Here is a 144,179-nt window from a genome sequence, read left to right on the forward strand (position 1 = left end):
TCAAACCGATTGGCTGGACGCTTCACCATATGTGCCATAAGTAACTACGGTCTCGTTCAGTTAATTGGTATTGAACTGCAGAACATCACGTGAAGCTGCACTGCAGATTGATAGCTTTCATTTTAAAGAGCAATAGAAGCATGGGTGTCAGCGGCCTCTTGCTAAATGAACAATTACAAAGAGACGAAGCTGCCTTTGAGCAGTGAGATTCAGTAGCTAGTTACAAAACTCAGTCTGACAACGGGAGACATGTGACACACCGTGCCCGATGCTCAGTAAAGTAGCTCTGAAAAGAAAAATAGTTTTTTGCCGTAACCTTCTGCACACTTGTAACCTAGTAGCCCTTGGTCATTAAAATATTTAAGGTGGAGATAGACAGATTTTTGAACAATAAGGGGGTTATGGGGTATAGGGGGCGGGCAGGGGAGTGGAGTTGAGGCCAAGATCAGATCAGCCATGATCATATTGTTTGGCGGAACAGGCTTGAGGGGCCTAATATTATGTTCCTGGCCCTATTGCTTATGATCTTATATTATTAGACACTAAGGGACTTGAAGACACCGCTTCCAAATAAAATCTGCCTGCATTTTGTCACTTGATCTTACTGTCTCAAATTGACAAACAATTTTAATTGCAAAGATTATTATGTTGGTCCTCTATTATTCAGCAGAGACAAACCGTTAATATCTCCACGCCCTCAACCCACAGAATAACCTGTAAAATAATTTGGCATCAGAAAAGGATCTGCAGAAACAAAGGAGGAGGAACTTAACTACAACGGCTGAAAGCTATTCTCTGCACATATCTGTGTTTGCAAGTGCGTATCACATTTATTCTTTAGTCGGACTGACCACAACACGAGGCATCTGGAATGACTCGGTTGCATTGGAACAAACCGAGAACTGTACTAACATACGGAAGGAAAGAATAAGTGTTAGCAATTTATTGCTCGCAAATAGGGAAGTGGGCGGAAGTCAAGGGGGCATGGTGGCCAACATGTTGATGAAAACAAGTCACCAGCTGAATGTCTCTTGCAAAGAGGCACCTTACACTGGTATTTTGCATTCATAAGTATTTGTGATTACTTAACATTGAGAGAAAGAGCTTGCTGTAAGAACGTGGCTATTTTATTCAGAACAACAGACGTTACCGGGTGTCTTGATTGAGATGCAAAAAATTATGAAGAACTGGGAGAAAGAGTACATGAGCAGAATTTTTATGATGCAGAGAGTTACTGAATTCGAAAGAAAGGCTACGTGAAGCCGATTCAATAGTAACATTGCAAAGGGAATTGGATATATATATATTTGAAGATAAAAACGTTTCAAGGCTATGGGGAAGGTGCAGCAGCGTGGAACTAATCTGATTGCTTTTTTACAGCACCAGAAGTTGCACGATAGTCCTTAAGGCCTGCTTACCGGCTGCATAATTATATAATCTTATAAAAACAGACTGCTTCCAGTGTTAACGAATTCTGGCCGACGTGGATGAAGGGACCGTGTGTAACATACCTAAATTTGTTCACGATGCAAAGATGGGAGGAAAAGCAATGTGTGAGGAGGACACAACAAACCTGCATAAGGACATAGGCAGGCAAATTGAGTGGGCAAACATTTGGCAGATGGAGTATAATGTTGGAAAGTGTGAGGTTATGCATTTTGGCAGAAAAAAATCGAAGAGTAAGTTATTATTCAAATGGAGAAAAATTGCAAAGTGCTGCAGTGCACCAGGTCCTGGTGCATGAAACACAAAACGTTAATATGCAGGTACAGCAATTGGTCAGGGAGGGCAACGGAATATTGGCCTTTATTGGAAAGGAGATGGAGTATAAAAGCAGGACAATCTTACTATAGTTATACAGGGTATTGGTGAGGCCACACCTGGAATACTACGGAACATTTTTGATTTCCATATTTCGTAAAATATATACTTGTTTTGGAGGCAGTTCAGAGAAGGTTCACTATGTTGTTTACATTGATGTGGGGCTTGACATGAGGAAAGGTTGAGGAGGCTGTGCCTCGACTCATTGGAATTCAGAAGAATGAGAGGTGATCTTATCAAAAAATGTAAGGTTATGAGGGGGCTTGACAAGGTGGATGCAGACCGGATGTATCCACTGATAAGGGAGAGTAGAGGTAGAGGGCATAATTTTAGAATAAGGGGCCGACCATTTAAAAATGAGATGAGGAGGAATTTCTTCTCTCAGCGGAAATCTGTGGAATTCGCTGCCTCAGAGAATTGTGGAAGCTGGGTCATTACATACATTTAATACAGAGATATACATCTTATTGACCAATAAGTGACTAAGGGCTTCTGGGGAGCGGGCAGGGAAATGGACCTGAGTCGATGATCGGATCTGCCATGATCGTATTAAATGGCGGGACAGGCTCGAGGGGCCGTATGGTCAAATCCTGCTCCTATTTCTTATGTACTTATATAAGTTGAAATGTAAATTTATTTAAGACAGAGAGCAGGCAAAGCATTTGTTTGGCATGAGAGGCTTGAGTTTGCGAAGATTGAGTAAGCAAGATTAGTACTCGTAGGCCATTCAGCTCCTCGAGCCTGCTCCCTGATTTCATGAATATCTACAACTGAACTGCATTTTATTCGTTCGTGAGATTACATTAGTTAGGCTGTTGTATTAAGTGACATGAAAGTTGTGTTAGCACATCCACCAGTGTGGAGGTTTAACATTAACATGAATTATCTGGACAAAAAAGTCTTAATTTTGTGCATTAATTTCGACCTCAACTGTAGTACTGTGTCCAATTCTGGCTACCGCACTTTAGGAAGGATGTGACAGCCATAGAGAGGGTGCAGAAAAAAGAATAGCAAGAATAGTTCCAGGCAGGAGGTACTTCAGTAATATGGATGGACGAGAGAAACTGGAGATATTCTCCTTAGAGCAGAGATGTTCAGTGGAGATTAACCAGAATCATACCAGGAATGACGGAGTCCAGCTATGTTGCAGAGTACAGGAGATGCTGGAATTCATCTCATTGGAGCAAAGCAGATTGAGAGGAGAATTGATAGAGGGGTTTAAATCATGAGGGTGTCGATAAAGTGTAGGTAGAGAGAAACTGTTCCCATTGGCGGAATAGTCGAGTCGCAGATGAAAAAATTTGAGGAGCTTAACAGAAGAACAGAAGGTGATAGATGTAAAAACGTTTTTTCATGCAGCGACAAGTTAGGATCTGGAATGCACTGCCTGAAAGGATGGTGGAGGCTGACTCAATCGTGGCTTTCAAAAAGGAATTGGTAACTACCTGAAGGATACATATTTTCAGTTCTTCGGTGAAGTGGGTTGGAAAGGGGAATAGCTACAGTGTTCTTGCAGAGAGCCAGCACGGGGTCGACAGACGAATGGCCTCCTTCCGTGCTGTAACCATTCTATGTCAAATCGGTCAAACATGTCATCACGTGATTATAGCTGTGATCATTCTTTCGGGACCATCTTTCTAGTTGCACTCGGTATATGCTAATTAATTGTGTTAGCTCAATACTTTTGTTAAAGTGCTATAAGGAAGGACGAGGGTTGTGGGACTAATTTTATAGCTCTTTCAAAGAGCCTGCACAGGCATGTTGAGCCGAATGACTCCGATTAAGTATTAAAAATTGTAATGTGAAAGGCTGCTTTTACATCCGGTCTGTAGCTCCCTGCGAAATAGCAATCTGAACGGCTGTCCTTTAACCAGGCATGAAGTAGAAAACTTTCCATCGCTGGTCAGTGACTTCCTCTCTCAATCTACCTTTGCGGCTGCAATCGCCAGCAAACGTCCACCCCTATTGAATTTCCTGGAACTATATGGCCATCGTTTATTGATATACTGACCTGATTTCCAGCAAGTACAAGCAGGTGCAGGTTGTATCTGAGGAAGGACATTCTTACTATTGAGGGAGTGCAGCGAAGGTTCATGAGACTGATTCCCAGGATGGCAGGACTGACATATGAAGAAAGACTGGATCGACTAGGCTTATATTCAATGGAAATTAGAAGAATGAGAGAGGATGTCATAGAAACATACACAATTCTGATGGGGTTGGACAGTTTAGATGCAGGAAGAATGTTCCCGATTTTGGGGAAGTCCAGAACGATGGGCCACAGTCTAAGGATAAGGGCTAATCCATTTAGGACTGAGATGAGGAGAAACTTCTTCATTCAGAGAGTTGTGAGTATGTGGAATTTTCTACCACAGAAAATTGTTCAGGTTAGTTCATTAGATATGTTCAACAGGGAGTTAGATGTGGCTGTAAGGGCTAAAGGAATCAAGGGGTATGACGAGAAAGCAGGAATGAGGTACTGAAGTTGCATGATCAGCCATCATCATATTGAATGGTGGTGCAGGCTCGAGGAGCCGAATGGCCTACTCCAGCACCTATTTTCCATGTTTCTATGTATCCTTGATCTGTGCAATTCGAAACTTCTCAATGGTGTGCATGCACCTGATAGATACAGTTCTGTTTTTTTTATCCAGTTTCTCCCTTTGGCAATGAGTTCACGCGTCTTGCTGCTTGAAACTGCGAAGCATAAACTTGTATCACACTGTCTGAAACCAATGCGGAATATAGTTAGAAAACTGAGTCTTGTACATTTTGGGGGGATTTCTGATCGGTGCTAGGCAGATTGCAGACTGCTTCTGCTGCTCGGAATGTTTAGCTTAGTTAGTTATTTTTCAAATTTTGGACTGTCAAACAATCGATTTAAAACTGCACTGTTATATCTGTCCACTGTAAATACATTCAATGCTGCTAGTACTATATCGAGTTTTCACTGTGCAAATCATTTCGCCCAGGACAGTAAATTCAGAGATGTTTGCAAATTATGATAGAGGCAGAAACGTTCACCACATTTAAAAATTACTTGGATGTGCATTTAAAGTGCCGTAAACTACTGGGCTAAGGACCAAGAGCTGCAAAGTCGTAACCAGCATGGCCACGATGGGCCGTAATGTCCTTTATCCCTGCTGAAAGTTTCTGTGATTCGATCGTTAAGTTGTGATGTGCAGAACGTGTCAATTATGCTTGAACGCAGGTTTGAAATTTTAACAGGTATATATTTAACTCTAAAATGTCTAATATATTGAATTGATCTGCTATAAAGTTTATAGTACCTATCGTGTGACTCCTTTTTTGCTAGACTAGCTTGCATAAAAGATAAATAACTTGCCTTTTCATACCGCCTTTCATGTCTTCAGGACGTCACAGAATGCTTCACAACCAATCAAGTACTTTTGAAATATAGTCATTGTTGAATTGTAGCAGCTAAATTACGCACAGTAAGCTCCCATGGAAAATAATGTGTTAGTGACCAGATAATCTGTTTAATGATGCTGGTTGAGGGATTTATCCACAATGGAAGGAAGCCCTGCTGCTCTGCTTCGAAATAATGCCATGGGATCTTTTACATCCACATGAGTGGTAAGAATCGGCCTCGGTTTCTGTCTCACTTGCAAGGCATGACTCCCTCAGCACTGCACCAGAATATCAATGCAACTTTTGTTGTTAGTTCTCTGAAATTTGAATTTACTGCTTTGTTCAGAGGCTTGAGTGCTTACACTAGACCACGGCTTACATTTATGTGAAATGGGGCTTGGAAAAATGGGTCGATACCGTTGCTCTTTTTGACTTTTAATCGGTTAATAAAGTATCGATGCAGTCCTCCCTGTGAGTTAGCAGTTTGTGAATACAAGTCGATCTCCAAATACAATTGATCTTGACTCCAGGCGTGCAGCATTTCCGGAGATGCATCATTTCCAGCCTTCATCTTCCTTCTCCTTTAGAGGGAACAACTGCGCTAGCATAATATGGAACGCACCTGGAGTTTTCTTTAGCTATTCTATCTAGCATTGCCCCGGCACCCAAGAGGATTAGTCCCGAAGATCAGATCATTTCCTCGAATAACACAGCACAGGAAGAGGTTATTTGGTCCATCGTGCCTATACTGGCTCTTTGAAAGTGCTATCTATTTAGTCCCACTCCATCTATATTTTCCCATACCTCTGAAAACATTTTACTTTTCAAATACAAATCTAAAATTGCCCTTTAAAATTTACTATTGAATCTGTTTACACCACCCCTTCAGGCAGTTCATTCCAGATCATAACTCGCTGCATAAGTTAAATATTCATCTTCCTCTAATTTCTTGAACATCACTTAAAACCTGGGTCCTCTGGTCACCGAATCTCTTACGAATGGCAACAACTCATCCACATTTACTCTATCAAGTATAATATTGAATACCTCTTTTAAATCTCCCCTTTACCTTCTCTGCTCCAATGAGAAGAATTCCTACTTCTCCCATCTTCCATATAACTGAAGTCTCTCCTGCTTGAAGCAATTCTATTAAATCTCCTGTGTACTTTCACCAACGCCTTGCCCTCCTTCCTAAAGTGTGGTCCCCATAACTGACCACAATACTCCAGCTGACGCATAATCAGTGATTTTTAAATTACTTAGCATAACTTCATTGCTTTTGAACTATGATTATAAAACCAAATATTGCATATGCTATTTTAAAGCCTTCTGCAATTTGTGTGCACCGTTTCCTTTGTAACCAAAGTTATTTCAATTGAGATGCATTAATAACTTAACCAGAAAAAAAAAGAAACTAAGATCTGACAATGGCAAAAAATGGTGACTATAACATTTGTGACGTTCAAAGTTCACACGTTGTGGTATGTTTAATTTAAAGCACTACACTGCACTGCTCCATGTAACATATCTGAGCTGAATAGTTTCCGACCTGGAAGATTCCGGAATCTCTCTGGGCTTACATTTGACAGTGAGACGATTTTTCCAAATAATTGGAAGGTTTTATTAAAAACACACACAAATGCACATTAACAGCAGCAATCAGTTATCTTAAAAAGACACACACATACACATTACCAACAGTTGTCAATTATGTTATAACAGAGCTACAGTGAGGTTATAATAACGAGTGATATATGTTATGTCCTTTTTGCTGGCTGGTTTGGACACACGGCTTGCTGTGTTCGCTGGTCTTCAGGGATGTCTCTTGTTGTGTGTCCGAGAGAGAGAAGCGAGGAAAGGCATTGGCTGCATTCTTTTAAGCTCCGAAAGCCATTTTCCTTCCGAAAGACCCACGATTGGTTCTTGGCTGCAGGGCAGTTCCCCATTCGCTGTCTGGTCTGGCTCAGCCATCTATGAATAGTTTAGATTGCTTTCCAAAACACAAAACCCATGCTTCCATTTTGTTTCTTACAAAACTTAGCACATGCTGGCAATCCTATTTATCTCAACACAAACAGGCCTTTCGGTTAATCTATACTTTTATCATTAATACATACACATAATCAAATTTAATCATTAGTAAACACCGACCTCTAAAAAAAACTCCCAACATTGTGGGGAAAATATCCTTACTGATCCCTCATATATCGTAGGTATTGAGGGGGAGAGGAACAAAAGTGGGTGGCCTGACTTGGTACCCATCTCGTAAGGTGTAGGGGATTTAATAACAGTCCGATAACAACTCCATAAGAACATAAGAACATAAGAATTAGGAACAGGTATAGGCCATCTAGTCCCTCGAGCCTGCTCTGTCATTCAACAAGATCATGGCTGATCTGGCCGTGGATTCAGCTCCACTTACCCGCCAGCTCCCCGTAACCCTTAATTCACTTATTGGTTAAAAATCTATCTATCTGTGATTTGAATAGATTCAATGAGCTAGCCTCAACTGCTTCCTTGGGCAGAGAATTCCACAGATTCACAACTCTCTGGGAGAAGAAATTCCTTCTCAACTCGGTTTTAAATTGGCTCCCCCGTATTTTGAGGCTGTGCCCCCTAGTTCTAGTCTCCCCGACCAGTGGAAACAACATATTTGCCTTAATCTTTTCCATCGCTTTCATTATCTTACATGTTTCTATAAGATCACCCATCGTCCTTCTGAACTCCAACGAGTAAAGACCCAGTCTACTCAATCTATCACCATAAGGTAACCCCCTCATCTCCGGAATCAGCATAGTGAATCATCTCTGTACCCCTTCCAAAGCAAGTATATCCTTCCTTAAGTAAGGTGACCAAAACTGCACGCAGTACTCCAGGTGCGGCCTCACCAGTACCCTATACAGTTGCAGCAGGACCTCCCTGCATTTTTACTCCATCCCTCTCGCAATGAAGGCCAACATTCCATTCGCCTTCCAGATTACCTGCTGCAACTGCAAACTAAATTTTTAGGATTCATGAACAAGGACCCCCATGTCCCTCTGCAACGCAGCATGTTGTAATTTCTCCCCATTCAAATAATATTCCCTTTTACTGTTTTTTTTATCCCAAGGTGGATGACCTCACACTTTCGACATTGTATTCCATCTGCCAAACCTTAGCCCATTCGCTTAACTTATCTAAATCGCTTTGCAGCCTCCCTGTGTCCTCTACACAACCCGCTTTCCCACTAATCTTTGTATCATCTGCAAATTTTGTTACACTACACTCTGTCCCCTCTTCCAGTTCATCTATGTATATTGTAAACAGTTGTGGTCCCAGCACCGATCCCTGTGGCACACCACGAACCACCGATTTCCAACCTGAAAAGCACCCATTTACCCCAACTCTCTGCTTTCTGTTAGCCAGCCAATTCTCTATCCATGCTAATACATTTCCTCTGACTCCACGTACCTTTATCTTCTGCAGTAACCTTTTCTGTGGCACCATACTGAATGCCTTTTGGAAATCTAAATGCACCACATCCATCGATACACCTCTATCCACAATGCTCGTTATATCCTCAAAGAATTCCAGTAAATTAGTTAAACATGATTTCCCCTTCATGAATCCATGTTGCGTTTGATTGATTGTACTATTCCTATCTAGATAACCCGCTATTTCTTCCTTAATGATAGCTTCAAGCATTTTCCCCCACTACAGATGTTAAACTAACCGGCCTATAGTTACCTGCCTTTTGTCTGCCCCCTTTTTTAAACAGAGGCGTTAAATTCGATGCTTTCCAATCCGCTGGTACCTCCCCAGAGTACAGAGAATTTTGGTAGATTATAACGAATGCATCTGCTATAACTTCCTCCGTCTCTTTTAAATCCCTGGGATGCATTTCATCAGGACCAGGCGACTTGTCTACCTTGAGTCCCATTAGCCTGTCCAGCACTACCCCCCAAGTGATTATCTCGAGGTCCTCCCTTCCCACATTCCTGTGACCAGAAATTTTTGGCATGGTTTTTGTGTCTTCCACTGTGAAGACCGAAGCAAAATAATTGTTTAAGGTCTCAGCCATTTCCACATTTCCCATTATTAAATCCCACTTCTCATCTTCTAAAGGGCCAACATTTACTTTAGTCACTCTTTTCCGTTTTATATATCTGTAAAAGCTTTTACTATCTGTTTTTATGTTTTGCGCAAGTTTACTTTCATAATCTATCTTTCATTTCTTTATTGCTTTCTTAGTCATTCTTTGCTGTCGTTTAAAATATTCACAATCTTCTAGTTTCCCACTAACATTGGCCAACTTATACGCATTGGTTCTTAATTTGCTACTCTCCTTTATTTCATTGGTTATCCACGGCTGCTTATCCCTTCTCTTACCACCCTTCTTTTTCACTGGAATATATTTTTGTTGCACACTATGAAAGAGCTCCTTAAAAGTCCTCCACTGCTCCTCAATTGTGCCACCGTTTAGTCTGTGTTTCCAGTCTACTTTAGCCAACTCTGCCTTCATCCCACTGTAGTCCTCTTTGTTTATGCATAGTACGGCCGTTTGAGACACTACTTCCTCACCCTCAATCTGTATGACAAATTCAACCATACTGTGATCACACATTCCGAGAAGATCTTTTACTAGGAGATCGTTTCTTATTCCTGTCTCATTACACAGGACCAGATCTAAGATAGCTTGCCCCCTTGTAGGTTCTGTAACATACTGTTCCAAGAAATAATCCCGTATGCATTCTATGAATTCCTCCTCAAGGTTACCCCGTGTGATTTAATTTGACAATCGATATGTAGGTTGAAATCCTCCATGATTACTGCAGTTCCTTTTTCACATGCCTCCATTATTCCTTTGTTTATTGCCCGCCCCACCGTGAAGTTATTATTTGGGGGCCGATAAACTATGCCCACCAGTGACCTTTTCCCCTTACTATCTCTAATCTCCACCCACAATGATTCAACATTTTGTTCCTTAGAGCCAATATCGTCTCTCACAACTGCCCTGATATCTTCCTTTATTAACAGAGCTACCCCACCTCCTTTCCCTTCTTGTCTATCTTTCCGAATTCTCAGATACCCCTGTATGTTTAATTCCCAGTCTTGGCCACCCTGCAACCACGTTTCTGTAATGGCCACCATATCATACCCATTTGTAATGATTTGTGCCGTCAACTCATTTACTTTATTTCAAATGCTGCGTGCGTTTCGGTAGAGTGCTTTAATACTAGTTTTTATACCATGATTTTTAATTTTGACCCCTCCTGCAGCCCCTTTATATTCATACATATTGTCCCTTCCTATCATCTTGTGGTTTACTCTTACCCCAGTGCTACTTGGCTCTGTTGCCTCCTGCCTTTTGCATTCTTTCTTGGGATCCTGTTCATCTGAGCTCTCACCCATTCAAACTAGCTCAGAGCCCTCTCCTGTGTTCCGAATACTCCTTGCATTGAGGCACCGAGCTTTCATGCTTGCCCTTTTATTTCACTTTGACCCTTTATAATTTTGCTGTACAGTGTCCCTTTTTGTTTTTTGCCTTGGGTTTCTCTGCCCTCCACTTTTCCTCATCTCCTTTCTGTCTTTTGCTTTTGTCTCGTTTTTGTTTCCTTCTGTCTCCCTGCAGTGGTTCCCATCCCCCTGCCATATTAGTTTAACTCCTCCACAACAGCACTAGCAAACACTCCCCCAAGGACATTGGTTCCGGTCCTGCCTAGTTGCAGACCGTCCGGTTTCTACTGGTCCGACCTCCCCAAGAACCGGTTCCAGTGCCCCGGGAATTTGAATCCCTCCCTGCTGCACCACTGCTCAAGCCACCTATTCATCTGAGCTATCCTGCGATTCCTACTCTGACTAGCACGTGGCACTGGCAGCCATCCCGAGATTACTACTTTTGAGGTCCTACATTTTAATTTAGCTCCTAGCTCCTTAAATTCGTCTCGTAGGATCTCATCCCTTGTTTTACCTGTATCGTTGGTACAATGTGCACCACGACAACTGGCTGTTCACCCTCCCTTTTCATAATGTCCTGCACCCACTACGAGACATCCTTGACCCTTGCACCAGGGAAGCAACATACCATCCTGGAGTCTCGGTTGCGGCCACAGAAACGCCTATCTATTCCCCTTACAGTCGAATCCCCTATCACTATCGCTCTACCACTCTTTTTCCTGCCCTCCTATGCAGCAGAGCCAGCCACGGTGCCATGAACTTAGCTGCTGCTGCCCTCCACTGATGAGTCATCCCCCTTAGCAGTACTCAAAATGGTGTATCTGTTTTGCAGGGGGATGACCGCAGGGGACCCCTGCCCTGCATTCCTTGCACTGCTCTTCCTGCTGGTCTTCCATTCTCTAGCTGGCATGCGGTAAGTGCAACTGGCTACACGTGCTACTCACGTCATTCTCAGCATCGTGTATGCTCCAGTGTAAATCCACCCTCAGCGGAGTCTCCAGCGGAGACTCCCCTTCCCGTATCTTCAGTGCACCATCGTTTCTCGAAGCACATTGATGGTTGTGATGTCCGTGAGTCATGCAGCAGCTCCTCCCTTCTCCATCTTTCCTCGGCTTCGGTCTTGGCCGGTATCATCCTGACCACCATGAGGATCCGTAACATGGTCTGTGGGAAACAAGATCTGTGCAGTATTTACTCTTCGGCAGTTTTTAACTGATTAATTTGAAACCACTTCTTGTACTTAACACCCTCCTTCTCCACGTATTTGAATGAAATAAACTGTGGGGTTCAATCGGTCTTTAATCTTATGCGGTCCTCACTACCCGGGCTCAAAGGCAGCCTCTTTTTCCCATAATTTGCAATCATTACTGAATCTCCCACCTCGTAGTCAGAGGGACGTACTTTCTTGTCAAAGTAATTTCTAATTTGTCTTTTTGACTTCCCCAATTTGATGGCCACAAATCGATTGATCTGATCGGTGTGATTTACCACTTGTTCAGGCACATGAAACTACATGTTTTCATTGTCAGGTGACGCATCCCTGTTAGTGTTAGTGTTAGCTGGCCTGACATTCTCATGAGCCTCTCCCGATATGAGGCGACCCCTGATGTTCTATGTGGACCTCATTGCCATTAGGCTCATTGGCTGGATGTTAGCCCATTGAGTGTGGTGGTCCATGCACAATTTTTTAAATTTTAACTGGAGGTTCCTGTTCCCCCATGCGACACCTCCGGATGACTGGGGGTGGTGAGCAATAGGTAATTTGTGTTTTATCCCCAACGTTTCCTGCAGGTGGGTAAAAATTGTATCGGTAAAGTTTTAACCTTTATCGCTGTCCAGTTGTACTGGTGCTGCCCACCTACAAAACACATGATTCAATACTGTTTTGGCAGCTGTGATTGCAGTGTTGGACCGGCTTTGCTCCATTTAGTGAATTGATCCACCACCACTAGGGCATGCTGAAAATTGCCTTGCGCCTGGGGAAGTGGCCCAATGAAGTCTATCTGGAGGTGAATCCATGGCACTTGAAGCAAGACTCGTGAGCGCATGAGGGAGGATTGTGTTGCAGGCACGGCAGGCATCGTGCCATGTATTGGTTGATTGTTTCCCTCATGGAAGGCCACGAAGCTGTTGATGCTACCTTGTGGAAGGTTACCAGGGCCGAATAGTGCCCTGCTATGGGGTGGGAGTGAAAACGGGAAATCAGTTCATGACCCACCTCTCGTGGAACACACAACACCGGGCAGGCGTTTAGCTTTCTTTTGAACATCACCAACTGCTCATCTGAGTCAGGGGCAGTGGCTAGTGTGGTATTGGGAGCCCAGGCTCTCAGTTGAGGAACGGGTCTGCCTTCCTTGTGCCAGACGCTTCAACAAATGATCGTAGGGCTGCTTCAGAAGTTGCTAATGGTAGTCGCTCCATTATCGTACTATGTGAGAGTCGGGGGAGGATCGCTCTGGAGAAATGGACACTCCACGAAAGATGACTGATTGAGCCTTACGGGGATTCACCTTTAGTCCCGTCTGAGCCAGCAATGTCAAAGGTTCGTGTAAGAAGGACAGATGCTCCTCCATGCTGTCATTTGCCAGCAGTAGGTCGTGAACATACTGCAGCAAGCAGGTAGGGTGGGAAATGTCTTTCAAAATTGCAGCCATTCATTTGTGGAATATCGTGGGTACATTGTGGAACCCCTGAATCAAGCATTTCCAGGTGTAGCTCTGGTCCTCAAATGTGAACGCAAACTTTTACTAGTATGCCCTCTAAAGAGGGATACTCAAGAATCCATTGGCGATATCGAGGGTCGAGAAACATAGAAACATAAAAACATAGAAAATAGGTGCAGGATTAGGCCATTCGGTCCTTCGATCCTGCATCACCATTCAATAAGATCATGGCTGACCATTTACCTATGCACCGCTTTCCTGCTTACTCTCCATACCCCTTGATCCCTTTAGGCATCACGGCCATATCCAACTCCCAATTGAATATATCTAACAAACTGGCATCAACATCTCTATGTGGTAGAAAATTCCAGATGTTAAAAGCTTTCTGAGTGAAGAGGTTCCTCCTCATCTTGTTCCTAAATGTCTTGTCTCTTATCATTAGGCTGTGACCCCTGGTTCTGGACTTCCCCAACATCGGGAACATTCTTCCTGCATCAAATTGTCCAGTCCCGTCAAACTTGTATATGTTTCTAAGAGATACCTTCCAATTCTTTTAAACACCAGTGATTACAGGCCCAATGGATCCAGTCTCTCCTCATACGTCCATCCCGCCAGCCCGAGAATCAGTCTGGAGAACCTTTGTTGCACTCCCTCAACAGCAAGTACGCCCTTACTCAGATTAGGAGACCACAACTGCACACAATATTCCAGGTGAGGCCTCACCAAGGCCCTGTACAACTGAATTAAGTCAAACCGGCTCATTTTTTTAAATCCCCTAGCTATGAAGGCCAACATACCATTTGTCTTCTTCACCGCCTGCTGTACCTACATGCAAACTTTCAATGACTGATGTACCATGACACCCAGGTCTGGTGGCACCTCCAATTTTCCTAATCTGCTGCCATACAGATAATACTCTGCCCTCATGGTTTTGCCTCCGAAGTGCATAACCTGACCTGTATCCACATTATACTGCTTGTGCCATGCATTTGCCCACTCACCTAAATTTTAAACGGCAGCAAAAAAATGACTAAGAAAGCAATAAAGAAAGGAAAGATAGATTATGAAAGTAAACTTGCACAAAACATAAAAACAGATAGTAAAAGCTTTTACAGACATATAAAACGGAAAAGAGTGAGTAAAGTAAATGTTGGTCCCTTAGACGATGGGAAGAGGAATTTAATAATGGGAAATGTGGAAATGACTGACACCTTAAACAATTAATTTGCTTCGGTCTTCACAGTGGAAGACACAAAAACCATGCCAAAAATTTCTGGTCACAGGAATGTGAGAAGGGAGGACCTTGAGATAATCACTATCACTAGTGGGGTAGTGCTGGACAGGCTAATGGGACTCAAGGTAGACAAGTCCCCTGGTCCTAAAGTAATGCATCCCAGGGTATTAAAAGAGATGGCGTAAGTTATAGCAGATGCATTCATTATAATCTAGAAAAATGCTGTGGACTCTGGGGAGGTACCAGCGGATTGGAAAGCAGGTAATGTAACGCCTCTGTTTAAAAAAGGGGGCAGACAAAAGGCTGCTTAGTTTAACATCTGTAGTGGGGAAAATGCTTGAAGCTATCATTAAGGAACAACTAGCGGGACATCGAGATAGGAATAGTGCAATCAAGCAGAGGCAACTTGGATTCATGAAGGGGAAATCATGTTTAACTAATTTACTGGAATTCTTTGAGGAGATCACGAGCATGGTGGGTAGAGGTGTATCGATGCATGTGGTGTATTTAGATTTCCAAACGGCATTCGATAAGGTGCCACACAAAAGGTTACTGCAGAAGATAAAGGTACGTGGAGTCAGAGGAAATGAATTAGCATGAATAGAGAATTTGCTGGCTAACAGAAAGCAGAGATTCGGGATAAATGGGCGCTTTTCGGGTTGGAAATCGGTGGTTAGTGGTGTGCCACAGGGATCGGTGCTGGGACCACAACTGTTTACAATATACATAGATGACCTGGAAGAGGGGACAGAGTGTAGTGTAACAACATTTGCAGATGACACAAAGATTGTGGGAAAGCGGGTTCTGTAGAGGACACAGAGAGGCTGCAAAGCGATTTAGATAGGTTAAGCAAATAGGCTAAGGTTTGGCAGATGGAATACAATGTGGGAAAATGTGAGATCATCCACCTTGGAAAAAGAAACAGTAAAAGGGAATGTTATTTGAATGGGGAGAAATTACAACATGCTGAGGTGCAGAGAGACCTAGGAGTCCTTGTGCGTGCATCCCAAAAAGTTAGTTTGCAGGTGCAGCAAGTAACCAGGAAGGCGAAGGGAATGTTGACCTTCATTGCGAGAGGGATGGAGTACAAAAGCAGGGAGGTCCTGCTGCAGCTGTACAGGGTATTGGTGAGGCTGCACCTGGAGTACTGCGTATGGTTTTGGTCACTTTATTTAAGGAAGGATGTACTAGCTTTGGAGGGGGTACAGAGACGATTTACTAGACTGATTCTGGAGATGAGGGGGTTACCTTATGAATATAGATTGTGTAGACTTGGTCTTGACTCGTTGGAGTTCAGAAGGATGAGGGGTGATCTTATAGAAACATTTAAAATAATGAAAGGGATAGACAAGATAGCGGCATAGAGGTTGTTTCCACTGGTCGGGGAGACGAGAACTAGAGGGCACAGCCTGAAAATACGGGGGAGCCAAATTAAAGCCGAGTTGAGAAGGAATTTCTTCTTCCAGAGGGTTGCGAATCTGTGGAATTCTCTGCCCAAGGAAGCAGTTGAGACTGGCTCATTAAATGTATTCAAATCACAGATAGATAGATTTTTAACCTATAAGGGAATTAAGGGTTATTGGGAGCGGGCAGGTAAGTGGAGCTGAGTCAACGGCCAGATCAGCCATGATCTTGTTGAATGGCGGAGCAGGCTCGAGGGGCTCGATGACCTTACTCCTGTTCCTAATTGTTATGTTCTTATGTCCTTATGATCTAACCTGTCCAAGTCACCCTGCAGCCTCTTACCATCCTCCTCACAGCTCACACAGCCACCCAGCTTAGTGTATTCTGCAAACTTGGAGATATTAAACACAATTGCTTCATCTAAATCATTAATATATATTGTAAATATCTGGGGTCCCAGCACTGAGCCCCGCGGCACTCCACTAGTCACTGCCTGCCATTCTGAAGAGGACCCGTTCAACCCTATTCTCTGCTTCCGGTCTGCCAAAATGGTCTCTATCCACATCAATACATTACCCCCAATACCATGTGCTTTAATTTTGCACACCAATCTCTTATGTGGGACCTTGCCAAAATCCTTTTGAAATCCAAATACACCACATTCACTGGTTCTCCTGTGCCAAAGTCTATAAGTTACATCTTCAAAAAATTCTGGAATATTTGTTAAGCATGATTTTCCTTTCATAAATCAATGGCAAGTTGGACCCATCCTGTAACTTCTTTTGAAACATGATTTATTTCACTTTTAATAATTGATTCGAATATTTTCCCCACTACTGATGTCAGCCTGACCGGTCTATGAAGCCGCATTGTCTCTATTCTATCCCTCCTTTTTTAACAAGTGGTGTTATATTAGCTACCCTCTAGTCCATAGGAACTGATCCAGAGTAGATTGACTTTTGGGAAATGATCTCCAATGCATCCACTTTTTCTAGCACCGCTTCCTTAAGCACTCTGGGATGAAGACTATCAGGCCCCGGGGATTGATCCTCCTTAATTCCCATAAATTTCCCGAACACAATTTCCTGACTATTAACGATTTCCTTCAGTTCCTCTTTCTTGCTAAACCCGCAGTCCCCTAGTATTTCCGGAAGGTTATATGTATCTTCCTCCGTGAAGACAGAGCAAAGAGATTTGTTCACTTGGTCTGCCATTTTTTATTCCCCATTATAAATACACTTTATTCTGACTGCAAGGGACGAACATTTGTCTTCACTAATTGTTTTCTCATCACATATCTATAGAAGCTTTTGCAGTCAGTTTTTATTTTCCCAGCAAGCTTCCTCTCATACTCTATTTTGCTAGTCAGAGTAGGAATCGCAGGATAGCTCAGATGAATACATGGCTAGAGCAGTGGTGCAGCAGGGAGGGATTCAAATTCCTGGCGCATTGGAACCGGTTCTGGGGGAGGTGGGACCAGTACAAACCGGACGGTCAGCACCTGGGCAGGACCAGAACCAATGTCCTAGGGGGAGTGTTTGCGAGTGCTGTTGGGGAGGAGTTAAACTAACATGGCAGGGGGATGGGAACCAATGCAGGGAGAGAGAGGGAAACAAAATTGAGACAGAAGCGAAAGGCAGAATGAGATGTGTAAATGTGGAGGGCAGAGAAACCCAAGCCAAAAAACAAAAAGGGCCACTTTGCAGCAAAATTCTAAAGATTCTAAGTGCGTTAAAAAGGCAAGCCTGAAGGCTCTGTGTCTCAATGCGAGGAATATTCGGAATAAGGTGGACGAATTAACTGTGCAGATAGCAGTTAATGGATACCATGTGGTTGGCATCACAGAGACATTGCTCCAGGATGACCAAGGCTGTGAACTCAACATCCAAGGGTATTCAACATTTAGGGAGGATAGACAGAAAGGAAAAGGAGGCGGGTGGCATTGCTGGTTGAAGAGGAAATTAATGCAATTGTAACGAAATACATTCGTTTAGATGATGTGGAATCGGTATGGGTGGAGCTACGGAATACCAAGGAGCAGAAAACGCTAGTGAAAGTTATGTACAGACCTCCAAACAGTAGTAGTACTGTTGGGGAGGGCATCAAACAGGAAATTAGGGGTGCATGCAATAAAGGGGCAGCAGTTATCATGTGTGACTTTAATATGCATATAGATTGCGCTATCCAAACTGGAAACAAGACGGTGAAGGAGGATTTCCTGGAGTGCATAAGGGATGGTTTTCCAGACCAATATTCGGGGAACCTACTAGGGTGGAGGATATCTTAGACTGTATGTTGTGTAATGAGAGAGGATTAATTAGCAATCTCGTTGTGCGAAGCCCCTTGGGCAAGAGTGACCATAATATGGTGGAATTCTACATTAGAATGGAGAATGAAACAGTTAATTCAGAAACCATGGTCCCGAACTTTGAAGGTATGAGGTGTGAATTGGCTAGGATAGATTGGCGAATTATAATTAATGGGTTGACAGTGGATGGGCAATGGCAGACATTTAGAGACCGCATGGATGAGCTACAACAATTGTACATCCCTGTCTGGCGTAAAAATAAAAAAGGGAAGGTGGCTCAACCGTGGCTATCAAGGGAAATCAGGGATATAATTAAAGCCAAGGAAGTGGCATACAAATTGGCCAGAAATAGCAGCGAACCCGGGGACTGGGAGAAATCTAGAACTCAGACGAGGAGGACAAAGGGTTTGATTAGGGCAGGGAAAATAGAGTACGAGAGAAAACTTGCAGGGAACATTAAGACGGTCTGCAAAAGCTTCTATAGATATGTAAAGAGAAAAATATTAGCAAAGACAAACGTAGGTCACCTGCAGTCAGAATCAGGGAAAGTCATAACGGGGAACAAAGAAATGGCAGAACAATTGAACAAATACTTTGGTTCGGTATTCACTAAGGAAGACACAAACAAGCTTCGGGATATTAAGGCGTCAGAGGGTTTAGTAACAAGGAGGAACTGAGGGAAATCCTTATTAGTCGGGAAATTGTGTTGGGAAAATTTGTGGGATTGAAGGCCGATAAATCCCCAGGGCCTGATGGACTGCATCCCAGTGTACTTAATACGCTGGCCCTGGAAATAGCGGATGCATTGACAGTCATTTTCTAATATTCCATAGACTCTGGATCAGTTCCTATGGAGTGGGGGGTAGCCAATGTAACCGCACCTTTTAAAAAAGGAGGGCGAGAGAAAACAGGGAATAATAGACCGGTCAGCCTGACAACGTAATGGGTAAAATGATGGAATCAATTATTGAGGATGTCATCGCAGCGCATTTGGAAAGAGGTGACATGATAGGTCCAAGTCAGCATGGATTTGTGAAAGGGAAATCAGGCTTGACAAATCTGCTGGAATTTTTTGAGGATGTTTCCAGTAGACAGTAGAGTGGACAAGGGAGAGCCAGTTGATGTGGTGTATTTGGACTTTCAGAAGGCTTTCGACAAGGTCCCACACAAGAGATTAATGTGCAAAATTAAAGCACATGGGATTGGGGGTAGTGTGCTGACATGGATTGAGAACTGGTTGCCAGACAGGAAGCAAAGAGTCGGACTAAATTGGTATTTTTCAGAATGGCAGGCAGTGATTAGTGGAGTAGCGCAAGGTTCTGTGCGGGGGCCCCAGCTGTTTACATTGTACATTAATGATTAGACGAGGGGATTAAATGTAGTATCTCCAAATTTGCGAATGACACTAAGTTGGGTGGCAGTGTGAACTGCGAGGCGGATGCTATGAGGCTGCAGAGTAACTTGGATATGTTAGGTGAGTGGGCAAATGCATGGTAGATGAAGTATAATATGGATAAATGTGAGGTTATCCACCTTGTTCATAAAAACAGAGAGACAGACTATTATTTGAATGGTGACAGATTAGGAAAAGGGCACGTGCAACGAGACCTGGGTGTCATGGTACATCAGTCGTTAAAGGTTGGCATGCAGGTACAGCAGGCGGTTAAGAAAGCAAATGGCATGTTGATCTTCATAGCGAGGGGATTTGAGTACAGGTGCAGGGAGCTGTTACTACAGTTGTACAGGGCCTTGTTGAGACCACACCTGGAGTATTGTGTGCAGTTTTGTCTCCTAACTTGAGGAAGGACTATCTTGCTATTGAGGGAGTGCAGCGAAGGTTCACCAGACTGATTTCCGGGATGGCGGGACTGATATAGCAAAAAAGACTGGATCAACTTTGCTTGTATTCTCTGGAGTTCAGAAGATTGAGAGAGATCTCATAGAAACGTTTAAAATTCTGACGGGTTTAGACACGTTAGATGCTGGAAGAATGTTCCCAATATTGGGGAAGTCCAGAACCAGGGGTCACAGTCTCAGGATAAAGTGTAAGCCAATTAGGACCGAGATGAGGAGAAACTTCTTCACCCAGAGAGTGGGGAACCTGTGAAATTCCCTACCACAAAAAGTTGTTGAGGCCAATTCACTAAATATATTCAAAAAGGAGTTAGATGTAGTCCTTACTACTCGGAGGATCAAGGGGTATGGCACCAAAGCAGGAATGGGGTACTGAAGTTGCATGTTCGGCCATGAACTCATTTAATGGCGGTGCAGGCTCGAAGGGCCCAATGGCCTACTCCTGCTCCTATTTTCTATGTGTCTATGTTTCTATTCAAGCTAATGTCCTTCCTTAATATTGTGTTAATTCTCTCTTTAACCAGCAACGCTAAACCATCTCCTTTTCCTTTCTGTCTATCCTTCCTGAATGTTGAATACCTCTGGATGTTGAGTTCCCAGCCACGGTCACCCTGGAGCCATGTCTCCGTAATCATAATGATATCATATTCGTTTAAAGCTGCCTGCGCAGTTACTTCCTCCACATTATTGTAAATACTCCTCAAATTGAAGCACAGAGCCTTCTGGCTTGTCTTTTTAGCGCACTTTGCCCCTTTAGAATGTTGCTGTAATGTGGCCTTTTTTGATTTTGCCTTGGGTATTCCTGCTCTCCACTTTCACTTTTCATCTTTCTAGCTTTTGCTTCTGCCACCATTTTACTTCCCTTTGTCTCCCTGAATAGCTTCCCTTCCCCCTGCCATATTAGTTTAACCTCTCCCCAACAGCACTAGCAAACGCTCCCCCGAGGACATTGGTTCTGATCCTGCCCCCGGTTTGTACTGATCCCACATTCCCAACAACTGTTTCCAATGTCTCATTAATTTGAATCACTCCCTCCTGCACCACTCCTCAAGGCACTTATTCAAATTATCTATCCTGCCATTCCTACTCTGAATAGCATGTGGCAATGGTAGCAATCCTGAAATTACTACCTTTGAATTCCTACTTTTTAATTAAACTGCTAGCTCCCTAAACTCAGCTTGTAGGACCTCATCCCGTCTGTTACATATATCATTGTTACCGATCTATACCACGACAGCTGGCTGTTCACCCTCCCCTTCCAGAATGCGCTGCAGCCGCTCCGAGACATCCTTGACCCTTGCACCAGGGAGTCAGCAGAACAACCTGGAGTCTCGTTTTCGGCCCTAATAAGGCCAGTAATTTCACTTACAATAGAATCCCCTATCACTTTAGCTCTTCAACTCCTTTTCCTGCCCTCCTGTGCATCAGAGCCACCCCTGGTGCCGTGGACTAGTCTGCTGCTGCCTTCCCCTGATCAGTCATCTCCCCCAACAGTACCCAGGTGTATCTGTTTTGAAGGGAGATTCCTGGAGGGGATCCCTGCACTACCTTCCTTCCACTGCTCTTCCTGATGGTCACCCATTCCCGATCTGCCTGAGTGATCTTTAACTGCGGTGTGATCAACTCACTAAATGTGCTATTCACGACATCCTCGGCATCGCTGGTGTTCCAGAGTGAATCCATGCGCAGCTCCAGTGCCACAATGCGGTCTGTCAGGAACTGCAGCTGGATGCACTTCCCCCACATGTCATCGGCAGGGGCACTGGAAGCATCCCTGGCTTTCCATAAAGCACAGGAGGAGTATGCCACGGCTCTGGGCTCTCCTGCCATGATTTAATGATTAAATTACTTAATTTTGCCACAATGACAAAGTTTCTTACTACTAAGAAAAATTAAAAAAAGTAATGAAAAATAAAACTACTCACCGCTCAGCCAGCCAATCAATTGCCCTCTTGGCTGTGACGTCACACTTCGATTACCTTTTCGGTCTTTCTTACGTCTGACCCTGTTGCAGCTAACTGCTCGCTCCACCACGACTCCCGCTGATGCCCAGATTCCCGCTGGGCCTTAAGAGGCCTCTCCTCGCTCCTCCTCCGGCTTCTCGCTCCACCACCGACCGCCGAGAATTACTTGGAACCAATAAATATTCGCGATAATATGTTGGTAGTTTCTCTTACTATTGGTGAACAGGCTGGTGTTAAAAATGTAACTTTCTGTAATCAATAGTCAGTCGCCAACTGCTATCAGGTTTTTACCTGGCCTGTGTGTGAATTGCTCGTGCAAGTGCCTTTCCTAAGAACAGCCTGCACGACTAGGAATTTTATGTTGTCTCGGATGTAAGGGTGACTTTCCAGCGGATGGGGTCCTGTTTAGTGTATGAGTGAGGGGGGGGGGGTCCCTCAATAGATTCCTCACCTGCAATTTTTCCACAGTCATGCTTGCATGTGGCAAACACCGCAAGGTGTTCCTGAATTAGTTTTGCCACAGCTTAATTTTCCCCATGGAGGGTCATACTCATATGGTTTTTTAACAGAGTAAGCATCTGAAATATATATCACTCACGACTTATCTCTCAAACCCATCCAAACACAGTCCTGATTATAGTCCATCACAGACTATACTGATCCAACACATCAGACCCTATAATTCCCCTTCCGACGGGGGTGTCATCAGCATCGGTGCTGGGACCTTACAGGTGAGGCTTCCCAACTGAAGTTCAGTGGCCTCCCCTGTATACGCGGTGGTTGCATCACCGTTAAACCCTTTAATGCTCGTACAATCCTTGCCCCCGCTGATTGGCGTTCAGGGTATGGTGTGTCAATGATGATAATGGCTGAGCCAGTATCGATAATCATAATCTGCTGCCTGCCCTCTTTTAAGACAACAAGGAATACTGGTCTCCTGCTACCATCACGTCGGATCTCCAATTCCTACCAATCTTTGGGGCCGAACCCTGTCATAGGGTTGATCCTTGATTGGGTCTCTCTAATGAGTGTGCATCGGCGATTGTGCCCACCGGTAAATGATTGTGCATCCTCCCCATGTCAATTTGTGTTTGGATGAGGGTTATCAACTGATCCAATCGTTGATCTGTCCCAGAGACCTTTGATTCATCCTTTTTAGAAGGGTTAATGACTGAGCCAATTGTTATTCCATCCCAGAGGGTTTGGGGGCATCTCTCGGGAAGTATCTATGCGTTGCATCATAGTTCGATGCTGGTCTGGGTCTGCTGCAGTCTTTTGGTAAGTTTCCTACCTTCTTGCAATTAACGCACTGTCCCTTAAAGGGATAGGTTCGAGAGCCCTCCACCATTGTCACTGGTTTATTTGCAGTGGGCGGTGACTTCACATTTAGCTGGTCTTTTACCATCTTCCAGGCTATTTGAGATCTGGTCTCCATATCTGACCACTGATTGGTGGGCCTCATGGCTATGCCCAGGATGGTTTTACCTAAAGAGTGGAGATGGTACAGGAACATCGATTTAAATTGTTCCTGATTCTTTCCTTCTGTAACATTTAAAAAATAGGTGCAGAAGTATGCCATTCGGCCCTTCGAGCACCGACATTCAATAAGATCATGGCTGATCATTCCCTCAGTTCCACTTTCCTGCTTTCTCTCCATACCCCTGGATCCCCTTTGCCGTAAGAGCCATATCTAACTCCCAGTTGAATGTATCCAATGAACTGGCATCAACAACTCTCTGCGGCAGGGAATTCCACAGGTTAACAACTCATTGAGTGAAGACGTTTCTCCTCAGCTCAGTTCTAAATGGCCTGCCACTTATTCTAAGACTATGTACCCTGGTTCTGGACTTTCCCTACATCGGGAATATTCTACCCGCATTTAACCTGTCCAGTCCCATCAGAATCTTATATGTTTCTATCAGAACCCCTCTCATCCTTCTAAACTCCAGGGTATAAAGTCCCAGTTGATCCAGTCTCTCCTCATATGTCAGTCCAGCCATTCTGGAAACAATCTGGTGAACCTTCGCTGCACTCTGTCAATAGCAAGAATGTCCTTCCTCAGATTAGCATACCAAAACTGAACACAATATTCCACGTGAGACCTCACTAAGGCCCTGTATAACAGCATTAAGACCGCCCTGCTCCTATACTCTAATCCCCAGCTTTGAAGGTCAAAATACCATTTGCCTTCTTCACCGCCTGCTGTATCTGCATGCCAACTTTCATTGACTGATGAACCATGACTCCCAGGTCTCGTTGCACCTGCCCTTTTCCTAATCTGCCGCCATTCAGATAATATTCTGCCTTCGTGTTTTTGCCCCCAAAATGGATAACCTCACATTTATCCATATTATACTGCATCTGCCCACTATCAGGCCCCGGGGATTTATCGGCCTTCAATCCCAACAATTAACATCTCCAAGTCACCCTGCAGTCTCTTAGCGTCCTCCTCACAGCTCACACTGCCACCCAGTTTAGTATCATCTGCAAATTTGGAGATATTACACTCAATTCCTTCATCTAAATCATTAATGTATATTGTAAAAAGCTGGGGTCAGCACTGAGCCCTGCGGCACTCCACTACTCACTGCCTGCCATTCTGAAAAGGACCCACTTATCCCGACTCTCCGATTCCTGTCTGTCAACCAGTTCTTCATCCATGTCAGTACATTACACCCATTACCGTGCGCTTTGATTTTGCACATCAATCTTTTGTGCGGGACCTTGTCAAAAGCCTTTTGAAAGTCAAAATACACCACATCCACTGATTCTCCCTTGTCCACTCTACTAGTTACATCCTCAAAAAATTCCAGAAAATTCGCCAAGCATGATTGCCCTTTCATAAATCCATGCTGACTTGGTCCGATCCTGTCACTGCTTTCCAAATACGCTGTTATTTAATGCTTAATGATTGATTCCAACATTTTTCCTACTACTGATGTCAGGGTAACTGGTCCATAATTACCCATTTTCTCTCTCCCTTTTTAAAAAAGAGATTTTACATTAGCTACCCTCCAGTCCATAGGAACTGATCCAGAGCCAATGAATTATTGGAAAATGACCACCAATCCATACACTATATCTCGGGTCACATCCTTACGTTCTCTGGGATGCAGACTATCAGGCCCCGGGGATTTATCGGCCTTCAAACCCATCAATTTCCCTAACACAATTCCGTGCCTAATAAGGATATCCTTCAGTTCCTCCTTCTCACTAGACCCACTGTCCCCTAATAAATTCGGAAGGTTATTTGTGCCTTCCTTCGTGAAGACAGAACCACAGTATTTGTTCAATGGGTCTGCCATTTCTTTGTTCCTCGTTAAAAATTCACCTGAATCCGACTGCACGGGACCTAAGTTTGTCTTCATAATCTTTTTCTTTTCACATATTTATAGAAGCTTTTGCAGTCAGTTTTGATGTTCCCTGCAAGCTTCCTCTCGTACTCTATTTTGCCCTTCTTAATTAAACCCTTATTCTTCCTTGTTGACTTCTAAATTTCTCCCAATCCTCAGTTGTTTTATCAAGCCAAATTATATGCTTCTACCTTGGCTTTAACACTATCCTCAATTTCCCTTGTTAGCCATGGTTGAGCCAGCTTCCCAATTTTATTTTTACTCCAGACAGGGATGTACAATTGCTGAAGTTCACCCATGTGACCTTTAAATCTTTGCCATTGCCTATCCACCATCAACCCTTTAAGTATAATTTGTGGGTGCATAGTCATGGGTAAGTTCACAGATATTGTTCAGTCGATTGCTGGAGGCTCTCGGGCTCTCTTCTGGGCGCTGATTGTTCTGATTAAGCAGAGCCACTAAGTTCAAGTTTCGGATCCCGAAATGGTTTAGGATCTCTGTCTTTTTTTTTCGTAGCCAATCTTTCCAATTCTTTGTCAAATCACAAACGCCAGAGGTCACCTTGCACAGATCAAGGATCACTCTGCGCCAATGCTCTTAGCCAAAAGACCGAGAGCCACTGCACCGTTCCTGGAAGTACTGCAATACCAGGTTCGTGCCATGGAGGTGGATGGGTCAGGTCCCCCACACTCCTCAGTGGAGGTGGATGGGTCAAGCCACCCCACCCACCTCCTTCTTTACATCGGCCACTGCACCAGCCTGCAGGGCTGATTCTGGCAAATTATCTTTTATGGAATTGGAACAGGCCAAGATGAGAACTCGTATTAAGTCTCTCTCTTCCAATTCGGGGTGACCCCTCCTGAAATTTCCCCACCTCCTATTAATTTCCAGTGGGTCGTCCCCATCATTAATGGGCCCCAACTAATGGCTACATGCCATGGTGTTAGCTCCAGATATGGGCCATGAGTCGCTATGGATATTGCTGATGTGAACATTGCAGTGAAAATATGTGGTTACTACGGCTATGATTCGCTCTTGTGTCTCCAAAGTTTCGCATTGTACACCACCATCCTGGGGACTATACAGACTTCCTTCCTCTTCCCAATCTGTTTTCCCCTCTTCCTCTTCTGCTGTCTCTGTTATGGCTCCCCATGTTACTGTGGATACCAGGGCCTGCTGCTCCCCTAACTTACTTTGAAGCCTCGCTATTTCTAGTTGGCACTTGGACTACTCTGCCTCTCTATGTGGCTTCTTAATTACTTCCCTTCATGCTCCCCTAGCATCTTCTAACTTTTGCTGGAGCCCCAGTGTTCCCAATATTATTTTTTTTAACTCTGTTTAGTTTTCATTTGCTTCAACAACTGCTGCGGTATTTAAATTTTACAGGCTTTCTAGTTGTAGCAATGACGCTACCTGTTCGGCCCCACTTTATATTTACCTAATGATTTTGGTTTAATTGACAAATTTCTTGTCTTAACTGCTGTATTTCTCCCTTTTTAACAGCTTCACAAGTTGGAGGCCTTCTGCCTTTTGTTGTTTTATACCTAAACTCACTTTTTTTTTCAGTTGATTCTATTTTACGTGCAATTATTTTAAATCCAGTAACTCTTTTTCTATGTTTGTCCTTTTTTCTTTGACACTTTGAATCTCTTTTACTTGTAGTTCTTTTAAATCTTGTATCAAGTTGGTTTCTTGCCTCATTAATTCCTCATCTATCGGGGCACAATAAAATCTGCTGAATGCGAAGAGACGATTTGCCCGTTTTGGCCTTAACTCCCCTTGATCTACTTTCTCCTGGATAAATGCCACGAGCTCCCCAAAGGACACATATTGCCCCTTACGGATGTACCGTGCTTGTGCCTGTAACTCTTCTATATCCTTTATGGGTAAATTTTTGGATAACTTCTCCTGATAAACTATCTCAACATTTTTTTTGTTGGCTTGCTGTTCATGCCTGATTCCTTCATCCTGTGTCTTTTGAATTTAACTATTGGTTAAATAATTCCAACTATCGAGATGACTGCTCCTTAAGACGCAACTTCTCCCACTCCATTTAACCGTTTATAGTTTATATTCGCAACACAGTTTAGAAACGCAACACTCGAAATTTCCAATTGTTGAAAAGGACAATGAAAAGCTGTCTCGCCAGATCACGGACCAGCCCCAATGTTGTAAGATATATAAATCTTTGACGTTAAATTGACAGGGAAACTGATTCTTTTAAAACAATTTGGAATAGTTTATTAAACACACAGATGTGCACACCTATCAGCAGTCGTCAGCTATCCTACCGCTCGATTGAGTTACATTAGATTATAATAAGGTAAACTTTACTTTCTTCTGCCTGGTTGCTGTTTGGGCTGCTCTAGAGAGAACAGTTTGCCGTGTGCTCAGAAGAGATGGAGAGGAGCTAGCAGTCTTTGGCTTGACTTATTATATGCCTTAAGTCCATTGTTTTTCTGGCCGCCTCAGGATTGTATCTTGGTTCCAGGGCCGTTGCTGATTGGCTTCTCCTCTTCGATGTGTCTGCCTGAATGGCCGGTGCCGTTCCTTGATTAGATTAATGGCTTTCCAATCCTTTATTCCATTAAGCTCCGTCCAGCCAGAAGACAATATACAAACAGAACATGCTGGAAGTCATTTTATCTCGTTCAAAACTGTCTTGTCGCATAATCTCATCTTTTAACATTTTTACATATATTTGCAGAAGAAATGTTTTCATTAATAAACATTTTTATTCTTACACTCAGGTCCACTTCTCCCAAAACATTTTATTCCCTTATCCGTCAAAAATCTCTATGTCCGCCTTAAATATATTCAATGACCCAGCCTCCACAACTCTGTGGGGCATAGAATTACAGAGATGTACAACCCTCTGGAAGAAGATATCCTCCTCATCTCAGTTTTAAATGGGTAGCCCCTTATACTATGCCTCACACTTTTAGTTTCCTATGTGAGGGGAAAATCATCTCTGCTTGTACATTGTCGATCCTGTCATTATCCTATATGTTTCAATAAGATCACCTCACATTCATCTGAACTCCAGTGAGTATAATCCAAACATACCCAACCTATTTTCATAAGTCAACCCCTCATCTCCGGAATCAACTTTGTGAACCTTATCTGTACAACCTTCAATGCAAGTATGTAGCGCCTGAAATATGGAGACCAAAACTGTACGCAGCCCTCCAAGTTTTACCTCACCAATACCCCATACTATTGTAGCAGGACATCCCTGCTATTGTACTCCATCAACCTTGCAATAACGGCCAACGTTCCATTTGCAGCCTTGATTAATTGTGGTATCTGCATACTAGCTTTTTGTGTTTCATGCACAAGGACTATCAGGTCCCTCTGTACTGCTGCACTTCGCAATTTTTCTCCATTGAAATTATTATTTGCTTTTCCCACACATTTTATATAATCTGCAAATTTGGCTCCATTATGCACGGTCCATTCATCCAAGTCCTTAATATAGATTGTAAATATTTGAGGATCCAGCACCAATCTCTGCGGCACCCCACTAGTCATTGTTTGCCAACCGGATAATGACCCATTTACACACACTGTCTGTATTCTCTTAGTTAGCCAATCCTCTGTCCATGCTAATATATTACCCGCAACCCCGCAAATATTTTTCTTGTGCAGCAACCTTTTAAGTGCACATTATCGAATACACTCTGGAAATCTAAATACACCAAATCCATTGGTTTCCCCTAATCCACTCTGCTCATTACATCATCAAAGAACTCCAGCAAATTTGTCAAATATGATTCCCTTTCGTAAAACCACATTGACTCTGCTTGATTCTATCATGCGTTTCTGAATAATGGTCTCCAACATTTTCCTAACTGGTCTCCTTCCTTTAAAAACTCCAGGGAATTTTGGTATATTACACAATGTATAAACCCTATCTGCAGCCACTTATTTTAAGACCTTAACGATGCAAGCCATCAGTTCCAGCAGAATTTTCAAACGTTAGTGCAATTATTTTACCAAGTACTACATCATTAGATCTTTAGTGATAGTGATTGTTTTAACTGCCTCCCTCCCTATAGTTCCTCGATTAACCACTATTGATTTTATTTTTAGTGCCTTCTACCGTGAAGACCGATACAACATGTTTGTTGAAAGTTGTTGCCATTTCCGTGTGTTCCATTACTGAATTCCCAGCCTCATCGCTAAGGGACCAACATTTACTTCAGGCAATCTATTCCTTTTTATGTACATGTAGAAACTCTTACCATCTCATTTCATGCTAGGTTAGTTTCATAAACTATTTTACCTATCTTTCTTACTTTTTTAGTCTTTGTTGGCTTTTAAATGGTTCCCCATCCTCTGGCCTCCCACTAATCTTGATCACTTTGTATGCCCTTGTTTGCTAGTTGATCCCATCACATCTTTCCCACCCGCTCCCCATAACCCTTGCTTCGTAAAATTAGAGAAATTCACAGCAAGGAGTGAAGCCATTTCGGCCCATCGTTTCTGTGCCGTCTAACCAGAGGTATATCCAGCCTTATCCCATTTTCCAGATCTTGGTCAGTAGCACAGCAGGTTACAGGAGTTCAAAGTGCACATCTGTAAGGCAGACAAATAGAAGACAGATAGTTGGTCAGAACACAATGCTGAATGTAGTGAACCAATCAGTATTTGGAGGTTCTGTGAAATAATTGCCTATGTATTTAACACTTGCTTATGTAGGTATAGCACACATATAACATGTTAAAACTGTATGGTTAACCTTAGTAGCACTTAACAAAACAGCCGAAAGCAGCAGTGACAAATTTTGTTGATAAGTCTCTGAGGAAGAGATAAGAAAACCAGTATTTTGCGAAGAGTTACTTCAGGCCACGTTTCGACAGTGGCAAAGTGCAAATCATAGAACAACTTAATTAACATACGATGGGAGATGGACATTTGCATGTACCACTCAGAGCCAGTCGGATAGAAACAGAAACATAGAAAATAGGTGCAGAAGGAGGCCATTCGGTCCTTCGAGCCTGCACCACCATTCAACATTATCATGGCTGATCATGCAACTTCCTTCAATCTCTCCATACGTCTTGTTCTCTTTAGCAGTAAGGGTCACTTCTATATCCGATAATATCTCTAACGAACTAGCCTCAACAACTTTCTGTTGTAGAGAATTCTATAGGTTCACAATTCTCTGAGTAAAGAAGTTTCTCCTCATCCGGGGACTAATGGCTGACCGCTGATCTTTCGGTTGTGACCCCTTTTCTGGACATCCCCAACATCGGGAACATTCTTCCTGAATCTAACCTGTCTAACCCGGTGAGAATGTTATATGTTTATAAGAGATCTCTACTCATTCTTCTAAATTCCAGTAGATATAAGCCTAGTCGATCCTGTCTTTCTTCATCTGTCAGTCCTGCCATCCCGGGAAACAGTCTGGTGATCCTTCGCTGCACTCCTTCAATACCAATAATGTCCTTCCTCAGTTAGGAGAACAAGCTGCACACAATACTCAAGGTGTGGTATCACCAAGGCCCTGGACAATTGCAGTAAGACCTCCCTGCTCGTTTACACAAATCCCATCACTGTGAAAGCTAGCAAGAGTTAACAAATGAATGTAACTCCGCTGATAGTAATAGAACTATCGTTGATTTTCTGGAGCGTTGCTTCTCTCCAAAACCTCTATCAATTATATGTGAAACCTCTTGTAATTTGAGGTTCGACAATTGAAACCTCCCTTGCATTTGCTCGAAATAAAGCTGGTTGAACCAAAGATTTTGTTTGTTAAATTCCGTGGTCGTCACACGGAGGGCAATGGGCGAGGTGTCGATTATCTATAGCAGGTAGTACGCTACGAGAAGAGAATTCAAGCCTTGTAGAACAAAGTTATAGCGAACCACGGAAGGATGAAAACCAAGGTTGGGGATAGGTGTATTGCCTGAAAAAGAAGCACTACAACTTAAAAGGGGTGTAGGCCCCCAGGATGTTTAGGAAAACTGGCCTGTGGGATAAAATGAAGAAGAAGTGGGGGTTGGGGCGTTCTCTGATATTTGGACCAAAAGTGTACCGGGCATAAATGCTAGCCCAAAAGACAAAAAATGAAACTGACACTTCCAGTCAGAGTAACCAGATTAGGGAGGATTACAGTACTGTTATTTCGGCTGCACATTAGAGGAATCCAAAAGCTTGATAATAGTACACGGAATCTGGTAGATGGGTAAACATACCCAGATGAAAATGTTTTTGCGATTTTCTTATTTAGTTTGAATTAATACATTCACAGAGACACAAGCCCTCTGTGTAAAATGTCTGTTAGATACAAAATCTAATTTGAAGAAAGGTGATAAGATTTTAAAAGAGATATAAGACCTCTATGTTGATAATATTTTTAATTACGAAAAAGGAGATTTAAATTCCGGATTTGATAACCTTTTCAAAATGGATGTTCTTGTCGAGGCAAAGCCCCGAACTGTCTAAACGAGCAGGATAACGAGGAGAAAAGATCATAGCTATGCAAACTCAGCAAAGGAAGGAAATAGAATTGGAAATTAGAAAATATGATGCTACACAGGACAATTTTTTTTTTAAATGGTACCGGCACAGAAGTTTTAGCTTTTGTGTCGAGAGAAATAAAACACAATTTTTGCTCAGTGAATGGCGCCTTAAAAAATGAAATGCAAGAATGTATATAGCTTGTGTGAAAATGTAAAAGTGTGCCAGCTTCACTGATTGTTTTGACTGTGAATAACAGAGCCAAGTACAATAAGACACAATTGCCAGTACTTTATTTTAAATGGGATTTCAGTAAACAAAATAGCTATTAAAAATGTGTGGTCTTGTTTTCAATCAATTAAATAAAACTTTGTCAAGTATTTGAGTTACAAGTTTAGAAACAATTGGAGTTTAATTTAAAATGCCGTGTTTCCCGATGAGAATGGTTTATTTAACGCTAACGGAGCTTTACTAATGATTGCTGCTGATTTAACGGATTCCTAATTTCTAAGCAAGTTTTGAAGGCACAAAGACATGGAAAAATATTCTGATATTGGGAAAGGTTTAAAAAATTTAGCGAAGCCACGTAATGATGTCACGGCTATTTAAAAACCTCTAAAGGGTTTAACCCTTTCCATTGACAACTGTTTTATAGTGGACATGATTAATTTGGGTTTCTTAATAAAATAAATTAAAAAGCAAGTATGAGAAACAGCAGACTCACCTGACAGACACAGGGAATGATGAGAAAGTCAGAATAAGAATAGATACTCTAACAAAACAAAATCAAGAGTTAGAAGCGAAGATAAATAAGCTGGAAGAGATAAAAGATGGGACCGGACGGATAGTGCAGTGTGCAGCCGTAGCACCATCACCTACGGCAATAACGCTGATATACCCCAAGGTGGGTAAGTTTAGTCCAAAAACCCAACATAAGAGTAAACCAGATTGGGAAAAAGTGGCCGATAACGAGTGCAGAGTAAAGTGGCCCCTGACAGATAATAATGGCTACCCATCAGCGGCGCTGATAGGCACTTCTACAATTCTCACCAAAGGACGTAGAGCATCCCACATTACCATACAGGAGGTATCACTCAGCCCACAGGAGCGACAGATTCTATTGAATGATTTACCAAACCCTAAATCAAATAGTAGGATTACAGAATTCTGGTAAAAGGTGGAAGAACTGTTGGACGCCCATAACCTAACCTATAGCAGACATTCACAAACTGGTAAAAGACAAAACGGGTCCGATATTTTGGCACAAAGCAACACCAGAGATATAAAATGATGAATGGCAGAATAGGGGATTCATAGAAACATAGAAACATAGAAAATAGGTGCAGGAGTAGGCCATTTGGCCCTTTGAGCCTGCACCACCATTAAATGAGTTCACAGCTGAACATGCAACTTCAGTACCCCATTCCTTCTTTCTTGACATACCCCTTGATCCCCCTACTACTAAGGACTACATCTAACTCCTTTTTGAATAGATTTAGTGAATTGGCCTCAACAACTTTCTGTGGTAGAGAATTCCACAGGTTCACCACTCTCTGGGTGAAGAAGTTTCTCCTTGTCTCGGTCGTAAATGGCTTACCCCTTATCCTTAGACTGTGACCACTGGTTCTGGACTTTCCCAACATTGGGAACATTCTTCCTGCATCTGACCTGTCCAGTCCTGTCAGAATTTTAAACGTTTCTATGAGATCCCGTCTCATTCTTCTGAAATCCAGAGAATACAAGCGCAGTTGGTCCAGTCTTTCTTGATATGTAAGTCCCGCCATCCAAGGAATCAGTCTGGTGAAACTTCACTGCACTCCCTCAATAGCAAGAATGTCCTTCATCTAGTTAGGAGACCAAAACTGTACACAATACTCCAGATGTGGCACTCACCAAGGCCCTGTACAACTGTAGTAACACCTCCCTGCCCCTGTACTCAAATCCACTCGCTATGAAGGCCAACATGCCATTTGCTTTCTTAATCGCCTGCTGTACCTGCATGATAACTTTCAATGACTAATGTACCATGACACCCAGGTCTCGTTGCACCTCCACTTTTCCGAATCTGTCACCATTCCAATAATAGTCTGTTTCTCTGTTTTTACCACCAAAGTGGATAACCTCACATTTATCCACATTATACTTCATCTGCCATGCATTTGCCCACTCACCTAACATATCCAAGTCACACTGCAGCGTCATATCATCCTCCTCACAGCTCACACTGCCACCCAACTTAGTGTCATCCGAAAATTTGGAGATACTACATTTAATCCCCTCGTCTAAATCATTAATGTAAAATGTGAACAGCTGGGGCCCCAGCACAGGACCTTGCGGTACCCCACTAGTCACTGCCTGCCATTCTGAAAAGTAAACATTTACTCCTACTCTTTGCTTCCTGTCTGCCAACCAGTTCTCAATCCACGTCAGCACACTACCCCCAATCCCATGTGCTTTAACTTTGCACATTAATCTCTTCTGTGGGACCTTGTCGAAAGCCTTCTGAAAATCCAAATACACCACATCAACTGGTTCTCCCTTGTTCACTCTACTGGAAACATCCTCAAAAATTCCAGAAGATTTGTCAAGCGCGGATCTAGCAAATATGCAAAGACTCCAATTCTTCAAATAGGGGATGGAAGAGTGCTGAGGACCAATCAGAACAAATTGGAGTCGGATACAGAACGTGACTGAAAATGCAGGCGTAAGTGTAGGGGACTACGGGGAACGAAAGTGGATTGAATACAAATAAATCTCCGGGGCGAATGACCCAGAGAAAAATGATGTAACATTACATCAAAAGATAATTAAGTTTGGATTGACGGGAGGGGAGGACTAAAATGAAACTTTGGAATGGGCAGAACATGTTGGAGAGGTAAATTTAGAACAAAGGGAGAACATTTTAATGGCCTGGATCCAGAACATAACATATTCACCATGCTTGATATAATACATGGATTTTGGGCTATACCATTAGACAAAGAGTCCCAAGGGAAATGTGCCTTCACCGTAAAGGGGAGACATGAACCAGAGTGCCACAGGGATTCCATAATAGCCCGAGCATATTTCATCGAGTAATGCCGGTGATCTTTGAACCAGTAGATGTAGGTGAAGGTAGCATCCTTTTGCAGTATGTGAATGATAATCTTATAGCCTCCAGCACATAACAAGATGTACTAGTTCTAACTACACTACTGTGCTAGGACGTCTACAGAGTGCGTGATTAAAAGTAAATCCTAGGAAGGTGCAGATAGGAAGGAGCGAAGTAACATATCGAGGTAACATAATATCACAAGGGAAGAGACAGATGCCTGAGGACAGACAGAGAGCAATTCAATCAATGCCCAGGCTAGGAACCGTGAAAGGGGTCAGGCAGGTACTAGGTCTATTCAACTTTTGCAGAAACTTTATTCCCGAACATGCCGAGATGGCCTAACCTATACAGAACCTAGTTAAAGGAGGGAAACACTCCAAAGAGCCAGTAAACTGTGGCCCAGATCAAGAAACTGCATTTGTGCGGTGAAAACAAGCTCTCACAAGTGCTCCAGCCCTGGGTCTACGCGACCACAATAGGCCATGTAACGTCTATACCTGTCAAAGTACTGATCGTTAAAACACGGTAGTGCCTCAAGTACATGAGGACAGACATCGACCAGTGGCATTTTACTCAGATAAACTGCAATCTGTAGCCGCAGAACTGTCTAGGTGCGTTGCAGATATAGACTGTGTGGCGTATTAATGTCAGGCATTATTTTACATACCCAGCATACCTTATTAATATTGCTTAACACAGAAAAGCTAAAACCGGTATCCAACACGTGAAGGGCTAGCCGGAAAGCAATGCTCTTACCACACACCCCCGCCCACCCAAACCGGACGTTAACAATAAAATACAACCCTGCAGGATGGATCATTACGCTGGGAGACGAACATCAGTATAGCCCGACATGAGAAGACGAGGCAAGTATTCAGGTTTGAGGAGGCAGACATGGATCAATGCGTAGGTGGGTCCCGGCGCTATAACAACGGAACAGCATGGACGGGATGGGCAGTGGTAGATATCAGCACACGGGTAAGAAGCGAAGGACGGCTAGAAGGGGTCTTTCAGCTCAAGTGGTTGAATTGGTGGCTCTCACCAAGGCTCTGAGGCTGGCTGACGGAAAAACTTGCAGAGAGAGGAAAAGGAGGGGTGGGATCAGAGAGTAGCCCAACAAAGGACCGCCATGCTATGGAGGACAGATAGGAATTTATACGACGGGTATGTCCATACAGGTCGAACCAACATGAAAAGCTCGATGTTCCGATGCTGCTGGTGGAAGGGAATGGGTAGAGATATAGAGGACCACTGTAGAAGGTGAGTGACATGCGCAAAAATACAACTCAGGGAGGATAGTAAAGGTCAGAGTGGGTCATCAGCCCCCGACAGGAAGGATCCTGGGAAAACTTAGTTAGATTTTACTGGACCATTACCCAGCAACGAGGGGAAGACATACTGCCTAGTTATAACACCCCGCTGCGGAATGCCAGTACAGCTGGACTCAGATCAAGGTACACACATCAAAAATAATATAATGAAACAGGCCTTGGCTTTACTCGGGATTAAGCAAAAATATCCCATTTCATCCGGAATCTGCCGGAATGGGGGAACGAATGAATCATACCTTAGAAGCGGTTCTAGCCGAGGTTTTCGAATAGACTGGAAATGGTTGGGTATTTTGAAGGGTCCACGATTGAACCCTCCCTTGCATTTGCTCGAAATGAAGCCAGTTGATCCGAAGGTTTTGTTTGTTTAATTTCGTCGTTGTTAGAAGGAAGTCTATGGGCGATGTCTCGATTACCTATATCAGGTAGTCCTCCCCGAGGGAGAGAAGCCTTCCTTTTACTCCACAAGTATCATTCAAGTACTTTTTAAAAGTTGTGAGGGTTGCTGCCTCGACCACCAGTTAAGGCAGTGATTTCCAGACCCCCACAACTCCCCTGTTGAAGACATTTCCCCTCAAGTCGCCTGTAAACCAATCTGTCTATCAATTACTTTACATTCATGTCCCCTTGTTGTTGACCCTTCTGCTATGTGAAATAAGCCCTTTCTATCCACTTTATCTTGGCGCCACATGATTGTATAATCCTCAAATGAGTTCTCCCCTCGGCCTCCTCTGTTCCAAGGAGGACAAACCCAGCCTTTCCAATATGTCCTCATAGCTAAGATTCTCCACGCCCGGAAACATCCTGGTTAATTTCCTCTGTACCTTCTCCAGTGCAATCACATCCTTCCTGTAATGTGGTGACCATAAATGCTTGCGGTACTCTAGCTGTGGCATAACTAGTGTTTTATACAGCTCAAGCATAACCCTCTTGTATTCTGTGCCTCGGTGAATAAAGACAAGCATTCCGTTTGGCTTCTTAACCAACTTATCTACCTGGCCTGCTGCTTTCAGGGATTTGTTGATATGTACTCCAAGGTCCCTATGGCCATCTACACTTCTCAATAACCTACCATATAATGAGTATTCTCTTTCGTTCTTAGCCCTCCCCAAGTGAATTTCCTCACACTTCTCAGTTTTAATTAACATTTGGCACTGTTCATCCCACCTGACAAGTTAATTGCTATCTTCCTTCAGCTTTGTTCTTCATTATCAATCATATAGTTGATTTTAGTACCATCTGCAAACTTCTTATACATATCCATTATATTCAGGTCTATAGATTATCTTGTCATTCAAATATCTGTCTATCTCCACCTTAAAAATATTCAAAGCCGTAGCGTACACAGCTCCCTCGTGTGAAGAATTCCAAAGATTCACGAACCTCAGAAGAAATTCCTCCTTATTTATGCCTTAAATGGTGGATAGATAACCAGCCCAACGCAAAAATGGTTATCCAATACTTAAAGATGCGCAGTTTCCAGCAGGCACAGAGGAGAGTGATCAGGACAGAAACTGTGGGTTATTTGCACTCACAGCCCCAGGTCATTGAGGCCATTTTATATTCCAAATGCTAACCCCATGCAGGCCGTGAAGTGTGCTGGATTCCTGCCAAACCAGGGCGGTGCTTTACGACAAACCCTCTCCAGCTGCAAGTAGTGTCACTGGTAAAGTATTTAGATTCTGTACCTGGACTCAATCATAACACTGCACATTTCACTCAGTATTCAATCAGACAGCTGCTTTTGCTCTCAATCTGAAGTATATGAAGTGTTTTCACTTGATTACAGCAAACTCAGTGACGATTGTGATTCTGTCTGGAGGAGGGTGTGGTCTTTCCGAATGTGCCAACCGTCACCTGATGGCCGTGCTTATGGCGCATCTACTGGTCGTAATCACTGAACTGATATTCAGGCAGATTCCTATTCGATATCTTCACCAATTTTTCAGGTGTACGATTAAAGTGTGTAATGTCCACGCTATCCTGCATTACACAGTCACAGACTGTTCTGTTTAGTTGACCGTCAATTTCACCGTTGATCAATTTGTAGCCATTTGTTTGCAATAGTTAAAAATAAAATATTGCACCGAATAAACGGCGACAGTGGTTCTACATAGAAACATAGAGACATGGAAAATTGCTGCAGGAGTAGGCACTTCAGACCTTCGAGCCTGCACCACCATTCAAAAAGATCATGGCTGATCATTCAGCTCAGTACCCCTTTCTTGCTTTCTCTCCATACCCCTTGATCCCATTAGCCACAAGGGACACATCTAACTCCCTTTTCAATATATCTAACAAACTGGCAGCAACAACTTTCCGTGGTAGAGAATTCCACAGGTTCACAACTCTGAGTGAGGAAGTTTTTCCTCATCTCAGTTCTAAATGGCCTACCACTTATCCTAAGATGTGTTCCCTGGTTCTGGGCTTACCGAACATCGAGAACAAGCTACCCGCATCTTACCTGACCCGTCCTGTCAGAATCTTGTACGTTTCCAAGAGATCACCTCTCATCCTTCTGGGCTCCAGTGTAAATGGGCCCAGTTGTTCAAGTCTCTCCTCATATGTCAGTCCCGCCATCCTGGAAATCAGTCTGGTGAACCTTCGCTGCACTCCCTCAATAGCAAGAACCTTCCTCAGATTAGGAGACCAAAACTGCACACAATATTCCAGGTGAGGCCACACGAAGTCCTCGTACAACTGCAATAAGACCTCCCTGCTCCTATACTCAAATTCCCTAGCTATGAAGGCCAACATACTATATGCCTTCATCACTGCCTGCTGTACCCGCATGCCAACTTTCAATGGCTGATGAACCATAACACCCAGGGCTCACTGCACCTCCCCTTTTCCTTATCTGCCACCATTCTGATAATAATCTGCCTTGGCGTTTTTGCCCCCAAAATGGATAACATCACATTTATCTATATTATACTGCATCTGCCATGCATTTGCCCACTCACCTAACCTGCCTAATTCACCCGTGATGCCTCTTAGCGTCACCCTCGCAGCTCACACCGCCACCCAGATTATTGTCATCTGTAAACTTGGAAAGGTTACACTCAATTCCTTCATCCAAATCATTGCTGTATATTGTAAAGTGCTGGGGTCCCAGCACTGAGCCCTGCGGCACTACACTAGTCACTGCCTGTCATTCTGAAATGGAGCCGTTTATCCCGACTCTCTGCTTCCTGTCTGCTAACCAGTTCTCTATCCACGCCAGTATATTACCCCCAATACCATGTGCTTTATTTTGCACACCAATCTCTTGTTTGGGACCTTGTCATAAGAACATAAGAAACATAAGAACAAAAGAATTAGGAACAGGAGTAGGCCATCTCGCCCCTCGAGCCTGCTCCGCCATTCAACAAGATCATGGCTGATCTGGCCGTGGACTCAGCTCCACTTACCCGCCCGCTCCCCATAACCCATAATTCTCTTATTGGTTAAAAATGTATCGATCTGTGACTTGACTACATTCAATGAGCCAGCCTCAACTGCTTCCTTGGGCAGAGAATTCCACAGATTCACAACTCTCTGGGAGAAGAAATTCCTTCTCACCTCGGTTTTAAATTGGCTCCCCCGTATTTTGAGGCTGTGCCCCCTAGTTCTAGTCTCCCCAACCAGTGGAAACAACCTATCTGCCTCTATCTTGTCTATCTCTTTCATTATTTTAAATAATTCTATAAGATAACCCCTCATTCTTCTGAACTCCAACGAGTAAAGACCCAGTCTACTCAATCTATCATCATAAGGTAACCCCCTCATCTCCGGAATCAGCCTAGTGAATCATCTCTGTAACCCCTCCAAAGCTAGAATATCCGTCCTTAAGTAAGGTGACCAAAACTGCACGCAGTTCTCCAGGTGCGGCCTCATCAATACCCTGTACAGTTGTAGAAGGACCTCCCTGCTTTTGTACTCCTTCCCTCTCGCAAAGAAGCCTTTTGAAAGTGCAAATACACCACATCCACTGGTTCTCCCTTGTCCAACCCTATTAGTTACATCCTCAAAAAATTCCAGAAGATTTGTCAAGCATGATTTCCCTTTCATAACTCCATGCTGACTTGGACCGATCCTGTCATTGCTTTCCAATTGCGCTGTTATTTCATCCTTAATAACTGATTCCATCATTTTCCCCACTACTGATGTCAGGCTAACCCCTCTATAATCACCTGCTTTCTCTCTCCCTCCCTCGGAACAGTAAGTGTGCTTTTCTGTGTAATAAACATTTTATGGTACTTTGGGTAAGGAAGTACACATCAGATTTCCAATACACCCTGGTTTTGTTATGTAGGATTTAAATGTATTGAGTCACAGATGTGTACAGTAATTGAAACAAATCATTTTATTATAACGCCATTTATTCTATTTGCTTTGATTGTACTGCTCAATGCGTTAACGGTCAGACTCGGGTTAGTGTCACACAGTGCCCGCAGCAGACTCCGCGCCCACAGCCGTGGGTACATTTCCAGTGAGTCCGAGATGGAGAAGCGAAGCAAATGTATCATTTGGCTGTTTGTTATATCCTGCAATTATATCCTGTTTTGGGCCGTGTTTCTGTTTTATTCTGTGTCTAGCTGCTTGTATTCGTTAGAATTTTTGCCTGTACATCTCCACATGTCAAGACACTGGGATTTATGTTTCAGCTGCTGAGTTGCTGAATCAACACGTGTATTTGTTCAGTGACCCGTAATAAATATTAAGCTAAGTTTAACAATATCTATTTACTCTATTTATTAAATTCGTGAATTAATGAGATTTGCAGCATTATAATTTGTTGGTCTGGTGTTCTACCCAATCCTCTCATCTCTGTCATACACACACAAGTGAGGCCAATTTTCACCTTTCACTGTCCGGATTCAATGGTACTTGTGGGTAATTCGCAGAGATCAATGCCGCTGTATTCCTGCTGGATTTTAGCCACACTAACTCCTCTGGTGCCATCTGGGGAGTGTTTAACAAGCTCCTGCCCGCCAGGCTCGAGTTGGAGGTGTTTGCACAAAGTGTGGCACCGAAAGCTGAGCAGGCCCACAGCCCACAGATGGCAAAGTGTTCTGGTTTCAAATAATCCAGCGTTGGGATTAAAGATTGTACTGTGGACGCATTATTGCTCAATGGAATTCTTCAAATTAATTGTCACTTTAAACCCATCCAGAGTCAAAACCATCAGGGGAGGAAAGAGAGGGGGACCAGTAAGTGTAAGACTGAACCCAGCCAGAATCAGCACCTTCAGGGGAGGGAGAGGGAGGGGAACAATTAGGCGACTAACTGAACCGAGCCAGAATCAACTCCTTCAAGGGAGGTGAACGAGTGAGTGTAGATCTCAACTCAGTCAGAGTCATCAAATTCAGGATATGTGAATGAGGGGAACCATTGAGTGTAGAACATAAAGCAACCAAAGTTAGCAACTTTAGTGGAGGGGAGAGGGGGAACAAGTCGGTTTAGAACTGAACCCAACCAGAGATAGCACGTTCAGGAGAAGAGAGTGAGGGTAACAAGCGGCTGTCGAATTAAAACAAGCCATAAACTGCACCCACAGGGAAGAAAAGGGAGGGGAACATTTATGGTTAGAACAGCATCCAATCAGAGTCAGCACCTTCTGGTGAAGAGAGCGAGGGAAAACAGTGACTTTAGAATTAAACGCAGCTTGAGTCAGCACCATTTTGGGAAGGCAGCTAGGAAAGCAGTTACTGTAGATAAAAAACGTTATGGACGGTACATTCAGTGGAGGGGAAGGAGTGAATTTAGAATTGAATCTAGCTATTACCAGTAGCCTGGGCGGAGGTGAAGGATTGGAAGTAGTGCTTGTAGAATTGCACACAGCAAGATACAGCACCTGAGGGGATGTGAGAGAGGGTCCCAGTGAGTGTGGGAAAGAATTCGGCCAAAGTCGCACTGTCCGGGGAGGAGAGCTGGTGGAACCTGTGAATGTTCAATACAACCCAGCCAGAGTCAGCAACTTCTGAGGAGCAGAGTGAAGGGGACCAGGGAGTGTCGAACTGAATTTAGTGTGAGTCAAATCTTTCAGGATATAGAGGGGAACATGTGAGCTGTTAACGTTATCCGCACATACAGGAGATCAAGGATAGGAAGTCAGAGTTGGCAGCTACAGCTGAGGACAGGCACGGGAATCAGTGAGTGTAGAGTTGAACCGAGCCTGTGTCTGCACATGCAGGAGAAGAGCAATAGGAAGCCAGTGATTTAAAATGAAGCCAGCCTTCACCAGTATCTTCAGGGGATGAGAGGGAGCGGAACCAGTGTAGGTAGAACTGAAACAATCCCGAGTCAGCAGTTACAGGGCATAAGAGGGCGGGGAACAGCGAGGATAAAACTGAACCCAGGCAGAGTCAGCACCTTCAGGGGAGGGGAACCATTGAGTGTAGAAATGAATCCAGCCAGTCAGCACCTTCAAGGGAGGGGAACCAGTGAGTGCAGGACTGAACCCAGCCAGAGTCAGCACCTTCAGGGGAGGGAAACCAGTGAGTGTAGAAATGAATCCAGCCAGTCAGCACCTTCAAGGGAGGGGAACCAGTGAGTGCAGGACTGAACCCAGCCAGAGTCAGCATCTTCAGGGGAGGGGAATCAGTGAGTGTAGAACTGAACCCAGCCAGAGTCAGCACATTCAGGGGAGGGGAACCAGTGTGTGTAGAACTGAACCCAGCCAGCGTCAGCACCTTCAGGGGAGGGGAACCAGTGAGTGTAGATCTGAACCCAGCTAGAGTCAGCACCTTCAGGGGTGGGGTGGGGGGAACCAGTGAGTGCAGAAGTGAACCCAGCCAGCGTCAGCACATTCAGGGGAGTGGAACCAGTGAATGTAGAACTGAAACCAGCCAGAGTCAGCACCTTCAGGGCCGGGGAACCAGTGAATGTAGAACTGAACCCAGCCAGAATCAGTACCTTGACGGAAGGGGAACCAGTGAGTGTAGAACTGAACCCAGCCAGAATCAGTACCTTGACGGGAGGGGAACCAGTGAGTGTAGAACTGAACCCAGCCAGAATCAGTACCTTGAGGGGAGGGGATCCAGTGAGTGTAGAACTGAACCCAGCCAGAGTCAGTACTTTGACAGAAGGGGAACCAGTGAATGTAGAACTGAACCCAGCCAGAAACAGTACCTTGAGGGGAGGGGAACCAGTGAGTGTAGGACTGAACCCAGCCAGAGTCAGCACGTTCAGGGGAGGGGAACCAGTGAGTGTAGGACTGAACCCAGCCAGAATCAGTACCGTCAGGGGAGGTGAGGGAATGGAACCAGTGTTTGTAGGACTGAACCCAGACAGAGTCAGCACGTTCAGGGGAGGGGAACCAGTGAGTGTAGGACTGAACCCAACCAGAATCAGTACCGTCAGGGGAGGTGAGGGAATGGAACCAGTGTTTGTAGGACTGAACCCAGACAGAGTCAGCACGTTCAGGGGAGGGGAACCAGTGAGTGTAGAACTGAACCCAGACAGAGTCAGCATGTTCAGGTGAGGGGAACCAGTGAGTGTAGAGACTGAACCCAGACAGAATCAGCACATTCAGGTGAGGAATGGAATGGAGACAGTGAGTGTAGGACTGAACTCTCACAGAGTCAGGACATGCAGTGGAGGAGAGGGTTGGCAATCAGTGCGTGAAGATCTGGACCCAGCTGGAGCTTGTACCTTTAGGGGAGGAGTGGGACGGCAAACGGTGAGTGTGCAACAGAAACTAGACAGATTCAGCATCTTTAGAGGAACAGAGCGAGAGGAGCTATTCTATGTATAACAGTATCAACACCCTCCGGGGTGGAGAGAAAGGGGAACAGCTGAAATAAAATTGAACCAGCCACTGTCATCGCATGCGGAGCATGAGACGAAATTGGTCCCGTCAATGTAGTACTTCGGTGTGATACAGTAAAGTGAATCAGTGCGCGCAGACCTCTTAGCAGCGTGAGTCACCACACCCATGCAAGTAGTGGCTGAGGAACCATGAGTGTAGAACTGCACGACACCAGAGACATCACATTTAGGGCAGGAGAGCGGGGAGTGTAGTGCAGAGACCAGCCGGAATCAGCCCCTTCATCATATAAGACGGAGGGAACCAGTGATTGTAGACTCAACACATTAATCGGCAACTTAGGGCCAGAGGAGGGAGGGGAACCATTGAGTATTGAAATGAAGCCAGCTATTCACAACAGTTGCAGGACAGGAGAGAGCATAAAACACGGTTTAAGTGATTGCTTTATATGTTCACGGATTGTGGGAATCGCTGGCTTCAAATCATTTATTGCCCATCCTTAATTGTCGTGAGCCACTTTCTTAACCCGCTGCACTCATGTGCTGAAGCTATTCCCACAGTGCTTCGTTACAGTGAGTATATAATTAGACTTAGCCTGAATCAGCACATCCAGGGGGAATGGGAAGGGAATCATTAATTGTAGAACTGAACCAAGCCAGAATATGTCCCTTCAGGGGAGGAGAGAGTGAAGAACCAGTGAGTTAGTACTGAAGACAGACAGAGCCAGCACCTTCTGGGGAGGGAGGGGAATGGGAAATAGTGAATGTCGAACTGAACCGAGACAGATTATGTCCATTCAGGATAGGAGGGAGTGAACAACCAGTGATTTAGAACTAAACCCAGACTCCTTAGTGTGAACTATCGCGTGCTTCTGCAGGCCAGAGTCATGAATTAGTCCCTTTCCACACACGGAAGAGGAGAACTTCCTCCCTACGGTGTGACAGCACTTACCAGTTTCAGCTGGGACGGAAAACCAAACACCTTCCCACAATCCCCACAGTTATACAGTCCATGATCCTGGTGGAACGCCAGTGGTTTCACAGGGGTGAGAAAACAGTCAGTGTCCTGTGCGTGGCAAGCGCTTTACATATTACTCCCGCCGGGTGCATCAGCATGTTCAAACTGGGGAGAGGCTGTTCACCTGCTCCGTGTTTGGGAAGTGATTCACTCGGTCATCCCGCCCACTGAAACACCAGCGAGTTCACACTGGGGAGTGTCTGTTCACCTGCTCCGTTTGTATGAAGGGATTCACTCGGTCATCCCGCCTGCTGAAGCACCAGAGAGTTCATAGAAACATAGAAACATAGAAAATAGGTGCAGGAGTAGGCCATTCAGCCCTTCTAGCCTGCACCGCCATTCAATGAGTTCATGGCTGAACATTCAACTTCAGTACCCCATTCCTGCTTTCTCGCCATACCCCTTGATCCCCCTAGCAGTAAGGACCTCATCTAACTCCTTTTTGAATATATTTAGTGAATTGGCCTCAACAACTTTCTGTGGTAGAGAATTCCACAGGTTCACCACTCTCTGGGTGAAGAAGTTCCTCCGCATCTCGGTCCTAAATGGCTTACCCCTTATCCTTAGACTGTGACCCCTGGTTCTGGACTTCCCCAACATTGGGAACATTCTTCCTGCATCTAACCTGTCTAACCCCGTCAGAATTTTATATGTTTCTATGAGGTCCCCTCTCATTCTTCTGAACTCCAGTGAATACAAGCCCAGTTGATCCAGTCTTTCTTGATAGGTCAGTCCCGCCATCCCGGGAATCAGTCTGGTGAACCTTCGCTGCACTCCCTCAATAGCAAGAATGTCCTTCCTCAGGTTAGGAGACCAAAACTGTACACAATACTCCAGGTGTGGCCTCACCAATGCCCTGTACAACTGTAGCAACACCTCCCTGCCCCTGTACTCAAATCCCCTTGCTATGAAGGCCAACATGCCATTTGCTTTCTTAACCGCCTGCTGCACCTGCATGCCAACCTTCAATGACTGATGTACCATGACACCCAGGTCTCTTCACACTGGGGAGAATCTGTTTACCTGCTTCTTATGTGGGAAACGAGTCACTTATTCGACCTACCTGCTGAAGCACCCGCGAGTTCGCAAGTGACTGCAGGGGTTGGAATCTGCTGTCAACGTTGCTGTTAATCAACTTCAAAACAGAACATATTCACTCTGACAACTGAGATTGTGTCTAATGAGGTTAATAAATCTTTTACTGGGATGGAGTTTAATATTCTGGCGTGGTTTCGTTTTTTTAAGGAACATACTTTCAATTCTGTAAAATACCAAGAATGCTTTGAAAGTAATTGAAAAATACATGTAATTCTTATAGCTGCACATTGCGTTTGTATTAATCTGAGAAAGAGCAGACATAAACATGATGCATTCTGTAGTACCTCCTATTTGCAGCAGATAGCGATGTCCCACTGATTAACTCCGACTGAGATGATTGCGATTGTCGCCTAGAACAGGGTGTGTGAGGGCAACTCAAGGCCAAACTCTGAACATACCGCACCCACCGGGGCATCACCTCCTGGCCCCTCCCTGGGGCAGCTCAGTGCCAAAATCTGAACACACTGCACACACCGGGACATCACCCCCTGGCCCCTCCCTGGTGAACTTAGGGCCAAATTCTGAACATACTGCACCAACTTGCCCCTCCTTCGGGCAGCTCAAGGCCAATCTCAGAACATGCTGCACCAACTCGCCCCACCCTGGGGCAGCTCAGGGCCAAACTCTGAACATACTGCACCCACCGGGACATCACCCCCGGCCCCTCCCTGGGCAGGTCAGGGCCAAACTCTGAAAATCCATTTCCCACAGGGACATCGCCCACTGGCCCCTCAGTGGGGCAGCTCAAGTCCAAACTCTGAAGAAACTGCACATACAGGGACATCACTCACTGTGAACTCCCTGGATCACAATAAGATCAGTAATTAAACATACTGCTCTGCACCCGGAAATCACACACTGACCCCTCCCTGTGGCAGCTCAGGGTCAGACACAGAACATACTGCACCACAGAGGGATATCGCACACTGCCCCCTCCCTGGGGCAGCTCAGGATCAGATACTGCACACCACAGAGACATCACACACTGCCCCCTCCCTGGAGAAGCTCTGGTTGAGACACTGCACACCACAGGGATATCAAACACTGCCCCCTTCCTGGAGAAGCTCTGGTCCAGACACTGCACCCCACAGGGACATCACACACTGTCCCCTCCCTGGGGCAGCTCAAGGTCAGTAACTGCGCCCCACAGGGACATCACGCACTGTCCCCTCACTGGGGCAGCTCAGTGTCAGACACTGCACCCGACAGGGACATAACATACTACCCCCGTCCTGGGGCAGCTCAGGGTCAGACACTGATATTACTGTACTCCACAGAGACATCACACACTGCTCCCTCTCTGGGGCAGCTTAGGGTCGAACACTGAGCATTGGGAAAGCAGTGATAAGATTGGTCCAAGTCAGCATGGATTTATGAAAGAGAGATCATGCGTGACAAATCGTTTGGAATTGTTTGACGATGTAACTAGTAGAGTGGACAAAGGAGGACCAGTGGTTGTTGTGTATTTGGATTTTCAAAAGGCTGTTGATAAGGTCCCACACATGAGATTGTTGTGCAAAAATTAAAGCACATGGTATCGGAGTTAATATGCTGACGTGGATAGAGAACTGGTTGGCAGACAGGAAGCAGAGATAAACGGATCCTTTTCAGAATGGCAGGCAGTGACTAGTGGAGTGACACAACGTTCAGTGCTAGGACCGCAGCTCTTTACAATATACATTAATGATTCAGATGAAGGAATTGAGTGTAATATTTCCAAGTTTGCAGGTGACACTAAACTGGGGGCGGTGTGAGCTGTGAGGATGATGCTAAAAGGCTGCAGGGCGACTTGGATAAATTAGGTGATTGAGCAAATGCAAGACAGGTGCAGTATAATGTGGATAAATGTGAGGTTATCCACTTTAGGGGCAAAAACACGAAGGCAGAATAATATTTGAATGTCGGCAGATTAGGAAAGGGGGAGATGCATTGCGACCTGGGTGTCATGGTTCATCAGTTATTGAAAGTTGCCATGCAGGTACAGCAGGCGGCGAAGAAGGCAAATGGTATGTTAACCTTCATAGCGAGGGGATTTGAGTATCGGAGCAGGGAGGTCTTACTGCAGTTGTACAGGGCCTTGGTGAGGCCTCACCTGGAATATTATGTTCAGTTTTGATCTCCTAGTCTGAGGAAGGACATTCTTGCTATTGAGGGAGTGCAGCGAAGGTTCACCAGACTGATTCCCGGGATGGCAGGACTGACATCTGAGGAGAGACTGGATCAAATGGGCCTTCATACACTGGAGTTTAGAAGGATGAGAGGGGATCTCGTCGAAACTTATAAGATTCAGGCGGTACTGGACAGGTTAGATGTGGAAAGAATGTTACCGATGTTGGGGATGTCCAGAACCAGGGGACAGATTCCTGGGATAACGGGTAGGCCATTTAGGACTGAAATGAAGAGAAACCTCTTCATTCAGAAAGTTGTTTACCTGTGTAATTCCCTGTCGCAGAGATTTTTTGACGCCAGTTCATTGGATATATTCAAGAGGGAGTTAGATATGACCCTTACGCTAAAGGGATCAATGGGTATGGAAGGAAAGCAGGAAACTGGTAATGAGGGAATGATCAACCATGATCTTATTGAAAGGTGGTGCAGTCTCGACAGGTCGAATGGCCTACTCCTAAACCTATTTTCTATGTTTCTATATTTATATACTGCACCCTGCAGTGACATGATACACTGCCCCCACCCTGGGGCAGTTCAGGGTCAGATACAGTACCCCACAGGGACTTTACACACTGCTCCCTCCCTGGGGGAGCTCAGGGCCAAACACTGAACATACTGCACCGCACAGGGCCATCACACACTGCCCCCTCCCTGGCGCAGCTCAGGGGCAGACACAGAACAAACTGCACCCTACAGGGACATCACACACAGCCCCCTCCCTGTGGCAGCTCAGGGTCTGAAACTGAACATACTGCACCTCATAGGGACATCACACACTGCCCCCTCCCAGTGCCAGATCAGAATGATACACTGAACATAGTGTACCTCATCGGGACATCACGCCCTGTTCCCTCCATCGGGCAGCTCAGGGTCAGACACTGAACAAACTGCACCCCACAAGAACGTCACACACTACCTGCTCCTTGGGGCAGCTCAGGGTCAGACACTGCATCCCACAGGGATGTCGCACACTACCCCTGCCGTGTATTCAACTGTCATTGTTACCGTGTATAATCTGAAAAGTTGTACAGGTTGAGAACATTGACTACAAGGGGCGAACTTGTGGGAGACACTCCTAACTTGGACATTCAGTATAAAAGGGGAAGCTCCACATTTCTTCATCACTTGAGGTCTTGTTAATAATGGTAACTGGTCACGGAGTGAACTTCACTCAAGTGTGGGGCTCGTGTGCATTTATACTCTATAGTAAGAACATATCAATCCCTACCGTGTGGCAGCTCAGGGTCAGATACTGACCATGCTGCACCCCAGAGGGTCATCACACATTGCATCCTCCCTGGGACAGCTCAGGTTCAGGCACTGCACCCCAAACGGATATCAGACACTGCCCCCTCCATGGGGCAGTTCAGCGTCAGACACTGTCCCCTCCCTGCGACAGCTCAGGGTCAGACACTGAACATACTGCACCCCACAGGAACATCCCACACTGACCCCTCCCTGGGGCAGCTCAGGGTCTAACACAGAAACCAACAGGGACATCACACACTGCCCCTTCCTAACGCTAAACCCCACAGGGTCATCACACACTGCTCCCTCCCTGGGGCAGCTCAGGGTCAGACACTGAACGTACTGCACCCCACAGGGACAAAACACACTGCCACCTCCCTGGGGCAGCTAAAAGTCAGACACTGAGCATTTGGAAAGCAGTGATAAGATCGGTCCAAGTCAGCATGTATCTATGCAGGGAATCATGCTTGACAAATCGTCTGGAATTTTTTGAGGATGTAACTGGTAGAGTGAACAAGGGAGAAACAGTGGATGTGGTGTATTTTGATTTAGAAAATACTTTTGATTAGATCACACACAAGAGGTTGGTGTGCAAAATCAAAGCGCAAGATATTGGGGGTAATTTACTCATGTTGATAGAGAACTGGTTGGCAGACAGGAAGCAGAGAGTCGGGATAAACGGGTCCTTTTCAGAATGGGAGGCAGTGACTAGTGGAGTGCCGGAGGGTTCAGTGCTTGGAACCCAGCTCTTTACAATATGCATCAGTGATTTGGATGAAGGAATTGAGTGTAATATCTCCATGGTTGCAGATGACACTAAACTAGCTGGAGGTGTTAGCTGTGAGGGGGATGCTAGGAGGCTACACGGTGACTTGGACAGGTTATGTGAGTGGGCAAATACATCGCAGATGCAGTATATTGTGGATACATGTGAGGTTATCCTCACATGATTCTCATATGAGGAGAGATTGGATCAACTGGGCCTTTATACACTGGAGTTTAGAAGGATGAGAGGAATCTCATAGAAACGTATACGATTCTGACGGGACTGGACAGGTTAGCTGCGGGTAGAATGTTCCCGATGTTGGGGAAGTCCAGAACCATGGACACAGTCTTAGGAGAAAGTGTAGGCCATTTCGGACTGAGATGAGGAGAAAGTTCTTCGCTCAGAGAGTTGTTAACCTGTGGAATTCGCTGCCGCAGAGAGTTGTTGCTGCCAGTTCATTGGATATATCCGAGAGGGAGTTCGATATGGCACTTACGGCAAAGGGGATCAAGGGATATCGATAGAAAGCAGGAAATGGATACCGAGGGAATGATCAGCCATGATCTTATTGAGTGGTGGTGCTGGCTCGAAGGGCCGAATGGCCTAATCCAGCAGCTATTTTCTATGTTTCTATGTTTCTATGAACATCAAACACTGCCCCCTCCTTGGGGCAGCTCAGGTCTGAAACTGAACATACTGCACCCCACAGGGACATCACATACTGCCCCCTCACTGGGGCAGCTCAGGGTCAGACACTGAACATACTGTGCCCCACAGGGACATCACACACCGGCCACTCCCTGGGGAAGCTCAGGGTCAGACACTGAACATACTGTGCCCCACAGGGACATCACACACTGCCCCCTCCCTGAGGCAGCTCAGGGTCAGACACTGCACGCCACAGGGACATCACACACTGCCCCCTCCTTGGGGCAGCTCAGGGTTAGACACTGAACATACTGCACGCCACACGGGCATCACACACTGCCCCATCGCTGGGGCAGCTCAGGGTCAGACACTGAACATACTGCACCCCTCAGGGACATCACACAATGCCCCCTCCATGGGGCAGCTCACGGTCAGCCACTGCAATCCACTGGAACATCACACACTGCCCGCTCCCTGGGGCAGCTCAGCCTCAGACACTGAGCATACCGCAACTGACAGGGTGATCACAAACTGCATCCACCTGTAAGAATACGGACTTTGGAGAGTATTTTGAGGCCTTAGATATTGCGAGTGTAAAATGGATCTCAGACTTTGCAATAAAAGCATGCTTCTGCAAAGATAAACACACTGCTTTGGATTCCCTGCTGACACAAAATTCTGGTCTGTCACCAGTGACTGTGGTGTTAAAATCACATTTATTATAACTGGAAAACACACGTATTATCACTGGTAATCATATCAGGGAACTCAGATGTTGTCTTCGTTTGCCAGATGAGGGTCCCACTGAAAAAACTCTTCCTCACCAGCCCCTTCTCCCATTTAAAAAACACTCACTTTCCGGCCCTTCTTCCACTGAAAAAACCCTCCCTCACCAGCCCCTTCCCCACTGAAAAACTCCTCCCTCACCATCCCCTTCCCCACTGAAAAACTCCTCCCTCACCAGCCCCTTCCCCACTGAAAAAACCCTCCCTCACCAGCTCCTTCCCCCACTGAAAAAACCCTCCCTCTCCAGCCCCTTCCCCACTGAAAAAACCCTCCCTCACCAGCTCCTTCCCCACTGAAAAACTCCTCCCTCACCAGCCCCTTCCCCACTGAAAAACTCCTCCCTCACCAGCCCCTTCCCCACTGAAAAAACCCTCCCTCACCAGCTCCTTCCCCCACTGAAAAAACCCTCCCTCTCCAGCCCCTTCCCCACTGAAAAAACCCTCCCTCACCAGCTCCTTCCCCACTGAAAAAACCCTCCCTCACCAGCCCCTTCCCCACTGAAAAAACCCTCCCTCACCAGCTCCTTCCCCCACTGAAAAAACCCTACCTCACCAGCCCCTTCACCCATTGAAAAACTCCTCCCTCACCAGCCCCTTCCCCACTGAAAAACTCCTCCCTCACCAGCCCCTTCCCCACTGAAAAACCCTCCCTCACCAGCCCCTTCCCCACTGAAAAAACCCTCCCTCACCAGCTCCTTCGCCCACTGAAAAAACCCTCCCTCACCAGCCCCTTCCCCTCTGAAAAACCCTCCCTCACCAGCCCCTTCCCCACTGAAAAACCCTCCCTCACCAGCCCCTTCCCCACTGAAAAACCCTCCCTCACCAGCCCCTTCCCCACTGAAAAAACCCTCCCTCACCAGCTCCTTCCCCCACTGAAAAAACCCTCCCTCACCAGCCCCTTCCCCACTGAAAAACCCTCCCTCACCAGCCCCTTCCCCACTGAAAAACCCTCCCTCACCAGCCCCTTCCCCACTGAAAAAACCCTCCCTCACCAGCCGCTTCCCCACTGAAAAAACCCTCCCTCACCAGCCCCTTCCCCACTGAAAAACCCCTTCCTCACCAGCCCCTTCCCCACTGAAAAACCCTCCCTCACCAGCCCCTTCCCCACTGAAAAAACCCTCCCTCACCAGCCCCTTCCCCACTGAAAAACCCTCCCTCACCAGCCCCTTCCCCACTGAAAAAACCCTCCCTCACCAGCTCCTTCCCCCACTGAAAAAACCCTCCCTCACCAGCCCCTTCCCCACTGAAAAACCCTCCCTCACCAGCCCCTTCCCCACTGAAAAACCCTCCCTCACCAGCCCCTTCCCCACTGAAAAAACCCTCCCTCACCAGCTCCTTCCCCCACTGAAAAAACCCTCCCTCACCAGCCCCTTCCCCACTGAAAAACCCCTTCCTCACCAGCCCCTTCCCCACTGAAAAAACTCTTCCTCACCAGCCCTTTCTTCCACTGAAAAACTCCTCCCTCACCAGCCCCTTCCCCACTGAAAAAACCCTCCCTCACCAGCCCTTTCTTCCACTGAAAAACTCCTCCCTCACCAGCCCCTTCCCCACTGAAAAAACCCTCCCTCACCAGCTCCTTCCCCCACTGAAAAAATCCTCCCTCACCAGCCCCTTCCCCACTGAAAAAACCCTCCCTCACCAGCTCCTTCCCCACTGAAAAAACCCTCCCTCACCAGCCTCTGTGACAGACTGAAGAAGACCCAGGTGACGCAATTTTAAGTTCTGTAATGCTAGCACTATTATAGATTTCAGGAGCTGGCTACTTTCTGGGAGAATAATTAACTTCTAGAACAAGCTCCCATTTCATGTGCTGGCTGCAGATTCACTGAATTCCTTCAAGCAAGTGCTGGACCTGAACGGCAGCTAATTCATTTTTAGAGTGATCTCCTGCTCAAAGTTTCTATGAACTAGATGTGTCGCAGAGGAATTTAAGAGAATTTTACCCAAAATTGGAGTGTTTTATTCACATTTGTATGCCTGTCCCAGGAGATCACACAGGTTCGGGTGGGTTGGCGTACATATATTGTAGTGCACAAGGTGTCAGAATTGTGATGTGCAGCCACGATGGACCAGAGTGTCTTTACCTCTACGGAAGAATTCAACGTCTCAATGACTCACGCCATTTTCTGAACTTGGACATTTAGTGGAACTCTATCACAGTACTGACAGACAGTTCATTGCCGCTGGGCTTTCTGCAAGATGTCAGATTGAGGCCCAAGAAATGGTGGACATACGATGTCCCTTGGGGGAGATTAGAGTTTTCTCCCCTACCATGAAGCAGAATAATCGGTTATTACTCATAATATCTGCTTCATTAAAGAGATAGTTAATTATATAATTGTATAAATAGGCCACCCTCGTAGTGGACATGTGTATCCTTCAGTGATACGGGTACCAGTTCCCCAATCGGAGTAAACACAGACAACATGATTTACTTTAAATATCTGCAACTATATCCGAACCGAACATTTAATTCAGTCTCACCTATGAACATAAGAGCAGAAAGATTATGCTTCAGCTGCATCAAACACTAGTTAGGCAACAGCTAGAGTGCTACATGTAATTCTGGTCACCACATTACAGGAAAGATGTGATTGCACCAGTGAGGGTACAGAGGATATTTACGAGGATGTTGCCTGGACTGGAGAATTTTGGCTATGAGTTAAGATTGGATAGGCTGTGGTGGTTTGCTTTCAAACAGATGATGCTGAGAGAAGATCTTATTGAGGTGCTGAGGTTATGAAGGGACGAGATAGAGTGGATATTTCCCTTAGCAATTCTCCAACAACCAGGGGGCACAGATTAATGTAATTGGGACAAGGTTTAAAGGGGATGTGAAGAGAAATGTAAGCATCCAAAGAGTGGTGGGGGTCTGGAACTCACTATCTGAAAGAGACGTAGAGGCAAGAATCCTCACCACATTTAACAAGTTCTTGGTTCTGCACTTAAATGCTGTAACCTACAGGGCTACGGACCAACAGCTTGAAAGTTGGGTTAGGCTGGATAGCTGTTGGTCGGCCAGAACAGACATGATCGGCCAACAATGGCCTCCATCCGTGCTATTGATTTCCATGATTCCATGGTAGTGCTGATCAAAAGCCTGGTGATTATAGTTACATGTATTTGTGTAAAATATTATATAATTCAAGAAATTTACATTTGAAGGACATTGTTCCATACGGAGAATGTGTACTCCTATCTGGACCAAAATATTTGCAGATGGATACAGTGGTTTGGAATATAGCGATAAAGTCTCAAGTATTTGAGTGAGAGGGGTTCGGTGATGGTCCGGGAGTGCACGGATGTGTTCAGAGTTGGTGGGGAAGGGGACATGAGGGGCTGTAACAGATTGTGTAAGGAGCAGCTTCAGCCCCTGATCTCCGCCCTACAGGGCGCAGAGGAATGACAAGGATATCACAAAGAAATGGCGGACTAATTGAACAAGTACTTTGGTTTGGTATTCACTAAGGAGGACACAAACAACCTTCCGGATATAAAAGGGATCGGATGGTCGAGTGAGGAGGAGGAACTGAGGGAAATCCTTATTAATCGGGAAATTGTGTTGGGGAAATTGATGAGATTGAAGGCCGATAAATCCCCAGGGCCTGGTGGACTGCTTCCCAGATTACTTAAGGAGGTGGCCTTGGAAATAGTGGATGCATGGAAAGTCATTTTCCAACATTCCATAGATTCTGGATCAGGTCCTATAGAGTGATGGGTAGCCAATGTAATCCCACTTTTTTAAAAACGGAGGGAGAGAGATAACAGGGAATTATAGACCGGTCAGCCTGACATCGGTAGTGGGTGAAATGATGGAATAAATTATTAAGGATTTCATAGCAGCGCATTTGGAAAGAGGTGACATGATAGCTCCAAGTCAGCATGGATTTGTGAAAGGGAAATCATGCTTCACACATCTTCTGGAATTTTTTGAGGATGTTTCCAGTAGAGTGGACAAGGGAGAACCAGTTGATGTGGTATATTTGGACTTTCAGAATGCTTTCGACAAGGTCCCACACGAGAGATTAATGTGCAAAGTCAAAGCACATGGGATTGGGGGTAGTGTGCTGACATGGATTGAGAACTGGTTGTCAGACAGGAAGCAAACAGTAGGAGTAAATGGGGACTTTTCAGAATGGCAGGCAGTGACTGGTGGGGTACCGCAAGGTTCTTTGCTGGGGCGCCAGCTGTTTACACTGTACATTAATGATTTAGACGAGGGGATTAAATGTAGTATCTCCAAATTTGCGGATTACACTAAGTTGGGTGGCAGTGTGAGCTGCGAGGAGGATGCTATGAGGCTGCAGAGCGACTTGGATAGGCTAGGTGAGTGGGCAAATGCATGGCAGATGAAGTTTAATGTGGTTACATGTGAGGTTATCCACTTTGGTGGTAAAAACAGAGACAGACTATTATCTGAATTGTGACAGATTAGGAAAAGGGGACGTGCAAAGAGACCTAGGTGTCATGGTACATCAATCATTGAAGGTTGGCATGCAGGTAAAGCAGGCAGTTAAGAAATCAAATGGCATGTTGGCCTTCATAGCGAGGGGATTTGTGTACAGGGGCAGGGAGGTATTGCTACAGTTGTACAGGGCCTTGGTGAGGCCACACCTGGAATATTGTGTACAGTTTTGGTCTCCTAACCTGAGGAAGGACATTCTTGCTATTAAGGGAGTGCAGCGAAGGTTCACCAGACTGATTCCCGGGATGGCGGGACTGACATATCAAGAAAGACTGGATCAACTGGGCTTGTATTCACTGGAATTCAGAAGAATGAGAGGGGACCTTGAAGAAACGTTTAAAATTCTGACGGGGTTAGACAGGTTAGATGCAGGAAGAATGTTCCCAATGTTGGGGAAGTCCAGAACCAGTGGACACAGTCGAAGGATAAGGGGTAAGGATTTAGGAGCGAGGTGAGGAGGAATTCCTTCACCCAGAGAGTGGTGAATCTGTCGAATTATCTACCACAGAAAGTTGTTGAGGCCAATTCACTAAATATATTCAAAAAGGAGTTAGATGAAGTCCTTACTACTAGGGGGATCATGGGGTATGGCGAGAAAGTAGGAATGGGGTACTGAAGTTGCATGTTCAGCCATGAACTCATTGAATGGCGGTGCAGGCTAGAAGAGCCGAATGGCCTACTCCTGCACCTATTTTCTATGTTTCTATGTTTCTATGATCAAAGCACCGCTTTTGCTCGCAAGGACATTTACTTCATTGTCAATGCTATTGACACCCCACGAAATATAAACAGACGAGTTATCTGCTCATGTTCCCAGGTATCTATAACCTGTTTCTTGCCAGTTAGTCACCTCAATTCACATAACCTGGAATGGTCGCATCATGCTTATGTTACAGGACTCTTAATCCACTAATGACCTGGAGATATAAAAGCCCACCCTGGCAGCTAGTGCATTTAAATATAGTTACTTAAATAAATCTGTAATAAAAAGATAGTGTCAGTAATTGTGACTATTAAGCTACCTTAATTGTGAACACATAATTACTAGATTGTCTTAAAAGCCCATCCTTGTGCATGAATCCCAAAAAGTTAGTTTGCAGGTGCAGCAGCTATCCAGGCAGGCGAATGGAATGTTGGCCTTCATTGCGAGAGGGATGGAGCACCAAAGTAGGGAGGCCCTGCTGCAACTGTACAGGTTTTGTTGAGGCCGCACCTGGAGTGCTGCTTCCAGCTTTGGTCTCCTTACTTAAGGAAGGATATACTAGCTTTGGAGGGGGTACTGAGACGATTAAGTAGGCTGATTCCGGAGATGAGGGGGTTACCTTCTGATGATAGATTGAGTAGACTGGGTCTTTTCTCGTTGGAGTTCAGAAGGATGAGGGGTGATCTTCTGGAAACATTTAAAATAATGAAAGGGATAGACAAGATAGAGGCAGAGAGGTTGTTTCCACTGGTCGGGGAAACTAGAACTAGGGGGCACAGCCTCAAAATACGGGGGAGCCAAATTAAAACCGAGTTGAGAAGGAATTCCTTCTCCCAGAGGGTTGTGAATCTGAGGAATTCTCTGCCCAAGGAAGCAGTTAAGGCTAGCTCATTGAAGGTATTCAAATCACAGATCGGTAGATTTTTAACCAATAAGGGAATTAAGGATTATGGGGCGCCGGTGGGTAAGTGGAGCTGATTCCACGGCCAGATCAGCCATGATCTTGTTGAATGGCGGAGCAGCCTCTAGGGGCTGGATGGCCTACTCCTGTTCCTAATTATTATGTTCTTAATGTCCTTCAGTAGAGTGAAATCTACCATACTTACCCAGTCTGGCCTAGATATGACTCCAGACCAAGGGCGTCCATCCAGATTTAGTTGAGGTCTAACTGATTTCTGAAACGGCCTAGCGAGCCATTCAGTTGTACCGAAAATAACGGTTGCAGCAGGTGGCTCACCACCACATTCTCAAGAACAATTAGAGATGGGTAATACAGGCCGGCTTTGCCCACATCCCCTTAACCAATAAATGAAAAGAACCCTGTACCAGTGGACCATTCTTATACTGTTCCAGCAACACAATAAACTGCTACCAACAATGGTATGTTTAACAAATAAAATGACGCAACTGTTTCGCAGGCATCAAAAAACAGTACCTCCTCAATAACCTTGACGTTTACTGCACGATATTCATAGAATAACCGAAGAAAGCAAGCAGATTTCTCCAAGCGGGACTCCAGGGATGATAATTCCGACTGTGAGCACTGGACATCGAGATCTGGCACCAAATTGTCAGCTGTGACTCAGTGAGAGCACTCACACTTCAGAGTCAGAAGGTTAGAGGTTCGTATCCCACACCACAGACTTCAGCTCATGCTCTCGGCTGGCACTCCAGTGCAGACTGAGGGAGTGTGGCACTGCCCCCAGTGCAATCTTTCGGATGAGCTATTAAACCAAGGCCTCATTCACTTATGCAGATTCCATGCCATTATTTACACAAACAGCAAGGGAGTTCTCTCCAATGTCCTGCTCATAATTTATTGCGCAAACAATATCACTGAAGCCGATTATCTGTTCATTTCTCTCATTCCTTTTAGCGGGACCTTGCTGGGCATCAATTATCTGCCCTGTTTCCCAAATCCCAACATTTGAAAAATGTACTTCAGAGGCAGTAAAGCGATTTGGGCCTTTTTAGAAAGGCTACTACAAACACAAGTCTTTCCTTCCTCGCTTTTGCCACAGGCCTGATATCAATGATTTAATTATCAACAACGTTCATATTACTCCCCAAACCAATTCCCGATGCACTAATCTATCCCTTATAAAAATACAATAAGAGCAAGGACTGTAACAAATGGCAAGTAATTACCTAACTTATTGCATAAAAAAATAATCACAGAATGAAACAGCACAGAATGAGGTCATTCGGACCATCATGCCTGCGTCGGCTCTTTGAAAGAGCTACTCATTAGTCCCACTGCAGTGCTCCTTCCCCATTGTCCTGTGAATGTTTCCCTTTAAACTATATATCCAATTGCTTTTTGAAAATTACCGTTGAACCGGCCTCCACAACATTTTCGAGCAGCGCATTCCACATCATGACAAAGTGGTGCATAAAAAACGCCCGTCATCTTCCCAGTCGCTATTTTTTGGTATATAACTTAAATATGAATGAGAGGTGATCTTACAGAAAAGTATAAGGTTTTGAGGGGGCTCGACAAGTGGATGCCGAGAGGATGTTTCCACTGATAGTGCAGACTAGAACTAGGGGCAAAAACTTAGAATAAGGGGGCGCCCATTTAACCCTGAGATGAGGAAGAATTTCTTCTCTCAGTAGGTTGTAAATCTGTGGAATTCGCTGCCTCAGAGAGCTGTGGAAGCTTGTTCATTGAATAACTTTAAGACAGAGAGGGATAGCTTCTTAACTGATCAGAGAATAAGGGGTTATGGGGAGCGGGCAGGGAAATGCAGCTGAGTCCATGATCGGATCAGCCATGAACATCTTAAATGGTGGAGCAGGCTCGAGGTGCCGTATGGACTACACCTGCTCCTATTTCTTATGTTCTTATGTTCTTATCTAAATATGTGTCCTATGGTACAGCCCCTCCCAACAGTGGAAGCAGTCTAACCTATCTGCCCTGTAAATAACGCAATAATTTTGAACACCTGTTAAATCTCGTCTTATTCCACTTTGCTCTCAGAAGAATAATCGCAGCTTCTGTATTCACTCCACATAACGGGAGCCTCTCATCCCTGAGATCATTGTGTTAAATCCCTCAGCATCATCTTCAAGGCAAATATACTTAATATAACCTGTAGCCAGGAATTGGACACAATACTCCAGCTTAGACTTCATCTCTGATTTACAAGGGTTTAGAATAACTTCCTTGTGTATCTAATCTCTATCGCTAATAATAAAACCAAAGATCCCGTATGTTTAATTATCAACCTTCTCAACTTGTCCTGCAGCTTCACAGATGTGTACGTGTGTGTGAAACCCCAGTCTCTTGTACTCGCATCCCCTTTAAAATTCACCCCCTAACATTGCCGATTTTTATTACAGCATTCTCCAGAGCACCCCCTCAGGGTCACACAGCAGGCTTTGATCATTGTGTCACTATGAACCATGTGGACTCCCTTGAAGATATCAACCTTGAAATCTTTACGTTACACCTTTCGGAGTTTCCTGTTTGCTGCTCATCTCCACCAACACCCTCTAAGTTTGCACGGTTCAGCAGAAGGCTGATCAGATCCATCAATTTTAGCTGCAGCTGTTTGCATGCTCAAAGTGGGGCGCGTTCGCCCCCAATTTACATAATGACTGATGTTTTTAAGTCTGCAGGAAATCAGAATTGAGTAGATATTGATAAATATAGCCTCACCGAAAGATTCCATTTATCAATAGAGATTTTGCACGAATCGATTCAGCTACAATGTGTTTAGTTGATAGACAGACAGCAAGTGTTGTTGATAAGTGGTTTTACCTGTGTGCCTTTATTACGAACACTGATTTAGGATCTAAGGTTTAGGTGTAAAACCGTGCTAGAATGCTGCAGAATAGCGCTCAGCTCGCAGGATGCAGCTATTGAGCCGTGACTGAGCGCTGTTCCCGAACCAGCCATCTGCAATCTGCCGGTAGATTGTGATCTACAGACAATAATGCAAGTACTGGTGCCGAGAAAAGTTTAAAATATTTTTTCGTGGTTATGCTGAGGGGACTGTTTGCAATGGTTTGACCTATTGCCAAGATGACTATTATTTTAATAGTCATCAGTCTGTGCTTCTTATCAATAAAACTGATAAAACCTCCGTTAGTCACTCGCTGAATGAGGTATAATTCGGTTCAGATCCTAAATATGTTCTGCACTTTTCTCAATCAAGCAGGACTGAGTTGCTTCACAAACGGCTCCTCTAAGTACTCTCCGAAAATACTGGATCTTAACGTCCACTCACTTTGAGACAAACTCTGGCTGAAATGTGGTAAGAGGAAATGAACCATCGAATCATGGAATGGTTTGCAGCAGAGAATGAGGCCATTCGGCCCGTACAGCCCGTGCCAGATCTCTGCAAGAACACCTCAGCTAATCGCACTCCCCCGCACTTTCCTCATAGCCCTGAAAATTTGTCTCCTTCCGGCATTTATCAAAATCCCTTTTGAAAGCCACGATCTAATCTGCCTCCATCGTCCTTTCAGGCTCTGCATTTCAAGCCTAACCATTCGCTGCGTAATCTAATTTTTAATCATGTTGACTTTGGTTCTTCTGCATGTCAACTTAAACATGTGTCTTCTGTTTCCCAACCCTTCCGCCAATGGAGACAATTTCTCTCGATTTAGTCTGTCTTTAAACCTCATGATTTTGAACAACATAGAAACATAGAAACATAGAAAATAGGTGCAGGAGTAGGCCATTCGGCCCTTCTAGCCTGCACCGCCATTCAATGAGTTCATGGCTGAACATTCAACTTCAGTACCCCATTCCTGCTTTCTCGCCATACCCCTTGATCCCCCTAGCAGTAAGGACCTCATCTAACTCCTTTTTGAATATATTTAGTGAATTGGCCTCAACAACTTTCTGTGGTAGAGAATTCCACAGGTTCACCACTCTCTGGGTGAAGAAGTTCCTCCGCATCTCGGTCCTAAATGGCTTACCCCTTATCCTTAGACTGTGACCCCTGGTTCTGGACTTCCCCAACATTGGGAACATTCTTCCTGCATCTAACCTGTCTAACCCCGTCAGAATTTTATATGTTTCTATGAGGTCCCCTCTCATTCTTCTGAACTCCAGTGAATACAAGCCCAGTTGATCCAGTCTTTCTTGATAGGTCAGTCCCGCCATCCCGGGAATCAGTCTGGTGAACCTTCGCTGCACTCCCTCAATAGCAAGAATGTCCTTCCTCAGGTTAGGAGACCAAAACTGTACACAATACTCCAGGTGTGGCCTCACCAATGCCCTGTACAACTGTAGCAACACCTCCCTGCCCCTGTACTCAAATCCCCTTGCTATGAAGGCCAACATGCCATTTGCTTTCTTAACCGCCTGCTGCACCTGCATGCCAACCTTCAATGACTGATGTACCATGACACCCAGGTCTCTTTGCACCTCCCCTTTTCCTAATCTGTCACCATTCAGATAATAGTCTGTCTCTCTGTTTTTACCACCAAAGTGGATAACCTCACATTTATCCACATTATACTTCATCTGCCATGCATTTGCCCACTCACCTAACCTATCCAAGTCGCTCTACAGCCTCACAGCATCCTCCTCGCAGCTCACACTGCCACCCAACTTAGTGTCATCCGCAAATTTGGAGATACTACATTTAATCCCCTCATCTAAATCATTAATGTACAGTGTAAACAGCTGGGGCCCCAGCACAGAACCTTGCGGTACCCCACTAGTCACTGCCTGCCATTCTGAAAAGTACCCATTTACTCCTACTCTTTGCTTCCTGTCTGACAACCAGTTCTCAATCCATGTCAGTACACTACCCCCAATCCCATGTGCTCTAACTTTGCACATCAATCTCTTGTGTGGGACCTTGTCGAACGCCTTCTGAAAGTCCAAATATACCACATCAACTGGTTCTCCCTTATCCACTCTACTGGAAACATCCTCAAAAAATTCCAGAAGATTTGTCAAGCATGATTTCCCTTTCACAAATCCATGCTGACTTGGACCTATCATGTCACCTCTTTCCAAATGCACTGCTATGACATCCTTAATAATTGATTCCATCATTTTACCCACTACCGATGTCAGGCTGACCGGTTTATAATTCCCTGTTTTCTCTCTCCCTCCTTTTTTAAAAAGTGGGGTTACATTGGCTACCCTCCACTCCATAGGAACTGATCCAGAGTCAATGGAATGTTGGAAAATGACTGTCAACGCATCCACTATTTCCAAGGCCACCTCCTTAAGTACTCTGGGATGCAGTCCATCAGGCCCTGGGGATTTATCGGCCTTCAATCCCATCAATTTCCCCAACACAATTTCCCGGCTAATAACGATTTCCCTCAGTTCCTCCTCCTTACTAGACCCCCCGACCCCTTTTATAACCGGAAGGTTGTTCGTGTCCTCCTTCGTGAATACCGAACCAAAGTACTTGTTCAATTGGTCCGCCATTTCTTTGTTCCCCGTTATGACTTCCCCTGATTCTGACTGCAGGGGACCTACATTTGTCTTTACTAACCTTTTTCTCTTTACATATCTATAGAAACTTTTGCAATCCGTCTTAATGTTCCCTGCAAGCTTCTTCTCATACTCCATTTTCCCTGCCCTAATCAAACCCTTTGTCCTCCTCTGCTGAGTTCTAAATTTCTCCCAGTCCCCAGGTTCGCTGCTATTTCTGGCCAATTTGTATGCCACTTCCTTGGCTTTAATACTATCCCTGATTTCCCTTGATAGCCACGGTTGAGCCACCTTCCCTTTTTTATTTCTATGCCAGACAGGAATGTACAATTGTTGTAGTTCATCCATGCGGTCTCTAAATGTCTGCCATTGCCCATCCACAGTCAACCCCTTAAGTATCATTCGCCAATCCATCTCAGCCAATTCACGCCTCATACCTTCAAAGTTAGCCTTCTTTAAGTTCTGGACCATGGTCTCTGAATTAACTGTTTCATTCTCCATCCTAATGCAGAATTCCACCATATTATGGTCACTCTTCCCCAAGGGGCCTCGCACAACGAGATTGCTAATTAATCCTTTCTCATTACATAACACCCAGTCTAAGATGGCCTCCCCCCTAGTTGGTTCCTCGACATATTGGTCTAAAAAACCATCCCTTATGCACTCCAGAAAATCCTCCTCCACCGTATTGCTTCCAGTTTGGTTAGCCCAATCTATGTGCATATTAAAGTCACCCATTATAACTGCTGCACCTTTATTGCACGCACCCCTAATTTCCTGTTTGATGCCCTCCCCAACATCACTACTACTGTTTGGAGGTCTGTACACAACTCCCACTAACGTTTTTTGCCCTTTGGTGTTCTGCAGCTCTACCCATATAGATTCCACATCATCCAAGCTAATGTCCTTCCTAACTATTGCCTTAATCTCCTCCTTAACCAGCAATGCTACCCCACCTCCTTTTCCTTTTATTCTATCCTTCCTGAATGTTGAATACCCCTGGATGTTGAGTTCCCAGCCCTGCTCATCCTGGAGCCACGTCTCCGTAATCCCAATCACATCATATTTGTTAACATCTATTTGCACAGTTAATTCATCCACCTTATTGCGGATACTCCTTGCATTAAGACACAACGCTATCAAGTCTTCTCACAACGTTCGCTATTCTATGAAAACTGCCCCAGCATCTCCAGTCTATTCAGCTACATTAAGTCCCTCATCCCTGGAACATTGCTATTAAAGCTTTTCTGCACGCGCTCTAAGGACTTCACATCCCTCCTAAAGTGTGATGCCCAAAATTGGACACAATACTCTAGTTGAGGCCGAACCAGTGTGTTATAAATGTTCATCATAACTTCCTTTGATTTGTGCTCTCTAGCACTGTTTATGAAGCCCAGGATCCCGTGTGGTTTATGAAACGATTTATCAATATGCCCTGTCACCTGCAACGATTTGTGCACATATATCCACACGTCTCTCTTTGCATGGACCCCCTTTAGATTTGTACCCTTTAGTTTATTTTGTCTCTCCTAATTGTTCCTACCAACATGTACCATTTCGCACTTTCCTGCATTAAATTCCATCTGCCACGTGTTTGCCCATTCTACCAGCCAATCTATATGCTCTAGAAGACTGTCGCTATCCTCCAAACCGTTCACTATAGAGCCAAGTTATGTCTCATCTGCAAATTTTGAAATTGTACACTGCACACCCATAATATCTGGGCTCAGATTCCACCGTTTCAACCATAACTTGGAATGTGTAAATCACAAACAGCCTAAAGCTCAATTACTGTTAATCCGTTGAAAAGGACAAAAAATAAAATAGCTCTAGATATATGCAATCATTTTATTGCGTGTTCAATGCAAGCCTACTTTATTTAACAAGTTGAGCAGGTTGTTCCCGACGATGATTGATGTGAGGAACATATATTTATTATTAGTTAGTGATATGGAAGCGGGAGGTCATGGCGATCACACCCAATGAATGAATCAGTTCCTTGTTTTATTTCCCTTACGATATGGAACTTCACGCTATAAGTGACACCGGGGCGAACCCGCCTGTGTGTTGTGGTGAGAACCGCCAGCATTGATTGGCTGAACTCAAGGCAGTATTTACTTGTTAAACAACTTTCGGATTGAAACGTCATCAATACTATTTATGGATTCATCTGTTTGATTTTTTATGTTGTAAAAATGTAATCTCTATTAGCACACGAGCTAATTGAGAAACAAACATTGATTATATCTAATAGAATTTGCATTTCTATGGTGCCTTTCGCCACCTCATGCCATTCCAAAGCGAGCCGCAACATCGGAGATTGGAAGTAGCCCGTGCTACATATCGAAACATGGAAACATAGAAACATAGAAAATAGGTGCAGTTGTACGCCATTCGGCCCTTCGAGCCTGTACCACCATTCAATAAGGTCATGGCTGATCATTCCCTCAGTACCCCTTTCCTGCTTTCTCTCCATACCCCTTGATCCCTTTAGCCGTAAGGGCCATATCTAACTCCCTCTGTAATATATCCAATGCACTGGCATCAACATCTCTCTGCGGCAGGGAATTCCACAGCTTAACAACTCTCTGAGTGAAGAACTTTCTCCTCATCTCAGTCGTAAATGGCCTAGCCCTTATCCTAAGACTGTGACCCTTCGTTCTTGACTTCCCCAACATCGGGATCATTCTTACCACATCTAACTTGACCAGTCCCGTCAGAATCCTAAAAATGTCTTTGAGATCCCCACTCATCCTTCTAAGCTCCAGTTTATAAAGGCCCAGTTGATCCAGTCTCTCCTCATATGTCAGTCCTGCCATCCCGTGAATCAGTTTGGTGAATATTCGCTGCACGCCCTCAATATCAAGAACGTCATTTCTCAGATTAACAGACCAAAACTGAACACAATATTCCAGCTGAGGCCTCACGAAGGCACTGTACAACAGCAGTAAGACCTTCCTGCTCCTATACTCAAATCCCCTAGCTATGAAGGTCAACATACCATTTGCCTTCTTCACCGCCTGCTGTACCTACCATGACTGATGTACCATGACATTCAGGTCTCGTTGCACCTCCCCTTTTCCTAATCTGCCGCCATTCAGAAAATATTCTGCCTTCTGGATTTTGCCACCGAAGTGGATAACCTCACATTTATCCACATTATACTGATCTGACATGCTTTTGCTCACCTTCCTAACCAGTGAAAATCAACCTGCAGCCTTTTCGCCTCCTCCTCACAGCTCACACCTCCACCCAGTTTGGTGTCATCTGCAAATTTGGAGATATGACACTCATTTCCTTCATCTAAATCATTAATGCATATTGTAAATAGCAGGGTTCCCAGCACTGAGCCCTGCGGCACTCCACTAGTCACTGCCTGCCATTCTGAAAAGGACCCGTTTATCCCGACTGTCTGCTTCCTGTCTGCCAACCAGTTCTCTATCCACGTCAGTACCTTACCCCCAAAACAATTTGCTTTGATTTTGCACTCCAGTCTCTTGTGTGGGGCCTATTCAAAAGCATTGTCAAAGTCCAAATACACCACATTCTCTGGTTTTCCCTTGTCCACTCTACTAGTTACATCGTCAAACAATTCCAGTTGATTTGTCAAGCTTGATTTCCCTTTCATAAATCATTGCTTACTTGGACCGATCATGCCATTGTTTTCAAAATGCGCTGCTATTTCATCTTTAATAATTGATTTCAACATTTTCCCCACTACTGATGTCAGGCTAACCGGTCTATCATTACCCGGTTTTTGTCTTCGTCCTTTTTCAAACAGTGGTATTACATTAGCTACTTACCGTCCATAGGAAATTATCCAGAGTCGATAGGCTATTGGAAAATGATCACTACTGCATCCACTATTTATATAGCCACTTCTTAAGTACTCTGGGATGAAGACTATCAAGCCCTGGGGATTTATCAGACTTCAATCCCATCAATTTCCCTACCACTATTTTCCTCTTTATAAGGATATCCTTCAGTTTGTACTTCTCACGAGACCCTCGGTCCCCTAGTATTTCCAGAAGATTATTTGTGTCTTCCTTCGTGAACACAGAATCAAAGTATTTGTTTAACTTCTCCGCCATTTCTTTGTTCCCGATTATAAATTCACCTGAATCTGACTGCAAGGGACCTACTTTTGTGTTCACGAATCTCTTTCTCTTCACATAGCTGTAAGAATTAGAAACAGGAGTAGGCCATCTAGCCCCTCGAGCCTGCTCCGCCATTCAACAAGATCATGGCTGATCTGGCCGTGGGCTCAGCTCCACTTACCCGCCCGCTGCAGTCAGTTTTTATGTTCCCAGCAAATTTCCTCTCATACTCTATTTTCCCCCTCCTATTTAAACCCTTTGTCCTCCTCCACTGTATTATAACATTCTCCTAGTCCTCAGCTTTGCTGCTTTTGCTAGCCAATTTTTATGCCTCTTCCTTGGATTTAACACTATCCATAATTTCCCTTGATAGCCACGGTTGAACAACCTTTCCTGTTTTATTTTTACTCCAGACAGGGATGTACAATTGTTGAAGTTCACCCATGTGATCTTCAAATGTTTGCCATTGCTTATCCATCTTCAACCCTTTAAGTGTCACTCGCCAGTCTCTTCAAGACAATTCACGTCTCAGACCATCGAAGTTAGCTTTTCCCAAGTTCAGGACCTTAGTCTCTGAATGAACTGTGTCACTCTCCATCTTAATAAAGAATTCTACACTATTATGGTCACTCTTCCCCAAGGAGCCTCGCCCAACAAGATTGCTAATATGTCCTTTCTTATTACACATCAACCAGTCGAGGATGGCTAGCCCGCTAGTTGGTTCCTCGACATATTGGTCTGGGAAACAATCGCTAAAACATTCCACGAAATCGTGCACCACCGCATTGCTACCAGTTTGGTTCGCCCACTCAATATGTAGATTATAATCGCACATGATAACTGCTGTACCTTTATTGCATGCATCCGTAATTTTTTGTTAGATGCTGTCCCCATCCTCATTACTACTGCTTGGTGCTCTGTACACAATTCTCTAGCGTTTTCTGCCCTTTGGTGATCCGTAGCTCCACTCATACAGATTGTACATCATCCAAGCTAATGTCCTTCCTTACTATTGCATTAATTTCCTCTTTAACCAGCAACGCCACACTACCTCCTTTTCCTTTCTGTCTATCCATCCAAAATGTTGAATTCACCTGGATGTTGAGTTCCCAGCCTTGGTCACCCTGGATGCAAAATACATCATAACTGTTAGCTGCTATTGGGGCAGTTAATTCGTCCACCTTTTCCGAATAATCTTCGCAAATGGTGCACAGCCTTCACGGTTGTTTTTTTAAAAACCTCTGCCCCTTTAGGATTTTGCTGTAATGTGGCCCTTTTTGCTTTTTGCCTTGGGTTTCCCTGCCCTCCACATTTACTTTCCATCTTTCTCTCTTTTGCTTCTGCCCCCATGCTACTTCCCGATGTCTCCCTGCATAGGTTCCCATTCCCCTTCCATATCAGTTTAACTCCTCCCCAACAGCACGAGCAAACACTCCCCCTGGGACATTGATTCTGGTCCTGCCCAGTTGCTGACCATCCGGTTTGTACTGGTGCCACCTCCCCCAGAACCGGTTCCAATGTCCACGAAATTTGAATCCCTCCCTTCTGCACCACTTCTCCAGCCACGTATGCTTCTCAGCAATCCATCGATTCCTACTCTGACTAGCACGTGGCACTCATAGCAATCCTGAGATTACTACTTTTGAAGTCCTACTTTTTAATTTAGCTCCAGCTCCCGAAATTCGCCTTGTTGGACCTCATGCCTTTTTTTTAACTGCAACGTTGATACCTATATGCACCGCGACAACTGGCTGTTTACCCTCCCCCTTCAGAATGTCCTGCACCCGCTCCGAGGCATCCTTGACCCTTGCACCAGGGAGTCAACATAGCATCCTGGAATCTCCGTTGCGGCCACAGAAACGTCTATCTATTTCCCTTAGAATAGAATCCCCTATCACTATAGCTTTACCACTCTTTTTCCTGCCCTCCTGTGCAGTAGAACCACCCACAGTGCCATGAACTTGGCTGCTGCTGCCCTCCCCTGATGAGTCATCCCCCTCAACAGTACCCATGGCGGTGTATCTGTTTTGCAGGGTGATGACCGCAGGGGACACCTGCAGTAACTTCCTTCCACTGCTCTTCCTGTTGATCACCCATCCCCTATCTGGCTGTGTAACCTTTACCTGCGCTAAGACCACCTCACTAAACGTGATATTTACGTCTTTCTCAGCATCGTTGATGCTCCAGAGTGTATCCACCCACAGCTCCAGTGTTGCAATGCGGTCTGTCATGAGTTACAGCCGGATACACTTTGCGCATATGTAGCCGTCAGGGACACTGACTTCTCACATAGTACAGGAGGAGCATAACACGTGTCCGAGCTCTCCTGCCATGACTTAACCCCGAGCTTAACATAATTTGGCAACAATAATGCTAAAGGCTACTTACTGGTAAAGAAAAGAAAAAGAAAAACTGCTCACCAATAACCAGCCGATCACTTACCCCCTGCGCTGTGACGTCCCCTTTCGATTTATTTCTACTTCTTTTTGCCTTCTGTCCCTGCTGCGACAATCCCCACTGATGGCATCCCTTTTGATTTCATGATCTTTAATCTGACGTAGAACAAGTTACTGAAGGCACATTATCTTTCCGTCATTGTTCATTGTTCTTAGGCTTTATGTAACCACTTGGGCTGCTGACCGAGAATGGTATAGCTATTTGTCAGCCGGCACGGATACAATGGAGCGAATTGATCTTCTTCTGGGCTGTAAATTTCAATATTTCTATGTTTCTATTCCAGCAAATACCGACCATAATCAATTGGATAGCGACATCAGATCATCGCTGAGATATTCTGCTCTGGGACAGCCAATCAAAACATTTCCAGCCAGTGATTTATCGCCCTCGGACATTACTGATTGGAAAAACATGAGAGAGGCGCTATTTCACGGTTGGCACTCTAGGAGCACTTACACCAGGCAGCAGCTGAACACACATCCGTTGAGGCTCGCAGAGAGAACAATGTCTTTTGAGTAAATCAAAGACGTGTGTACCGAGTCTACCGGTAGATTCCGCCAACATGAATAGTTCAGAAGGGAAACGCCTTTCTATAGAATAGGTGCCTAAAGATCGAGAGACCACAGCACAACCGCAGCACTGGTTGGATTAACGCGGCTGGTGTCGAGCTCAGGGCTGGTGGTCAATATCCGCGCAACAGCGGGACACGGAGGGTGAGGTGGCTCGGTTTGTCACAGTAAAGGTGTAAGAGGTTTACCAGTATTTATTTAAGTGCCCACTTTCTGCTGCATTCGCTTTGTCAAGCTAACATACGAACCTAAGAAATAGGAGCGTTAGTAGGCCATACTGCCCTTCGAGCCTGCTCCATCATTCAATAAGATCATGGCTGATCCGAACATGGACTCAGGTCCACTCCCTGCCTGCTTCCCATAACCCCTTGACCCATTATCGGTTAAGAAACTGTCTATCAATGTCTTAAATTATTCAATGACCCAACCTCCACAGCACCCTGAGGCAACGAATTTCACAGATTTACAACCCTGCATGAGAAAAAATTCCTCCTCATCTCAGTTTTAAATGGGTGGCCCTTTATTCCATGATTATGCCCGCTAGTTCTATTTTCCCATATCAGTGGAAGCATTCTCTCTGCATCCATCTTGTCAAGCCCTCTCATAATCGTATACGTTTCGATAAGATCACCTCTCATTCTTCTAATTTCCAAAGAGTAGAGGCACAACCTGCTCAAGCTTTCCGCATAAGTCAACCCACTCATCTCTGGATCAACCTCGTCACCCGTTTCTGAACTGCCTCCAATATAAGTTTATCCTTTCTTAAATAGGAAAACCAAAACCTCACCAGTATTCCAGGTGTGGCCTCACCAATACCCTGTAAAAGTGCAGCAAGAGTTCCCTGCTTTTATAGTCCATCAATTTTGCAATAAAGGCAAAGATTCCATTGGCCTTCCTGATCAATTGCTGTAACTGCATAGTAAATTTTTGTGTTTCATGCACAAGTATCCCCAGGTTCCGCTGCACTGCAGCACTTTGCAATTTTTCTCCATTTTATAATAGCTTGCTCTGTATATTTGTTCTGCAAAAGTGCATAACCTCACAACTCTTTTGGGGAAAACATAATAAATTAAATCAAGTGCCCCCCCCCGATCTGGGGAGTGCATATCCTCACATTTTTCAACATTATACTCCAGCTGCCAAATATTTGCTAACTCACTTAGCTTGTCTATGTCCCTTTGCAGATTTTTTGTGTCCTCCTCACACATTTATTTCTTCCCAACTTTGGATCTTCTGGAAACCTGGCTACGTTACACTCGGTCCCGATTGGTTAAGCGTGGATATAATCATTCATATAGCATTAATGTAATGCCAAATCATTAAGCTAGGAAAGTAAGGAAACACAATCAGTGAGGATGAAAACAAACCAAACGTGGATACCGTACAGCGTGTTTTCTAGATCTCTACTGATCTGTTCATTTTAATCATTGCAAGTGCCACCATTTTGACGATGGAGGGAGAGGGGATACAATGCAGCACATCACAGCCCGTGAGCTAAAGTCACTCATATTGGTCTATCGGTCTGTCCCATGCAAATAAGCCCAGTCGCTCGAGGTTGATAAAGTCGCTTTCCAGACACACACGGTTACCCAGAACAGTCTGTGTTTGGGTTGGGCGTTCGCTCTCGTTACATTGTTCCCCCTGGAGAAGACACAATGATTATTTTCTGGGTTACTGCCCTTTTAGCCTGCTTAGCAAGTACGTTATACAAGAGATTAAATGTTGATTTGTTTAAAACTCTGCGGCTGGGTCTACATTGTGGAAACAGACCCGTCTTTCAACTCTTGTTCTGTTTCAGATACGCAATGCATTAAATATATTTTCTCCATTAAGGTACCTTCGGTATAAGAGTAGACCAAACACCAAGAACGGCAACAAAAGAGTCAGGTGACTCCCTGACCATCAACTGCGTCGTAACTGAAGCCTCAAATGATTTGGTTAAAGGGCTTTGGTTCCGGGGAAATCGGGGTTCATCAAATCAGCAACACATCACAAATGGCGGACGATATGTTGAACAAGTCAACAATGGAGCAAAGTCATTTTCTCTGCTAATCAATAACCTGAAAGTTGAAGACAGTGCACATTATTTCTGCGTAGCTGTGATTGCATACACCACAGTAATGAATCGTGTATCCCCGTAATACATAAACTATCGCCACACTTCTTAATGCAACGTCAATACAGGTTATTCTCTCGGTAGCTAATTATGTCACGGTTACATACATACTGCCTCTGCCAGGCACTTCATAATGTCTTAAAGCTTTTTCACAATACATTTACGTGATTTTTGTATCCATGTTAAATTATATTCATTGTGGGATATTATTATTTTTCGAGGTCTTTCTCTGAGTGGCTGAGAATTATAATCAACTCCGGGATCCCAACGTAAAGGCCATGATTTCAAGCATATTTACTGCAACTTCCAAACAATACCTTGGAATATTTGTGATGTTTGCAACAATGGAATTCTTGTGCTTGTATGAAATGATGTGTGTATTAGTGAGTTTGAATACGGAGGTGGCACAACGCTGACTGTGAAACCTGGTAAGTGCCGTCTCTTGTTACGCTTATCGCTGTTTTTTCACAGAAAGTATTAAGAATCAGTGTTCTGTTTGACATGATTTGAAGCGCACAGTGCAAACGCTGAAGCTCTTTTTGGAAAGTCGGTTCGGTTCGCTGACAGTTTAATTGGTTTAAGCTTTAAGGAAAATATGAAAAAAGATTTTCATCATCAATCAAATTAACCTTTATATAAAAATATATTTAAAAAACCCTGTATTTACGATAAAAATTATCTCCAAACAAACCTATATTTACATACATATCTTAAGCACAAAGAAACCTCAATTTAAATATATGACATGCTCCCCATGGTTTATTTAAGCTGCTTATTTGCATAGAATGTAATAGTTTAAACATTTAACACAGAGCATGCCTGATAAAGTTACTCAGGTCTCTCAGAATATCCCTGATAAACTGTATTTCTGATTTGAAGGTTTATTACAATTCCGGGGTGAGGAGTGTTTTCTGAAATCACGGAATAAATACAACGTGTATTTTTTTTAATTGCTGCCTACGAATTTCTCTCCCCCTTTAAAATCACTTCATATTATATAAAAACAATAACTGTTAACTTAATATTGGCACAGAGGTTTTCAATATATTGTTCCTTCGAATCTATTCATTTGTGATTCTGGACTATCAGCAGGCACGTTACACTGATCTAGACAGTGGCACTGGGATGAAATAGTTCTCGGTTAGTTATGCAGAACCAGCGATCGTGAATTGACAGCCCATTATTCATTGCAACAGCTTTTCATTTCCATCGATTGGAAAATTGTTGGCAAGATTTTTAATTCCAAACCAACTAAAAATGACAATGAAACTTTTCCAGTCTTGAAACAGAGCTTGGCCTGTTGTGCTTTACCATAAGTGGAATTATATCGAACGCAGTGAAAAGCCGTGTGTTGCTTCATTCAAGGCGCAGACCACTTTCACTCCCGAGACTGCAATTCTGTGGAAGCCGGTGTACATGGAAGCTAAACTCGGAGAAAGCGGACAGAGTAGAGTGGCTGGCCCTGTAACGCCATAAGACTAAGGTTCCAGTGTTAGAATGTAGCGAGTAGCAGAACATTTGGAATCTACAGTGGGTTTCATGTAAAAAGTAATTTTGACTGTGCTCGACTGAATATCAGGCGCTGCCTATAACGGGCGTCCGGACCGTTCCCGATCCTTTCGCGCCACCGCTGAAATTTCTAGGCCTCAGATGTAGAAATAAAAAATAAGCGATCTCTTCGTTATTTAGTGCATCGAGAATCATAGTGAGATTATCAATTCACTCTTAATATTTTTCAATCCCTTTTATTTAATGTATTTGAACAAGTAATAGTTAATTAGAGCCCGTGTCTTGTTTTGATGGACTGTATATTAAGTCAGCATTTCGAGGAGAGGTGAATCCCGTAGAGGATGTGCAGAGTAAGAGTTTATTATCAACAACCCATGGTCTTGCTGTCGCTTGATTGGATGTGCTCCATATCCGAGAGAGTTCCACATGATTGGCTAGAAATCGGACACTGGATCCGATAAGATATGAACCCGACCTACATCATCCCACCAAAATCTTACAGGTCAGGTTCGGTCAGGCTGTTTCAACCTCTCTTCGTTGGAGAAGGTACACTGTGAATATTACCGGATGACCCATCAGTTCACAGAGTGGCCTCTGGCCTGAGAATGTGCCTGGCGTAAAACCCCCAATATGTGACAGGCAGCACCATAGAACAACACTGACTGTGAAGAGGGTGGTGAGACGTAGATTGGACTGAAAACATTGCTGGGGTTTCGGGTTTCCTCCGAGACACAGAACACGTCACTGATCGAAAGGAAGCCCTTCCTAACGACGTTAGGATGTGTGCGCCGAGAAACGCCGTTGCTTCTATTAGAGGGCTCCATGTGGATTGTCCCACAGGGAATTCCCTCCCCAAACAACTGGGACTCCCCAGTTTATACAAAGTGAACACTGGAACCTTAGTCTTATGGCGTTACAGGGCCAGCCATTGTACTCTGTCCGCTACATTAGGCTACAGCTTTCCTCATCTATGTAACATGGCTTAGCCCCTCTATTGGAACAGTTAATAAGGAATGTCAGGGTTAAGCTCGGTTCCCGGAGACTGGCAACAGTGATTATACGGTTAATTTCCTCCTTCTCTCCTCTGACTGAAAACAACGAGTGAAACTATGCCATTAATACCTCTGTCAATGGTATTCACATCACCACTATCATCGAGAAAACATTTTATATCATCATTTAACTTGGCCAAGGATTGTGAATTCAATGTTTACATTTATGGTCGTTGATGAACTAAATGATATGTTTGCTTGTATCTCGATATTTCATTACTTCCTCTTTCGATGTTTCATTTTTTCACTCACTATTTTGTAACACTTCATCAGTGGTAATTTTAGATTCACCAACTTCTCTGACTGTTCTATTTTATCAGCCAGCTTTATTTTCTCGGCTCCTGCAATGACACAGCTCCAGCCCTGCCTATGCTCATCCCTTGTGTACTTAAAGTATATATGTTAGGTAGTATATTCACTGTTGCACGTTCAGGATGGGAACCCCCTCTGGCCCACAGCACATTTTGTTAATTTGGGAGAAAGCTTCGGAATGATTCCCCATCTCTTCATTTCAGTAGTTTGCAGATTGTGAGCAGCACATTTCCAATTTAATTAAACCAGCCGCAGCATTCTGAACTCGCACCAAAACCACTGTGCTCTGTATCTCGCTGTCTTTCTTTGAAACGGACGGGAAACAGTGCCAACCCACACCCGGTTCTCAGTCCATTGAGAATAGTAGCGCTGGGATTGTACCATTTCCTGATATGTTTTCCTGATCTATGCTTGAAATGCAGAAAGGTAAATCTTGGTCTATACATAATTTCTTCATCACCTGTAAAAGGCTTCAACAGAATTCCCTTTGAACTGGCTTTGAGCAAAGTTGCACAATTTATTTTCACCGATCCGCTCGCAAATGTTCCACAATTTGTATAATCTGCAATTGTTGTAAACCCAATTTGTTTTCTGGTCCGTGCAGTTGAAGTAATTCTCGAATATATCAATAATTATTCAGCAACGCTAAAGTTAAAACACATTCCTCATGTCAGCCTTAACGACTTGCATTTATATCTCACCTTTAACTTAAATTGGGGTGCGGGGTGACCAAAAGCTTGAAAATAGGTTTGTTTTACGGAGTGTCTTCAAGGAGAATAGAGAAAAGAGAGGTGTAAATGTTTACTGAGCAAATAACAGAGCTTAGGGCACAGTTAGCCGAATGCACGGCATCCAATGGTGGAACGATGGAAAGCGGGATTGTACAAGAGGCCAGAATTGGAACAGTGCAACTATCTCAAAGGACCTAAAGGCTATAGGTTCTGATAGAGATACCACAAGGTTGAGAACTTTAAATTGGAAGTGTTGCTTGGCCTGGAACCATTATAGCTCAGCGAGAACAGTGGCGATGGGTGGAAGGGACTTGGTGTGTGTTAAGATATGGGCACCATAGCTTTGGATCAGCTCAAGTATATGGAGTGTGAGTAATGGGAAGCCAGACTGTAGAATGTTGCAATAGACGAGTCTAGAGGTAATAAAGGGAGGTATGAGGGTTTCAGCAGTAGTTGAGCAGCGGCGGGGCTGAATTGGGCAGTGTAATGGAGGTGGAAGTAGGCGCACTTGGAGATGGCGAGGATATGGGGTCAGAAGTTCAGCCTAAATTCAAGTAGGAGGTGAAGGTTGTGAACAGTCTGGTTCAGCCTCAGATTTTGGTCACGGAGGATGAAGGTTTCTGTAGTTCGAGAACCAAGTGAAATACGGGCTCTTTTCATGAGAAACAACTAAGAGGTTGCAAAGTCATGATGTCTTTTGATAAGTTAAATCCAGATAAGCTTTTTGCATTGGAGTTAATGTACTAACAAGGATAGCAGATTGGCTAACGGATCAAAAATAGAGAGTAGGGTTAAACGGATTATATTTCAACTTGGCAGACTATAACTATTGGAGTGGCGCAAGGATCAGTGCTGGGGCCTCAGCTAACTACAATCTATATTAATGACCTAGATGAAGGGACTGAATGTAATGTATCTACGTTTTCTGAGGATACAAAGCTAGGTCGAACAGTAAGATGTGAGGAGAACACAAATCGTCTGCATAAGGATTCAGACAGAATCAGTGCGTGGGGAAATGTGTGACGTCATTCATATTGGTAGGAAGAATAAAAAAACAGATTTTTTTTAATGCTGAGTAACCTTTAAAAGTTGGTGTTCAGATTGATTTGTGTGTCTTTGTGCAAGAAACACAGAACGCTAGCAAGCAGGTACAGCAAGCAATAAGCAAATGCAAATGGCATCTTCTCCTTTATTGCAAGGGTTTATATTATAAAGTGAGGAACTCTTGCTGCAATTGTACAATGCCTTATTGAGACCACACCTGGAGTATTGTGCACAGTTTTGTTCTCCTTATCTAAGGAAGGATAACTTGGAGGTGCTGTACGGGAGGTTCACCAGATTGATTCCTGAGTTGAGAGTGCTATCATATGATGAGAGATTGTGTCGAATGGGGCTATACTTTCTGATGTTTCGAAGAATGAGAGTTGAGCTTATTAAAACGTACAATATTCTGAAGAGGATTGATAAGATAAATGGTGAGAGGTTGATGCCCCGAGCTGGAGTATCTCGAAATAGGGGGCACAGTCTCAGTATAGCGGTAGGTCATTTAGGCGAGTTACGAGGAGGAATTGCTTCACTCAGAGGGAAGAGAATATTTGGAATTCTCTACACAGAGGGCTGTGAATGCTGAGTCTCTGAATATATTCAAGGCTGAGATAGGTAGATTTTTAGAGTCGAGGGGAAATCAGACCAGAAAGTGGAGTTGAGGTCGATGATCAACCAAGATATTGAATGGTGGAGCGGTCTCGAGGGGGCGTATGCCCTACTCCTGCTCCTATGCCTTACGTTCTAAGGGACTTCTGTTCTTATAAACCTCAACAAACTGTTACTCATAAATCAAAATATATTTTTGAATGTGAACGGAGCAGTGACATGTCAGATGCGGTTACTTTTTAATTTCTCTATGATATGTCATCCATATGTGTTAAATTCTTCAGAGCGCTAGGCTGTGAGACAATCAAATGACTATGGGTCTTTAAAAAAATATATATTTCAGGTGGCATCAAATATCAAAGCAACGTTAATGGAACTAAAATAAACGATAATTAACAACAGACACACAATACATAAAATAAGAAAGACGAGCATGTATATAGCGCCTTTTAAGACCCAGGGATACTCCAAAGCGCGTTACAGCCAATTAAGTATTTTTGAACTGCAGTCACTATTGTAATGTAGGAAAAGTGGCAACGAATTTGCGCACAGCAAGCTCCCACAAATAACAATGTGATAATTAGCAGATCATTTGTGTTACATGTTGGTTGAAGTATAAATATTTTCCAGACATGTTAGAAAGTGTCTAATCGTCATTATAGAGAGAGAGAGAGAGTAAGTCGTTCTTTGTAATTTTAGCAGTGCAACATACTCCACCAATCATCAGTCACTTTACTCCACCAATCACCAGTCTCCTCTACTCTGCAACTGACGAACTAAGAGCAGAGGGTTTTGTGCAACTGGTTTGCCTCATCAGGGAATACCAGCCAGACAGCATTGCAGTGAGCTGGGAGAAGAATGGAAACGCAATACCGTCTGGCTTTACCACCTCATCACCAGCTAAGAATTCCAACGGAGTCTTTAGCTCCACGAGCTTCCTTAAGGTACCCCTCCAGGAATGGTCGAGCGGTTCCGTGTACAGCTGTCATGTCTCCCACCCGCCAACCAAAAGTAACCAGTGGAAAGAAATTCGGTCAGCATCAGGTGAGCAAATGCAACCAATTCACACGGCTGCACAGGTGAAACATTCTCAATTCCTTTATCAGTATTGGATTAGATGTGAAGTTTTGTGATAATTTATCAATGAGAAGTAAACAGCCCTGAACCGGACCATAGTAAAATCGGTGACAGTTTAAGGTACAGTGTAACATTACGTTAAAGCTAGTTTTAATGTTTTAGCAGAAATGGCCGAGTTAACTGAAGGTGTTCTTTCAAATAGCCAGCACAGGCAGGATTGGCCGAATGGCCTCCTTAGGTGCGGTATCATTCTATCATTTTACGTTGCAGCGGTAATGCCTGAGGTACCTGAAGGTGCTCGTAGTGCAGCGGACGATGCAAAGGGTAATTTGAGATGTGTTGACACGTACATGAATATTGTGCTATGGTCAACAGACACATCGATCATAAACTTTTCTGAAATTATAAACAATTTATAAAGTATTATGAAACAGTCTATATAATTAAGTCACCAAATCAAATCCAGGCAAAACAAACAGCATCGCCTATCTGAGCCGAAGAGGAACAAATTTTACCATTTTGTTTCTGTTACTCGGTAAATGTGGGAGGATGGATTCGATGTGATACAGGGTATCCGCACAGAAATGAAATGGATGAGAGAGGGACGGAGACATAACTAACAGAAAGAAAAAGAGATAGACAGTGAGAGAAATCTGACAGTAACGATCACAAAACCATTCAACAATGTGCTGCCCTTTTGTTTTAAAAAGGCATTGGTAAGTGCCAGGAAAAAAAAACGAGTGGAGAGCCTCATGTTTGGACCGAATGACCATCTACATTGTAGAATTCATTCAATTTCTCTTACTTGTTATTTCACCCTCTCTCTCTCTAGCTCTCTCCGTATATATGTCTATAAGGATGGACATGTTAGGGGCACCCAAAATGGCTTCATAAAAATAAGGTCACGTGTCTCAAATGTATTTAAATCTTTTGACAAAATTACGAAGAAAGTTCTGACCTGAGAATGTGCCTGGCGCAAAACACACAAAATATGACAGGCAGCAACATAGCACAACGCTGACTTTGAAGGGGCGGTGAGAAGTCGATTGGACTGGAAACATTGCTGGGTTTAGGGTTTACTCGGGGAAACAGAACACGTCACTGATCGAAAGGACCCCTGTTCTGAGAAAGCCAGGAATTGCGCGCCGAGAAACGCCAATTGGTTCTATTACAGGGCTCCATGTGGATTGTTCTACGAGGGAATTCCCTCCTCAAACAACAGGGACTCCCCCGTTTAAACATCGCTAAAGCTGCCAACTTTCTCTTGTGATAATACAGGGCCAGCTGTAATATCACAAGATTGTCCGCTATATTAGACCAGAAATTAATTTCTCCTTTTAAGATGGCTTAGCTCCTCTAGTAGAAGGGTGAATGCGGAATGTCAAGCGTTAAGGCTGGTTCCCTGAGATGGGCAACGGTGATTTTAGAGTTACCTTCCTTCTTTGCTGCTTCTGACTGAAAACAACGAGTGAAGCAATGCGATTAATATCTCCACATTACCTCCACTATTCATATCACCGCTATCATAGTGAAAGCATTATAGTTCATCTTTCAACTAGGCCAAGAATTGTGGCTTCAATATCGTTTACAGTCGTTGTCGAGCTAAATGACTTGTTTGTGTCTAGCTCACTTCCTTTTTCATTATTTTAAACAGTTGTATCGTTTTCTGCTCTCCACCTTTTATAAAACGTCATCAGTGCCAATTTGAGATGTACCTCTTTTTTCTAACTGTTCCATTTTTTTCAGCCAGCATTATTTTTTCGGCTCTTGTACGGACACATCTCCAGCCCTGCCTATGTCCGTTGTATATTTAAATATATCTGGTAGTTATGATATTCTCTGTCACATGTTCATGATGCGAACCTTCTCTATCCCACAGTACATATTGCGAGTTTGGGTGGACGCTTTGGAATGATTCCCCATCTCTTCAGTTTTGTGGTTTGCAAATTGTGAGCAGCACATTCCCAAATGTTGCAGCGTGATTTTATTAAACTAGCCCCAGCTTCCTGACCATAACAATAAGGTTATGTCTCTCGAATCTATTTGTATTTGTGAAAAAATTACAAAGTTCGTGAATGAGCAAACCAGTAGACATTGTACACATAGATTTCTAAAATTCTTTGAATAAGCTACCGAATAAGAGGCTTCTCTATAATGTTGCGGCCTCTGGTATAAGTGGAAATCAAATGAGTATGATTCAGAACTGTCTGGCAGGACGCAGTGTAAAAGCAGTGAGAGATGGACTCGGATCTGTTTGTCAAGTGGTGATGAGTGGAGTCCTGCAGGGATCAGTGCTAGAAACGTCGCGTTTTACTATTTTTATTACGGATCTGAATTTTGGGGTTTGGACATAATTTGCACAATGACAGATGGTACCACGATCTATGCGCGTGTTAGAAGATGTTCATCTGCTTCAGGCTGATCTTAATGTGTTGCGAAATTGGTCTGAAGACTGGAAAATTAAAATAACTGAGATAAGTGAAATATCATGCATGTGGGCAGCTCAAATGCTCGGCACTTATAAACTCTTCATTGAAAGATGTTAAAGCTGGTGGAGTTAAAAAGACATTTGGATATTCTAGTGCCTAAATCACTAAAAGTACATGAGTAATGCCATGCAGTGATAATTAGAGCAAATAATGTGTTGTAGTGTATCCATAGGGCAATTGAGTATAAGACGAGACTGTTTTGTCCTTGTGCAAAACCTTAGTCAGGCCGTACTTGGAATATGTATCCACTTTTGGTCTTTTCACATGGTGGTGATTTTGAAACTCTGGACAAAATGCAGAAGTCAAAAACATCTTATTTATCAAGATGGGCTAAAATATTTGCGAAACTTTACCTTAGAGCTGCATATACTTAGGGGGTGGGGAGCTCTGATTTTGGTTTAAAAGATAATGAAGGGTACAGACGGTGTTAGAGTTGACAGTTTATTTAATTTAAACAGGATAGTCAGGAACACGGGTCACAAATTTAAGTTGTATATGGCTAGATATAGGTTAGACGTCAGGAGGTGGTTCTCTTCCCAGAGAATGATAACCCACTGGAACTAGCTGCCGTTTCATGTGGTAGATGCAGACTTGCTGAATTCCATCAAGCGAATGCTGCATTTGTTACTGGATGCTGCGGGGATCACCTCTTACAGAAGGCAGGGAAGGTAATGCCACAGTGATGTCCTGGACTGGAATAAAGTGCCGAGATGGGTCGGAGAGGAATTTTCCATAATGCTTTTCATCTGTTGGCTTGAAATGTTTAGCTGTATTTCTGCCTCACCCAGAAGATCACGTGGTTCCGGGTGGGGTGGAGCGAAAAAGTTGTGATACAGAAGGAACCGCAATTGTTTGGGACAGGCTCGATGAACCAGAAGGTCTTTACCAATACATCATTGTTCGTATATACATATATATATGTATATATATATCTATACACACACATATATATACTTACATTTAAGTGCAAATGCGCACATATATACCTATACACACACATATATAGATAACTATATACACACACACATACACATATATATACTTACACACACACACACACACACACACATATATATATATATATATATATACATATTTATATATGTGTGTCTTTGTCTCTCGGTCTTCCTCCCTCTCTACCAATGGCCAATGCCTCTCAGTCTCTGCTTCTCTCTCTTTGTGTCTGTATCACTTTCTCTCTATCTATCTATCTTTATGCTTTTTCCTATCTCTCTGTCTCACTATATCTCTGTATCCCCATGTCTTTCTCAATCTCTCTCTCAGTTTAGATAAGTTTTACAAAGTTATGATGTGACTCAACATACATAGAAATACAAAAATGATATTTCAAGTTCAATAATAATCAGTGAGAGACAAGATCACATCTTGCCATGCAATCAATTATCAATGAAATTAAAAATATTGTTGAACTACCGAAATTGACAACACTAAAACATTTTCCCGATCCTAAACTCCTGGTTTCTCACTGACAGAGCTCGCAGTATTTCTCAGAGACCCAACCGTTCAACAAATTTGGATCAATAGAACTGCCACCTTGGTGTGTGAAGTGGTCTCGACAGTTCTCACTGAGGTTTCGATCTCTTGGACAGTGGGTGGAAAGTTGAGGACTGAAGGAGTTCTGACCGAACCAGCTACTAAGTATGGAGATCAGTACCTGACCATTGGCCGTTTGACATGCAGCGTGGAAGAGTGGGAGAGCGGGGTAGAGTTCGCGTGTTCGGCACAGGAGGGTCATTCATCGACGACGATATCAAAACGAACTGGAAAGGCAAAAGGTGGGTAACAATATATAGCCTTGTTTTCGAATGGCAGTGGATGAGACACTAACACTGGATGAACTTTTGTTACAGTGGAGCCAGTGAGACCAAAGCTCCATCTCCTGCCTCCATCGCCAGCGGAGATTCAAACTACGAGCACCGCCACTCTCACATGTTTGATCAGAGGATTCTACCCTGACATCATCACCGTGTCCTGGGAGAAAGACGGAGCTGCTCTGAGCGTGAATGTCACCCGCTCCCCCACTGCTCTTGAACAGGACCTGACCTTCAGCACAAGGAGCCTGCTTGTTTTACCATCAGCGGAATGGAAAAAAGAATCAACGTATACCTGTGCCGCCTCACATCCACCTTCACAATCCTCTGTGAGGGGGACCATCAGCAGCCAGAAAGGTAAGGACAGTTCCACAAAGTACCATCACTCAATCAGTACTCAGTTCTTCAATCTGAAGCCAGCACTGAACAACGCACGCCCGAGTGATGAGATCCCTCTAGCTGTACCAAAATGTAGGGACATCAATTAATGCGTCCCGAACTCCCAGGCAGCAAGTGGGCGATAAAATGGTAAGCGCTCAAAATGTGCTCCGCCACAAGCGATGTGTGGACCAATGGTAAGAAGGGGCAGGATCAGGATTTGTCTAATTTCATGGCACAGTACCCTGGTGATTGTGGGCTATATTTAAGTGGAAACATGCAGTGGTTAAAGACAGATTGATCCTATTCACTATGTGAGCAGTAGACTTTGAGTGGTGTTTATTTCAATCTGCTCTTCCTGATTTAAGTCCAGCACAACTCTGAACGGTTGCCGGCAGTGAATTAAAAGGCAAAATCAACCAATGGGCGCAACCGATCGATGTGCTTCACTATGTAACAGTTCAAGTATTCGAGACCTCTCCACCATCAGTGTTACATGTCACAGGAGATGACACATACCCTCTCCCGAACCCAATTATGTGGCACTCTGGTTTGATGGGTGCAAACGCCACCCTTGTGATTACCTTCTCACTTCTAATGGTTCTTATTCAATCAAATCAAACATTTTGTGCAATAATCGTCCCATCCCCGCCCTGCAAGTGACGGGGAAGCATTCAAACTTTAGCTTTTAGTGAATACAATGAGGGGGAATGTTCATTCTTTTACATTTTATCTGATGCATACAGCAGTTATCGATTTCTATGGCCAGAGTGACCATTTTAAGATAAAAACTGAAGATATGTTTTACAATTTCTGGGAGTAATTCGCTTAATGTTGTCAAGGTACGGATATCAGAGAAGACATTTCCACTGTCACTAATGGCAATATCCAGCATTGCCAGTCAGGTATCTCATCATGAAATTATAGTTTCTTCCCTTTAAACTTTTCAAACAATGGTGTATTTAACCTCAACCTACCAACAGAGCTCCTTCCTAACCTCGAGGGTTAGCTGCTATGTTCCTCTAAACACTTTCTCCTGTAACTGAGACAGCCACAGCGGTGTCAAATGATAGAGCATCCGATGGTTGGTGCTGGTGCTCAGGGCACTGTTCTGTCCATTGCCCGGACACAGTCAAGTTCACTTCAGAACCAAACTTTATCATTGCAATAGAGAGGACTTTTGGTCACTTTATATGAGCGGTACAGGAACCTGCCACCTACAGGCCACAGGGCGGAGGTTGTCCTCCAGCATCAGTCAGTCTGAAGGGTGAAGGTGTCCATCACCGGCGCGCAGACAGTCAGCCCCCTTTAAATAGCAGGCAGGGCTCGAGCTCGGAATAAATGATCCGAAATATTATTGAGGGCATCATCCAAAGAAGGCAGAAGGCCGAAAGCAACTGGACCCGAATGGGGAACCAACTTATTAGCTCAGAAGAAATAATCTGAGAAAACCCATAACTCAATACAGTAAGTGGAATTATTCACATCTCTTTGAGTGAGTTACTGTTGTTGCTTCCCGTGGTTTTAACATGACAGTGTGAAATAACCATTCCCTCTTTTTCTAGATGGTTGTCATGAGGCAGACATTTCTGTCAAGATACTGAACCCTCTCTTTGAAGAGATTTGGACCCAGCAGACAGCGACCATTGTGTGTGAAGTCGTGTTCAGTGATTTAGAAAACGTCCGCGTGTCCTGGCAAGTGGGAGGCAGGCGGAGAATGGAAGGAGTAGAGACTCTAACTCCTGACTGGAGCGGAAGTAAATCCGCCATCGTTAGCAAACTGAAAGTCTCCGCGGCCGAGTGGGACAGTGGAGTTGAATATCTGTGCTTCGTAGATGACAGCGAATTGCCGACTCCAGTGAAAATCTCCACCAGGAAAACAACGGGTAAGCACAGATAATACTCGTTGGCACACTGATCCGATGATCAATGGTCGGTACAATATATCCGCTGTCTACTGTAAATGTTCCTTTAGTCAGTGACATATAGTCTGGGTGCCTGCTATTCACCACATGGGTACAGATTGGCATGAAAACTAAGAGGGGTTTGAACATATTGCATCCCAACACTCAGTGCTTTCTAAATTGGTGACTGCCTCCAATCCTTTGTAAACTAACATCCTACCACAATAAATCTACCAATGAGAAAGCCCATTAAATACACCCCTGACCAGGCAGAGAAATGTGTAAACTCTCACAGATAGGACACGGCTCCAAATACCCAAATACGGAGTTTCATTGCAAGAGGGAGACGGGAAGAGAAGAGCGGACAAGGGATACACTCAGTTTAATAAATATTGCTCTCTTTGCAGTTGGTGAAATGCACCGTCCTAAGGTCTACGTGCTGCCTCCATCACCAGACGAGATTGACACTGAGAAGACGGCTACACTGGTGTGCCTGGCCACCGGTTTTTACCCTGCTGAGATTTACATCGCTTGGATGGTCAATGACACCCTTTTGGATTCAGCTTCCCCGAGCCAACCGGACATGGAGAATAAAACCGGCTCCAGCTCCATTGGCAGCAGGCTAAGACTGGCCGCGGCGGAGTGGAACAGCGGCGACACTTACTCCTGCTTAGTGGGACACCCGTCCCTCAAAATGAATTTAATCAGAAGTATCAATAAATCTCACGGTAAACCTACTTTAGTTAACGTTTCACTTGTTCTAACCGACAGTTTTACATCGTGTACATAACCACCCGTGGTTGAGTGGATATTTGCTATAGAAGTGTTGCTGCTGTGATGTTCATCATTGTTTGTGTTTCAGTCAGCGAATCTCCCATTTACCCTCCGTCACTGTCAACCTCCAGATCAGATAACAATTGATGATGTATTTCTCTGATATGCCAAACTATATCCCTCAATGTTGCATAATTCTGGTTGAAATCTGATAACCATGAATAACCTTAGTACCGTTTTGTACAAAGCTGCTATATGTCTCAAGATCCCTTGAAGGGTTGCGTGATGTTGTTGGATAAATATGAAATTGAGCTGAAGTCTGAATATGGCTCCGCTTCTTGTAATAAAAGCAGAATGAAAACCTTATGTCTTCCCGAATTTTTGTTTGTATGCGTTTGATCTTCGTGATGATGATTTACAACTTGATCCAACACATATGTTGAACCATTGTGTAATATTCTGCCTGTGCAGCACGTTCCCTTTGCTCCACTTTATGGAGACATTACTGGTGCTTTGAATCAGCTTACACTGATCTTCAGCTTCTTGGAAGCTTACAGAACTCTTGTGGTGTGCAATTGGCCAATGAGATGTCCATTTGTAGAAAGGAAAGAATAAAGGTGAACGATTATCCTGCTGCCCATTAGAATGTCAGCTATGCACTAAGACTGGCGATTGGCACCTACTTATCCATTGGTAGCCAGATAATCTCCCTCATTGGCGTCTCTTCCGTCTCCCTCACCGTTACCTGTGATGTCCCCCAAGGATCTATCTTCAGTACCCTCCTCTTTCATTACATGCTGCCCCTCGGTGACATCATCAAACATCAGATACCACATGTACGCTGAAGACACAAAGCTCTATCTCACCAACACCTCTCTGAACCCATCCACTGCCTCTGATTTGTGACGCGAACTGATACAGGATGAGCAGGATTTTTTTTGTCTTTAAATAATGAGCAGAACGAAGTCATTGTCTTCGGACCTCGCTACAAACTCAATTTCTTAACCACGGACTCCTGCCCTCTCCCAGAACTATGTTGCAGCCTGAATCAGACTGTTAGGAACCCTGGCAACATAACTGGCCGTGAGCTGGGATTCAAAATCCATATCCTCCCCTTCACCATGACCATCTACTTCTACCTCAGTAATATTGCCTGTCTCTACCCGGTCACAGATCATCTGCTGCTGAAACTCACAGGCGTGCCTTGGTTTCCTAGGGAACTGACTACACAATATTCTACATGCCAGTCTCCCAATTTCCACCCTCCATCAAATTCTGTTGATCCAAAACTCTACCACCTATATTTTATCTGGCACCAAGTCCTGTTCACCCATCAACTCTGTGCTCGGGGACCTACTTTGTCTCCCAGACCTGGCAACACATCAATTTGTAAAATCTTTCCCATGTTTTCAAATCCTTCCATGGCCTATCCAATCCCTGCTGCTGTAACCTATTTTAGTGCTCCGACTCTCAGCGATTTCTGCTTCCTCCAAAGCTAGCCTCTTGTTCTTCCCCGATTACCATCGTCCCACCAGTGGTGGGCGTGCCTTTAGCTGCCGAGTCACTAAACTGTGACATTCCCTCCCTAAACCTCTCTGCCACCCTACCTCTCTCTCGTGTAAGTCGCTGATTAAAACTTCGCTGTTTGACCAAGCTTTTCGTCTCCTGTCCCAATCTATCCTGATGTGGAATAATGTGCATTTTTTCAGTTTACTCACTGGTGAAACGCCTTTGGGAAATGTTACTACCCTAAAGGCGCTATCTAAATGCACTCCTGCGATGATGGTGTTTTTTTTATTCGCAATAAAAATATAAAGACACCCTCCCCGCCCACCCCAAAATATCAGACAGTATTAGCATAAACCGGCAGTGTGTATAATCCGAGACTTGACAGTAGTGACTCATTCTGGATATTCTAGGAATCATTAACTTCATTTTATTCGGACTACAGTAGCCATAGAATACCGGGTACATGCACATCTCAGGTCATAATCTGAGGCTCCTAGTTGGCGTACGAGATGTATACTCTCCCGCCGGTGCAAAAACCAGAACTTGCAATCTGTCAACAACACTCTTGAAAAAGATTTTACAAAGCATGAAAGTTAAATGTCACCAAACATTTATACATTTAAACCCTGTGCAACAAGGAATATTTTTTCAGCCTCATTAAAACATGCAGAATTATTTTTCAAAACATTCCATTTTTTCTAAAAAAATTAAATTAAATTCAATTTTAATTAATTTTCAATATGTTTTTTTTGGTTGAAGTTTTGACGTATTTTCGGGGTTATTTCCATTCATACATATGAAATAAGCATATATGGGGATTCCCATCTTTTATTGGTTGGGCGGATAATGATCCTCGGGATGCTTGCGAACCTGCTGCGGTCCTGGGAAACTTGAGCCTCTCCCCGCGGGTACCCGGGGCGGCCCAGGACGCAAAATCTCCGTACCTCCCGGACCAACAGGTAGAGGGGCATTTTATTTTCGGATCCGACACATTTCCCCACCGGAATCCTGCCACTTATAATTCAGGCCTGTCGTGTATCTATTGGAGAAATCTCGAGGTAGCATACAGGAATATACCATACCACGTGTTATAGTTTCCAAAAAATAATAATAATCGATACAACAGAGAATTGTAGAATAACCCAACAGTTAAGTGTATGGCAGCGCCATCAACGTGAGTCACACCTAATCCTAATGACAGTGAGGCGGGTCTAACGCTCTGTGTAAGTGATAATTTAAAATACTGCCAGCTTTACCCATTGAAGTAGTATCACACAACTTGCCTGTGTCCGCGAGTGACCTTTGTTGCAAAATCTCGATCGGTTTTCACAGTCCAACAAAGAGTGCGCTGATTAAACATAGTTAAATCTTGAGCCTGAAATGTGACCCCGCCCCGGTTTAATGTATATCAGTTTAGCAGGTGAACCGCAAGGGATTTGAACCGATACACAGTCCACTCTTCTGCTAAGAATTTCACTCCTTTGAATATAGTGTCATTATCTTTGTTGTCAGCTGCCCGATGAGAAATGATATTGAATCAATCGCACTTGTCAGCATCATGAATATTTTTTCACGGAATGGTAAAAATGTTGGATAAATGTGCTGTAGAATCTCAGTCCTCTGCCCTATATACTCTGATCGCTAATGTCATCACACAACCTAGTTTCTCCCCATTGCCCTGAGAATCACTATCACCCACATAAAACATAGGAACCGAAGAAATAGGAGCAGTAGTCGGCCATATGGCCCCTCAAACCTGTTCTGCCATTCAATAAGATCATGGCAGATCTGATCATGCACTCAGCTCACTTCCCTGCACGCTCCTCATAACGTCTTATTCCCTTATCAGTTAAAATCGCATTAACATCTGGCTGGTTAATGTTTGAATTACATTTTCAAGTTGCCTCAGTACAACCTGTAATACACCATGTTCCTCACGACAGCCAGGTCCGTGCTATTACACCAGCTTTGTATCCATTCTGTATTCAACCAGAACACATTTATAGGGAGGGAGAACAGCCAGTTGTCGTGGTGCACATTGGGACCAACGACATAGGTAAAAAAAAGGGATGAGGTCCTACGAAACGAATTTAAGGAGCTAGGAGCTAAATTAAAAAGTAGGACCTCAAAAGTAGTAATCTCGGGATTGCTACCAGTGCCACGTGCTAGTCAGAGTAGGAATCGCAGGATAGCGCAGATGAATACGTGGCTTGAGCAGTGGTGCAGCAGGGAGGGATTCAAATTCCTGGGGCATTGGAACCGGTTCTGGGGGAGGTGGGACCAGTACAAAGCGGACGGTCTGCACCTGGGCAGGACCGGAACCAATGTCCTAGGGGGAGTGTTTGCTAGTGCTGTTGGGGAGGATTTAAACTAATATGGCAGGGGGATGGGAACCAATGCAGGGAGACAGAGGGAAACAAAAAGGAGGCAAAAGCAAAAGACAGAAAGGAGATGAGGAAAAGTGGAGGGCAGAGAAACCCAAGGCAAAGAACAAAAAGGGCCACTGTACAGCAAAATTCTAAAAGGACAAAGGGTGATAAAAAAACAAGCCTGAAGGCTTTGTGTCTTAATGCAAGGAGTATCCGCAATAAGGTGGATGAATTAACTGTGCAAATAGATATTAACAAATATGATGTGATTGGGATTACGGAGACGTGGCTCCAGGATGATCAGGGCTGGGAACTCAACATCCAGGGGTATTCAACATTCAAGAAAGATAGAATAAAAGGAAAAGGAGGTGGGGTAGCATTGCTGGTTAAGGAGCAAATTAAGGCAATAGTTCGGAAGGACATTAGCTTGGATGATGTGGAATCTATATGGGTAGAGCTGCAGAATACCAAAGGGCAAAAAACGTTATGGGAGTTGTGTACAGACCTCCAAACAGTCGTAGTGATGTTGGGGAGGGCATCAAACATGAAATTAGGGGTGCGTGCAATAAAGGTGCAGCAGTTATAATGGGTGACTTTAATATGCACATAGATTGGGTTAACCAAACTGGAAGCAATACGGTAGAGGAGGATTTCCTGGAGTGCATAAGGGATGGTTTTTTAGACCAATATGTCGAGGAACCAACAAGGGGGGAGGCCATCTTAGACTGGGTGTTGTGTAATGAGAGAGGATTAATTAGCAATCTCGTTGTGCGAGGCCCCTGGGGGAAGAGTGACCATAATATGGTGGAATTCTGCATTAGGATGGAGAATGAAACAGTTAATTCAGAGACCATGGTCCAGAACTTAAAGAAGGGTAACTTTGAAGGTATGAGGCGTGAATTGGCTAGGATAGATTGGCGAATGATACTTAAGGGGTTGACTGTGGATGGGCAATGGCAGACATTTAGAGACCGCATGGATGAACTACAACAATTGTACATTCCTGTCTGTCATAAAAATAAAAAAGGGAAGGTGGCTCAACCGTGGCTATCAAGGGAAATCAGGGATAGCATTAAAGCCAAGGAAGTGGCATACAAATTGGCCAGAAATAGCAGCGAACCCAGGGACTGGGAGAAATTTAGAACTCAGCAGAGGAGGACAAAGGGTTTGATTAGGGCGGGGAAAATGGAGTACGAGAAGAAGCTTGCAGGGAACATTAAGACGGATTGCAAAAATTTCTATAGATATGTAAAGAGAAAAAGGTTAGTAAAGACAAACGTAAGTCCCCTGCAGTCAGAATCAGGGGAAGTCATAACGGGGAACAAAGAAATGGCGGACCAATTGAACAAGTACTTTGGTTCGGTATTCACTGAGGAGGACACAAACAACCTTCCGGATATAAAAGGGGTCGGAGGGTCTAGTAAGGAGGAGGGACTGAGGGAAATCCTTATTAGTCGGGAAATTGTGTTGGGGAAATTGATGGGATTGAAGGCCGATAAATCCCCAGGGCCTGATGGACTGCATCCCAGAGTACTTAAGGAGGTGGCCTTGGAAATAGTGGATGCATTGACAGTCATTTTCCAACATTCCATTGACTCTGGATCAGTTCCTATGGAGTGGAGCGTAGCCAATGTAACCCCACTTTTTAAAAAAGGAGGGAGAGAGAAAACAGGGAATTATAGACCGGTCAGCCTGACATCGGTAGTGGGTAAAATGATGTAATCAATTGTTAAGGATGTCATAGCAGTGCATTTGGAAAGAGGTAATATGATAGGTCCAAGTCAGCATGGATTTGTGAAAGGGAAATCATGCTTGACAAATCTTCTGGAATTTTTTGAGGATGTTTCCAGTAGAGTGGACAAGGGAGAACCAGTTGATGTGGTATATTTGGACTTTCAGAAGGCTATCGACAAGGTCCCACACAAGAGATTAATGTGCAAAGTTAAAGCACATGGGATTGGGGGTAGTGTGCTGACATGGATTGAGAACTGGTTGTCAGACAGGAAGCAAAGAGTAGGAGTAAATGGGGACTTTTCAGAATGGCAGGCAGTGACTAGTGGGGTGCCGCAAGGTTTCTGTGCTGGGGCCCCAGCTGTTTACACTGTACATTAATGATTTAGACGAGGGGATTAAATGTAGTATCTCCAAATTTGCGGATGACACTAAGTTGGGTGGCAGTGTGAGCTGCAAGGAGGATGCCATGAGGCTGCAGAGCGACTTGGATAGGCTAGGTGAGTGGGCAAATGCATGGCAGATGAAGTATAATGTGGATAAATGTGAGGTTATCCACTTTGGTGGTAAAAACAGAGAGACAGACTATTATCTGAATGGTGATAGATTAGGAAAAGGGGATGTGCAACGAGACTTGGGTGTCATGGTACATCAGTCATTGAAGGTTGGCATGCAGGTACAGCAGGCGGTTAAGAAAGCAAATGGGGTACTGAAGTTGCATGTTCAGCCATGAACTCAATGAATGGCGGTGCAGGCTAGAGTGGCCGAATGGCCTACTCCTGCACCTATTTTCTATGTTTCTATGTTTCTATAACAATTTCCATCTTTTGATTCTAGAAAGCCCTCCAATAAGGGAAGATCCAGGAGACTACGAGGTAGAGGAAAATGGACCAGAAAAGTTTGATGAGAATGGCAGCACCACATCAACAGTCATCGCTCTGGTGATTCTGTTTATTCTCAGTATTGTGTACAGCACATGTGTAACGTTCCACAAGGTAAACCCGATCTTCAATAGCAAGCTGAATTTGTGAAATTTCATTCTAAATTTGACTGTTTATTTTAGTATATCCACATCAGAGTCAGACCCTCGAAGTCGAAGAAGACTTGCTTCCATTCCAAAAGTGAGTTCTCAGCTTACTGTACAGTCCAATACGGGAATTACAGTCTCTGTCACAGGTGGGGCAGACAGTAGTTGAATGAAAGGGTGGGTGGGGAGTCTGGTCTCCTTCAGGCTCCTTCCACTGCCTGGGCTTGCTTTCTGCATTGCCAATTTGTCTGTCGCGTTTCACACATTCCAAAAGTGACTATACTTCAAAAGTACTTCAGTGGCTGAAAGGTGCTTTGAGAGGTCTGGTGGTCGGAAAAGGCGCTATATAAAAGCTAGTTGTTCTGTTTTCTTGTTTAAACTTGCCCCGCTATAATGATACCCTCCCGCCACTTGTGGTGCTGTCGAAGCTCAGCATTGCCTCTGACAGAGAATCAGCCTGTTCTGAAGATCAGCTCCGAGGAGAGCTACTTCTCTGCATCCACAATTGTGTTTTTCTATTTCACTATAAATAGTGATATAAAATCAAAGTATTTTATAATCAGAAGAACAGACTACAAACCTTGAAAATAGGGATTGGTATGTTACAATGTTTTTTTCCAAATGTATCCTAGAAATATAAAATGCTGGACCAACACAGAAAAAAGCACACCATTCGGGCCAACCTGCCAGTGCCGGAAAGAGTTATACATGTATCCCAGTATCCGGCTCTTTCCCCATAACTTTGCATTTTTATCTGTCAAATATTTATGCAATTCCATTTTTCATTTCCTATCTGGTTATTTTGTCAATTACTTTAAATCTGCGTCCTCTGTGTACCGACCATTCTGCCACTGGAAACAGTTTCTCCTGATTTATTCCTCCATCAATATCCCATTAATCTGCACTGCCCCAAGGATAACAACCGCAGTCTCCAATTCTTTCCACATAACTGATGTCTTTCATTAATGTTATCAATCTCGTAAATCGACAGGCAACCCTCTCTAAGCCGTGAAATAGACACTCAAGTGTGGTGCCCACATTTGGTCACAAAATCCAGCTGATGCCAAACCACTCTTTCATAAATGTTTAGCGTATCTCACATGCTTTGGTTCTCTTTCCTTCGATATATAAAGCCAACGACCCTTGTGCCTTTTAAGCAACTTCTCAAGCTTTTCTGCCACCTTCAAAGACCTGTGTACATATACCTTCGGTGTCTCTCTTCCATTAACATTGTACCATTAATTTATATTGCATCTCATGCGTCATACCAAAATGTATCACTCGAACTCCATTGCCTTGAATTTCATCTGCCATCTATCTGCTCATTTCATCAGTCTGTATAATTCTTCTTGAAATCTGTTATAATCCACCTCACCATTTAGTACATATCCACGTTTTGACTCATCTACAAACTTTGAAATTATTCTTTCTATACCCAGGTGCTCTGCACTTTCCATCCTTACTTCTCCTAGGAATCGTATATATATATATATAAATCAAAGCAATCAAGATGAAAAATGGCAGAAGTTCCAACATCGGCCTCTTCTCTACTGTCTTAACGCAGGCGTTCATCATTGATCTCTATTTTCTATCCATTGGCCAAGGCCTTATCCATGTAACTACGGCGCCTTTAATTTCATTAGCTTCAATGCTGCTTGCAAATTTATTATTGGTGCCTCAGCAAACTTCTTTTGAAAATCCATGAAGACCACATCACCCGCACCATCTTCATCTATCCGCTCCGTTACATCATCAACATAATCCATCAAGTCAGTCAAAGATGATTTATCTTTTACAAATCTGCGCTGGTTTTCATTTTTAGCCTGTATTTTCTAAACACCAATTATTTGTTTTCCGGAATATGTCCTCAAAAGGTTTTCCCATCAGCATCGTTAGACTGATTGGTCTACCGTTGCCGGCTTTTTCCTTCTCCCCTTTTTGAAAATGGTGTAACACCTGTAATCCTCCAATCCTCTGGCATTACCACATGTAAGGAATTTTGGACAATTGTGGCCAGATGCTCTGCAATTTCCATTCTTACATCTCTCACCAAACTAGGATGCGTCCCATCAGTACTGGGTGATGTTTCCACCTTGTGGAATGCTAACATTTTAAGTAGTTCCAATTTATCTACTTTTGTCCTATCCAATTTATCTACTGCCACCTCCTTTACTGTGAAATTTTCAGCACCTTCCACTTTAGTGAAGACATGCAAAGTACTATTTTTTGCCTCTGCCATCCTCTCCGGCTCCACAAGAAGATTTCCAATGTTGTCGCTAATCGGCCCCACCCTTCCTTTGACTACCCTTGCAGTATTCATGTTTATAAATGATTATGTCTTCGCCGCTACATCAGCCGCTAATTTTTTCTCTGACACAATCTTTGACCCTCTCAGTTCCTGTTTCTCGTCTCCGCTGTACATTTAATATTCAGCCTGTTCCTTTACTAAATTTAAAATCCAATATTTATCAAAGTTTCATTTTTATGCTTCATTTTAATCACAATATATTTAGTCATCAACATAGCTCTAGCGTTGGATGAAACTCCATTCCCCCTCGTGGAAATGTTTCGAGTCTGTACCTATGCTATCGAATGGAAACCTAGAAACATAGAAAATAGGTGCAGGATAGGCCATTCGGCCCTTCGAGCCTACACCACCATTCAATAAGATCATGGCTGTTCATTCCTTCAGTACACCATTCCTGCTTTCTCTCCATACCCCTTGAGCCCTTTAGCCATAAGGTCCATATCTAACTTCCTCTTGAATATATCCAATGAACTGCCATCAACGATTCTCTGCGGTAGAGAATTCCACAGGTTAACAAATCTTTGAGTGAAGAAGTGCCTGCTCATCTCAGTCCTAAATCGTATACCCATTATCCTTAGACCATGTCCCCTTGTTCTGGACTTCCCCAACATCAGGATTATTCTTCCCACATCTAACCCGTCAGAATGTTGTATATTTCTATGCGATCCCCTCTCATCCTTCTAAAATCCAATGTATAAAGGCCAAATCGATAAAATCTCTCCTCATATGTCAGTCCTGCGATCCCGGGAATTAGTGTGATGAACCTTCGCTGCACACCCGCAATAGCAAGAACGTCCTTCCTCAGATTAGGAGGTCAAAGCTGAACACAATATTCAAGGTGAGTCCTCACCAAGGCCCTATACAATTGCAGTAAGATCTCCCTGCTCCTCTACTCAAATCCCCTAGCTATGAATGCCATCATACCATTTGCCTTCTTCACCGCCTGCTGTACCTGCATGCCAACTTTCAATGACTGATGAACCATGACACCCGGATTTCGTTACATCTCCTAATCTGCCGCCAGTCAGGTAATATTCTGCCTTCGTGCTTTTGCCCCCAAAGTGGATAAACTCACATTTATCCACATTACACCGCATCTGCCACTCAGCTAACCTGTCCATTTCACCCTGCAGTCTCTTAGCGTCTTCCTCACAGCTCTCACCGCCACCCAGATTAGAGTCATCTGCAAACTTTGAGATATTACACTCAATTCCTTCATCGAAATCACGAATATATATATTGTAAATAGCTGGGATCCCAGCAGTGTGCCCTGCGGCACCCCACCATTTGCTGCCTGCCATTTGAATGCCTTTCATTGCTCAGTTCCTGATTTACCTGTCAGTCTTTCATTCCAGTCCACCTGGACCAGATCCTATTAAAATCACTGGAATTAACCATCAACAAGTTGAATATTTTCTCCCTTGAATGTTCCGTGTCCATTTCCATAACTACTTTAATCCTAATAATATTGGTATCTCTGTTTCCTAAATGCATTTTGTCTGAATAATACTGCATTCGCCCTATTCCTTTCGCCAGTAGCAGATTCCGCATTGCTTCCATCCTTGTTGGGCTGGAATCAACCTTACCAAGAAAATTCTCCTCGACATATTTCAGGAAATACTCCCTTTACAATGTTACTGTCCCAGTCTCTATTAGCAATGTTTAAGTCCCCTATTATCACTGTCGAGGAAATTTCTAAGTTAAAGTAACTCAAGCGGAGATTTCAGAGTCTTGCTTCAAGAGATTCTTTAATATGTACAGGCGAGATATCTCGGAGAGCTGCTTGGTCCTTACCAAGGCAATACTCTGAAATTCTATAGAAACTTGTTCCATCTTTATACAGAAAAAAAGGAATTTTATCTCTACAATTGACACCTACATTATTCAGGAACATTACCAATTCTAAACAGGGCACAAAGGTCAGTTTACACAGCCCAACAGTATCTTGTCACGTCATTATTCAATCTTTTCGAGGGTCAGCAAGATCATCACTAAAAGCCCCTCTTATCAGAGAAATCAGTTTGTCCAGGCAATGGGGGTATCTTAACATATACAAATACCAGATGTACAGCTTTCATGTTATCTGTTCTTTTCTAACAAAGAAGAGACATCAAGTATTTTCTGGCCTTGCAGGATTCTGCAGTCTCAGCACAGAATTAAACTTACTAAAAGGAAAAGAGAAATTTAACCCCTTCCTATATCGTGAACTAAAGTTCTTCCACAACTCCCTCCTTGTTGATCTTTTATCTTTAATGATCAACATGCTTTCCTTCTTAGAAAGAAAAGGGAGGCTCATACCCCTCGGGGTAAGGTCTCATCTCTAAACATTCTTTTTCATTATAGTCATCTAACTGTCCCTCTATTCTGTTTAACCTTCCTTTCACGATCACATTTTTCTGCTCTATTTTTTCTACTAGGTTCATTACTTGTCCTAACAGGGATCTTACTTTCAGCCCCATTCCACAGACAATTAGCAGCAGAATCAGCAAAATTACACCAAGTACTACTATCGGGTGTATTGCCAGTTTTAATACCGCTGTTGCCCTGGGGGACCAGCCTAGGAATATATCCCACCAGTGATGCGCTGTTATAGAGGTAACTGTGTTTGCTATTCGTACTAATTGTCCCTTTTTAAAACTCATTTCTATCTCAAATTGGTGAATATCTCTGCCCCGCTTGGACAATGCCTTTTCTATTTCTTTGTCATTTTGTATTAGATTATGCAGTCGGGTTAAATTAATTGTAGGTGGTAATGGTTCAATTCTGTGCACCGTTAAATACTTCTCCACATTTTTCCACTGTCCAAAAGTATAAGTTCTTTTTTCTTCTGGGTTATATAGAGTGTAAACTCCTTTCACACAAATATTAATAGGAGGTATATATAAAATCCCGTCTAAGTAGACGGGTTTATTTCCTGTTAGGCAAACTTCGTTTTGGCCTATCTCTGAGACCTCTGTGTCATTAGCTTGTTTTAGTTCCCACTTGCATATTCCTGTCGAGTGCTGTAAAGAACATGGTTCGTGGATGGCGGTTCGGTAAGGACAAACCATCCCGAATGGCCATTTAACACATCCCCTGTCATGATGTGTTAGATTCCTTTCATCGACCCAGTCCCCTTTAAATTTTGGATACCAAAAGTTCTGTCCGAATAATTGGGGTATTACTTGATACTGACACCAAATTTCCTTCTTAGTCATACTTATTATTTCCATTGTGATATTACATCCGTCTATATCACAGCTAGTGTATTTTTCTTGAGGTTTGAGGGCAAGATCTGGAAACTTATTGATTCCAAGTAATCTTTCCCAGGTCTCAGCGTGGAAAGATAGTATTTTCCTTTCTAACTCGGCTCTCAATAACTGTCTGATAGTCTCCTTAAACATGCAGCTGGTGTACCAATTTACCCCTTTCTGTTCCTTCATCAGGTTTTCGATTTCCTTTTCTATTTCTTTACTTTGCCTCCACGTCATTTTGTCTGTTATGTAGCCAGATACCTGTAGTTGCTGTAGCCCTTCATCCCACGCGTTTCTCAACTCTATACTTTCTCCTATTAGTCCTCCTACAACCTGGATTTTGTTTTGCAGGGTCTCTATATCTATTGTGTTCAAGGCTCCCATTCCTACTCCTACCCCACCTAATACAGTTCCCAGCACGTCTCGCTTTTTTCTCAAGGATCGGTCCAGTGTGACTCCAACACTGGTCGTGTTGCAACCATCCCTCTCCCTTAGCGGATATAGGATTTGTATGGTTAAATTTACTATACCTGGGGATCTTACTACCGATATGCAGGTGGTCAATATTCGTTTTAAATGGCCCGGATCTCTGGGGGAATGCCTATTTTTATTATGTGTCCACTGTTTAATATAGGTTCCCCCATGTAGTATTTTTGTACGGTTCATGCACTTTACCCATCCTCTGTTTTCTATTTTAAAATGACAATCTTCTTCGGGGTCACAAAACGTGCCATTAGTTTCTTGGCTCTCAGCTATTTCCTTGTTGGTCAGGCATGTCATATGTACCTTCCATTTCAAGGTTATGTTAAATCCTTCCTCACTGGTTATTTTCACTTCCCCTGATCTTGGGTCCACCCCTATTCCGCAGGCCTCTCACCTTACTGTGAAGTTCCCCACTTTGCAATCCTCTTTTTCCGAACATACATAAGTGTCCTGCTGTCCTGCTTTGTCAATCGTGCCCCAGGCCATTTCTCCTTTCCATATTTTACCTTCTTTTATAAACCTTTCTTCTGTTTTAACTCTTCCCACTGCCAGAAGGATTAACATACCCAATGTCCCCTGATAGTTTTGCCAGGAGTCCTTCCTCATCTTCCTCCCTTTGTTTTCTTCTATAATGCTCCTGAACCAATTCGTTAAAATAATAGCTTACTAGTACAATAGTAACAGTGATCCACAAGATAAAGACCCAAATTGGTATACAGGCAAGTTCTGACATCTAGCTTGATACTTCGGGGTATTATGCTCTTAGTCCAGCCTGGCTCGGTAGAAACAAAAGGGGATGAGTACAGTTCTTTTCGGGGTGTGTCCGCCCTAGCTCGGTATTTCTTCTTCTTGCTGTGTTTCGTCTGGAAGGTAGTATTTACATCGGGTGGCGTGTATCCAATTTGGATGTTTTTCCAGTTTCAGGGCGGTTCTTGTTGTGAGGATTATCTGATATGGTCCCTTCCACCTAGGAGAAAAAGATTCCTTGTTTAGAGTTTTCACTAATACTTGCTCTCCCGGCCTGAAAGGGTGCATGTTTCCCTCTGACGGAGGTACTTGGGTCTGTTTTATTCGCTCATGCAGGCTTCTCGCTATTTCACACATGGCCTGAGCATATTTTAGCGACTTTTCGTCATTCCAAATTAATGCTACCTTTTCTGCTCCTAGTGGCGGTTTCACACCAGTAGGCATTGGCCTTCCTAATAAGGCTTCATGGGGTGTCAAACCAGTATTTCGGTTCTTTTGGTTTCTTATGGTATATAGTACCAATGGAAGGGCATCTGGCCATTTTAGTCCTATTTCTTGACATACTTTAGTAAGGGTGGACTTTATCACTCCATTGACTCTTTCCACCATGCCTGAGGACTGAGGTTGATACGGTATGTGCAATTTCCACTGGAAACCTAGCGCTTCGGCTAGATTCTGCACTATTTTTCCTGTAAAATGTGTTCCTCTGTCACTGTTGATTCCCATAGGTATCCCATATCTTGGCACTATTTCTTTAAATAGGATCTTCACTACTGTTCGGGCATCATCCTTCCTTGTTGCATATGCCTCTACCCACCTTGTAAACATATCTACTATTACTAATAGATACTTAAAGCCTAATACTGGAGGCATGTGGACAAAATCAATTTGCAAATTTTCAAAGGGCATGCTTGGTTGGGGTAGATGGTCATATTCTGCAGGCGTCTTTCCTCTATTGTTTTGTTGGCAAATTTGGCAGGTTTTAGCAATTTTCTCAATTATTACTGTTATTCCTGGTGCATACCATTGCGCATTGATAGCATGTATCATCCCTCCTTTGCCCATGTGAGCCTGACCATGAGCTAGGCGAGACAAGGGCAAAAACAAAGACCTGGGACATACAGTTCGTCCGTCAGGATGGGTCCAGATATTATTTTTTAAAAAACATCCTTGTTTCTCCCATGTTTTTCTTTCCTGCACTGTAACTTGTTGCTGTGCTATTTCAAGTTGTTGGGCGCTCAGTGTTGGCAGAGGGGAGACTGAGGCTGCCTGTAGGCAGCACGTCTGTTCCAAAGCGGCTCGTCGGGCCGCCTCGTCGGCCCTCCTATTTCCTATTGATACTTCATCTTCACCAGTTGTGTGGGCTGCGCATTTAATAACAGCAACCCTTTTTGGCAATTGAATGGCATCTATCAGGTTAAGCACTAATTGTGAGTGCTTAATATGCTTCCCGCCAGAGGTGATGAAGCCTCTGTTTTTCCATAGTTGTCCAAAATCATGGACTACACCAAATGCATATCTTGAATCGGTATATATATTAGCAGATTGATTTTTAGCTAATATACATGCTCTCGTTAGGGCGAACAATTCAGCTGCCTGTGCCGAGGTTCCGGGGGGCAAGGCAAATGCCTCAACAATTTCATATGGGTTCACAATAGCATAGCCTGCCAGGAGCAAATTGTCTGATGGTCTGTGAGACGACCCATCTGTATAAAGAATGAGATCGGGATTGTCCATTGGTTCCGTAAGCAAATCTGGTCTAGGCATGGTAGCCATCTCCACTGTTGACAGACAGTCGTGCTGGTCTGGGTCCTCTATTTCTCTAGTGGAGCTGGTAGGAACAAAAACAGCAGGGTTTACTGCAGGCGCACGGCGAAAAGTGTAGTTAGGGTGTGACAACAGCAGCACCTCGTAGCCTGTCCTTCGGGATGCTGTGAAATGCTGAGTTGCTGCGGAATTCAACAATAACAGCACCGCATGCGCGGTGATAACAGTGCACGGATAGTCCAATACAATTGGTACTGATTTTTCCACCATGACCGCAGTAGCGGCTACAGCACGCAGACAAGCAGGCATTCCTCGTACTACTGGGGGGAGCATTACCGAATAATAAGCAACTGGTCTATTTCCCCCACCATGTTCTTGGGTTAACACTGCTGTTGCGAATCCTTCTTTTTCATTCACATACATTTGAAAAGGTTTCGAATAGTTCGGAAGTCCCAATGCTGGAGCGTTAGTAATAGCATTTTTTAACTGTTTAATTGCTTCTTCCCTCTCAGGGGTCCATTCCACTTTAGGTGGGGCTTCTTTTAGGGTAGTTGATTGTAGAGTCGCATCCCATTCCCGATAGTAGGGGATCCATTGTCTACAGTATCCCACCATCCCTAGAAAAGATAAAACATCCTTCTTTGTCCTTGGTGTGGGGGTGTTTTGGATGGTTTGAATTCTTTCAGGTCCCAGCTGCCTCTGCCCCTGGGATATACGAAACCCTAGGTACTGCACTTGGACTTGGCAGAATTGTAACTTTTGCAGTGAAACCCGATGCCCTCTTTCACATAGGTGCTGTAAAAGCTTTATAGAGTCTTGCATACATTCAAACCCGTGGCTGGAGGCCACGAGCAGATCGTCAGCGTATTGTAATAGCACCGACTGATCTGATAATGAGCAGTCCTCGAGGTCTCTTTTTACGGCTGCCGCATAAACTGCGGGGCTTTCGGTATACCCCTGGGGCAGCCTAGTCCACGTATACTGTTGTTTCTTATACGTGAAGGCAAACAAATATTGACTTTCCTCCTTTAAAGGGATGGAGAAGAATGCCGAACACAGATCTACTACAGTAAAGACAGTAGCTGTGGGTGGGATAGCGGATAGTATGATGTTGGTGTCCGGTACCACAGGGGTGATAGGGACTACTATCTTATTTATAGCTCTTAGATCTTGTACAAATCTCCACTCATTTGGTCTATTAATCTTCGGGATAGGCAGTATCGGCGTATTACACGGGCTCTGTGTCTTTTTCAGGACGCCTTGCTCTAACAGTGCTAAGATGACTGGCTCTATCCCTTCTTCCGCCTCCGGTGGCAGTCTGTACTGCCTTATACTTGGCAATACAGCATTTTTTATCAACTGTACCCTATGGGGCACCGCAGAATAGACTTGTCCAACATGGTTTTTATGTTTAGCCCAGAGTTCGGGGGACACTTGACTCAGTGCCATTGGTATGTTAGGGCTAGTTTGTCCGGGGGGTTGCTGTTTTTCAAACGTAGCATCGTGCCCTTTTCTCTCCCAGTGGAGAATTCCTCTGTCACGGGTGATAAATTCTAGCCGTATATCCTGCAGTTCTATCATCGCCCATGGTTGATAACCTGGTCGCTGTCTTTTCTCTTCTATGTCTAAGATCATCCCGCCCATGTCTTTAGGTTTTGCTGGGGGCTTTACAGCCAATGTCAGATGGGGTGTCGTATTTTCTTCTTTAAATCGTTTTTGTTGTAACGGTGTTAGCTCCACGGCCACCCCCAACCCTTCAGATCCGAAATAAATGTGGGGAGTAGCTTCTATTACTTCGTTTTTATTTAAGAACGGTTGCACAAAGCGCTGATAGTCTTCAGCCCTGTGTCGAGTATACCAGGCTGTACAGTGAAGCTGAACTGCCTCAAAGCTTGTTAAGATGATATACAATAACTCTTTAATATTAGGGTCAATTTTAATCTTTAAGTTTTCCACTGCCTCTTTTATCAGGGGGGAGTAGAAGTTGCCACTCAGTTGCCAACTATAAAGGGCAGCACTTTCTTCATTCTTTTCCTCTTTCTCTCTTTCTATCCCATTAAAGAACTGATGAATGTTATTTGGAGGGATCTCCATAAACATCCCTTCCTTTGTGCAATATATTGTGGCTCCTAGTTTGCACAAAGTCTGTCTTCCTAATAGAGGGAGAGGCGTTGTCTTAGAGACTATCAGGGTTTCGTCATTAACTTGTTGTCCTTCAATTGTCAATTTAGTAGGTTCGGATAAAAAATCTTTCAAGGGGACGCCGGCCACACCCATGCTTAAAACAGTGGTGTTGCTTACGGGTAATCCCACAGAGGGCGGTACAGAGGACATAGTGGCGCCGGTATCCACCAGGAACTTTACATAAGTGTTTCCTACTTTTAGTATTGCTAAGGGATTTTCTTCTATGTCCGTTGATAAGCGAAGAGTCGCTGCCTGTACCGTTATGCCTCTGGGGCATCCCTATGCTGATTGATACGGATTGGGGTTAGAAAAGGAAAATTGAGGGGCTGGTGGAGGTGGAGGTTCGGAAAAGTTCCCTTGCGACCCTCTATTCTGTTTGGGCGGGCATCTACAGTCGCGAGCCCAATGCCCTATTCTTCCACAATTTCTACACTCATCTTGAGAGCGATCTCGCTGTGACCACTGTCCTCTTCCTCTTCCTCTACCCCTAAATCCCCCTCGATTCTGCGCCTGCCCTCCGCCTCTCTGCTGGTAATATTGACCTGTTGCTTTGGTTTTACTTACGTAATTGAACAATCCCTCCCTGTCCATGTTTGCCAAGACAGTGACTGTCTCTTTCCAGGTTTTTCCTTGCCAATCTAAAACTTTAATTTTGTAGGTCTTTGCATGCTGTGGTAACATGCAGTTCAGCAGTGTTTGTACTGCTAAAGGTTCATTCGTATCTAAGGGTATTCCTGCATACTCCTCCCAGCTATTTTTCCACCTGGCTGCGAAATCTATCATTGATTCTTCCGCTTTCTGCAAACAGCGAGTAACCTCCCCTATATCCCCATGTTGTCTAGCCCCTTGTAGAATTGCATTCCGTCCTCTATTCTGTAGCCAGTGTGTTAAAGATTCGTTTCCTTCATTTAGCAAATCATTATTAGCTCTCCAATCCCCTTCTTCTCCGGGCGGGATATGGAACATATCTTTTACTCCCTGCCAGGAAGATCCGTACGCTGCTTGTAATAATAGTTTAACATCCCCTGGTAGCGCATTATAAATTGTACAGGTCTGCTCAAGCCAGTTATGAAATGCAACAGGTTTCTTTACCGGGTTTGGGGCTGCAGAGATCATGTCTCTGGCCTCTCCCGGAGACCAGGGTTTTAAAACCGCTGTGGTTCCTATCATTACTCGGGGATTTTGGAGGAGGAGGGTAGAGTCGGCTTCTGCCTGAGCTGGGGTTGTTTGTGACCTTAGGACCATACCAGCTCTCAGATTGGCTCCCCCTCCCTCTGCTGCTTCAGCCTCTGCTGCTTCAGCCCCTGCTCCTAATACCCCCGGGTTTCCTTCATCAGCTCCTCCATTAGGTAGTGGGGCCGGGAAGACAGCTAGTTCTCCCTGGGCTTGATCTCTATGGGCAATAACCATTTCTAAAATTTCCTGCCAGCTATTTCGCTTTGGGGGTTCTATGCGAGGATAGAGTCCCACGGTTGGTGCTGAGGGGATAGGGAGGTTTGGAGGGCTATAAGAGGGAGGTTTTTCAGTTTCCCCCTTTTCTTTCTCTCCTGATTTATTCTCTGATATTTTTACTTTCGGAGGCTGATGTCTTTTTGCAACCTCTAGCCATTTAATAAAACATTCATCCATATAATCTTTGTCCCAAGTAGGGTCTCCTCCCCCTTCCTTAGTTATTTTCCTCCATTCTTCGATTAAAGACAATTTAAAACTTCCTCCATATGGCCAGTCCCCATCAGACCAACCATATAAATCGCTACTAAATGTTACCGCGTATCGGTCATCTCCTGTTTCTTTAATTACAGTGTCCGCCGGCGAGCCGGGTGGCACAATTGGATCTCCTACCTTCTCTCGTTGCTTTACTACCTTACGAATCCTTTTTTCAGTTTTACGCTGCATACTCATTCTTTTAGTTGGAGGGTCGGTTTTCTTCCCTTTTCTAGGAACTGGACGCAAGCATCCTGCTCGACTAGAGCTGTTTCCCATTCTCTCCGGGTGCAGTTTCTCGCGGTGTTTTCTGAAACGAGAGGTTAAGACACGCCCACAAAAATATATACACACACAGTATTTACAAAGTGCTCACCGGTGTCTCTTTTCGGCTCGGCTCGGGTCTCCTTTAGCTTTCTTGTTATTTTAGCTTCTTACGGTAGCTACCCTATGCCTCACCCTTCCGGGATCTAGGCGGCTTGCCCCCTTTTCTAGGACAGCCTAGGCACTTTCCCCCTTAAGCTGGGAAAATCCTTTTAAAATTCCTCTTTTTCTTTTAAGCCAATTTTTAGTTTTAATTTTGTTCGTTTGGGATCTCGTTATCAGAGGTCCTGCAGACTTCGCCAGAAACTGTCGAGGAAATTTCTAAGTTAAAGTAACTCAAGCGGAGATTTCAGAGTCTTGCTTCAAGAGATTCTTTAATATGTACAGGCGAGATATCTCGGAGAGCTGCTTGGTCCTTACCAAGGCAATACTCTGAAATTCTATAGAAACTTGTTCCATCTTTATACAGAAAAAAAGGAATTTTATCTCTACAATTGACACCTACATTATTCAGGAACATTACCAATTCTAAACAGGGCACAAAGGTCAGTTTACACAGCCCAACAGTATCTTGTCACGTCATTATTCAATCTTTTCGAGGGTCAGCAAGATCATCACTAAAAGCCCCTCTTATCAGAGAAATCAGTTTGTCCAGGCAATGGGGGTATCTTAACATATACAAATACCAGATGTACAGCTTTCATGTTATCTGTTCTTTTCTAACAAAGAAGAGACATCAAGTATTTTCTGGCCTTGCAGGATTCTGCAGTCTCAGCACAGAATTAAACTTACTAAAAGGAAAAGAGAAATTTAACCCCTTCCTATATCGTGAACTAAAGTTCTTCCACAATCACTACTCTAAAATATTGCGTGACAACACGCTCCTCTATTTCATTCCCACTATTTGGTGGCCTGTATTTAACACACGCCAGGAAAAAAGCTTCTGTATTGTTCCATAATTCTAATCAAACAATTCTGTCTTTGAACCTTCAAGTACGCCATCCAGTTCAAATGCTGTAACAGTATCTTTGATCAATATTTCCACACATCCATCGTTTTTCCTTCCGTATCTTTTGCTAATGTATAGCGCAGAACAACATAAAGGGGCCATTCCTTGCCTTGTTTGAGCCATGTCTCCGTTATTGACAATATACTGTAGCATAATCCTGTGTTGCAACTTGTGCCTGCAGCTCTCCACTCTTATTTACCAGCTTACTGGAAATTACACACATGCACTCCAAAATCACTTTACACTGATTCGCATTTCCCCAATCTGAACCCTCCTACTTCTAAAGTACTCTTTCTTTCAATTGTGTTTACTAATCGCGTCCTTCATGCCCCTTATATCTTCTCCCCAGTCCTCCATCCTGGAGCACCACACCTGCCATATTAGTGTAAACCTCCCCCACAGCACTAGTAACCATCACTGTGACATCATTGATCCCGGCCCAATTGGACGCGCAGCCCTTCCATATTTTGCTCGTCGTTCCTCCACAGAACTGGTCCCAATGCTCCAGGAATATGAAACCCTCTCCCTTGCACAATTTCTCCAGCCGCACGTTAAACTTGTTTTATCTTGCTGCTGCTATAGTCACTAGCCCGTGGCACTGGGAGTAATCTAGAGATTATCAGCATTGAGGTCCTGCTCTTTAACGTCCTCCCTCGCTCCTGAAACTATGGCTGTAGGACCTTTGCCCTTTTTCTAGCTACGTTGTCAGTCACGACTTCTGGCTGTCCGCCTTCCCCTTGCGAAATGTTTGCGCCCTTTCAGTGATATCCTTTATCCTTGCAGAATTGAGCAAATCCACCTTGGGAGAATCACGTCGGTGGTTGCAGAACCGACTGCCGCACCCCCTGACTAAGAATCCCCTATGACTAGTGCATTTCTACATTTTGATGTGTCTCCCTGTGCTTCATTTGCCATGCCCCTTTGTACTACACTTCGCTGTGCCTCTCTTTGTTCATTTGCCCCACATTACTGTGCTTCTGCCCGAGACTGCATGCTGCGCAGCACTGAAAAGCGGTTTGAGTGTGTCACCATCCCGGAGGATCCTACTCTACAGGACACTTCCTAACTTGTGGGTTGGCCATCCACTTAAAAATCCCTGCAGTCTCTGTAGCTGTCGGGTGGCCACCTCCTGGAATTTGCAGGAAACTATCAGCCTTCTGTATTCCCTGCACTGACACAGAAACACTGAGCTTGATGTTACGCAACTGGAGGCGATTCATGCACATGGGTTTATACAGGACACATGTAGCGTTAAGACATATGTTGTTATAGATCGATATCATTTCAAATTATCCAGTTAGATAAAATTATTTACTCTGATTAATTACTGCTGCTCCATGTTTTAAAATACCTTGTCCTCACTCTGCACCGAATTCCCACTTTCAGCAAATTACCCCTTTACCCTGATTAGAATGATATCCCATTTAAGAGAATCAGCCTACTCCCACTCAGTCCTGTGCCTTAGCAAATATATTCCTCAAATGCATATATATTAGAAAGACACTAGTTACAACTAGCCAGTTAGCAGCCAGGCACAATGGTTAACCTGCAATTTAATTTAAATATTAAAGTTGGAAAATTAATTAATTTTTAAGTTTGATAACAGCGCATTATAGAAACATAGAAATTAGGTGCAAGAGTAGGCTGTTCAGCCCTTCGAGACTGCACCGCCATTCAATGACTTAATGGCTGAACATGCAGCTTCAGTATCCCATTCCTGCTTTCTCGCCATACCACTTGATTCCCCGAGTAGGAAGGACAACATCTAACTCTTTTTTGAATATATTTAGTGAATTGGCCTCAACAACTTTCTGTGGTAGAAAATTTCACAGGTTCACCACTCCCTGGGTGAAGAAGTTTCTCCTCGTCTCGGTCCTAAATGGCTTGCCGCTTATCCTTAGACTTTGACCCCTGGATCTGGACTTCCCCAACATTGGGAACATTCATCCTGCATCTAACTTGTCAAAACCCGTCAGTCAGAATTTTAAACGTTTCTATGAGATCCCCTCTCATTCTTCTGAACTCCAGTGAATGCAAGCTCAGTTGATCCAATCTTCCTTGATTGTCAGTCCCACCATCCATGGAATCAGTCTGGTGAACCTTCGCTGCACTCCCTCGCAAGCAAGAATGTCCTTCCTCAAGTTAGGAGACCACAACTGCACACAATACTCCAGGCCCTGACCAACTGTAGTAACACCTCCCTGCCCCTGTACTCAAATCCCCTCGCTATGAAGGCCGACATGACATTTGCTTTCTGAACTACCTGCTGGACCTGCATGTCAACCTTCAATGACTGATGTACCATGACACCCAAGTCTCGTTGCACATGCCCTTTTCCTAATCTTTCACCATTAAGTTAATAGTCTGTCTCTCTGTTTTTACCACCAAAGTGGATAACCTCACATTTATCCACATTATACTTCATCTGCCATGCATTTGCCCACTCACCTAACCTAGCCAAGTCACTCTGCAGCCTCATAGCTTCCTCCACGCAGCTCACAGTGCCACCCAACTTAGTGGCATCTGCAAATTTGGAGATACTACATTTAATCCCCTCGTCTAAATCATTGATAGACAATGTAAACAGCTGGGTCCCCAGCCAAGAAATTTGCGGTGCCCCACTAGTCACTGCCTGCCATTCTGAAAAATACCCATTTACTGCTATCTTTGCTTCCTGACTGCCAACCCGTTCTCAATCCACATCAGCACACTACCCCCAATCCCATGTGCTTTAACTTTGCAAATTAACCTCTTGTATGGGACCTTGTCGAAAGCCTTCTGAAAGTTCAAATACACCACATCAACTGGTTCTCCCCTGTCCATTCTACTGGAAACATCCTCAAAAAATTCCGGAAGATTTTTCAAGAACGATTTCCCTTTCACAAATCCATGCTGACTTGGACCTATCATGTCACCTCTTTCCAAATGTGCTGCTATGACATCCTTATTAATTGGATCCAGCACTTTACCCACGACCGATGTCAGGCTGACCTGTCTATAATTCCCTGTTTTCTCTCTCCCTCCTTTCTTAAAAAGTGGGGTTACATTGGCTACCCTCCACTCCATAGGAACTGATCCAGAGTCTATGGAATGTTGGACAATGACTGTCAATGCATCCGCTATTTCCAAGGGCACCTCCTTAATTACTCTGGGATGCTGACCATCAAGCCCTGGGGATTTATCGGCCTTCCGTCCCATCAATTTCCCCAACACAATTTCCCGACTAATAAGGATTTCCCTCAGTTCCTCCTTCATACTAGACCCTCTGACCACTTTTATATCCGGAAGGTTGTTTGTGTCCTCCTTAGTGAATACTGAACCAAAGTACTTGTTCAATTGGTCTGCCATTTCTTTGTTCCCCATTATGACTTCCGCTGGTTCTGATTACAGGGGACCTACGTTTGTCTTTACTAACTTTTTCTCTTTACATATCTATAGAAGCTTTTGCAGTCCATCTTAATGTTCCCTGCAAGCTTCCTCTCATACTGTATTTTCCCTGCTCTAATCAAACCATTTGTCCTCCTCTGCTGAGTTCTAAATTTCTCCCAGTCCCTGGGTTCGCTGCTATTTCTGGCCAATTTGTATACCACTTCCTTGGCTTTAATACTATCCCTGATTTCCCTTGATAGCCACGGTTGAGCTACCTTCCCTTTTTTGATTTTTACGACAGGCAGGGATGCACAATTGCTGTAGTTCATCCATGCGGTCTCTAAATGTCTGCCATTGCCCATCCACTGTCAACCCCTTAAGTATCAATCGCCTATCTATCCTAACCAATTCACGCCTCATACCTTCAACGTTACCCTTCTTTAAGTTCTGGACCATGGTCTCTGAATTAACTGTTTCACTCTCCATCCTAATGTAGAATTCCTCCATATTATGGTCATTCTTCCCCAAGTGGCCTCGCACAACGAGATTGCTAATTAATCCTCTCTCATTACACAACACCCAGTCTAAGATGGCCTCCTCCCTTGTTGGTTCCTCGACATATTGGTCTAGAAAACCATCCCTTATGCACTCCAGGAAATCCTCCTCCACCGTGTTGCTTCCAGTTTGTTTAGCCCAATCTATATGCATATTAAAGTCACCCATGACAACTGCTGTACCTTTATTGCATGCACCCCTAATTTCTTGTTTGATGCCCTCCCCAACATCAGTACTACTGTTTGGAGGTCTGTTACAACTCCCACGAACGTTTTTTGCCCTTTGGTGTTCTGCAGCTCTACCAATATAGATTCCACATCATCCAAGCTAATTTCCTTCCTAACTATTGCATTAATCTCCTCTTTAACCAGCATTGCTACCTCAACTCCGTTTCCTTTTATTCTATCCTTCCTGAATGTTGAATACTCTTGGATATTGAGTTCCCAGCCCTGATCATCCTGGAGCCACGTCTCTGTAATCCCAATCAAATCATATCTGTTAACAATTATTTGAACAGTTAATTCATCCACCTTATTACGGATACTACTTGCATTAAGACACAAAACCTTCAGGCTTGTTTTTTTAACACCCTTTGTCCTTTTAGAATTATGATGACGTGTGGCCCTTTTTGTTTCTTGGCTTTGTTTATTCGGACTTCCACTATTGCTTTTTACCTTTGTATCATCTATTTCTGACTCCATATTATTTTGCGCTGTCTCACTCTATAGGTTCCCTCCCCCTTGCCATATTAGTTCAAACACTCCCGAACTGCATTAGCAAATGTTACCTCCAGGACATCAGTTCCAGTCCTGCCCAAACCCAGACCGTCCCTTTTGTACAGGTCCCACTTCCCACAGAACTGGTTCCAATGTCCCAGGAATTTGAATCCCTCCCTCTTGCTCAAGCCTCATATTTATTCTAACTATCCTGCTCCCTCTACTCTGATTCGCACGTGGCACTGGTCGCAATGCAGATATAAACTCCTCGCAAACTACTTGCCAGTTCTTTCTGCATTAAGCACTTGCCACACTAAAGTTATAGTACATTTTCATTTCCTTCTCTTTTTAATGTCAGTCAGTTCAGCAGATCCACTCAACTCTCATACAGCTTCGTGAGTTTCTATTTGCTATCCGCCTATCTCTCCATATACCTGTCCGTCTTGCTGCCTGTCCCTCTATCTGTCTGTCTGAATGTCTATATATCTGTCTGTCTAGTAATCTATCTACCGATCTGATTCTATCTCTCTCTCACACAAACTTACGTTGAATTCCCATGGCATTCCACAGGACGATTCGAAAGCAAACGTTGCCTTCATGGATAGGTTGCTGTGGTACAATGAGGCCAATCTGTAAGGATGTAATTCAGTTCTATTTCCAAATTTATACATTTTTGCGTTATTTTTCACTTGATATCATAATTTCCTTGCTCCAAATTTGAAATTTACATTCTCCATCTACACATATCACGCTGTAGTTACACATTCCAGCCACTAATAGAAACATAGAAACATAGAAAATAGGTGCAGGAGCAGGCCATTCAGCCCTTCTAGCCTGCACCGCCATTCAATGAGTTCATGGCTGAACATGAAACTTCAGTACCCCCTTCCTGCTTTCCCGCCATAACCCTTGATCCCCCGAGTAGTAAGGACTTCATCTAACTCCCATTTGAATATATTTAGTGAATTGGCCTCAACTACTTTCTGTGGTAGAGAATTCCACAGGTTCACCACTCTCTGGGTGAAGAAGTTTCTCCTCATCTCGGTCCTAAATGGCTTACCCCTTATCCTCAGACTGTGACCCCTGGTTCTGGACTTCCCCAACATTGGGAACATTCTTCCTGCATCTAACCTGTCTAAACCCGTCAGAATTTTAAACGTTTCTATGAGGTCCCCTCTCATTCTTCTGAACTCCAGTGAATACAAGCCCAGTTGATCCAGTCTTTATTGATAGGTCAGTCCCACCATCCCGGGAATCAGTCTGGTGAATCTTCGCTGCACTCCCTCAATAGCAAGAATGTCCTTCCTCAAGTTAGGAGACCAAAACTGTACACAATACTCCAGGTGTGGCCTCACCAAGGCCCTGTACAACTGTAGCAACACCTCCCTGCCCCTGTACTCAAATCCCCTCGCTATGAAGGCTAACATGCCATTTGCTTTCTTAACGGCCTGCTGTACCTGCATGCCAACCTTCAATGACTGATGTACCATGACACCCAGGTCTCGTTGCACCTTCCCTTTTCCTAATCTGTCACCATTCAGATAATAGTCTGTCTTTCTGTTTTTACCACAAAGTGAATAACCTCGCATTTATCCACATTATACTTCATCTGCCATGCATTTGCCCACTCACCTAACCTATCCAAGTCACTCTGCAGCCTAATAGCATCCTCCTCGCAGCTCACACTGCCACCCAACTTAGTGTCATCCGCAAATTTGGAGATACTGCATTTAATCCCCTCGTCTAAATCATTAATGTACAGTGTAAACAGCTGGGGCCCCAGCACAGAATAATGCTGTAGTGCTTTTACGATCTCCCCACTGTCTCTAATTGTACTACAGGGACAGATCTGTGCTCCAATCCACAGCATGTCTCTGCTCCTGACATAGCCATAGGTTTTGCGATTTAGCTGTAATATTGCTAATGTTAAATCAAAGTATCACCTAAAATCTGTCCATGGCATTAAAATTGAAAATGAGTCAACTGACTCAGAATGTGAGCTGTGTACCTGTAATCACGTCACTGGAAGAATAAGGAGCTGGTCGGTGTCTACACAAGATTCCTCTTAATACTAAACAAAGAGGTACATTGGATCGTGAATACATCAGACAATTGCAAAAGAAGACAGATGAATGCGCGCGTGGTTGATGGATGACAAATCCTGCTGACTGCAAAAACGTGTAAGGGTGAGCACTTTGTACGTAAGAATGGTAGTTGGGAATAACATGGAAATGGCTATGTTCTAGGGAGCTATAAAGTTGAACAAACGAAGTCAATGCTCAGGTCAGTATGTCGCTGAAAGATAATGGATGAATAAAAGGACAATAGAGTTCCCGGTTACAGAACAAGAGGTAGAGAATAGATAGCAGGTTAAACAGATCGCCAACTGTATCTCCTTTGGAATATCATGCTCAGTTTTTAGGGAATGTACAGAGACTATGTTAGGTTTGCGAGTAGTCCAACGATAATTCACAAGGATGCTCACCTTTTTCTGAGAATTGTGTAATTATTGCTGTATATATAATGAGATATAAGAACGATTCCCTTGTTATTTATACACTCAGGGAGAAACGCGGCATATGAGGCTGCCTGGACTTCGGGGTGTGGCCATTCATTTCTGGAGGTGAACTGCCGAAATGCAAAAACCTCCTCATATTTCAACGCAGAAGTCCATCATCTTGTTTAACATTGCACACGTGTGATTATTCAGATTACACATCATCACCTCACTCTGTTACTCACTGGTTTATCATTCTATTGTGTCCACTGCAGGTGAACGAGAGGCCGCTTGGCCAGAAGGCACCTGTGGCTTATATCAATGCTTCTACGGGAACTTCTGTCGGAGCTTGACCGCAGACGGGACTACATTGCCTCGCTCGCTCCCTCCCCGTTATATGCTGCTGCACTGCTCCACTTCATCTCGTATTCTTGTATAGTCTTACCCAAACAACAAAACTGCTTCATTCCTTTTTTTTATTGCTCATTTCTTATTCCTGCTTCGTTGAGTGTCCGTGCTAATTAGAATTCCGCCTAACGGTCGCAAACCAGTGAGCTGGGAGAAAGCCGCAGAATCCATTAATATAAACTGAGGAGAAACAATGGAATATCCAGCAGGGATAGGTTGAAATTTACGGTGACTGCAGGAAAATTCGCTGAATCGATTTAATATTACATTCAAACGCTGCATTTTAGATAAACGCTCAACTTATTGGGAGATTAATGAGCGACGCCCTCTCCTAATATTCATAACCACAGCACCAGGTGACCTTCAGAAATATAAAGCATTTATTTTAAAACCTTTCGCTATAATATTACTTTCATTTTGCTGAAGCTTTATGATTGATCTCCCAAACAATTAGTTAGAATTATGTCAGTTTCTTAAGGTCAATGCACCCTGTCAGATTCGCTGATTGATCCAAAGGCAAGGGAGCGACCAATCAGGTGGTCGGGTCAAGGGCTACTCCAGTACCACCTCCCAGATTTAGGTTTGATACTACCAGTGCAGCACTGGGGAAGGGCTGCATTTTCACACGTGCCCTGTCAATCGACTGAATCGATAAAACCAGGCCGTATCAGCCGCTGCAGAGCTGAGAACTTGTACATTGGCCAAGATTCTCACATCCAAGAATATAACGAATCAAGTCACCAGTTTTACTTGCCTCTCATCATATTTGAGGGATTTACTGTATCTACATTAACCTAAATAACATCGGCGGCCAAGATTTGCTAGAATATACGGCTTCCCAAAAAGGCAATCACATTTCCGCTTAGAAGCACACCTCTGTCAGCTTGATTGTCATGAAGTCACTCCTGCCATCCATCCTAGCACAGAACTTCCATTTTATTCCTTCCTCCCATCCCCCTTTTACCTGCTCCTGCACTTGCTTAAAATCTGTTACATCTCCAACCTTTTTCCAGTTCTGAAGAAAAGTCTTCGAGCTGAAACGTTAAATCTGATTACATAAAAACAAATGAATATAAACAATAGGAACATGAGTAGCCCATACTGCCCCTCAAGCCTGCTCCGCCATTCAATAAGATCATGGCTGATCCGATCAAGGACTCAGCTCCACTTCCCTGCCAGCTCCCCAAAAGCCCTTATCCCCTTCTCGCTCAAAAATTGTGTATTTCTGTCCGAAATGTATTCAATGTCCCAGCTTCCACAGCTCTGAGAGGCAGAAAATTGCACAGATTTTTACCCTCTAAGAGAAGAAATTCCTCCTCATCACTGTTTTAAATGGGAGGCCCCTTATTCTAAGATTTTGCCCTCTAGTTCTAGTCTCCTCCATCAGTGGAAACATTCTCTCTGCATCCACCTTGTCAAGCCTTCTCCTTATCTTATGCGTTTCGAGAAAATCACCACTCATTCTTCAGAACTCCAATGAGTAGAGGCCCAAACTACTCAAACTTTCATCTTCAGTCAACACCCTCATCCCTGGAATCAACATAGTGAACCTTCTCTGAACTGCCTCCAAATCAAGTATATCCTTTCGTAAATATGGAAAACAAAACTGCACGCAGTATTCCAGGTGTGGCCTCACCAATACTTGTATAGCTGCAGCAAGACTTCCCTGCTTTTATACTTCATCCCCTTTGCATTAAAGGACAAGATACCATTGGCCTTCCTGATCATTTGTTGTACTTGCATATTATCGTTTTGTATTACATGCACACGCACCCCCAGGTCCCGCTGTACTGCGGCACTTTGCAAGATTTCACCATTTAAATAATTACTTGCTATTTGATTTTTTTCTGTCAAAGAACATGACCGCATACTTTCCAACATTATACTCCATCTGCCACATTTTTGCCCACTGACGTAGCCTGTCTATGTCCTTTTGAAGATTTTTGTGTCCTCCTCACACATTGCTTTTCCTCCCATCTTTGTATCATCAGCAAACTTGGCTACGTTGCACACAGTCCCTTCTTCCAAGTCGTTAATTTCGATTGTAAATAGCTGGGTCCATGCACTGATTCCTGCGGCTCCAAACTAGTTAGGCTGCCAACCAGAGAATAAAACTTGTATCCCATCTCTCTGTTTTCTGTTAGTTAGACAATCCTCTATCCTTGCTAATATATTACCCCGAGCCCCCTGAACTTTATCTTGTGCAGGAACCCTTTATGTGGCACCTTATCAAATGCCTTCTGCAAGTCTAAATACACCACATCCATTGGTTCCCCTTTATCCACCCTGTTCGTTGTATCCTCAAAAAACTCCAGCAAATTTGTCAAACATGACTTCACCATCATAAATCCATGCTGACTCTGACTGACCGAATTCTGCATATCCAAATATCCTGCTACTGCTTCTTTAATAATGGACTAAACATTTTCCCAACCTCAGATGTTAGGCTAACTGGTTTATAGTATCCTGGTTTTTGTCTGCCTCATTTTTTAAATAGGGGCAATACATTTGCAGTTTTCCCCAGATTCTGGGACCTCCGCTGAATCCAGGGAATTTTGGTAAATGAATACCCATGCATCCACAATCCCTGTCGGTACTGCTCTTAAGACCCGAGGATGCAAGCCATCAGGTGCAGGGTATTTATCTACCTTTAATCCCATTACTTTACTGATTACCACCACCTTAGTGATTGTGATTGTGTTAAGTTCCTTCCCCGCTATAGCACTTGAATATCCACTGTTGGAATATTGTTAGTTTCCTCTACCATAAATACTGATACCAAATATATATTCAAAGCATCTTCCATCTCCAAGTTCCTCATTACTAGTTCCCGGCCTCGTCCTCTAAGGGACCAACATTTACTTTAGCCACTGTTTTCCTTTTTATATACCTATAGAAACTCTTGCTATCTGATTCTCTCTCCACATAAGCTGCCTGACCTGCTGAGTGTTTCCAGCATTTTCTCTTTGTATTACAGATTGGCACTATTCGTATGATTTTTCTTTTGTATTAAACTTACCTCTTTGTCCCATTCAATGCTGCGCACCATTCGCGAAAGGAATATGTTGATTACTGCTGCCCATTCTGTTTGTTGCTGTTTACAGCCTGTTGTGAAGGCCCATATCCCGCCAGTCTGTGAATGCGGGATATTGCTCCTAAAGTCAAGTCTGTTATTTACTCCAATAATGGTTCCACCACCACGTGGACTGCGGCGGAACCGCGTGGATCGTTTTAAAGATCCCAGGCGACAAAACCCCAGCTGAAATTTCTGGGCTCGAATTGTGAAATTTGATTTTTGAATTGATTATTAAATTATCTAAGATTTAGTCAGTGCAGTATTAAGTGGAATTGTAAATAATTGTGGCGCAGTTTGAATAACAGAAAGGTCCCCAGGACAGGGGATGAAGAGTAGATGAGACTTACCTGTGTTTTATAGGAACAGGGGCTAGTGAGGACAAACAAACAGCACTGAAACATCCCTCCCTTTTTATATCACATGGCAAAAAACTGAGACCAATGAAGTTTCAGTGGGGTCTGGTGGAGAAGTCTGTATGTTTTACTATATGTTAGTAGAATCTTGGACTAGCAACTGTGTTTCTTATGCCGGCTTTTTGTTGAAGTTGTGATCACGATGTCGCTGGGTAAGGTATCAAGGAAAATTTTCCTACCACATTCCTGAGGTCATAGACACGCGTCCAAGGGTGTAAGTCTTCCTCGTGGATCTTTGAGTAGTCACGGCCCGTAGACAGCATAGAGGGTGCAGCAAATTCCTGTGGGCAAAAAGTGCATTGAAGTAAGTTTATGGTAGAAAAAATTGATAATGAAGGGGTAGAATTTAGGTCAGAGGCTTCCCAATGGCGTATGCCTCCGATGTACGAAACATCAATGAAGTGATGGTCCGGGAGGTTGGGCAAGGTGCTGTCCTGGGGCTCTATGGGGAGGCCTGCGTAGAGTCCCATTCGTCCTGGGAGGGCATGTGGTTCACAAGAAGCCCCTTGATTCACACGGTCCAGCCCAACCAAGGAATGTAGCAGTATCCCGATTCATATCGATTGCTGCGTTCTGTTTTTATGGAGCTACCATCAGTATGCATGGGAATAAGCTCCAACATACTCAAACACATGAAACACATTTTAAAAACAAATTACATGTTTTTAAATCATTAAAGTGGCATTTCATTAAATATTTTAAAAGAATATTTCTTTGAATTTTTAAAAATTTGTTTTAATGGGGCTAAAAATAAACTTGTGGGTGTTAATGTATAAATGAGTGATAAACAATTATTTTGTTATTTTATAAAATTACTTTGCTGGTAAAAGCAGGCCTTTTTCAGGAGCAGAGAAAGCCGCCATCAGAGCCAGTGCAACGTCATTGCCCACAGCTGCAACATCGATCTGACCCTGTATCTAATTGCATGAAAAACCCTGGATTCTAGTGTTGTCAACAATTCCATTGTTAAGTGAGTGAAACTGTAATCTTAGGATTGATTTTGCTTCATAAAGTAACACAGTGGCATTCGGAGCAGGAATAGGCCATTTATCCCCTCGATACTGCGCCACCATTAAATTAGACCTTGGCTGATCTGGACCTGAGCTCCATTGCCCCACCTTGGTCCCATATCACTTGATACTCTTTCCTGACATAATCTTAATTGCAGTAATTTGTCTCAAATAAAGTGTCAGAAACAGTGGGTCCAATTGCTAATCATGTGTTAGCTAAAACAATTTATTTTATGTTCCGCATTGATTTGAATGTTATTACTGTTTTATTATTATAAGTTACCTTTCAACGCTGTCATTGCATAGGATTAGAAGATAATAAATATAATTTGCACGATGCATTCAACGTGTTTTTACTGAAAGTTCTGAGTTTATATCTAATACTTATTTTTGGTGTACATTTTTATTCACCTTTTAATTTTTTTAAATGATTAAGTTAACAATACTCACGAATGAACCTCATACATTATACACCCTGAGCAAATAAGATAATCTAGTTATTAAATTAAGTCTAGAACACGGCGTAGTGAATCACACTAATTTACAACAGATTTTAAATGCACCAGGACGGCTGGAGGGGTTGGGTCTGTTCCTGGAACATGAGAAATGACCCAGTCAATTCGCCCGAACCAATCATGAAGCGGTATGATAATTATTACAAGATCCATACTTTATAAGACATTGATTATTCAGTTTTAGCATAAATATTCTGGTAATTATTTTGATGAATTGATTCATTAATTAATAAGGCAGAAATCCAATCATAAATTTATCGAAGTGAAGCCGTCAATCAATGCAACTAAATTTAGTGAATCCATTTTGTGTTTAACTGCGGGGAACCAAAGGCTAGAAATTGCTGCTTGTTATATTCCGCGACTCAGGTTTACCTGCTTTCTGTGGCTCTCCTCTGTTCCATTACTTGAAAGTTTAAGCTGCTTGATTTAAACTGCCTGTGCCTCCATTGCAACAATCATTATCATCATAGGCAGTCCTTCGACACGAGGACGACTTGCTTCTCGGCGAAAAAGGGATGAGTTCACAGGTGTGTCAATGAAGGATCTAATATTCCAGATCCTGAACTACAACCTGAAGGATGGAAGATGCCTGTACTTGGATTGTTTTAACGTGTGGTGACCATTGTACACCAGTCACCACGCGGGCTTGACAGAGCTCGGTCTTAGTCCAGTGGCAAGGATTACCAAAGACTAGCTGGAGACCAGCTCCGCTGCACAGACCGAGTGCACTCACATATCGCAGTGTGGGCTGGCCTGTGCTGCCTCTGGGACTTCGGCTCTTCTGGGCCCAAATTCACGCCTCTCCTGGGCCCCGAGCACTTCCCTCTACGGACTCCTGTTTCTCCTTCGCCCCTCCTGTTGGTCCTGCCCGCAATACCATCAGCGACCTACCTTCATCGCCGTCGCCCCGCGCGCAAGACCATCAGCAGGCCAGAATCATTGGAGGAAGCAGCGTGTGGTAGTATAACACGTTTCAAACAATATTCAAGGGATGTCACGCTAATGTGTTGCTGCAGTAATATCTCAATCAGTAATTTGCAGTGACACATCCTAAACGTGAGCAGACAGAATAAATATCTAAAAAAATACTTGGCACTGTTTCTGGTCTAACGCTGCATACCTTCCCGTGCTGCCCCCTGTCCTCTGGTTTAAAGCTGGCGGTCACACGTTCATTTTAATCGTGATATACATTTTACAATACCTTGCATTTGTAAAGCGCCTTTAACCTACTTAACCGGCCCAAGCCCCTTCACACGAGTGTTATGAGACAAAATCTGACACCGAGCCACACAAAGAGAACATTTAACTCAATAGCTCACCGATATTGCAATGTTCTCGGAGCAGCTCCCGCTATGCATGGGTAACTTGGCAGAACCTCTGAAGTTAAGCTGACGGAGCATGACGATGCCTCAAAGTTATTCCCTTCAACAGTTTTTGGAAATTTGCCTGTGTGCGATGTTGACGGAGGCTCTGCCCTGTTAAACTAAAGAGGTTAACACGTTATCTAAAATTTGAATGTTAAATACCAGAAAACAAGCAAATGTCGAATAGCGAGGATGAGGGATGTGGAATCCACTAAAGCATGCCGCCCATTGTTGAGATCATTGGAACACATTGACCTGGACCCGGTTTCACCAACCAAGTACTTACCTTTCACATGATCTGAAATCAGATCCAGGAAGGACGCACTGTGTGGTACCTGCGCTACTTTGGAAGGGTTTAAATTCATGTTTCAAACGGAGCAAGTTTCTTGACAATACAATAATACCGAAAGTGTATCTGGAGAATTTCTTAATCATCCCACAGGCAGTTTTAACTCACTCCTTTCAAAAAGAAGCTAAAACAAACTAACTGGATGTCTAGCAGAACGGGTGAAGTGTCGTACTGTCGCCACAGCTCAATCTGTGATCTCTGATTGCTGGTGTGTGAGGGCCAAGAAGATGCACTTTGTGTGACGGCATTGCCCGCCATCTAGTGAACAATTGCTGCTACTGCAGTACCATCTTCTTAGAAGGTGGTAGTTGCCCGTGCATAAATTAATTTACCATCGGTTGTCCTTGCAGAGCAGCAACCACACTAAATTGACAGAGCAAGTTCTTGGTCCAATGGCAAAGTTACCCAAGCCAATTGCAAACCAGGTTCTGCTTCATTGGCCTACCACACACTCATGTTCCCATTAATCCCTTTCCTTCTTCACTCAGGTCCCCTCTCCCAGGTTTTCAGGAAACTCAGTGCAAGTGAGCATATTGAGCTTGGAGCAGTTTGTGAGTTGGACCATATAGTACTGGCACTGTACCCCGCCTCCCCGGGCCCAACAATAATAACCTACTCTGCAGTGTGCTGCACTTTTTCCCGGTCTCTCCCCAACCGCTTGCTCTTTGGCCTCGGGTTCCGACCACGCTGCCGACTGGACCCCCCGACCTCGCTGCCGGACTGGACATCCCGACCTCGCTGCTGCAACATAGGAACATCGGGACAGGACTGAGTCATTCAGATCCTAGATCCAGGGATTGTATTCAATTAGATCATGAATGATCTGCATCTCAAATCCATTTACCCGCTTTACCAACACGACCCTCAAAACATTTTCCAACGAAAAACCTTCTAACATCATAATAACTGAAGATTTAGCAGAAGGAGTAGCTCATGTGGCCCCTCGAGCCTGCTCCGCCATTCAATAAGATCAGTTCCACTTTCCTGCTGGATACACACATTCCTGAATTATCCTAGCGTATATAAAGAACGCTTTCAGCTTTGATTCAGCATCCACAGCGCTCTGGGGCAGTGAACTCCCAAGATTCACAACCCTCTGAGTGCAGAAAGACCTCCTCCTCTCTGTGTTAATTAGCCGATCCCTTATCCTGAAACTATAACTTATTTTAGACTCGCCAGCAGGGGGAAGCATCCTCTCAGCATCTTCCCTGACAATCCCCTCAGAATCTTGTATGATACAATGCGATCATCTCTCATTCTTCGAAACAGCAATGTACTCAATCTCTCGTCACAGTACAACACTCTCATTTCAGGAATCAATCAAGTGGACCTTTCTTGCAGAAACATCAGTAAAACAGTATATTTGGTCATGATCACATTGCAGTTTGTGGGAGCTTGCTGTGCGCAATTGGTTGTCGTATTTTGTACATTACAACAGTGACAGAGCCTCACAATATTTGACTGCAAATCGCGTTGGAACGTCCTGTGGTCTTGAAACGAGTTATATAAATACAAGCTGCATGCAGTCCTCCAGATGAGTTCTCACAAAAGTCGATGAGAATTGCAGCAATACTTGCTCACTCTTCTACTCCAACCAATTTCCAATGAAGGCCAACAGGACAATGGCTTCCAAATTGCTTACTTACCTGTATACTAAATCTCTATATTTCCTGTAGAGGACACCTACATTTCTCTGAACACTAACAATTAATAGTTTCTCAACATTGAAAAATGAACGTGTTGTTTCTATTCTTCCTAACAAAGTATACAACCTCACATTTCCCACTTGATATTCGATCTGCCAGCGTATTGCCGATTCGCCTGACCTGTGTATATATATTTGCAGACTCTCTATGGCCTCCTCACAGCTTACTCCCCATCCAGCTTTGTAACGTGAGCAAACTTAGATACATTTCTCTCGGTTTCTTCAAATAAGTCGTTGATATAAATTGTAAATAGCTGAGACCCAAGCACTGATCCTTGCAGCACCCCACTAGTTACAGCCTTTGAACAGAAAATGAGCCATTTACCCCTACTCTCTGTTTTGTGTCCATTAACCAATACTCTAGAAACATATAAACATGGAAAATAGATGCAGGAGTAGGCCACTCGGCCCTTCGAGCATGCAACACCATTAACTAGTATTCACTGGAGTTCAGAAGAATGAGAGGGGACCTCATTGAAACGTTTAAAATTCTGACGGATTTAGACAGGTTAGATGCAGGAAGAATGTTCCCAATGTTGGGGAAGTCCAGAACCAGGGGTCACAGTCTGAGGATAAGGGGTAAGCCATTTAGGACCGAGATGAGGAGAAACTTCTTCACCCAGAGTGTGGTGAACCTGTGGAATTCTCTACCACAGAAAGTAGTTGAGGCCAATTCACTAAATATATTCAAAAGGGAGTTAGATGAAGTCCTTTCTACTCGGGGGATCAAGGGTTATGGCGGGAAAGCAGGAAGGGGGTACTGAAGTTTCATGTTCAGCCATGAACTCATTGAATGGCGGTGCAGGCTAGAAGGGCTGAATGGCCTGCTCCTGCACCTATTTTCTATGTCTATGTCTAAATAAGATCATGGCAGAACCTTCACCTCAGTACCTCTTTCCTGTTTTCTCTCCATACCCCTTGATCCCTTTAGCCGTAAGGGCCATATCTAAATCCCTCTTGAATATATCCAAGGAACAGGCTTCAACAACTCTCTGCTGTAGGGAATTCCACAATTTAAAGCTCTCTGAGTGAAGAAGTTTCTCCTCATATCAGTCCTAAATGGCTTACTCCATATCCTTAAACTACATCCCCTGGTTCTGCACTTCTCCAACATCGGGCTCATTCTTCCTGCATCTAACCTGTCCAGTCCCGTCAGAATGATATATATGTCTATGAGATCCCCTCTCATACTTCTAAATTCCAGTGAATACAAGCCCAGTCGATCCAGTCTCTCCTCATATGTCAGTCCTACCAACCCGGGAATCAGTCTGGTGAACCTTCGCTGCAATAGCAAGAACTTCCTTCCCGAGATTAGGGAAACAAAACTGAACACAATATTCCAGGTGAGGCCTCATTAAGGCCCTGTAGAACTGCAGTAAGGCGTCCCTGCTCCTATACTCAAATCCTCTAGCTATGAAGGCCAAAATACCATTTGCCTTCTTCACTGCCTGCTGAACCTGCAAGCCAACCTTCAATGACTGATGGATCATGACACCCAGGTCTCGCTGCACCTCCCCTTTTCCTAATCTTCCACCATTCAGATAATGTTCTGCCTTCGTGTTTTTGCCACCAAAGTTGATAACCTCACATTTACCCACATTATACTGCATCTGACATACGTTTGCCCACTCGCCGATCCTGTCCAAATCACCCTGCAACCTTTTAGCATCCTTCTCACAGCTCACACCACCACCCAAATTTGTGTCATCTGCAAACTTCGGAGTATTACACTCAATTCCCTCATCCAAATCATTAATATGTATATTAAATAACTGGGGTCCCAGCACTGAGCACTACGGCACCCCACTAGTCACTGCCTGCCATTATGAATTCGATCGTTTATCTCGACTACTGTCGGCCAACCAGTTCTCTATCCACGTCAGTACGTTATCCCCAATAACGTGTGCTTTAATTTTGCACACCAATCTCTTTTGTGGCACCTTGTCAAAAGCCAAGTACACCACATCCACTGGTTCTGTCTTGTCCACTCGACCAGTTACATCCTCAAAAAATTCTCGAAGATTTATCAAGCAGAATTTTCTTTCATAAATCCATGCTAACTTGGACTGATCCCGTCAATGCTTTCCCAATATGTTGCTATTTCATCTTTAATAATTGATTCCAATATTTTGCCCAATACTGACGTCAGGCTAACCAGTCTATAATTAAAAAGTGGTGTTACATTAGCTACCCTCCAGTCCATAGGAACTGATCCAGAGTCGATAGACTGTTGGAAACTGATCACAAATGCATCCACGACTACTTCCTTAAGTACACTGGGAAGCAGATTATCAGGCCCCGGGATTTATCGGCGTTCAATCCCAACAAAATCCTTAACACATTTTCCCGCCTAATAAGGATATCCTTCAGTTCCTCCTTCTCACTAGATCCTTGGTACGCTAGTATTTCTGGAAGGTTATTTGTGTATTCCTTCGTGAAGACAGAACCACATTATTTGTTTAACTGTTTCGCCATTTCTTTGTTCCCTATTATAAATTCCTTTGATTCTGACTGCAAGGGATCTACATTTGTTCTCACTAATCTTTTTCTCTTCACATATCAATAGAAAGTTTTGCAGTCAGTTTTATGTTCCCAGCAAGCTTTCTCTCATATTCTATTTTCCCCCTTCTAATGAAACCGTTTGTCCTCCTCTGTAGTATTACAAAATTCTCCCAGTACTCAGGTTTGCTGCTTTTTCTGGCCAATTTATATGCCTCCTCCTTGGATTTAACACGTTCCTTAATTTCCCTCATTAGCCACGTTTGACTCACCATTCCCGTTTTATTTTTTCTCCTGACAGGGATGTAAATTGTTGAAGTTCATCCATGTGTACTTTAAATGTTTGCCATTGCCTATCCACCATCAAGTATCACTCGCCCATCTATTCTAGCCAATTCACGTCTCATATCATCGAAGTTACCTTTCTTTATGTTCACGACCCTAGTCTCTGAATTAACTGTGTCACTCTCCATCTTAATAAGGAATTCTACCATATTATGGTCACTCTTCCCCAAGGGGCCTCGCACAACAAGAATTCTAATTAGTCCTTTCTCATTACACATCACCCAGTCCAGAATGGTCAGCACCCTAGTTGGTTCCTCAACATATTGAACATATTGGTCCAGGAAACCATGCCTAATACACTCCAGGAAATCCGCCTCTACCGCATTGCTACCAGTTTTGTTAGCCTATTCAATATGCAACGCAATGTTCACCTCAATTCAAGAAAAATTAAACAGGCAAATAAAAGACAATTTTCCCCAGCTTCAGCATCCGCGCCTGATTCTTAATCTCAGGAATATTTCTCACCAGAGTGTTGAGCAAGCTGCTCCAGCGCAGAGAGTGTATGAGTGGAGGGCCGCACATTTAGTGTGTTCGAGTTAATACAACTTGTGTTTATATCCATTTCCTGATTGCTTCTCTAAGCTGAACAGACAGATAGTCACTGTGGTATATCTGTAGCCGTGGTTCTTTCTCGCGTTACTACTCCTGCTTTATGCAAGACCACACAAGCCAACGGGGGGATGGGTGGGGGTGGGGGAGGGTGGACAAAGTCCATCCAGCCGCACACTGCTCATCGCTTTCATTCTAAATCCATCCAGCCCAGTCACTGACTTCATTTCACTCTGTCTCATTGTGGACAGATTATTACATCATTGAGATCCACTTCAGTCTGTACCCTCTGGGTGTAAAATAAAGCAGCAGCTTTGCTCGGAGTGGAATATCACGCAAGGAAGTTGAACCTTCCTTTAACGCTTCCATTACATTTTAAGTTCATATGAATTAACAAAATGATACTCTGGCTAGTTTAGCTTCCGACATGAAAATCTCCCAGCCTCCTCCCCGCTGTAATTGACGCCCGTTCGGTTCAAACTAAAATGTACCACAAAACATTTTCGCAATTGACCAGTGGATACATTTCATATCAAGAATGAATGTTTTGGGCTGATGCATTGTATGAGGTGACATAAGAAGATAAGAGTTAGGATCAAGATTAGGCGATTTGACACCCTGAACCTGCCCCCGCCATTCAATACGCTCCTGGCTGATCTTCTACCTCAGCTCCACTTTCCTACAGTATCCCCACATCCCTTGATTTCATCAATATCCAAAAATCTATCGATCTCTGTATTGAATACACTCAGAATATCAACAGCCATCTGGGATATAGAATTCCAAAGAGTCACCGCCCTCAGAGTGAGGAATAGTATGGCAGTTAACATAAAAGGGAACCCAAAAATCTTCTACTGGCATGTGATTAGTAAGCGGGTACGAAGAGGCGGGATAGGGCCAATTAGGGACAAACAAGGAAATGCATGCTTAGCGGCGCAGGACAAGGCTAGAATACTTGATGATTATCAATGTTTGCGAAAGAAGAGTCTGATGACAAACTATCGATATAAAGGGATATGGTAGAGGTAATGGATGCGGTAAAAAATGATAGGCAGGATGTAAGGGAAAGGCTGGACATGCTTGGAGTGGATAAGTCACCTGGTCCGGATGGCTTGCAACCCAGCTTGGTAAGGGAATGGGCGTGGAATTAGCGGAAGGGCTTGCTATAATATTCCAATCTTCCCTCGATACAGGGGAGGTGCCAGAGCATTGCAAAGTGGCAAATTCAAGAAAGGGTGTAAGAACAATTCTAATAACTGCAGACCGCTCAGTGCTGGGGAAGGTTTTACAAATAGTAATCAGGAAAAAAAATAGCAGGCACTTGGAGAGGTTTATGTTAATTAAAGAGAGCCAGCACGCATTTGTAAAAGACAGATCGTGTATGACTAATCTAATTGAATTTTTGAAGAATTAACAGAAGAGGTTGATGAAGTCAATGCAGCAGATGTTGTTTTGTACGGATTTTGAGAAAGTGTTTGAAAAAGTACCAAATAAAGGGGCGGTTAATACAATTGAGGCTCATGGAATATGATGCTCAGTGTTAGCTTGGATAATAAATTGGCCTAGATGAGAGTAAGCTTGATAAATGTTTGTTTTTCAGACACATGGATGGGCGACAGTGGTGTTCCCGAATGGTCAGTGCTAGGACCACGAACTTATCACTCAAAAATGTGTCCATCCTCGCCACAAATATATTCAATGACCCAGCCTCCACTGCAGAGTTTTGAGCGACAAGGGAATAAGAGGTTATCGGGAGCGGGCAGGGAAGTGGAGTTGAGTCCCTGATCAGATCAGCCATAATAGTATTAAATGGCGGAGAAGACTCGTGGACAAGGTGGCCTCCTCCTGCTCTGCTCTATGTTCTTATGTTATTTGTTTGTGATATGGAAATGGAATAGCGGTGCGATTGGTTTTAGAGTGATAAAGACTATGGAGCGAGAGCTGGTCATTGGGATTAGTTTAGGATTGCTCACGTGAAACATAGAGAGAGTGGGCAGATCGTATCTTCCTGAATTGATGCAGGGCTATGGACCGAGAGTAATGTACTTTGGTTCATCTTGAGCTAGTTGGTTATTGGCGGAGAGTGGAGCGGTTATATAAGTTTGGCATTTTACTGCTATATCCCGATAGCTGGTGGTGGGATTTCTTTCGGAAAGGAGGGATTGGGCGGTGGGATTAATTTTTGATCCATATAGATAGCTGTGGATAATGTGTGGATGTGGTGTTAGTTTTTGACAGACATTCCTCCTTATCTCTGTTTTTAATGGGCGGCCTCTTATTGCAATATCTTGCCCTCTAGTTCTAGTCTCCCCATCAGTGGAAACATCCACTCTGCATCCACCTTGTCGAGCCCCCTCATAATCTTATACTTTTCGATAAGATCACTTCTCATCCTTCTGAATTGCAATGAGTATTAAAATATCATCAAAAGGTACGGAAAATAATCGAAAAATCTAAATGAATGCTGGACTTTATATCTAGAGACCTAATAGCAAATGAGGTAAATGTTATGCTGCAGCTGTATAAACCCCAGGTTAGACCACACCTGGTGTACCGAGAGCACTTTTGGGCGACCACAAGGATATATTGGCCCTCGAGATGCTGCAGCAAAGGTTTACCAGAATAGTACCAGAATTGAAGGGTTAAGTAACGAGGAAAGATTACACAAATTAGAGTTTTATTCCTATGAATGTAGAAGATTAAGGTGTTGTCTGATCGAGGTGTTCAGGACATCAAGGGTAACTGATAGGGTAGATGGAGAGAATCTATTTCCGCTGATTAGAGATTATAGGACAAGGGGCAGAGTCGAAAAGTTAGAGTCAGACCTCTCAGGAGTGAAATTAGGAAACACTTCTATGCACAGAGTGTGGTGGAAGTATTGAACTCTCTTCTGCAAATGGCAATTGATGGTAGATCAATTGTTAATTTAAAATCAATGATTGATAGATTTTTGTTGAGCAAAGACATTACGGGATCTAGGCACAAGGCAGTTATATGCAGTTAAGTCGCAGGTGAACCATGGTCTCACTGAATGGCGGAACAGGTTTGAGGGGCTGATTGGTCTACTCCTGTTCTTCTGTTTATCTCTGTCAACCCTATCAATTATTTTCAAAATCCTTAAAACTTGAATTAAATCACAACAGGACACTGACCCTTCCAGGGAATACAAGTCTAATTTATATAATATCTCTTCATGATCTAAGCCTTGGAGGTCTGGTAATAGTTTGGTAAATCTGGGCTGCACTCCCCCCAAGGCTACTTATCCTTTCTAATGTACAGCGCCAAGAAAGAGAAATGTACACAATGCTCGAGGTGGTATAGCCAGTGTTTGTATAGTTGTAGCACAACTTGCTCAAATTTATATTCCAGCCCTTTAGTTATAAATGCTACCATTCCTTTAGCACTGCTGATTATTTTTGCATCATTGCTGAATTTTCCTGTTCTGCACTTGGACACTTAATCTCTTTGTACCGCCATTGTTACTATACTCTCATCATTTCAGTTGGACTCGGATCTATCCAAAATGGATGACCACACACTTACCTGCAATGAAATTCCCCTTCCAGAGTTCTGCTCACTCACTTAATCTATCAATATCACTTTGTGATGCTGTGCTCCTGTCGAACCGACTGACTATGCCGCCAATCGTTGTGCCATCAAAATACCTGGATACATGGCACCCAATAGTGTTCGGTAATCATTGATAAATACAGCAAATAGTTGAGACCGCAGCACAGATACTTGTGCACACACAAAGTCACTTCATTCCAATGCGAGTAAATTCCCATTATCCATACATTCAGTGTTCTCTCGTCAAATCAATATAATTACTTCAAATGAATGAGGTTTAATCTTAGCTAACAGTCTCTTATGTAGAACCTTTAAGAATACATTATGGAAGTTCAATAAAATTACTTGCAAAGGCATTCCCTTGTCAACTACTTTAGATGCTTCCTCAATTTCAATTTATTTCGCTAAACATGACCTGCCATTTACAAATCAATGTCGGCTCTCTAGAATCAGTCTAAAATTTATCTAAATGCTTGGATACTCTGTCTTTCAATATAGGTTGCAATAACTCTCATATATCATTTGTTAGTCTCACAGGCCTATAATTTACTGATGTCATTAAGTCTCAAGTTTCTTAAATAAAAGTCACATTTAAAATTTTCCAAACTAAAGGTCAATTCCTCATAGAGAATGCTTTGGAAGATTACAACCAAAACACCTGAAATGTATTCACCTTCTCTTTTATAACCATGGGCTGCAAAATATTAGTTGCTGGGGATGTGTCAAACTTTAGTGGCATTATTTTTTTTTTTACAATACTTTCCTTGCTTGCCTTCCCTTTAGTCAGATCCAGTCCTTGATTCATTACTAATGTCCCTGAAATGTCGGATAAATTCACCTCGTCCTCTGTCGTAAAAATAAAAAAGGGAAGGTGGCTCAACCGTGGCTATCAAGGTAAATCAGGGATAGTATTAAAGCCAAGGAAGTGGAATACAAATTGGCCAGAAATAGCAGAGAACCCGGGGACTGGGAGAAATTTAGAACTCAGCAGAGGAGGACAAAGGGTTTGATTAGGGCAGGGAAAATGGAGTAGGAGAAGAAGCTTGCAGGGAACATTAAGACGGATTGCAAAAGTTTCTATAGATATGTAAAGATAAAAAGGTTAGTAAAGACAAACGTAGGTCCCCTGCAGTCAGAATCAGGGGAAGTCATAACGGGGAACAAAGAAATGGCGGACCAATTGAACAAGTACTTTGGTTCGGTATTCACTGAGGAGGACACAAACAACCTTCCGGATATAAAAGGGGTCGGAGGGTCTAGTAAGGAGGAGGAACTGAGGGAAATCCTTATTAGTCGGGAAATTGTGTTGGGGAAATTGATGGGATTGAAGGCCGATAAATCCCCAGGGCCTGATGGACTGCATCCCAGAGTACTTAAGGAGGTGGCCTTGGAAATAGTGGATGCATTGACAGTCATTTTCCAACATTCCATTGACTCTGGATCAGTTCCTATGGAGTGGAGGGTAGCCAATGTAACCCCACTTTTTAAAAAAGGAGGGAGAGAGAAAACAGGGAATTACAGACCGGTCAGCCTGACATCAGTAGTGGCTAAAATGATGGAATCAATTATTAAGGATGTCATCGCAGTGCATTTGGAAAGAGGTAATACGATAGGTCCAAGTCAGCATGGATTTGTGAAAGGGAAATCATGCTTGACAAATCTTCTGGAATTTTTTGAGGATGTTTCCAGCAGAGTGGACAAGGGAGAACCAGTTGATGTGGTATATTTGGACTTTCAGAAGGCTATCGACAAGGTCCCACACAAGAGATTAATGTGCAAAGTTAAAGCACATGGGATTGGGGGTAGTGTGCTGACATGGATTGAGAAGTGGTTGTCAGACAGGAAGCAAAGAGTAGGAGTAAATGGGGACTTTTCAGAATGGCAGGCAGTGACTAGTGGGGTACCGCAAGGTTCTGTGCTGGGGCCCCAGCTGTTTACACTGTACATTAATGATTTAGACGAGGGGATTAAATGTAGTATCTCCAAATTTGCGGATGACACTAAGTTGGGTGGCAGTGTGAGCTGCAAGGAGGATTCTATGAGGCTGCAGAGCGACTTGGATAGGTTAGATGAGTGGGCAAATGCATGGCAGATGAAGTATAATGTGGATAAATGTGAGGTTATCCACTTTGGTGGTAAAAACAGAGAGACAGACTATTATCTGAATGGTGACAGATTAGGAAAAGGGCAGGTGCAAAGAGACCTGGGTGTCATGGTACATCAGTCATTGAAGGTTGGCATGCAGGTACAGCAGGCGGTTAAGAAAGCAAATGGCATGTTGGCCTTCATAGCGAGGGGATTTGAGTACAAGGGCAGGGAGGTGTTGCTACAATTGTACAGGGCCTTGGTGAGGCCACACCTGGAGTATTGTGTACAGTTAAGGTCTCCTAACTTGAGGAAGGACATTCTTGCTATCGAGGGAGTGCAGCGAAGGTTCACCAGACTGATTCCCGGGATGGTGGGACTGACCTATCAAGAAAGACTGGATCAACTGGGCTTGTATTCACTGGAGTTCAGAAGAATGAGAGGGGACCTCATAGAAACGTTTAAAATTCTGACGGGGTTAGACAGGTTAGATGCAGGAAGAATGTTCCCAATCTTAGGGAAGTCCAGAACCAGGGGACACAGTCGAAGGATAAGGGGGAAGCCATTTAGGACCGAGATGAGGAGGAATTTCTTCACCCAGAGAGTGGTGAACCTGTGGAATTCTCTACCACAGAAAGTTGTTGAGGCCAATTCACTAAATATATTCAAAAAGGAGTTAGATGAAGTCCTTACTACTAGGGGAATCAAGGAGTATGGTGAGAAAGCAGGAATGGGGTACTGAAGTTGCATGTTCAGCCATGAACTCATTGAATGGCGGTGCAGGCTAGAAGGGCCGAATGGCCTACTCCTGCACCTATTTTCTATGTTTCTATGTTTCTATTGTAAAGACTGACACAAAGAAATTATTCAACTTGTCTGTCATTACCGTATTTCCATTTGTAATATTACCCCATCTGTATTTGAAAGGGCCCACAACATATTTCACTAACTCTTTTCTTATATACATGTAAAAACTGTGTGTGTTTCTGTTTAATATCCTTGACACTTTTTTTTCTTTTTGAACTTTTGGAGTGCGTGTGATCTTTTTGGTCGTGCTTTGCTGTACTTCATATCGCCCCCAGTCCCCTGGATTGTATCCATTCGTTGAACCTTTATTGGCTCTTTCCTTTAGTTTTATGTTAACTCTCACGTCTTTCGCCGACTACGGCTGTTTTGTTTGTTAAGTAGAGCTATTTTCCCTTCTGGGGATATATTGGTCCTGTATTAAGTTAAATTATTGCGGAAGAAAGCAGGGAAGTGGGATTGGTTTAGGATTGAAGCAGCCTAATAGTGTAGCGAGTGGGGAAAGGGGATTCGTTTGGGATTTAAACATGGCAATGGGGAAAGTTTGCGTACTTTTGAAATAGATTGCAATTGATACAGTCCAACAGAGTATGCAGTGTGATAGTGAGCTGTGATGAGAGAAAGAGTTACTGGGGTACGATTATGAATAGAGCAGTGATATTGGGAGAGAGTGGGCAGTGGATTACTTTTCGATTGACACGGGTATATGGGCATAGCTCCTGTCTATAGTTTTGGCGTGGGATGGAAGCAGGACTATGGGGAAAGAGCGTGGCCATGGGATTTGTATGGGATTGATTCCGAACTATGGGTAAAGATTGTAAAAGTGGCATTAGTTTGTGACTGATACAGATCAAGGCTAGAGAGCCGGGCAATTTGTCTATTTTGTTATTCATACGTTGTTATGGGGACAGACCAGAGCATTATTAATAGCTTGGTATTGATACAGAGCTATGTGTTGAGAGCCGAGCAGTGCGATCAGGTTGTGATTGATACAGGCAATGGGGATAGTGTATGATAGGAGCATTAGCTTGGAGATGGTAAAGCGCTTAGGAATTAGCAGCACAGTGCATTTAGGTGTGATACGGGGCAAAGAGGATATACTGGAGTTGTGAGATTTGTTTTGGAGTGATAGAGGATTATGCGGTGAGAGCAGGGTTGTGGCTTTAGTGTGCAATTGATGAGGTGAGAGTGAGTAATGACTTAATTTTGTAATCACACAGGACTAAGTTTAGGGTATGGAGATTCGTTGGGAGTACAATCTGCTAACGTGTGAGAGCAGGGCTGTGGGATATGTTTGTGAATGATAAAGGTTTTTGAAGGATAATGGGAGACGCCTTAATTTTGCGTTCACTCCGGGCTATGGAGTAAGAGTAGCGCAGTAGGAATAATTGGGTATTCAATCCGTGATATGGGGAGAAATTGGAACGGTGTAATTAGTTTTGTTTTGATGCTGGGCTGTCGATAGTGAGCGGGCGTTGTATTAATGTGGGATTATTCTATCTCTATGCTGAGACTGGTGAAGTAAAATAGTTTTATAAATTAACAGGGATATGGGCTGAGAGTGGGACTACAGCTTTAGTTTTATATTCACACAGGGGTAATGAGAGAGAGAAAGTGCAACTGTGGAATTGGTTTGGTGTTAATACCAGGCTATGGGATGAGAATGGGAATGTGGTTATAGATTGTTATTGATATACGGCTGTGGAGACTGAGCGGCCAATGGTAATAGGTTGTGATTGAAACAGGGAAATGAGAATGTGTGGGGCAGTGATTCTCTTCGATTAATAAATGGCTATGAGGAGGTAATGAGGCAGTGTGATGAGTTGGGATTGATACAGGGCTATGAGGGCAGACCGGAACTGTAGGATTATTTGGTGATTGATAGAGGACTATGCGGTGAGAGCCGGTTAGGTGCATAGAAACATAGAAACATTGAAAAATAGGTGCAGGAGTAGGCCATTCGGCCCTTCGAGCCTGCACCGCCAATCAATAAGATCATGGCTTATCATTCCATCAGTACCCCTTTCCTGTTTCTCTCCATAGACCTTGATCCCCTTAACCATATCTAACTCCTTTTTGAATGTACATCGTGAACTGGCATCCACAACTCTCTGCGGCAGGAAATTCCACAGATTAGCAACTCTCTGAATGAAGAACCTTCTCCTCATCTCAGTCCTAAATGGCCTACCCATTAAACTAAGACTATGTCCCCTGGTTCTGGACTTCCACAACATCGGGAACATTCTACCTGCATCAAACCTGTCCAGCCCCGTCAGAATGATATATGTTTCTATGAGATCCCCTCTCATCCTTCTAAACTCCAATGAATAAAGGACCAGTTGAGCGAGTATCTCCTCATATGACAGCCCATCTATCCCTGGAATCAGTCTGATGAACCTTCGCTGCACTTCCTCAATAGCAAGAACGTCCTTCCTCAGACTAGGAGACCAAAACTGAACACAATATTCCAGATGAGGCCTCACTAAGGCCCTGTATAACTGCAGTAAGATCTACCTGCTTCTATATTCAAATCCCTTGGCTATGAAGGCTAACATACCATTTGCCTTCTTCACCGCCTGCTGTACCTGCATGCCCACTTTCAGTGACTGATGAACTATGACACCCAGGTTTCGTTACACCTCTCCTTTTCCTAGTCTGCCGCCAATCAGATAATATTCTGCATTTGTGTTTTTGCCCCCTAAATGGATAACCTAACATTTATCCACATTATACTACATCGGCCATGCATTTGCCCACTCACCTAATCTGTCCAAGTCACCTTGCAGCCTCTGAGCGTCCTCCTCGCAGCTCACACCAGCACCCAGTTTAGTGTCATCTGGAAAACTAGAGATATTACACTCTATTCCTTTATCCAAATCGTAAATGTGATGGATAAAAGGCCGTGGAGAGAGAGCGTGGGATTGATACAGGGCTATGAGGAGAGAGTGGGTCAGTGGGATTAGTTTTGAAATGCGTAGAGAATGGGGCAGTGAGCTAATGTGGGAATGACACAGGGCTAGGGGAGGAAGCGAGGGAGTTGAATTAGTTTGATAATGATACAGGTCTGTGGGCAGGGAGCAGGACACTGGATTAGTTTGAAAATGATACAGGTCTGTGGGCAGGGTGTGTGTAATTGACATGGATATCGGGCTATGGGGAGAGAGTAGAGCAGTGGGAGTATTTTGGAATTGGGACAGAGCTATGGGGAAGGAGCGGGGCAATTCGATTAATTTGGCATGGGCCACTGGGATTAGTTTGGTGCAAGGCTCTGAGAATGGTGCGCGTCAGTGGGATTATTTTCGGGCTGGTACATGGCTGTGGGGAGGGAGTGAGCAGTGGAATCATTTTGAGATTGGTACAGGGCACTGGGAGGAAGCGGGCAATGAGATTATTTTATGACTTGTACAGGGCTATGGGGAGCAAGCTGGGCAATCGGATAATTGTGGGACTGGTACAGGGCTATGGGGAAGGAGCGGGCAGTGAGATTATTTTGTGAATGGTACACGGCTATGGGGAGAGAGCGGGACAGTGAGATTAATTTGTGAATCGTACAGGGCTATGGGGAGAGAGATGGGCAGTGAGATTATTTTGTGAATGGTACAGGGCTATGGGGAGAGAGTGGGGCAGTGAGATTAATTTGTGATTGGTACAGGGCTATGGGGAGAGAGATGGGCAGTGAGGTTATTTTGTGAATGGTACAGGGCTATGGGGAGAGAGCGGGCAGTGAGATGATTTTGTGAATGTTACAGGGCTATAGGGAAAGAGCGGGACAGTAAGAGCATTTTGTGAATGGTACAGGGCTATGGGGAAGGAGGGGGCAGTGAGATTATTTTGGGAATGATATAGGGCTATGGGGAGGAAGCGGGAAGTGAGATTATTTTGGGAATTGTGAAGGGCTAGGGGGAGGAAGCGGGCAGTGAGATTATTTTGCGAATTGTACAGGGCTTTGTGGAGAGAGCGGGGCAGTGAGATTATTTTGTGAATGGTACAGGGCTATGGGGAGGGAGCGGGCAGTGAGATTATTTTGTGAATGGTACAGGGCTATGGGGAGAGAGCGGGGCAGTGAGATTAATTTGTGAATGGTACAGGGCTATGGGGAGAGAGATGGGCAGTGAGATTATTTTGTGAATGGTACAGGGCTATGGGGAGAGAGCGGGCAGTGAGAAGATTTTCTGAATGGTACAGGGCTATGGAGAAAGAGCGGGCAGTGATATTAATTTGTGAATGGTACAGGGCTATGGGGAGAGAGCGGGACAGTGAGATTAATTTGTGAATCGTACAGGGCTATGGGAAGCGAGCTGGGCAGTGAGATTATTTTGGGAATGGTGCAGGGCTATGGGGAGAGAGATGGGCAGTGAGATTATTTTGTGAATGGTACAGGGCTATGGGGAGAGAGCGGGGCAGTGAGATTATTTTGGGAATGGTACAGGGCTATGGGGAGGGAGCTGGGCATTGAAATTATTTTGGGAATGGTACAGGGCTCTGCAGAGGGAGGAGCAGTGAGATTATTTTGGGAATGGTACAGGGCTATGGGGAGGAAGCAGGCAGTGAGATTATTTTGGGAATGTTACAGGGCTATGGGAAGGATGCGGGCAGTGAGATTGTTTTTGAATGGTACAGGGCTATGGGGACGGAGCAGGCAGTGAGATTGTTTTGGAATTGGTGCAGGGCTATGGGGAGGGAACTAGGCAGTGAGATTATTTTTGGGATGGTAAGGGCTATGAGGAGGGAGCGTGCATTGAGATTATTTTGCGTTTGGTACAGGGCTATGGCGAGGGAGGGGCAGTGAGATTATTAGGACTGGTACAGGGCTATGGGGAGGGAAGGGCAGTGAGATGATTTTATGGTTGGTACAGGGCTGCGGGAAGGGAGCTGGGCAGTGGGATTATTTTGGGACTGGTACAGGGCTATGGGGAGTAAGCGGGGCAGTGGCATTATTTTGGGACTGGTACGGGGCTCAGGGATTGGAGCGGGGAATGCGCTCTTTCAAAATGCCATATTTAAGTGTTTCTCACCGTGGACACTAACATAAATAATATTTTCGGGCACCGTTGATTTTCGGTACATGTCGGCGGTAATTAATGGATTCTCAGTCTGTTTCCTGTTTTGCCGAACAGTGAGTAACCATGGGAATCGTTATCAGCAGCAGTCAGTTTTCCTGAGCAGTGTCGGCGGCTTCATCAGGAACTCTCAGCAACAACCAAGAAAATGTCATCATTCTCTCCAAATCCCTGACCTTTAACGGCTGCAATGTGTACTATAACAGTGGGTCAGAAAACTTTCATAAAATCGACTCCGAAAAATTACGGCCATTTTTATTTAACTTCATATAATTACAAAATATGTGCACTATATCCATCCCTATAGAACCCAGCTATCCCCAATCAATTCTGTTGCTGCGCCTCGCACAGTCTGTCTTGTCCTTTCGTGAATCATTCCTACCCTGTCTAGTTCACTGCCTTTACTTCGCGTTGGTTGTGTGCTCTACACTGGGGAGACCAGAGGCACAGCAGGTCACCTCAAATGTCACACTGTATGCTCTGTGTTTCAACACTTTAACCATTTCACAGCCTTAAACCATATATTAGTGGAGGCACAAAAACAAACCAGTCCACAACTGGAGTTAATAACAATATTCAATGCAAATCACACAGCCAGAGATCCATTCACCGACTTAACATTGGAGCTAATGTCCGCGTTTGTGATTAACAATCTGTATGGTTTATTGCCATTAGAACCGATATTTGTCTTTCACATTCTCTGAAACAATGCGACAGTACATATTATTAAAAATTATGTTTCCTATTCTTGGTGCACAACCCCAGACCAGGCAAGAACTTGGAAACACCCGCAGCGAGCTGTGAGCCACAGCTCCACGGGCGAGGTGATAAGATTTTAAACTTTACAGAGTAACTTTTCACAATTCTCGGCGGTAAGGTTGTGATCATTTATTCAGCGCACGAACATGTATGAGAGGTATATTTTTTTTACCGAATCCTTGTTTTCCGGGACTGTAGCCCTTGCTCGTTCTCGGCTGCCCCGCCTATGCTGTGCTGAGAGATTGGAGTGACGGGAGAACCGCTCCCATTGCACTCAGAGCCTTTGGCTGGTCAGGACAAGCTGCTGCCTGCATCCTCCTGCAGTCGCTTTCTGTGATTCCAGGCAATAAACCAATCACAGCGGCTCTGGCGGATGGAAAGGTTATTGACACTCAATCCCTCCAATCAGGCGTGAGGAACATAATAATTCTCAGGCGCTGGGATCTGCCGGCGCTTGTGGACACGCCGCCAGCGCGCAAGGTACCTTCAGAAGCAGAAAAATGAATGTCAAGGCAACATCTTATAGTGACAAGCGCTGTTACACAGTATTAAAGAAGACTCATTATAGAAATATGCCATTAGGGCCTACAGGTCTGTTCTAGTTTTAATGATCCACACGAGCATTCTCCCAGCTTGTTGCATATAACCCTGTCAACATATTCTTATATTTATTCCTCCATCATGTATCTTTCTAGTTTCCGCTTAAATGCATCTATGCCTTTCGCTTCAATACTTCATTCGAGTAGAAAGTTTAACATTCCAACCTCTCTCTCGGTATAGAAGACGCGGCTGAATTACCTGTTGGATTTATTAGTGACTGTATTGTATTTTTGGTCACTAGTTTTGTACACCCCACACGTCGAAACGTCTTCTCTACGTCTGCCCTATGGTACCCGCTCATAATTTTAAAGATCTCTGTCAGGTCAATTCACATTCTTCTCTATTCTAGAGAACATTTTCCCAGGCTGTCCAGAGTTGATGTAAGATGGCGATCCAGAAAGACATCCAGCAGTTACAAGAGTTGGATTTAGTATCAGAAGAATACAAAAAGGAATCTAATACATATACGATACAATTCATTGACTGTCAATGTTTTCAGTATTAACATATCACGTGCATAATGCTAAGATTATTGGTATGACCAAGGAACCTGTCTCAATGATAGGAAAGTAAGAGGTTTCCATCTAAGTAGCAATTGACTTGTCCTCTGCAATCCACAGTCGGCTTTATAAACGCTGTAATATCTTTGTAGTTATAGGGGCAGAATGCTGTTTGCCTACAGCCACTAAATCAATGTCTGGTTAATCTGTTCTTTGCAGACTTATGAAGGTGTATTGTATGGGGTTAATCAATAGGGTTAATTATGATATTTTGTCATTCATAGGGTGTCTCTGCTCTCATGCCCCGTAGAATGTTGTTGCTATTTCGAGAGATAGAGAGGGAAGCGACTGTGAGACGCACACGAGCTTGTTATGAGACAGTCCGTGGTTCGAGGTCTCATGCTTTGTGGACAAGCACCTGGGGCCTCACTGATTAGGAGTTGGCCATAAGCCACATGCACTCATGTTTTGTTCAGTGGTAAGTTTATTTGATAGTATAAAGGTACAGCACTGTCCCGTAGCTCTTTGAACTTCATCTTGGACTGTGATTCGCGAGCGGTGCCGGGACCACCAATGCCCCAGACCAGTCATTGCTTGTGCAGTTCCCGACGGGCGGAAGGCCGTGAGTGTTGTTGCATCTTATCATACTTCTCTTTTCTTCCTAAACTGTATTATTAATGTTTCTTTTCTCTCAGTAAACAGTATCTTATTCTTTACTTCATTTGTCTTATCTCTTATTTAACATTCGTGCAGATCCCAAAACTGGGGGATTATTATTGATCCAAAACATTTTGGCGTCACAAACAGGATCTGGTTAAATGTTTAAGAGAAAAGACAAGAAGCATTCTCCTCCTGCGGGAGGGAAATATAGAATACTAGAGTGGGGCACGAGGGTTGAGGGTTTTGTCTCTCTTGCCAAGGTGCTAGCCCGGTTTGGACCCCCGCAACATGGGGATACGCCGTTATTGGAACAGAACAAAGTAGAGCCGTACCCCATGCGGTACTGTCACTCCTGGAGGAAGAGGGCTTCCCACAGGAGAAAAATAGTCCCCACAAATGGGATAGATAGTGTTGATATCCTTCAGGGCGATGTGTAAACAACTGAAGGAAAGTGTGGCAGAAAACCTAGAGTTAAAAACAGCTGCTAAGGCTTTGAAAGTCAAAACTTGACCCTGACTGAAGCGGTCTGCACTGCACAAGAACGGATGGACAAGGTCAATGAATAATCAGAAACATTAATATGCCGTCTGCTGACAGTACAAAATAAAAAGAAAGCTAGAGACAGAAATTTCAGCTGGATTTGAGATATATCTTTTGTATTTGCTGCTGCTTGTGTTATGGGCTTGCTCAATCCGATCCCAGTGAGTCTTTAAAAGCCCATGCAAAATCATGTGGGGAATGTATACAAGCTGGAAAAAATCGAGGGGGGGGGGACGGGAAGAAATTAAAGACTCTCCCCCAAACGCTCCGGGCACAGAAGCTCGACCCCTTATGGCAAATAAGACGAAACAGCAAGATGGGGAACAGCCGGTAACCACTAGAGGGATGCGTGACTTCACCACGAGTGAGTTATAAGAAATGGTTACTATCTGGGTCCGGAAAAAATATCCCTCTGCCATTGATTGGGAAGGGGAGGTAAAACCTTGGACTACTATGGCGGAGGGTGCAATACAGTTGTGCAACATGGCAACACAGGGAGGAATATATCACCAACAATATGGGGGGCCAGATCAGGAGCTCTTTACGGCAGGAATGTGGAGCAGCCTGAGGAAGACTGGCCCTCCTATGATGAGGGGTGTGCTACTCGCATTATTGGGACCAGCCCAAGGGCAGCGAGTGGGGCACGCCTGCCTATTGTTAGGACAGTTAGAGGATGTAGAAGATCCGCTCTACTCAGGCTGTGGAGGGATACGGGAGCGCGACCCGTTAGAATCACATCAACCCAAGCTCCCGGGGATCTGAGGCCGCACATTCCGATTAATTACCTAGCAGGGGAGTAACCATAATAAGCTTTGTTGAATGAAGAAAGACTTTGTGAATGTCTGTCTGTGAATGTAAGCGCTTTTGTGATTTTGTGACTGCGGAATGAATTTTTAAAGTGTCTGAAAATCTGTTTGGAAAAAAATCGTGGAGCTGCCTGTTTGTTTTAGCTCCACCCTCTTTTTGAAACAGAGTGAAGGTTTTTTTAACCCTTCGTAGTGTTATCCTGTATGTGGAAAGTCTTCAGAAAGTGTGAACCTTACAGGGGAAACCATACAAGGGCTCTTGGGGGCGGGTATCATGAGTGATGCAGTGTCCCCCTACAATAGTCCTGTTTGGCCTGTGCAGAAACTCGAAACAAGTTGGAGGATGACTGTGGACTACCGACAACTGAACAAATTTGCCCCTCCCCTGGCAACCGCTGTCCCAGATGTAGTAACTATAACAGAGCAGCTGTCTGAAGAAGGTAACCGACCTGGCCAATGAGACACACAAGGTCAGGCGAGCGCAGCAACGCTCCATAGTGCGCTGGAAATGGTATATCGCAGACAGAGCAAGTAAAGGAAAAGAAGGAATCACCCAACTACATGAGCATATGGCTGAATATCCAAAAACAGCTGAAAGTGAACTTACGCAGGCGTCTGTCAGTTTAACCCAGGAGTCACCGATCTCCTGGGACGTGTCTTTTGATCAGTTAACTCCTGAAGAGCATAGCCATGCCTGGTTCACAGATGGCTCAGCGGTCTGGCGAAATGGCCTTCGGCGATGGCGAGCCGCTGCATTCAATCTAAAAACCCCAAAAATTGTGCATGATGAGGGTGTGGGAGACTCCGGCCAGCGAGCAGAACTAGCAGCTGTATTCCTTAGAAGAGAAACAGCAACAAGAACACATATATACTGACTCATAGGCAGTAGCCAATGGCATGGCGAGCTGAATGCGAAACTGGCATGAACATAACTGGCAAATAACTGAGAAAGACGTGTGGGGAAAGCACCTGTGGGAATAAATATGGTCCAATGCCCAGAAGATGAAAATAACTGTATATCATGTGGACGCTCACATGAAAAACACTTCAAAGACCTCTGAATATAACAACACCGTCGAAATATAGCCCGGGCACGGGCTGTCAAAGAGGCAGAAGAGGAAGAATATGGCATAGACAAGTGGGCCCACCACAAATCTGGACATTTGGGCATTCAGGGTACGATATAATGGGCACGAAATAGGGGGTTACATTTGACAAAGGACGGTGTTAAACAGATCATAAACACCTGAGAAATTTGTCAAAAGTAAAGGATTTTCCCGTACAATGACAACCCGGTGCCCATACTAAGACAGGGACTCAACCAGCACAAATATGGCAAGTTGATTATGTATGAACTTTACCCTTGCAACAACGGTTCAAATATTTGCTCACTGCTGCTGACAACTATTCTGGACTGTTTATCCAGTGACTAAAGCGAATCAACAAAGTCCGATTAATCAGATACTACGGTGAGCCAGCAGAATTACAGTCCGCTCATGGGTCGCACTTCACAGGTCAAGCAGTGCAACAGTGGGCGGTAGTCAACGGGATCTATTGGATGTTTCACATACCTTACTATCCGCAAGCTGCAGAGTTATTAGAACGTATGAATGGACGACTTAAGCAACAGATTAAAATATTAACTCACACTAACACATTGCAAGGGTGGTTAAAGATCTTAGCACAAGCAGTGCGCAATTTGAATCACCGAACATTGTGGGGGCGGGGGGGGGGACTCACATAAGCCACATGTTAGGCAGAGTTAGTGTCCCTACTATTGAAAAAGAAAATAAGACTCAGGACACAGATTCTGAAGGTGGAAAAGTATGGGTGCAGTACACCCAGAAACTCTTACAAGCAGGGGAATTCTTAGCGAGAGGAGAAGGAAACACTTATTAGGTGCTGCTGACTGGTCAATATATTCCTCTCTGTGTTGACAAGGGTAAATTGACTAAACGGGACTGAATTAATATACTTATGCTTCCTCCCACAGGAAATCTGCCCAAAATGGCGACTCACCAACTCGTGCTGGCCAGTCTCTGTGTCTCGTTATCTGTGACTGTGCTACTTCCATCCTCAAACACAGCATTGAATGGCCGTATAGGGTGGCGGTTAGTTAACACTGATCGTACGCCAGACAATTACTAACCTTCCTTCCACTGCAGACCTAACTCGTTTAGCTCAATTTCTAAATGCTAACATTGATCGTTGCCTTACTCGTTGCGTTATTACTGATATGACTGCTTGTATGTTTTCGTTGTTGTAGATTGCGGGCGTTGCTTGCACATACTCAACATGTAACTGATGCATTACGCCTTCAACTTGATTATATTACTTTGAATGTCTAAATAATCAACGGCGGATTGTATTGTATGGGGTTAATCACATCGGGTTAATTATGATATATAATCATTCATAGGGTGTCCCTGCTCCCATGTCCCATAGAATGTTGTTGCTATTTCGAGAGAGATACAGGGAAGCGACCTTGAGACGCACACGAGCTTGTTATGAGACAGTCCGCGGCTCGAGGTCTCATGCTTTGTGGACGAGCACCTGGGGCCTTACAGATTAGGAGTTGGCCATAAGCTACATGCACCCATGTTTTGTTCAGTAATATGTTTAGTTGACAGTATAAAGGTACAGCACTGTCCCGTCGATCTTTGATCTTCACCTTGGACTGTGATTCGCGAGCGGTGCCGGGACCCCCATTGCTCCAGACCAGCCGT

The 144,179-nt window shown here is 44.0% G+C and overlaps 1 gene segment (V, D, J or C); it reads left to right on the forward strand.

Moving 5' to 3' along the window:
* The first annotated feature begins 34,951 nt into the window (after nucleotides 1–34,951).
* Nucleotides 34,952–94,412, forward strand: LOC139248768 (Ig heavy chain C region, membrane-bound form-like). The segment is given in 11 exon segments: nucleotides 34,952–34,988; nucleotides 38,086–38,247; nucleotides 72,311–72,594; nucleotides 76,071–76,075; nucleotides 78,578–78,894; nucleotides 82,910–83,212; nucleotides 83,288–83,605; nucleotides 85,192–85,512; nucleotides 85,938–86,258; nucleotides 92,751–92,908; nucleotides 94,380–94,412. Coding segments are annotated over 11 exon segments (2,259 nt in total).
* Nucleotides 94,413–144,179: the final 49,767 nt, after the last annotated feature.

Source organism: Pristiophorus japonicus, unplaced genomic scaffold (assembly GCF_044704955.1).
Source record: "Pristiophorus japonicus isolate sPriJap1 unplaced genomic scaffold, sPriJap1.hap1 HAP1_SCAFFOLD_293, whole genome shotgun sequence".
NCBI classification, from domain to species: domain Eukaryota; kingdom Metazoa; phylum Chordata; class Chondrichthyes; family Pristiophoridae; genus Pristiophorus; species Pristiophorus japonicus.